The sequence below is a fragment of the Phragmites australis genome, chromosome 19 (assembly GCF_958298935.1).
Source record: "Phragmites australis chromosome 19, lpPhrAust1.1, whole genome shotgun sequence".
Lineage (NCBI taxonomy): Eukaryota > Viridiplantae > Streptophyta > Magnoliopsida > Poales > Poaceae > Phragmites > Phragmites australis.
In genome coordinates this window covers 4,299,105-4,401,332 of record NC_084939.1, presented here as the reverse complement: position 1 = coordinate 4,401,332, position 102,228 = coordinate 4,299,105, and the positions used below count along the sequence as shown (strand labels likewise).

Here is a 102,228-nt window from a genome sequence, read left to right as displayed (position 1 = left end):
ATATCCCTCTATCTCTCCCGCGATGAGGACTGCGTCTCTGCACGAATGGTTGATGGCGTGTGTACGTCCAGGACGCCGGTGGGGTGGGGGCGATAGTGGTGGAGCGAATGATTCGATCATGTCTGATCGACTGCAACATCGTCTATGCTTTATGCTCGTCGGCGTGTCAAAGACATCAAAGTCGGACGCATGAACGCCACTATGGTTTAAGTCTTCGGCCTCCTCTACAGCGCACTGACGGGCCACCCTCTTGTGCTCATCCACAACACACTGACGGGTTAGCCTCTCATCCTCCTCCTCCTAGGCACGCTTATGAGACGCTGCTTCTTGCTCCTCCGCAGTGCACAGCTGACACGCCAGCCTCTCATCCTCCTCCTCTTGGGCACGCTTACGGGGCGCTGCTTCTTGCTCCTCCTTCGCATCATCATTGGAAGGTCGTTTTATCGAAGAGTCATATGACGGTACCAACTCCGAAAGTTGATTGAAGGCCACAACAGGATCCTCCGAACCAGGTGCGTTGACTACGGGTGCACTTGTACCACAGCTTCTTCGAGACGATGGTTGGGGAGGTGGACTACTTCTAGGAGATGGCTGAGGAGAGGGAGATCTTCGAGGCAACGGTGGCCCAGGGTGTCATGGAGAGTAAAGGTTCTCGGTATCTGTCACTGGTAAAAATACTATGTAGGCCTTTTTCCACACGATGAATGTGTGCTCGTTCTCTCCTATAGTGTTCTCCCCCTGCTCTATAGGGTAGTCTACCTCAACATGACGGTACTGGTCAACTCCCTCATCTACTTCGACCACAGCGTAGCCCTCCGGTATCAGACGTCCATGAAAATATTCATGAGAGCAACGGGGATAAGCCACGCCGGAAGCCAGCTTGATAGTAATGTTTGTAGCACCAATGTGTAGTTCACACGGTGTCCGTGCTGTGATGAGGTCCCGAAACTCTCATGGACGCATAGCTACTCTATTGGTTGTTCCTGTTCGCTCACAATGGTGCCCTGTTGACACATGAGGGTTATTGCACTACTTGTGCTATCTTTTCCTCTATATGTTCTCTCTCTTTTTATAGCGTTTATTCAAGCATTTTCATCATCCTAGCTTGTTGTGCCTCTTGTTCTGCATCTCGCTCTGCTTGGGATCTCTTTTGACTCTTTTAACTGTCGACGTTGCCTGGAAATCCATATTTCCAACCCATCACTCCAACGCCTCATTTGCAACCACTGTGCTCCTTGTTTCCCAGTGCCAAGGTGAGCTCGTCCCTATCCCTATCTGGCTTGAAAGAGCCTTGTGCATACTGCTCATGGGCTTTCACAAGCTTTTTTGTGAGAGTTTACGTCACTTCCTGATCTTTGGAGGTCGTAAAGCATAAGCTTTCATCAGACGAGTAAAAAGCACCCCTCCCAAGAAGGAAGCGTGTCGATCGTTCGCTCCAGCCCTCCATCTCAGGCGTGACACCTCTCTCTCACGGCTCATCTAGCTGTTGTTGCCACTGTTGTTCTTTCCTCACGTACTCACAACTGCTGATTTTGTGGGGGTAGAGGTTCTTCTTCGAGTTTGCTTTGTTCACCTCACTCAACCCCTGTGCTTCTTCCGACAGCTTGTACTCCGTAAAGGCTTGCTAGTAATCTTTCAGTTGCGACCATTTGCTAAAATCTAGTGTTGTATCTTTCTGCATATAGGTTATGTTCAGTATGCCCTTCTAATTCTTAAATGATAGGCCCATAATCATTAGCGTCTTACGTTTAACTACGTCCATATCTGTCTTTGTAGGGAACTCGAACATCTCTAATATCTTAGGCCATATAATGTCGTTATTGATTGAATCAGGAACTACATGCGGATCACCTCGTTCGCCGGTCCACAATTTGTAGCTGATGAGCACGTAATCCTTAATAGCTATCCTACAAAATGATTTATATGGCCTCAGAACTCTCTCTGGTGCAGTTGGCTCCCCTGTTGGTGAGACCTTCGTGATCACAAATTGTCCTGTAGGTATTTTCGAAGGACCTCGGGCACGATGCTGCTCCTAAGATTGCTCATTGTCGTGACCCTCAGGAGCATCAGGCATCTGTGCATAAGCGGAAAAAATATTAAGAACCTATACGATAATATGTCGAATAGATTTATTCTTCTACTTATGAATTACCTTATCGCCTCCACATGCATCTGTTTGGTCCAGATTGAGGTAGTGGCTTGGGGTACCTTTTTCAATGTTTGACGGTGGCACTACAACTCCTTCTGGCACCTGGGCCGGATCGGTGGTTGGTGGTGCCATCCATTTCTGGAAGTTCTGCATACGATGACAGATAAACGGTTGAGTATTCTACATATAGAGAGCTGAGAAAGAAGGGAGATAGAGATAAAGCCGATGAGGGAGGAAGAGAGGATGTCGAAAGAGAGATAACCATGAAGAAGTTGATAGATAGAATGCATACACATACAATATTGTAATTGAGTGCATTATAACCATATTTAACAAAAAAAAAATCACATCTTACGTAGCAAAATAGGCACAAATATGCACAAAGGTATTAGCAAGTGACACATTTATCTTACAAGTCATATCATCTTACATAGCAAAATAATGATTACAACAAGAATTAAGATTATGACATCTTTACATGTGAAATTAAATTTCTCCTTATTTTCAAATATAGCGAATTTTAGCTCGGCCTGGATGTCTTGACTGTTGTATGCCACAACAGCTTCCTATTTGGACTTGTGTAATAACCATCCCAGTTGAACTTTGCATTCATATGTATGGTCTCCAATTTCATCATTTACGAAAAGAAAAAAAAGTATAAAAATAGTGTAATTTTTAATACAACACATAACATGAGTAAAAAAGAAATATGACCTCAGTGTACAACAAGAATTGAATAATAGATGTATAAAAGTGCTCTCAGAAAATGAATAACAATTTGCCCAGGACAATTAAGGTTCTGCCCCTAATTGTTCTATTGAGTACATAAACGACTGCATAATTTACTAAGTTCTCATCTAGTTATTAAAACATGGTCAGAATTCTCAAAAATCACACAATATCATCATAGACAGTGTTCCTATACCAAATCAGAGAGCATAGATTCTGAAAAGAACAAGCAATTTCTTGTCGAGACAAAAATAGAGCCTGAACAACAGGATTCAAACAAGTAATGATAGAACAAAAAGGATGAATCAACTTCCTTATTTAGAATCTAATATGCTAATCAATCTCTGAACTTACAGCAGCATACCATCTAGGGATCAAATTATAATAGGTAGCCCACTGCAAAGATAACACAAGAAATATATCTCGATATACAAGTACAGACCAGCAAGAACCATCAACAAGTCTCACCAGGGGCTACAACAATCAGACAACTAGAGAATCACAGGTCTAAACTATTGTACTCAGTAAATTGCCCAGTCTCAGTGTATTAATTCATCATCGAGTAAAGGAAATATGTACCAGTATTGTTCAGAACAGAAGAGGGAAAATACTCACAAGCATCATTTGAACACACAAAAGGACCGAGGCAGACCGAGGCAGCATATATGTTCTTATCATTTGAACACACAAAAGGACAACAATCAACATCTGTTCTTATCATTTTAACACATACAAGGACCAGCACACAAGCATCTATTCTTATCATTTGAGCACATAAGCAGACGGCCATGAATCAGTACAAACTTGCGCTGAAACCCTAGGAATCGGAGGGGAGAAGGAGACGGAGGGGGAGCCGAGAGGCCTACCTCGACATTAGGGTGGCTGTCCATGGCGACGGCGATGGTGGACGAGGGCGCATGACATGGCAGCGCAGGCTCCTCGGGGTCGGGGTGCTCGTCGGGGTGGAGGCAACGGGCTCCTCCGTGTTGGGGTGGTGGTCCTCGATGACAACGATAGTGAACGAGGGCGCAGTGCACAACAGCACGGGCTCCTCGACGTGGGGGAGGAGGTTGCAAGCTCCTTGGCATTGGGGTGTTGGTCCTCGGCTACGGTAGTGGTGGACGATGGCGCAAGGCACGACTATGTGGGCTCCTCGGCATCAGGAGATGATTCGGCGGAGGGCACAGGCTAGGAAGGGGAAAAAATTTCTAAGTGTCAGAGGGCACATGCATCAAGCACTTCTATAGGGGAGGATTTTCACTGTCGGCTCAAGATGAAGACCGGCAGTGAAAAATGATCTTCACTGCCAGCTCAATAGGATAACCATCAGTAAAACATATTTCATTGTCGGCCCAAAAAATCCACCGATAGTGAAACAACTTTCAAAGCTGGTCGAATATGTTCAACGACAGTGCAACCCCTTTCACTGTAGGTTCGAGGTGCTAAAAATTTATTTTATCTGTGCGTGCGCGCCCGCTGAGACTCAAAACCCACGACCTGCCCTAAGTAAGACTTAACAATTAAATCGATGTGCTACTCAAGTGTTTTCGAATTAGTTTGAACTATCTATGTTTATTAACATTCCATTTACCTAAAATCTTGATGCAAAAAATTTATTCAATTTTCTAATTCAATAAAAAAATTAAAATAAATATGTTAATACCTAAGTTTCTATATTGGAGCTTACTATATATCTTAATTTCATCAATAAATATTTTAAATCATTAAGAACTGAAAATAAATACGCTCATAACTATAGCTTGTGTAAATCATGTAATAGAAATAATGCTTGTGCTATTGCTAATTCATTAAAAATAAAAAATCAATATGCTCAATAATAAAGACATCTTCCACCATAAACTACAAATTAAAGCTTCCATAATATAAGTGAGGTATAATTGCATCTAAAATAAATTCATACATAGTAATTAATATAATTTAGTTACTTTGTCTTAACAATTTGCCCTTCATTATGAACATGGCGTATATATGGAGGTTCGTCGGTGTCTTCCATAGGACCTAGGTCGATGTCCTATTTGAAAGGAGGTAGCGTGTTGAATTGATTGTAGTCTTTCTCGTCAACGATATTCTCCATCGCAATAATCATTCTTTTTCCTTAAAGAACCACATGGTGCTTCTACTTATTAGCCGGGTCCGATGGGTTTTTGTTGGTGTCATCTTTAAAAAATTTCTTTATTATTCAACCCTTACATGCATGATATACATATAGCGATAACTTATTAAAATTAAACAGCACATTCACCCTCGAGATCAACCTCATGACACTCCACGACGTCGTTCTCTAAAGAGCGATAAAGTGCATCGAAATGAGAATGAATGAAATATCATGAAATGTGATCCAAACAACATGAAATATGGTAGAGATGTAGTGTGTGGGGTTATGAATGCAGTAGAGGAAGAATCACATGAATTGAAGTTCATTTGCCCACTTAATTACCCAAATTACATGCTTGTTATTTTTAAATCCAAAATTATATGAGGTAGTTCAAACAAACTCACACGAAGGAAGTACTTAACATGGAAAAATGTATTTTTACCGTGTAAGGTATACATTGAGAAGACATACAAAATTAGTTTCACATTTTATGATTTTTATTAATTTATGTAGAAATTAATCAAGTTTAAAAGGCTTAATCAAGATTGACAAAGAATTAGTGCTAAATAATCATTTCATGCTTGAAATATATTTTTGTTTACAGAGCATGACAAAACAAGGTTAACAAAGTTGGATTGACCATGTTTTGATATTTCAAGATTTAATTATGGATTAACAAGTTACAACATATTTAATGAAATAATTGTATTTCAGTGGACATTTCATGTATGCATGTATTTTTATCATGTAGATCATGACAAAACAAAACTAAAAAACTTGGTTTCATATTTTTCTAAGGTATAGATGTTTTTCTACAAATTATAGATTATTTCAGCCGATTTATCAATACAACTAATATTCCTTTCAGCATTTTCTGGATTTTCTGATTTTGACTAGTTGCCGGCGGCGAACAGCGGCAGAGCTTGGCTAGGGAGGGGTACCAAAATGCTCAACGCACTGTGGTGAACTCGCTTGAGAGGTCGACGGCGGCATGTACGTCAACAAAGCACAGCTGACAGTGACCATGGTGGGTAGCTGTCACGTCCCGAAATCCATAATTGTGTGTTTTAATCCTAAAACATGCAATTTCAGCTTCATGTTCCAGTTTGGGTCACTGGAGCACTTCACTTTGAGTCAATGAGGTGGGAGAAGGAAAAACTAAGAGAAATAAAGGAGCTGGAAGCAAGTCTGGACTTTCCTCTAGGTAAATGGGGCCCACTTGGGTGGAAAATATCTCTCTATAAGTGGGCAACAGCTCTCTCTCCCCCTCAAACTTGCCCATACGTACTCCTCACCCACTCCACCATATAAGGCTTTTTGAGGAAGCAAGTTGGAGTTGGCTGTCTCTCTCACTCTCTCTCTTAGGCTCCCTTTTTCCCCTTTGGATCCCTACCTCTGGGAGCAAGATCAAGGTACGTATGTGGTACTCACGTGACCACCAGCTCAAGGGCTACTCGTCCATCCAATTCATTTTCAGTTTCCCCGAAGGAATTCGAGCTGGTTCTGAACTTGTTTGGTGTTCTTTGGGAGAAGTAAGGAAGCAGCAGTCTTTCCTCTCTTCTCCAAGCCATTTTCCGTCGTTTCCTCCTTCAACTGGCGGTCACCAACCTCAGCAAAGGACCTTAGGTGAGTCTGCTAGGCTCCCATGGCAAGTATGCTCATTTTTGGTTGGATAGATCTTGGATCTGGAACTAGGGTTGCAAAGTTCTTAAAGTTCTACAGTCTGGGAACAAATGAGGATTTATGTGGATTTGAGTTAGGAATCATGTTGCTAGGCGGTTGAACAAAGTCTAGACCCTGTACACCCTTCTAGGCATTTTTACTTTTGATTTAGAGAGACTCCCAGGTTAGTTTAGCTCAGTTTTTCCCTTCGTAATGGCTGCTGTTCTGGAGCTGCGCGAGGCTGATTTTACTGTAGCGCCGAGTACTGTTCACCCGAGCACCCCGGGTACTGTTCACCGAGCACCCCCTGATACTGTTCACCGACGACCCCCGGGTACTGTTCACCCGAGCACGGGCGCAGTCACCGCGAGCACTCCCGAGCACCCCGGGTACTGTTCACCCGAGCACGGGCGCAGTCACCGCGAGCACTCCCGAGCACCCCGGGTACTGTTCACCCGACGACCCCGGGTACTGTTCACCCGAGCACGAGCTCAGTCACCGCGAGCACTCCCGAGCACCCCGGGTACTGTTCACCCGACGACCCCCCGGGTACTGTTCACCCGAGCACGAGATCAGTCACCCCGAGCACTCCCGACGACCCCCGGGTACTATTCACCCGACGACCCCTGGTACTGTTCACCCGAGCACCCCGAGCACCCCCTGTACTGTTCACCCCGAGCACCCGAGCACGGTCGATCCCGAGGACCCCCGGGTACTGTTCACCCGAGCACCCCCGGTACTGTTCACCCCGGGTACCCGTGAGTACTGTTCATCCCGGGCACCCCGAGCACGGTTTATCAGGCTTTCCTGATAGCTGATAGCTTGTAAAATTCGTAGTTAATTCGTAGGAACTCCAAACTTTTTGAGACCACTTGGAAAATTCTGGTTTGGTCAGTACGATCTTGGAATAATATTGTCATGTATTGTGGAGCATATTTTTCTTACGTGATCGCATTTCATACATGCTCATTACATTGCACGCGTTGCTCTCTGTAGTGAACGCCGATCCGTCGATCCCGGAGGCCGTGGGCGATCGTGAGGCGTCCCACCTTTCAGGGCAGCAAGGCAAGCATCGTTCATATTGCACCGTGTCTACTTGAAAATTTAATATGTTATCTACGCTTATGTATACATTGCATGTGTCGGGTACTGAGTTGGGTAGAACCTATGCCGATGCATTATCCCATTTCGGTCACATGTCATGTGTTGTTCCTAGGAGCCTAGTGGTGTCATCGAGGTCTAATTTTAGTTCGCTATGCTTAGTGGTACTTAAGCTTTCCGGTAGAAGTCGACGACGGCGTCCACCGTTGTCGCGAGCCTAGGACTTATTACTTGTTCGCACTTATGGTTGTGTTGATGATGAGTCGGTTCGGTGAGTGGTGAGTTGAGACGAGGTGTGGGCGGTGTTAGGGGTGTCATCTGCTCACGAGGAGTCCTCAGGCAGTTCGGGGAGGGAACCCGGACACCGTAGACCGCTTGCACCGGTTAAGCACCGATCATCGGTGTAGTCGGCTTTAGCACATACCTTACTCACCACATGCTGATATAATGGTAGGCGAGCCGATTACCTTCGCAGACGTGGTCATGTGGGCCTCGTCATAGACGGTGTGAGTCCGGTTTGAGTCCGGGCTTTTAGCGGTATTAGTTTGCTCGGGGAGTAGTTCTAATACCGCCTCGCCGAGCTATGGTTGATCCACATGGTTGGGCCTGGTTGGGAAAGGTTGTCACGGGTACCCCCTTGTGCGCATCTTAGCGGGTGGCACAAGCCGTATGGTCCCTGTGTCGTGTGGGTCCAGGAGTATCCCCCTGCAGGGTGTATAATCAGTTCGAGCTGCCGCGCTCTCGGTCATGAGCATCGCTATCGCTTATCTCCACCGAGCGACCATATTTTGGTCGTAGAGTTTCGATGTGGGTTGTGGCATGGTTGGATTGGGGTGGTTTGGTCGGTATGTGGTTGGTGGTTTGGTGGGAATGGTTTGTTTATATACACTTGCTGTTATATATCTGTTTTGATCAGTTGGTTGGCAGGGTTTGGGTCGGTGGTTGGTTAAGTCAGTTGCTTACACCTAGAGTCTAGGTTGCTTACCGCTTAATGAACTTGAACATGTCTTAATCCTTGCTACAGCTTTAAATGCATGATCCTTGGAGTCGAGAATATATATACTCATACTGTGTAAGACTTGCTAGTACCTTCGTACTAAGGGTGCTGCCCTTAAGTTGCTTCCAGGTTCGCAGGTCGGCGAAGAAGAGGCAGTGTTCGGCTACTTTGTGCCTGCCGATCAGGGTGGCGGGCAGGAGTAGCACCTTCTACTCCGAACTCCGGCGCTTTTGGTATGGAGCCTAAGGGCATACGGCTCCATACTCTTTTGTTGTATAGGTTTTTCTTCCGCTGCGTAGTAGTTGTTGTTGTTCCTATTTTGTTGTAAATTGTGGAAGCAGTTGCTTGTTTAACAATGGTAATCCAGTTTAATTATTTGCTCTCTATTAAACTGTGTTGTGATATCTGAGTTGGAAGGCATGTGTTCCGATCCTGGGCACAAAACACGTGCCGGGACTACCGGAATGGTATTCTGGTTAATCGTCGAGGTTGTGATTATGAATAATGATCCTCCTGATGATTAAGTAGAATACTATTTGGACGGTTCCTCACAGCTTGGTATCAGAGCCTGGTTTAATTTAGTAGCCTAAACATAATTAGTGCGTTGTTTAGTAAGTCGACAACTTCACCTAAACAACCCATAATTTATGTTTATGCCTCTTCGTGTCTAATATGTATTAAACTGCTATCGTTTATGCCCCTAAGTTAAAATGCGTATTATGAGTGACGTTTATATGTCTTATACACATTGTTTTGCTTTCGACCCTGCATTGATTCATGTTGAGCATTGCATCTTCGGCTTTGCATCGTCGGAAGGTAAGGTACGACGCTCGGTGGCGGTTAATCACCGAGGGCTCAGCCGGATGCGAGGCAGGGGCCCGGCATGTTCCGTACGGTGATCCGTACGGGAAGTGAATACGCTAGCAATAGCGTATGAACATCCACCATGCGATGGGAGACATGGTCGTCTACTCGTGTGGCGTTTACACGAGATGTCCCGTAGGGTCTACGGGAAGTGAATACGTCGTTGTCGACGTATGGATTGTCGCTTGTACGGCATGTGGTACAAGGGCCGTTCGCGCTCTTACTCTTTCTAGCGCGAAGGGTACGTTCTGGATGTTATAAACTGCCTGTGATTTTGATGCTTGCAGGTGCGGTTCTTATTTTGAGAAAGAAGCGGTAGCTAGGTTCGAGCATGCATCTTTTCATGGCATTCATGCATGCATTCATGTTTGTACATGTATTACGGGATTCTAACAATATATCCGGCGAATGCATTGTGCTGAGTCGGAATTTGACGTTTCCCCCTTTTATTTTACATTTCAAGAATGGTTGTCACTCGGCGTTGTGGAGAGGTTCCGGAGGGTTCCGGTCAGAACAACCCTCCTCCACCGCCGACCATGGCGGATGTGCTCATGCAAATCGAGCAGAACCGCCAAGCGAATCACGCTCTCCTCCAGACGAACCAAGCGCTCCTGGAGGCTCTCGTGCGCAACGCGGCTCCTCATGGAGGAGGTGGGGCCGTGCGCCGAGACGACTTCTCGGACTTTTTGCGGACTCAGCCGCCGGTCTTCTCGCGAGCTGAGGATCCTCTCGATGCTGATCATTGGCTCCGGACGATTGAGCAGAAGCTCGCCCTTCTTCGTTGTGAGGATCACGAGAAGGCGCTCTTCGCCGCCCATCAGCTTCAGGGCCCGGCGGGTGCGTGGTGGTCCGGCTTTCTGGCCATGCACCCCGCCGATCACCGCGTGTCATGGGCGGAGTTTCGCGAGGCCTTCCGCTCGTTTCACATACCGAGTGGCCTCATGGAGGCTAAGAGGCGAGAGTTTGAGGACCTCAAGCAAGGAGGTCGTGCGGTGATGGAGTACGTGCAGGTGTTCAACCACCTTGCACAGTATGCTACCGAGGAGGTCAGCACGGATGCGCGCAAGCAGCGCCGTTTTGTGAATGGCCTGAACTCAAAGATGTAGGACCGGTTGTCCGCGCATAAGTTCGCCGACTTCAACGAGTTGGTGAGCACGTCGATCACAGTGGAGCTCAAGTATAAGAGCCACCAAGAGGAGAAGAGGCGGAAGAGGGGTTCCTCGTCTTCTGTGGGTGGGAGCTCGCAGCGCACCCGCACTGAGAGTCAGCCTCCACAGTTTCAGGTGCCGTCGGCTGGCTACCCACGACCGATGTGGTTTGTACCACGTCCTGCGTTCTCCGCCCCACAAGGGCAGGCTGCACGACCCGCCGGCTCCCAAGTGAGCGTGACTGGTGGCTCAGGCGGTCCGTGCTTCAACTGCGGCCGCGTCGGCCATTTCTCGAGGGAGTGCCCGTATCCGAGGCCAGGAGCCGCGCTGAGTGCCCCGCGACCACCGCCGGCTCAGTCAGCACCACAGTCTTCGCAGGCGACTCACGTTCCCAAGCGTGGTCGAGCTCGCCACACTACCGCCGACGAGGTTCAGGAGGGTGACACCGTCCTAATGGGTACGTTGGATATGAGTTTCAACTCTGACATCTTTTCTGCAGTGGTTTTGTTTGATTCAGGAGCCTCTCACTCCTTTATATCTTCGGGTTATGTTTGGAAAAGTGGGTTGAGAGTCAGTGCTACCCACACACCGTACCTTATAGACGCCCCAGGGGCCAAAGTTTTAATCAACCAGTGTGTGAATAAAGCGGCGGTAATTGTCAACGGAGTTCCCTTCTTTGTCAATCTGTTAGTGATAAACTCGAAGGGAATTGATATTATTCTGGGGATGAATTGGCTCTCCAAGAACAAGGCTGTGTTGGACTGTGCTCGGCGGACCGTCACCCTCAATGGTCTGTCAGGTACTCGGGTCCAGTTAAAGCTAGAGGATGTCAAGTCCTGCCTGTTCGCCGTAAAGGCTGTCCCCACCAGGATTATGGAGACCATTCCTGTGGTGTGGGAATTTCCGGATGTCTTTCCGGATGAGTTGCCTGGAATGCCGCCTGGTAGGGCAGTGGAGTTCTCTATTGATCTCGTGCCCGGTGCGGCCCCGGTTTCGAAGAAGATGTATAAGATGTCGCCAGTTGAGCTAGTTGAGCTGAAGAAGCAGATCCAGGAGCTGCTGGCGAAGGGTTTCATTCGTCCTAGTTCCTCACCTTGGGGATGCTCGGCTCTATTCGTGAAGAAGAAGGACGACACTCTCCGGATGTGTGTTGATTACCGTCCGCTGAATGCAGTCACTGTGAAGAATGTGTATCCGCTTCCTAGGATTGACATCTTGTTTGATCAGTTGACTGGAGCCCGAGTCTTCTCAAAGATTGACTTGAGGCTGGGCTATCACCAGATCAAGGTCCGACCTGAGGATATTCCAAAGACAGCATTCTCTACTAGATACGGCTTGTATGAGTTCACCGTTATGTCGTTTGGCTTGACTAATGCGCCGGCTTTCTTTATGTACCTCATGAACTCGGTATTCATGGAGGAGTTGGACAAGTTTGTCATTGTTTTCATTGACGACATTCTGATATACTCCAAGACTGTACAAGAGCACATTGGGCACCTCCGTATTGTTCTGGGCAGGCTCCGAGAGCATCAGTTGTATGCCAAGTTCAGCAAGTGTGAGTTCTGGCTCAGGGAGGTGGCTTTTCTGGGACATGTTCTATCAGAGAACGGAGTGGCAGTTGACCCGAGCAAGGTGCAGGATGTGCTCGACTGGGTTCAGCCCCAGAATGTCAGTGAGATCCGGAGTTTTCTTGGACTCGCAGGCTATTACCGTCGTTTCATCGAGAACTTCTCCAAGGTTGCGAAGCCGATGACTCAGTTGTTGAAGCAAGGCAGCGGGTTTGAGTGGTCAGATGCCTGTGAGTCTGCCTTCCAGACATTGAAGAAGCTGCTCACGACCGCTCCAGTGCTTGCTCAACCTGATGTGACCAGAGGATTTGATGTGTATTGCGACGCGTCCGGCATCGGTCTCGGCTGTGTTTTGATGCAGGAGGACCGAGTCGTTGCATATGCATCCCGACAGCTGAAGCGTCACGAGGAGAACTATCCGACACATGATCTTGAACTTGCAGCTGTCGTGCACGCTCTGAAGATGTGGCGCCACTACTTGATGGGCAACTTGTGCCGTATCTACACGGATCACAAGAGCCTGAAGTACATCTTCACGCAGTCAGATTTGAACATGAGGCAGCGCAGGTGGCTTGAGTTGATCAAAGACTACGAACTGGAGGTTCACTACCATCCTGGCAAGGCGAATGTGGTCGCCGACGCTTTGAGTCGAAGGGCTCATTGTCACTGTCTTGTAGCCTCGCCGATGGATTCCACGTTATGCGACGATTTCCGGCGTCTTGGGCTTGATATGGTGCCGGACGGTTTTATTGCCAATCTCGAAATCAAGTCCACGCTCATTGATGAGATTAAGGCTGCACAGAGGGATGATAAGGGTATGGCCCGAATTCGAGAGAAGAGGAAGATCGGGCAGGCCTTGTGCTTTACTGAGGATGATCAAGGCGTTATCTGGTTTGGGGACCGTTTAGTGGTTCCGAGGGTCGAGGCGCTGAGGAAGAAGATCCTTGATGAGGCTCATGATTCGTTGCTATCCATTCACCCTGGCAGTACAAAGATGTATCAGGATTTGAAACCCCGTTTCTGGTGGACTCGCATGAAGCGGGAGATTGCTAGGTATGTGTCTGAGTGCGACGTCTGCCGAAGGGTGAAGGCTGAACACATCAAGCCTGCCGGCACACTCCAGCCTTTGCCCATTCCATCTTGGAAGTGGGAAGAAGTTGGGATGGATTTCATTACTGGCTTACCGAAGACTTCGAGTGGGTATGACTCTATTTGGGTCATCGTGGACCGGTTGACAAAATCCGCGCATTTCCTTCCTGTCAGGACCACTTTTTCTGCTAAGCAGTATGCGGAGTTGTACCTCACTAGAATTGTTTGTCTCCATGGAGTGCCGAAGAAGATCGTTTCTGATCGGGGTACACAGTTTACTTCTCATTTCTGGAGAAGTTTCCAGGAGGCTATGGAAACCGAATTGTTCCACAGCACGGCGTATCACCCGCAGACGGATGGTCAGACGGAGAGGGTAAATCAGATTCTCGAAGATATGCTCCGTGCTTGTGTGCTCACTTATGGGAAGAAGTGGGACATATGCCTGCCGTTCGCGGAATTTTCGTATAACAACAGTTTCCAGGCTAGTATTGGGATGGCGCCATTCGAGGCCCTTTATGGTCGGAGGTGCCGTACGCCGCTGAATTGGTCTGAATCAGGTGAGCGGGCTTTTCTGGGTCCGGATTTGGTCAAGGAGGCAGAAGACCATGTCCAGAATATCCGCAGGAATATTCTCACGGCCCAGTCTAGGCAGAAGAGCTATGCGGATCGACGTCGCCGAGAGCTCACCTTTGAGGTGGGGGATCACGTGTACCTGAAGGTTTCACCTCTCAAAGGCGTTCGTCGATTCCAAGTCCGAGGCAAATTGGCGCCTCGGTATGTTGGTCCATTTCAGATTCTTGCTCGGCGTGGAGAGGTCGCGTACCAGTTGGACTTGCCTCCATCTCTCTCCGCCGTACACAATGTGTTCCATGTGTCACAATTGAAGAAGTGTCTCCGAGTCCCGACGGAAGTCGTTGATATTGCACCCCAAGAGTTGCAACCGGATTTGACATATTGTGAGCGACCAATTTGTATCTTGGATGAAGCCGAGCGCAAGACACGACGCCACTCTACCAAATTCCTGAAAGTCCAATGGAGCCACCATACAGAAGCCGAAGCGACATGGGAGCGGGAAGATAAGCTCCGCTCCGAGTATCCTGAGTTCTTTGAGGACTTGTGAAAGATGTCGTAATATGGCATATTTGGAATCTCTCACATGAGTGTGCTCATCGTTCTCTCCACGACTCGTACTGAATCTCGGGACGAGATTCTTTTTAGGGGGGGAGGTTTGTCACGTCCCGAAATCCATAATTGTGTGTTTTAATCCTAAAACATGCAATTTCAGCTTCATGTTCCAGTTTGGGTCACTGGAGCACTTCACTTTGAGTCAATGAGGTGGGAGAAGGAAAAACTAAGAGAAATAAAGGAGCTGGAAGCAAGTCTGGACTTTCCTCTAGGTAAATGGGGCCCACTTGGGTGGAAAATATCTCTCTATAAGTGGGCAACAGCTCTCTCTCCCCCTCAAACTTGCCCATACGTACTCCTCACCCACTCCACCATATAAGGCTTTTTGAGGAAGCAAGTTGGAGTTGGCTGTCTCTCTCACTCTCTCTCTTAGGCTCCCTTTTTCCCCTTTGGATCCCTACCTCTGGGAGCAAGATCAAGGTACGTATGTGGTACTCACGTGACCACCAGCTCAAGGGCTACTCGTCCATCCAATTCATTTTCAGTTTCCCCGAAGGAATTCGAGCTGGTTCTGAACTTGTTTGGTGTTCTTTGGGAGAAGTAAGGAAGCAGCAGTCTTTCCTCTCTTCTCCAAGCCATTTTCCGTCGTTTCCTCCTTCAACTGGCGGTCACCAACCTCAGCAAAGGACCTTAGGTGAGTCTGCTAGGCTCCCATGGCAAGTATGCTCATTTTTGGTTGGATAGATCTTGGATCTGGAACTAGGGTTGCAAAGTTCTTAAAGTTCTACAGTCTGGGAACAAATGAGGATTTATGTGGATTTGAGTTAGGAATCATGTTGCTAGGCGGTTGAACAAAGTCTAGACCCTGTACACCCTTCTAGGCATTTTTACTTTTGATTTAGAGAGACTCCCAGGTTAGTTTAGCTCAGTTTTTCCCTTCGTAATGGCTGCTGTTCTGGAGCTGCGCGAGGCTGATTTTACTGTAGCGCCGAGTACTGTTCACCCGAGCACCCCGGGTACTGTTCACCGAGCACCCCCTGATACTGTTCACCGACGACCCCCGGGTACTGTTCACCCGAGCACGGGCGCAGTCACCGCGAGCACTCCCGAGCACCCCGGGTACTGTTCACCCGAGCACGGGCGCAGTCACCGCGAGCACTCCCGAGCACCCCGGGTACTGTTCACCCGACGACCCCGGGTACTGTTCACCCGAGCACGAGCTCAGTCACCGCGAGCACTCCCGAGCACCCCGGGTACTGTTCACCCGACGACCCCCGGGTACTGTTCACCCGAGCACGAGATCAGTCACCCCGAGCACTCCCGACGACCCCCGGGTACTATTCACCCGACGACCCCTGGTACTGTTCACCCGAGCACCCCGAGCACCCCCTGTACTGTTCACCCTGAGCACCCGAGCACGGTCGATCCCGAGGACCCCCGGGTACTGTTCACCCGAGCACCCCGGTACTGTTCACCCCGGGTACCCGTGAGTACTGTTCATCCCGGGCACCCCGAGCACGGTTTATCAGGCTTTCCTGATAGCTGATAGCTTGTAAAATTCGTAGTTAATTCGTAGGAACTCCAAACTTTTTGAGACCACTTGGAAAATTCTGGTTTGGTCAGTACGATCTTGGAATAATATTGTCATGTATTGTGGAGCATATTTTTCTTACGTGATCGCATTTCATACATGCTCATTACATTGCACGCGTTGCTCTCTGTAGTGAACGCCGATCCGTCGATCCCGGAGGCCGTGGGCGATCGTGAGGCGTCCCACCTTTCAGGGCAGCAAGGCAAGCATCGTTCATATTGCACCGTGTCTACTTGAAAATTTAATATGTTATCTACGCTTATGTATACATTGCATGTGTCGGGTACTGAGTTGGGTAGAACCTATGCCGATGCATTATCCCATTTCGGTCACATGTCATGTGTTGTTCCTAGGAGCCTAGTGGTGTCATCGAGGTCTAATTTTAGTTCGCTATGCTTAGTGGTACTTAAGCTTTCCGGTAGAAGTCGACGACGGCGTCCACCGTTGTCGCGAGCCTAGGACTTATTACTTGTTCGCACTTATGGTTGTGTTGATGATGAGTCGGTTCGGTGAGTGGTGAGTTGAGACGAGGTGTGGGCGGTGTTAGGGGTGTCATCTGCTCACGAGGAGTCCTCAGGCAGTTCGGGGAGGGAACCCGGACACCGTAGACCGCTTGCACCGGTTAAGCACCGATCATCGGTGTAGTCGGCTTTAGCACATACCTTACTCACCACATGCTGATATAATGGTAGGCGAGCCGATTACCTTCGCAGACGTGGTCATGTGGGCCTCGTCATAGACGGTGTGAGTCCGGTTTGAGTCCGGGCTTTTAGCGGTATTAGTTTGCTCGGGGAGTAGTTCTAATACCGCCTCGCCGAGCTATGGTTGATCCACATGGTTGGGCCTGGTTGGGAAAGGTTGTCACGGGTACCCCCTTGTGCGCATCTTAGCGGGTGGCACAAGCCGTATGGTCCCTGTGTCGTGTGGGTCCAGGAGTATCCCCCTGCAGGGTGTATAATCAGTTCGAGCTGCCGCGCTCTCGGTCATGAGCATCGCTATCGCTTATCTCCACCGAGCGACCATATTTTGGTCGTAGAGTTTCGATGTGGGTTGTGGCATGGTTGGATTGGGGTGGTTTGGTCGGTATGTGGTTGGTGGTTTGGTGGGAATGGTTTGTTTATATACACTTGCTGTTATATATCTGTTTTGATCAGTTGGTTGGCAGGGTTTGGGTCGGTGGTTGGTTAAGTCAGTTGCTTACACCTAGAGTCTAGGTTGCTTACCGCTTAATGAACTTGAACATGTCTTAATCCTTGCTACAGCTTTAAATGCATGATCCTTGAAGTCGAGAATATATATACTCATACTGTGTAAGACTTGCTAGTACCTTCGTACTAAGGGTGCTGCCCTTAAGTTGCTTCCAGGTTCGCAGGTCGGCGAAGAAGAGGCAGTGTTCGGCTACTTTGTGCCTGCCGATCAGGGTGGCGGGCAGGAGTAGCACCTTCTACTCCGAACTCCGGCGCTTTTGGTATGGAGCCTAAGGGCATACGGCTCCATACTCTTTTGTTGTATAGGTTTTTCTTCCGCTGCGTAGTAGTAGTTGTTGTTCCTATTTTGTTGTAAATTGTGGAAGCAGTTGCTTGTTTAACAATGGTAATCCAGTTTAATTATTTGCTCTCTATTAAACTGTGTTGTGATATCTGAGTTGGAAGGCATGTGTTCCGATCCTGGGCACAAAACACGTGCCGGGACTACCGGAATGGTATTCTGGTTAATCGTCGAGGTTGTGATTATGAATAATGATCCTCCTGATGATTAAGTAGAATACTATTTGGACGGTTCCTCACAGTAGCGGAACTAGGCGGACAGTGGTGGCGCACTGCAGAGAGAGAGAGAGTGGAAGGGATGGGAGCGGCGAGGTTCCCTGGACTGCAGTGGAGCTCACCGTGCGTTCGGCTCGGCCAGAGGCAGCTCACAGCCCGAATTTTGTCGGCAATGTGGGCGAGCTTGCGATGGGGGCCAGCGGAGCACTGGGACGACGACGGGCTACGATCGAACTAGCGCGAGCAAAAGATTGGGTATGGCACTGTGAAGCTCCCTGAGCAATGGAATTGGACGAAGAGGGCTCAGAAGTGGTGATGCATCTGTGAGGGCGATGAAGGTCACTGGGGATGATGTTATGCTCGGGCTTAGGGGAGGGCCACTGTTTTATACTATATCCATCACTACCGGCTTATCTCACCAGCTAGCAGTGATATCCAGTTATCACTGTCAGTCGGTGCCTTAGGCCGGCAGTGATGAGGCGGCTGGGCATCACTACCGGCTCAAACCATCGGCTGGAAGTGATTCCCCTTATCACTGCCGGTTTATAAGCCACGATAGCTGGTTCTTCTCGCGCGGCGTATGAACCAGCAGTGATACCCCATTACTGTCGGTCTGTAATGAATTGGCAATGATGTGTGTCGGTGTATTAAGTAAAGGGGTACCTTGGCAAACAGGCCCTACGAGAGATATAATGGCCAGAAGCGTATATTTCCTAAAAATGGTCAGTTGCACGACCAGGGTATGTTTCCTATGACCAGTACGAGGCATATGCAACTGATCTCCCTGCACCATCATATAAACTCGTGACCGGTCTCACTAGTCACATGGTCGAATCTGACACAACCTGTCCAATCATATTTATTGACATCCACTCAAGTGTTTTTCTTCCCCAGGCGCCACCTCCAGTGGACGAAGTTATGGACGGCGTAGAGGGGTCCTGTCCTTCTTGTAGCATTAAATGCCACGGAGTGGGACTTTTGCAGGTTGACGTAGCGCCGCAACACGGACGGGACGTTGTTAGCAGGCCAATCAAGCAAGTGGTCACGTACAATCCTCCGTAATAATGGCTTGGGTTAGATATTAGGATGAACAGGGTATTCTATTTAGACCCACACATAAGTTCTCCTCCTCCCTACTATATAAAGGGACGAGGACCCCGTTTGTAAAAAAAAAAGAAGGAAAGATCAAGTTTAGCAGCCATCTAGAATTACCTTTGTAACCAATTGAGATCCTACATAACACAATACACAAGACGTAGGGCTACTATTATCCGTTGAGACACCTGAACCTATATAACTCTCTATGTCCCTGAGTCCATTGTATGCGCACACATCGATTCTTAAAACGTCATTCACACACCCGGTGTCTAGCATACCCCGAAATCACTGTCAGGGACTAACCCTCGACAATGGACCAACCTATAAACCCGGTTCTGTAGCAGTGCAACAAACCCGATGAAAACATATCGATATAATATGCAAACAATGGTGAAGGACGTGATAACCAATGTAATCAGATCAGATATAGACGAACATTGTTCATTTTGTATCATATCTTTTTTTCTCGAAGTCGGATACAGATAGCGCCAAATAATTATTTGCATCATATATCTTATCTTATATTTTTTCAGAGTTAGAATTGGAGCACATAGTGCCACAAACTTTTAGTTAGTCGGATAGATAGAAAATTTACATTTCATTTACATCCACATACAATACATTATACATCCACATACAATACATTAAATAATATAGGGTGTAATCAAAGTGAGCATAGAAAGAGGATTCGCTAAGATGTAAAAACAAGAAGATTCAATATTATTTATTTACAGATATGTGACAATCTATCTATATACTATCAAGTATTTAAGTAAATTCGTAGTAAGTTTTCTCGATACTTACAAATACTAGTCATCATATATTTATTTTATTGTTTTCTCGTATCCGAAGTCGAACACAGAAAATATTAAATATTTATGGTTGTATCGGACAGACATAAAATATTGTCCCGTTTTCACCCTAATAACAATGATGGTGGAGACGGACACAAGTACGTGCACAACGAGCAACGGCTCCGGCTATGAACAGTGCTGACCAGGGAAGTGCGGTGAGATTGCGGCACGCTGTAGACATCATTGCGGTAGAAATCCAATGGATTGAATTGGGGTATTCGAAGATTTTGACACAAGTCTGAACCGTTGTCTGAATAAGAGATGAACCAGAAGGGATTTGCTGGTGTCATTACTTTTGGCGATTGAACAAAGGATGCAATGAAATATAGAATGTTTAACACGGTTATCAAAGGGGGCGGTGATCTCTTCCGGCGATATAGAATATTATACAGCTATAAAGTTTCGATTGTCTCGAACGATGTATTCATTTTCTATAACCAAACATAAAAATCAAAAATATATATCCTCAGAGTGTATTTCTCTACGTAATTTGGCATTTACTGCATGTAATTCTTAATTTTTACATCACCAACAAATCTTAGAGAGACTTGTGCTTGTGATCAAAAGATGAATGTATGAAAAATAGATCTAACAATCTAGCCGCGCAACTGGTACTCTGCTAACATTTTGTTCCCTTGTCCAGAACAGGGGTGTGCATTCTATTGCTTGCTTCCTCTTCACCCCTCCCCCAAAGCAGCTAGCCAGCCTGGTTTCCCAAACACCCATCAGTCATCACTTCCCCACCATGAATCTGATGCCCCAAGAAGCCATTGCTCTCAATCCCTCCTAACTGACCTGCACATCTCCACGAGCGATGGCAGGAGGCCGAGATGGGTTCTTGGGGGTGGCGAGGGCGTCGCCGCCGCCGCTTCCCTCATGCTCGTTTCTTGGATCCACCGCAAGCTCTGATGGGCCGCCGATGCTGAGCTTCTCCTCCAATGGCGCAGCAGGTGAGATGATGCAAAGAAAAGAGATTTGTTTGCTTCTTTTTTTCTTTTCTGGTGAAGCCACTGTTGAGCCACTGTTGCATCTGTGGGGCTGTGCTCTCTTTCAACCCAGAACCCAGCTGTGATTGATTGCTTGCTCATGGGTCATGGCCATGGCATCCTCCTGCAAAAGCCCCTGCGTTTGGGGTCTTGTCAAGAGTAAAAGGAGGGCATGTTTATTATTCCTCTCCCTTTTGCTTTCCCAACCCCAGGATGTGTGATGCGTCTTGTCCCCAAATATGCAATCTTTTTTTCCTCCTTGGACACACCTCACCCTCTTTTCCTCTTACTAAAGGCTAAAGGGGTCACTGATTGTTGCTGTTTCCTTAAATCTTGCATGTGTGAACACCAGGAAACCATAGGCCACGGGCACCATTTTCTCCAGTGACTCTCACTGTATTTGTTCTTCACTGATGCTATTCTTGTGATGAAGGGTTGGGTCTGAGCTCGGGAGCCAACAACATGCAGGGGGTTTTGGCGAGGGTGAGGGGGCCGTTCACTCCAACACAGTGGATGGAGCTGGAGCACCAGGCCCTGATCTACAAGCACTTTTCTGTGAACGCTCCTGTGCCGTCCAGCTTGCTCCTCCCCATCAGAAGAAGCCTCCATCCATGGAGTACCTTTGGCTCTAGCTCCTGTAAATAGTTATTTGCTCCCTCACCTCTGTTTTTGTCAATAGCTTAAGATAGGAACGGTGAAATGATCATTTAAAATACATAGAGGAAGCAAGTAAAATGGTCATCTGGTTGTAGTTTTCCTGTTAGTCCAGTGCTCTGTGTCGTTCCTGATATGAAAGATTGTCTTGCATTGGGATTCTGTTATGGTTTAGTTACAATATTTTTTTGTCTTTCTTGGGATAAGATGGTGTTGTCACCAGTTCTTCAAGCACAAAAAAATGTTGCAAATCTAGGTAATATAATTATCTCAATGCTTTTAGCAGTGTTAGAAAACATGTCGTTTCTGGGGTGTTTATCCGATGCTCATTTGGTAATATTTTCCTGGTACCATTGTGATGCTACATTTCAATATAAACCACTACTCTCATTGGGATTCCGTTATGTTTTAGTTGTGTCCTTGTTTTTCCATGAACAAGATGTGCAAATGTTGTCATTAGTTTGTTGTGATTTCCATTACTCAAGGCCCTTTCTTTTTCTTTCGTATGTATTAAGCGACTCCATATGCGAACCGGAGTACTTGGATGATCTGAAATTCTGAATATTTCTGAGTTAGTGTGAGAAACTTATCATTTTGGGGTGGTTTATGGCATTCTCAAATGTAATAAGGAGATGACTCTATTTTGCAGTAGGTTGGCCACCATTTCGTTCTGGCTGCACTGATGCAGAACCAGGAAGATGCCGTCGCACAGATGGCAAGAAGTGGCGGTGCTCAAGAAATGCTGTTGGGGACCAAAAGTACTGCGAGCGACACATAAAACGTGGTTGCCATCGTTCAAGAAAGCATGTGGAAGGCCGAAAGGCGACACCCATCATTGCAGAACCAGCCATTGCCGTTTCTGGTGGTTCATCATCGCACAGGCATGCTGTGGCCTGGCAGCAGCAGATGAAAAGCTCAGCTGCTAATGTGACTGGTTCTTTCTCAAGAGAGTCCAACAGGTGAGGTCACCTGATCCTACATTAGTAGACTCATTTCTGCCTCTTACAGGATTGTGAATAAGTGTTTGTGAAAATAAATGACATCTATGGTTGATACACGTGGCTATCTAGTGTTCAGGATTCAGGACATAGCAAAACATTCAAATGTTCGAATGATATTTGAATTACACAACCATTAATATTAGATCAGTTTATTGCACCACCAATTCTTCATTTAGTTATAAAGTTCATGCTGCCTTTGACGCATTCCCTTTTTTATTCCCCTGCTCACTCACGTGTATGGGCATTTTTATCTGTGTTGGTTAAAACAACTATGCTAAGCATATGCAAAGAAAAGCACTGGGAAGCACTATAAATTATTGGAGACACGTGATATTTAGGTCATAACATATTTTAGGGATAGCTAAATTGGATTATTTAGGATTACACTGCAACTTTAGATGAAATACTGCAGTCAATAGTAAAGAAATTTTGAACAATGTTTTCTTCCATGTACTGAAGATGTAGACTCTGCATCGCAGGAAGTTGCTGGACAAACAGAATATACATGACCAAATATCAGTATCCACTTCCATGGATTCCTTTGACTTCGTATCCTCACGTTCTTCCCCAAACCGTGACAAAGTAGCATTGTCACCAGTGGAGTTGCAGCATGATCATGATCTGGCATACATTGTGCATAGAGCAGGCAGTTCAGCAGAAAAAGGTAATGAGTCGCAGGAAAGTCGGTTACTAGTTTCTAGGGAAACAATTGACGATGGACCTCTAGGTGAGGTTTTCAAAAGCAAGAGATGCCAATCAGCATCTGCAGACATCTTAAATGACCAATGGACTGCAAGTTGCATTCTCCAACTGGAATCCTACAAATGACTAGTAAGTTCAGTTCAGCGTCCAGCAGCAACACAGTGCCAGTAGAGGATCACACAATGGCTATGTCACGGCGAGAATGGTGAATTCTCACACTGTCCAGGCTGGTGTTGTTGTAACCACAAATAACTGAATCTACGTTCATGGCACGAGTTTGCTCGTATAAGGTTTCACGTCGAAGTCTTGAAACTCTTGTTTTATTCATTGTTCAAGTTCTGAGGTTGGTGTACTATTTATTATTTGTTTCCTTCCGCCCTGTAAGGAATTTGAATTCCAATCTGAGATTGAGTATTTGCGTATGCCTAACATGGAGATATTATGCATATCAAGCAGTTCTGACTTCCATTGGAGCATGATTCCTATAGTTGTACTTGCACAAGAAATTTATTTTTATAAAATTGTCGAAGTGTCGAACAAAATTACAAACCCACTGAGACGGCTGTTCTCATAGAATCCCTTCTTTATTCAAGGAAAGTGTTCTACACTTCCGATCCCCTAAATTTGCATTGCATCTACGCACACTGGGCGTTACAACAAGAGTTGTAACAGCGTCGAATGATGACTAGACAATGAAGCAGAGCTCATTGCTTAGCAAGGACCTTATGCATCTAATATATCATCTCCGAGTGAAGATGATACCATTTATCATGGTAAGTTCAGAAATTTTTTGTATCCTTCAAGCAGTTCCTGCTGATTCTTCATGCTAAAGCAGTTGCCTCATGTTACAAGGAACTAGTGGCTTATCATATCACTTCTGCGACTTGCTGTGTCGCAAGCAGAAGGACTTGAGCCTGTCAAGGCCATCTTCGAGAGAAGATGGTCCAATCGCGAAGGTGATCCGGAGCCAATTCTTGTACCCCACAGCACATCCTGACAAATTATTTCCAACTTGTCACTTTTCGAATAAAAGGTGATCCCAATCATGGAAGAAAGAAAATATATTGTACTAATAGATGCAATGATCAATAGTTTAGAACTAAAGTTTCACATCATTCATGTGGGTGAACTGTACCTGGCAAAACAACCACCAATTCTTCCTTCGCCAGCCGGCAGCAGAAGTCCATATCATCTTTGATGTCTTGCAGGCAGGACAGATCCAGTTTTACCTGTAGCAAGCCAATGAAACTTCACACTCCCAAATGTCTTCACTTGCAACATGGAACAGCATATGTAGTTACTCACAGACCATTACAAACATGGAACCCTCAGGTTTGCTTGGGCAAGTGATGCAACTGATTCCCTTCAGCTTCTCCCAGCATATATCCACAGTTTCTCTTAGAATCTCGATGGTTTTGTCAAAGAATTCTTCCTTTGTGTTCTCAATGAGTTGTGGAATTGCTCCCTGAAAAACATAATTTGTTTCAGATTGGATGCAAACCATTGTATCTTTCTATGGTTATTTATGCATTATCTGAAAGAAAATAACATGGCAATTGTAGTCACCTGGACAAAAGTTGTAGGATCAGAGGAGATGTCAAGGTAACTCTTGATGCTGTCCACTACCTGAGGGGGGGGGGGGGGGTTGAATGAGTTTAAGCATTATTTGAGTTCAATTTCTATGGTTCAGGCTGCAAACAATTCCAATATCTGAAGCATGATTTTGTCATTTCATCAGACATGTCACATGTATGTACTCTCTGTTGTAAAATGAACAGCAAATCTATCTGAAGTTTCCCTACTGATTGTGGTACTATAGATATCGAACCATTAAATGTGAAGAAGTAAGAACCTTCATCCTCTGAAATACACCATTAGGATCGTTGGTTACTATCCAGCCAAGTCGCCATCCAGGCACCACCCATCTCTTTGATATGGATCCTAGAGTGAGCACCGGCACTACCGAGCCAAACACACCCATTGGCACAAATTTCTTCTCCCCAAATGTCAAGTGTGCATACACTTCATCCGCAATGACAAAGATGCCAAGCTTCCTCGTAGTCTCGGCAATCTAGAAAATCATCGACTCAAAAATGAAACATTAGGATATTTTTACAAAAAGTCTAGTCAGTTGAGGCATATCATGATTCATGATATGCAGCACTTGCCTTAGCCAAATGCTCATAGGTGTAGACATTGCCACAGGGATTCCCTGGGTTGACAATGACCATAGCAACTGTGTTCTTGTCAGCAAGAGCTTGCAAGTCATCAAGGTCAACCTCCCAACCTTTATCTGGTAGAAGATTGAAGTACCGGGCTTCCATGCCGTTGAAGACGGAACGTGCCTCATAAAACATGTAGCCTGGCCTCGGAAGCAGGATGTTGGCACCAGGGCGAGCTAGGACAGAGCAGATTATCTCAATCGCTTGAGTGCAGCCGCTTGTTAGGTAGACGTCGTTGGCTGACAGCTCGTATGGCAGGTCGCGTGATAAGTATTGCGCGATAGATCTGGAATTTAACTTGAATTCAATATTATTAGAGATCCATCTGAGAAAAGTAATGATAATTATGATGATAGGTGGCCATTTTTGTTTAATGCTATAATTGGAAGTCTAGATTTAAGAGAGCCAGAATTATCAGGGCGACAATACACTTGGGCCAATTCTTTGGAGGTTCCAACTTATGAGAAGCTTGATAGAATTTTAGTGAGCATGGAGTGGGAACAAAAATATCCTTTATGCACCGTTCATGCGCTTTCTAGGGATATTTCAAACCATACACCTTTGCTACTTGACTCAAAAGATTCTTCTCATCGCAGTAACATACAACTATTTAAGTCTGAGTTGTGTTGGTTTATGAAAGAAGTTTTTTTTTTTGATCGAGTACGAGAGGTGTGGGCCAAGGAGTATAAGGGGGCTAATGCAATTGAACGATGGCAGTATAAGATTCGAAGACTTAGACAATATCTGAGAGGGTGGACAAAGAACATGCGTGGTAGAGATAAAAGGCCGAAGGAAGAGCTCTCTAAAAAGATAGATGAATTAGATAGGAAGGCAGAAAACATTCTTTTATCTTCGGAAGAATCTGATTTGTTCCGATGTTTCAAAGCAACTTTAGCACAGCTACTGAGAGAAGAAGATATAGCATAGTTCCAACGCTCTAATACAGAGAAACTCTTTGATAGTGATAGAAACACAAGGTTTTTTTTTCAGTTGATTGCCAACAACAAACATCGTAAAACACGTATTTTACAAATAGAACATGATGGTCAAACGTTAACTAGGCAGGATGAAATTAAAGAACATATCACTACTTATTACAAAGACCTTTTTGGTTCACCTGTGAGTAATCAGCTTTCGATGCTTGAGACTCACAGAGAGGACATCCCTCAGGTCTCTGATATTGAGAATGATATGCTTGTAGAAGGTTTCTCCGAAAAAGAAGTCAAAGAGGTGATATTCCAAATGGAACACAACAAAGCACTAGGTCTAAATGGGTTCCCTACGGAATTCTATCAAGTTTCTAGGAAGTAATCAAGGCTGATTTGATGGCCTTATTTGATGATTTCCATAAGGGCGCTCTTACTCTTTTTAGACTTAATTCGGAATAATTACTTTACTCTAAAAAATTAAGGATGCGGCAAAAATTCAACAGTACAGACCAATTTGCCTTTTGAATGTTTCCTTCAAAATCTTCACTAAAGTTGCTACAAATATAATTGTTGGGGTATCACAGAAGATAGTTAGACCTTCTCAGACTGCGTTTATGTCAGGAAGGAACATTATGGAAGGGGTAGCTATACTTCACGAAATAATTCATGAGATGCATAGGAAGAAGCTTAATGGGGTGATTCTTAAACTAGATTTTGAGAAAGCATATGATAAAGTCAAATGGCCATTTCTGCAACAAACTCTACGAATGAAGGGTTTCTCTCCAGTTTGGTGTTCATGGATTAAACGGTTTGTAAGAGGGGGAGTGTTGCAGTCAAGGTCAATAATGATATAGGAAGATATTTTCAGACAAAGAAAGGTCTGAGGCAGGGTGACCCTCTATCACCTATTCATTTTAATATAGTAGTAGATATGTTGGCAGTTCTGATTGGCAGAGCCAGAGAGGTGGGTCAAATTCGAGGAGTAGTGCCTCACTTAATTGATGATGGACTATCTATACTACAATATGTAGATGTCACGATTCTTTTCATGGATCATGATATTGATCAAGTTATGAATATGAAGCTGCTGCTTTGTGCATTTGAGCAACTTTCTGGCTTGAAAATCAATTTCCATAAAAGCGAATTGTTTTGTTATAGGGAGGCTAAAGAGTTTGAGAAGCATTATTCGCAACTGTTCGGGTGTGAGATAGGGAGCTACCCCTTTAGATATCTTGGCATCGCTATGCATAATAGGAATATAAGCAATAAAGATTGGTGAATAACATAGGATAGATTCCAGAAGCAATTGAGTAGCTAGAAAGGTAAACTTTTGACTGTTGGGGGACACTTAGTTTTGATTAACTCAAATTTAAGTAGCATTGTGATGTACATGTTGTCCTTTTTTGAGATTCCTCGCGAAATTCTTAAGAAGTTGGATTATCATAGACCAAGATTCTTCTGGCAAAGCGATGAGCACAAGAAAAAATACTGCCTGGTGAAATGAGGAATCTTATGTAGACCTAAAGACTAGGGCGGCTTAGGCATAAAAAATCTTGATGTTCAGAATAAGTGTTTACTTAATAAATGGCTTTTCAAGCTTTTAAATGAAGATGAGACGTGGCAACAATTGTTGAGGAAAAAATATTTAAAGAATAAAACAGTAAGCGAGGTGAGATGGAAACCTGAGGATTCCCACTTTTGGTCGGGACTAATGAAGGTTAAAGATCATTTTTTAAGTTTGAGATATTTTCAACTTGATAACAGCACCCAAATTAGATTCTGAGAAGATATCTGGCTTGGAAGATTAACTTTTCGAGATCTTTACCTGCATCTATACAGGATAGTCAGAGAGAAAAATGTTACAGTTGCAAACGTGTTAAAGTCGGATCCCTTTAATATATCCTTCCGTAGGGCTCTAATAGGGCGTAATTTATATGACTAGAATGTTTTGGTGGCAAAGTTGGTTTTTTGTGCGACTTAATGACCATGTGGATGTGTTTAAATGGTCCTTGGAGGCTACTGGAACTTTTACGGTATAGTCTATGTATAACAATTTGATGAATCAGGGTTTCAATAGTGGTTACCGTTTTTTGTGGAAGTTAAAAATCCCATTAAAAATGAAGGTTTTCCTTTGGTATTTAATTAGAGAGGTCATTCTCACAAAAGATAATCTACTTAAGCCAAACTGGCATGGTAGTGTCCAATGTTGTTTTTTAATAACAAGGAGACTGTCCAACATTTGTTTTTTGATTGCCAGTTTGCAAAGTTCATTTGGAGAGCAGCGCAGATTGCTTTCAGTATTTTACCTCCAAAAAGTGTTTCGCATATTATTGGTGATTGGTTATGCAATATGGATCGAAAGTTGAAACCCCAGATTTTGGTTGGGGCAAGTGCTTTATGTTGGATCATTTGGCTAACTAGGAATAATATTGTTTTTGACAAATCAAAACCGAACACTTACATGCAGGTAACATTCAGGGGAACACATTGGATTCAACAGTGGTCCCAATTGCAAAAGGAGGAGGCAATACATCAAATGAAGTTGGCATGCCATATCCTGGAGACCACGATAATGGAGATTTTCGCCAAACATGAGTGTATGTCTACTAGGAGGCTCAGACCTTGAAGTTGTCTTTCCATCATATTTATATTTGGTTTAAACTTAGTTCTTGCCATTTGTTGGCACTTCATTTGCAGTCCACGGCTGGAACATTGTAATAATGGATGGTTGTGTGCATGCCTTATGCAAAGGCCCGAATAATAAAACATTCCCTTATCTAAAAAAAATAAGCTAAATGTAACATATGTTTGGAGCTTGTTAAGAACGGAAGTATAGAGTAAAAAAATTTAATTCATATTTGGAGGGACTAGGAAGTAAATTAAGCACGTTGTACTTCAAACATGATGGCCCTAAAATTTGTCAATGACCCTTTCACTGTCCAAACTGTGAATCACCATCAGGATTCAAAGCCACATGGTTGCATCGCTGAATTGAACAATCACAGTGAAGGTGCGGGCTTCAATTGTTCGTTTTAGACTGTGATCATCCCATGGAGTAATGGAATATCAGTTTTTTTATTAAAATATAAATGTTGCAACGAGACTACGGTCTAATATAATGAAATGGATCATCAAATTGGAAGATGAAACGTTGGCAAAAGGAAGATTTTCCCTTGTTTGGTTAGTGCTAGTGGGTAGTGTCTAGTACAGAAAATTGATAACTAAAGACAAGATTGGCAGATGACCTCTCAGGCTGTCAGCTACGAAGAAGCATAACCACTTAACCTGATGTCAAGCTCAGTGACTTCCAAAAGGAACATCAGGGGAGATAACAAGAAGGCCAACATATCAATACTACACTAATAAAAAGGTATTACCGCAGTTTGTGGTAACTAACACTAGCCATCAAAATCGCCTCTCTTCTTATTTCTCAGCATCATAAGTTAAAAGCACACTGGATTCAACCGCACCGAATGCAGGGTCTACCATTTTTTGAGAAAGGAAAATATAGACGAGAGCTCTGGTATTCACTGAAGAAGCGGATGGACACCCGAGCCGGTCAGGACTCAAATTTTGATGTGTAAGGAGGAGGTCAAACAGCCTCCGAGCTGTGATGTGTGGTTGAGCCACTGTTTACAAAATCATGAGCTCCAAAGTTTATCGCTTGTTTGTTTGTCTGTGTGCTATGATTCCTTCCACGTGATTGTCGATTGTCACACTCTGTGAGACCACTAACACTTTTTTCTCTGAAACACTGAGTCACTCCCCTGACAAATCTAGCAGTATCTTTGTTTAAAAAAAAATGAAAATTAAATCTAGCAGTATTACTGCGGCTGTCACTTCTCCTATATATGTCGATTCAAACACTCAAACATAGCATCTAATCTTTGTCAATTGAATAAACCATTTGCAACGAATGAAATAAAAAAAAAAGTTGATTTGTAACATGCCGTCCCGGTTTTGATTAGTTTAGCAATTAGCATCAAGCAGGATGGATTTGCATAGCTTGAGCAAGAAAGGAACGGAGGCAAGCCAAGAAGCCAAGAAGTTTTCGGTGTCACTGACCTCCGTGCCGGCTCGAGTCCGACGCAGGAGGCGTAGGAGTTGTGCTCCCCGGACCGGAGCACGCCGGCGACGGCGTCCACGGCCTCCGGCGCCGTCCTGAAGCACGGGAACGCCGACGGGTCGCCGTGCCCGAGAGGGACCACCCGCCGCGCGCCGGCGCCTTCGTCCTCCACAATCCCGGCCTTGACCATGCCCAGCACGCCGCGCACCGAGAGCGCCGTCAGGCCCAGGAGGGTGTCGTTCGGCACGAAGTTCCACGCCGCCGCCGGCCCCCCACTGCCTGCGCCGTTCTCCATCCGGGGAGCGACGACCTTGACGCCTTGTCTTTGCGGCGCGGGAGAGGAGAGCGAAGGAAGAGGTGATGCAGTGCAATTACATACTTATCTCTATCTATATAAGATACAAGATAGAGCATCTCTAAAAATCCTTCTATTCCATTTTTTATTCCCGCATCATCCATTTTTTTCAAAAAAGAGTCTTCAACAGATTCTCCGACACTCTATTTTGTTGGACACGCCATTCACATGGTCACACACGCCGGATATGGCGTGCGTCCCACCCCCTGCCATCCTCCTGTAGAGAGACAGAGAGAAGCAGATAGCTTTTGCTTCAAAACTTTATTTCTTCTCTTCTCTTTAAAAATTCAAAAAGCAACTTTATTGAGCTCCTAAAATCACACCATTTTTTTACTATTAAAATAAATAACAAAGAATCCATTTTAACTGGTTCCCACTAAAAATCTCTTACAAATTTTAAATAAAAATTCTCTAAATTTAAGTATTTTTTACTTTCCTTGAATTTTTAGGGCATAAATTTAATTCCCAAAAATCACAAAAAAATCATGAATATTCATATAAACTAATATACTAATTTCTAAAATTATTGCCATTATAGAATACTATTAAAAAATAGAAAAGAGAATATAGAAGATGAAATATGGATGTGCTGTTGGAGTGATGGAGTAATATGGAGGAGAAATCTTTATAGATGACAATCCATATAAGGATATGAATGATGTATTATAGATGATCTGTTGAAGTTGATCTTAGTTCTTATATTATCTTCTTCCAACCTACCACACTATCTAATAAAAAATTATAAAAAAACCAAGCCGAAAACAAATCAGAAAAACCAGACCCCTTTTACCGATGTTTTAAGGCTCCACTTATCGTCAATGTTTTTTAAAAGTGGTTTCTTACTATCAATTTCAGGGGTGTTTCTTACTATTAATCCTGGCTCCTCAGCCCGTATGATCATGTTGTTTCAGATAGCTTTCACTCGCTGGAATTATTCCTTTGTTGTTTTAGGAGATGGATCCAAATGAACGCGAAACACCAAGCAAGTGTTGGCTATTTGGGGTCCTCGCGGGGATAGGCAGTTGCACAGGAAATAAAACAATTACAATGGCAGTAGCACAGGAAATAAAACAATTACAGTGGCGACAAATGAGGCATGGCCGCCCGGCTTTGTGCTTGGGGACGACGCTGCCGCACTTGCTTATACCTCTCTCTGGAGTCCGGCTCCAGTGCAGGGCACCCTGCACCTATTCACCAGGTTCTGTTAATCTTTAGATCACAGAGTTCCATGCCTAGCCAACCATCAATATACTATCCTAGCATACAACAGGGACATAATTATGTCTTCTAATTGAGATGCCACTTATTTGTGTTATGTAGTAGATCGTGAGATGGAAACCATAAGGACTCAGCAAGCTCACATGATGATGACAGTAAGAAGATGGAGCCGGTGGTTGGCATGGAATTTGATAATGAAGATGTAGCATATGTGTCGGTGTATTTAGAACCAGGGGTCCCTAAGTCCCGAGGCCAGGCCGGCCATCCACCACATATCACCACCCTGCAAGGTAGGTAGAAGCTAAGTCCCGGGAGAAGGTGCTCGGGGCCGCCGCTTCTGGTTCCCGAGCACCCTAGTTCCCCGATGATCTGCAGAGCCCAAATACCAAGAAGGAAGTGCTCGGGAGAGAGTGCTCGGGGCTGCACGTGGCAGCTCCCGAAGACTCGGTGCCCCGAAGGTCCCATCAAAGTGCTCGGAAGAGAGTGCTCGGGGCTGCACGTGGCAGCCCCCGAGGACTCGGTGCCCCGAAGGTCCCATCAAAGTGCTCGAGAGAGAGTGCTCGGGGCTGCACGTGGCAGCCCCCGAGGACTCGGTGCCCCGAAGGTCCCACCGAAGTGCTCGGGAGAGAGTGCTCGGGGCTGCACGTGGCAGCCCCCGAGGACTCGGTGCCCCGAAGGTCCCACCGAAGTGCTCGGGAGAGAGTGCTCGGGGCTGCACGTGGCAGCCCCCGAGGACTCGGTGCCCCGAAGGTCCCACCGAAGTGCTCGGGAGAGAGTGCTCGGGGCTGCGCGTGGCAGCCCCCGAGGACTCGGTGCCCCGAAGGTCCCACCGAAGTGCTCGGGAGAGAGTGCTCGGGGCTGCACGTGGCAGCCCCCGAGGACTCGGTTCCCCGAAGGTTCGCGCAAGATCATTCAACGACCCGAAGGGTCCCGTCGTCAGGGTGTCATCCAGTCAAAGGCCCAATGCCGCATTTAATAGGCACGCGCGGTCTGACATCCTGACATCCTGATATTCTCAGCTGCCCACTCCCCAGTGTCAGACCCTGCCATGCACTGGCAGGGGGGCGTGGGTCCATTAAATGCACGGGTCCCGTCCCGTTTCATCCAGGTGCCTCGGGATAACGTTGCCAGAATCGAAGCGCTCGGCCTGCCACCCTGCCCTGGCAGAAGAACAAGACAGGGTGGGCGCACCGGGCACCTCTGAGGCTGCCCGGTGGGCCCCTTTCATGGCGCCCCGAGGCTCCCGCAGCGGCTGGTGGTCGAATGCGCGCCGCATTTCTCCACCGCCCCTGTCACTTCGCCAAGATGAAATGATTACGCCTTTCTCCGTGGCACCTTGGCATTCACGTCCCCTCTTTCCCATTCAGGATATGTTGAGGTCGGCGCGCCTATAAAAGGAAAGGATGGAGAACACTAAAGAAAGGAGGAGAGAGCAAGAGCCCCCGACCACAAGACGACCAAGAGACCAGACAACCAACAATCTCCGGCGAACCAGGCCAAAGATAGATCGACAGACACTCGAACCAGCTCAAGTTAAGCTAGAACAGAAGAGCCTCAAGCTCTTTGTAAACAGTTCTCCCCTTAGAACCAGATACCTCCTTGAAGAATCCCCTTCAAGGATAAATATAGCGCTCATACAGGAGTAGGGTGTTACGCCTCCGTGCGGCCCGAACCTGTCTAAAACCCGGCGTACCCACTTTTCCTTGCATTAGGGTGATCGTCTCCCACCAGCCATCGCATTTATTTCCGTTCCCGATTATTTCCCACACAAGCTTTTCCAGGATCATCCCCCCGGCCGAATCTCTAAAAAGGGGTCTCTCGGGATCCCTGCGACAGGAGTTCACTCTCCGACAGCTGGCGCGCCAGGTAGGGGGGAATATCCCTGGATTGTTTGTTTCACTTTTTTCTCCACAGGAAAAGATGGCCGGTGGGCACCGTCTCCAGCGTTCCGGCTCCACTTCCAGTAACGGAACGCTGCCCCACGAAGAAAGCCCCGTCGCTGCTGCGTGCCCGCGGCAGCTGCCATCCACGCGTGCGGTTTTTCCCGCCCAAGGGGATCAAGGCGCTGGGCCCATCAGCGCCGCCGCCACTGCCGACGTACTTTCCGACCCCCAGCAGGTGGTCGGGACCCCGGCCGCCAGGTCTGCCTCTGGACCACGTCGGGTGCCGCCTCGGCGCAGGCTCGCTTTCAGTGAGGCCAGCCCAGGGAGCGCGTTGCTTGCAGCACAAGCTCTCCTCAGACACCCGCCCATTCAGGCCACGCCAAACACTCCGGAAGGCCGGTGGATGCAAGATGTCGTCGCTTTGGTCGGCACTGCTCGTCGCCAGGTGCAGGCCGGGAGTCCTCGCGCCACTTCTCAGCACGGTGCCGCCAGAGACGGCTCCTCAGCGGGCAACACCCGCACGGGCCGAGGGGTCTCCAGGCGGAGTGCCGTCCCCCTGGCCATGTCCGGAGCCCGGGACCTTCGTTTGCACCTTGACGAGCGGAGGGGCCACGAAGATGCCCGAGTCACTCTCGAACGTCAGTGGGAGACCCGGCAGGGGGTTGGGGCAGAGGACCAGGCTTCCTCTCTCCCGGCCCACGACCACCGGGGATCCCCGGCTCGCCGCTTCTCGCCACCGAGAACCCCCGCTCGTGCTGCGGGGTACGGCACCGGTTGCCGTGCCTTCACCACCGAGCTCCGCCGGGTGAGGTGGCCTTTCAAGTTCCGCCCCGAGCTGCCGGAGAAGTACGACGGGTCCATCGACCCCGTCGAGTTCCTCCAGATCTACACGACGGCCGTCCAAGCGGCCGGAGGCAGCGAAAAGGTGATGGTAAACTATTTTCATGTTGCCTTGAGGGGTTCCGCCCGCTCTTGGCTTATGAACTTACCCCCAGGATCTATCAACTCCTGGGATGACCTGTGCCACCAATTCGTGGCCAACTTTCAGGGCACGTTCGCACGTCCCGGTTTGGAGTGCGACCTCCACGCCGTCCAACAGCAGGAAGGGGAGACGCTACGGCGATTTATACAGCGTTTCAGCCAGGTTCGCAACACTATTCCGCGAGTGGCCCCCCATGCTGTTATTGTTGCTTTCCGGCAGGGCGTCCGTGACGAGCGGATGCTCGAGAAGCTAGGTACGCACGAGATCGAGACCCCTGCGGAACTTTTCGCACTGGCCGATAAGTGCGCCAAGGCTGCGGAGGCCAGGGCGTGGCATGCTCCTCGCCCCGCTTCCGATCAGCCAAGTTCTTCCCGCTCTGATAAGCGGGAAAAGAAAAAGAGAAGGAAGCGCGAGGCAGCTCCCGTCGAGCTAGCCCAAGTCCCCGCTCACAGGGTACCGCAAGAGCCCCGGCCCCTGGCCGAGCTCCTATTCCAGCAAGGGCCCCCGCTCCCGCGGGGCCCGAGCCAGGTAAATGGTGTCCCATACACCTGACCAGATGGCACGACCTCACGGAGTGTCGTACGGTCAAAGGACTCGTGGAGCAGCGCCAGAGGGAGCGCGACGAGTCCCGCGGAGGAGGCGATACCGAGGTCGTCCCCAACAACGCCGAGCTCGGCTTCCAGGAGCCCGAGCATGCGGTCGCCTTCATCGACGGGGGCGCTTACACACCCTGCTCGCGCCGTGGCATCAAGGTCATGCGGCGCGAAGTGTGCTCGGCAACCCCGAGCGAGGAGGCCACAAGACCCCTGAGGTGGTCGGATGCTCCGATCACGTTCAGCATGGCTGATCACCCCGTCAGTACTGCAGCCGTGGGACGGCTACCTCTGGTAGTGTCTCCCACTATCTGCAATGTTAAGGTCGGCAGAGTGCTGATCGACGGTGGTGCCGGCCTCAACCTCCTTTCCAAAGAGGCTTTTGAGAAGCTGCAAGTATCTTCCCGACGCCTAAAGCCGTCCCTCCCCTTCTGTGGAGTAACTCCCGGACACTCCCTGCCCCTCGGGCAGCTTGAGTTGCCTGTCACATTCGGGAGCCGGGACAACTTCCGCACGGAGTGCGTCCTCTTCGATGTTGCGGAGCTCCCTCTCCCCTACAACGCCATCCTCGGGCGCCCGGCGCTCGCCAAGTTTATGATGGCCGTGCATTATGCATACCTTACGGTTAAGATGCCCGGCCCCGCAGGCTCTATCTCCGTGATCGCCGACTCCGGCGGCGCTGTCTCCTGCGCCGAACAATCATACATGGCTCTGGTCTCAGCGCAGGCCGAGGTTGATGGCTCTTCAGGGGGCCCGGGACCCTCTTCATCTAGACCCCGACTCGCCGCCGACACCTCTGTTCCAACGAAGGAGGTCGAGGTGGGCGAAGACGCTACCCAGGTTGTCCGTATCGGCAGCAACCTGGGCAGCAAATAGGAAAGCACGCTCGTCGCCTTCCTCCGGGCTAACGTGGACGTGTTTGCCTGGCAACCGTCCGACATGCCCGGGATCCCTAGGGAGGTGATCGAGCATCACTTGGCTGTGCGTCCGGACGCCCGCCCAGTGAAGCAGAAGGTCCGACGGCAGGCGCCAGAGCGCCAGGAGTTTATCCGCGAGCAGGTCCGCAAGCTCCTCGACGCCGGATTTATCCGAGAAGTCCTCCACCCCGACTGGCTAGCAAACCCAGTCATCGTCCCGAAGGCCAACGGCAAGCTTCGCATGTGCGTGGACTACACCGACCTTAACAAGGCTTGTCCTAAAGATCCCTTCCCCTTACCTCGCATTGATCAAATCGTAGATTCAACTGCGGGATGTGATCTTTTGTGCTTCCTAGATGTAAACTCTGGGTATCACCAGATTCGCATGGCCGTAGGGGACGAGGAAAAAACTGCTTTTACTACCCCGGTGGGGACTTATTGCTACATGTCAATGCCTTTCGGCCTGCGCAACGCTGGATCATCCTTCCAGCGCGCCATTCGTATCACTCTTAACTCGCAGGTTGGCCGCAACGTCGAGGCTTACATCGACGATCTCGTGGTCAAAACCCGAGGTCGCGCCACCCTGCTCGAGGACCTTGCCGAGACTTTCAATAGTCTCCGCTCTACCCGCCTCAAGCTCAACCCGGAGAAATGTGTCTTCGGGGTGCCGGTGGGCAAGCTCCTTGGTTTCTTGGTCTCTGGCCGAGGAATCGAGGTCAATCCAGAGAAGATCCGGGCCATCGAGCAGATGCGACCCCCGGTTCGACTCAAGGAGGTCCAGCGCCTCGCCGGCTGCATGGCCGCCCTCGGGCGCTTCATCTCCAAGCTCGGGGAGCAAGGGCTCCCCCTCTTCAAGCTTTTGAAGAAATCCGGTCGTTTTGACTGGACGTCGGAAGCCGAGCAGGCCTTCCGCGACTTAAAAAAGTACCTTACCTCGCCACCCGTTTTGGTGGCTCCCTCCCAAGGTGAGCCCCTACTACTTTATGTTTCGGCCACTCCACAGGTCGTGAGCATAGTGCTGGTGGTGGAGCGCGACGAATGTTCGGGGCCGGGTGCTGGGTCCCAGCTCCCAGAGGCCCCCGACCGTTCACTTATCCTCGCGGCTCCCCCTGGGCAAGGGGTCGAGCCCGAACACACTGCTCTTCCTAGCCAAGGAATCGAGCCCGAGTGCCCGGCTAGCCCCGACCATACCACCGACCTTGGGGGCTGTGGCAGCCCCCCGGGTGGGGCCACCATCCGGGCCCGCCGGGTACAGCGACCGGTGTACTTCGTCAGCGAGGTCCTCCGGGAGGCCAAGACAAGGTATCCCCAGGCGCAGAAGCTACTCTATGCCGTGCTCGTCGCCTCCAGGAAGCTGCGCCACTACTTCCAGGCGCACAAGATCTCGGTGGTTACCACTTATCCACTGGGACCCATTCTCCGGAACCGGGAGGGCACCGGGCGCGTTGTCAAATGGGCGGTTGAGTTGGCGGAGTTCGACCTACACTTCGTCTGTCGCCAGGCAATCAAAAGCCAGGCACTCTCCGACTTCTTGGCAGAATGGACGCCCGTCCCCTGCGTCATCCCAGAAGAGATCTCTGCCTATCCTGGGCACGACGCGCCCGGGTACTGGGTTATGCACTTCGATGGCTCCCTCTCGCTGAAAGGCGCAGGGGCCGGAGTGGTTCTCACCTCCCCAACAGGTGAAGAGCTCCGGTACGTCGTACAGTTGCAGTTCCGCGCATCCAACAACATGGCGGAGTATGAAGGTCTCATCGCCGGCCTCCGGGCTGCGGTGGGGCTCGGGATTCGTCGCCTCCTGGTCAAAGGGGACTCCCAGCTGGTCGTCAACCAGGTTTCCAAGGAGTACCAGTGCACGGATCCTCAAATGGCAGCGTACGTGGATGCAGTCAGAAAGCTCGAGAGACGCTTCGACGGCCTCGAATTACGGCATATCCCTCGCCGCAACAATGCTCCGGCCGACGAGCTCTCTCGCCTGGCCTCCTCACGTGCGCGCGCCCCTGCCGGAGTCTTTGAAGAAAGACTCGCACGGCCTTCCGTCCTGCCTGCCGAACAGGATGAAGGGGAAACCTCGAACTCAATTCAGGGGACCCCGGCGGTACCCTCAGTGGGAAGCCCCGTCAGGGCGCCGCCGTCCGGCGAGTGCGCTGTGCTCGCCGAATGTTCTCAAGATGCCTCGTGGATGTCTGACATCCGAGGGTACTTGAAAGAAAAGTTCCTACTTGGGGATGAGGCGTCTGCCGAAAGGGTTGCTCGGCAGTCCAAACGCTATGCCATAGTAGATGGGGATCTCTACCGACGTAGCGCAGGAGGTGTCCTCCTGAAATGCATCTCTCGGGCAGAAGGCGGCGATCTTCTCGCTGAGGTCCACGAGGGCGAGTGCGGTGGCCATTCATCGTTCCGCACGCTGGTCGGGAAAGCCTTCCGGCAAGGTTTCTACTGGCCTACAGCTCTCCAGGATGCTTCCGAGCTGGTTCGGCGCTGCAGGGCATGCCAGTTCCATGCAAAGCAGATTCACCAGCCAGCTCAGGCTCTCCATACCATTCCCCTGTCATGGCCTTTCGCGGTCTGGGGTTTGGACATTCTGGGTCCATTCCCCCGAGCAGTCGGGGGCTATGCATACCTATATGTCGCTATCGACAAATTCACTAAGTGGCCGGAGGTGGTCCCAGTCGTCAAGGTGACCAAAAACACGGCGCTCCAGTTTATCCGCGGCATCACCAGCCGCTTCGGTATCCCCAATCGAATCATCACCGACAACGGCACCCAGTTCACTAGTGCCTTGTTCGGGGACTATTGCGAAGATCTCGGCATCAAGCTTTGCTTCGCTTCCGTCGCTCATCCTCGGAGTAACAGGCAGGTCGAGCGCGCCAATGCGGAGATACTGAAGGGCCTCAAAACCCGGACCTATAACGTACTCGCTAAGCACGGAAAGGGATGGGTAGACGAGCTGCCAGCCGTGCTATGGGCCAATCGGACTACGCCAAGCCGCGCCACCAGGGAGACTCCGTTCTTCCTCGTCTACGGTGCCGAAGCAGTCCTCCCCTCCGAGCTCACTCTGGGCTCCCCTCGAGTGCATGCATACTCTGAGGGTGAGCAGGAGCATCAAAGGCGCGACGACGTGGACTACCTGGAAGAGCGCCGACGGCTTGCTGCTGTCCGAGCGGCTCGGTACCAGCAGAGTCTGCGGCGTTATCATCTGCGCCATGTCTGGGCCCGGTCTCTCGAGGTGGGGGACCTAGTTCTCCGACGCATCCAGTCGCGCGAAGGAATGAATAAGTTGTCCCCTGTGTGGGAAGGTCCCTTCACCGTGATCGCGGTCCCCCAGGCAGGTTCTTTCAGGTTGGCGACGGAGGAAGGACAGCCACTCCCGAATCCGTGGAACATCGAGCATCTTCGACGCTTCTACCCGTAGATTGTCGTGCTCGCGGTTCAGGTTAGCAAGGCCGGGGGCTTCTCCCTGCCCGAGCAGTATGAAGGCTTCGCCCCGTGGGGTAAGTCGTTGTCGCCCAACCTTGTAAATATTGCACATTAAGTTTTTCAATAAGCAATCGCTATGTCAAAATACTTTTTCTGGATTCCGTATGTTTAATCTGTCTGGTGAGGAGCTCGGTTGTGCGAGAAAAAGTTCGCTCTCTCTTTTTCCCCGCTGACAAAAGAATCCCGATCGGTATGCATGCGAGCAGTCGCCGCTGACTTACGTCCGCCATGGTAGGCTGTGGTGTTCGGTGTCGTGACAGGCTCCCGGGCACTACCGAGTTTCGGGGTGCTCCGGGTAATCCCATCGCTCGAGCTGCTCGAGTAGTCCGGAGCTCGGGCCCCCGGAGCGGGCTGTCGGTGCTCGGTCTGGTCTGTCATACCCGGGCGCCACCAAACCATAGGACCTCTGGGTTATGCCTCTGCCCGCTCTTGTCCGCCGGTTTGGGTGTTCGAGAGGTCTCGGGTCGAAAACGAGAGCAGTCTATAACAAGTACCGCACTGGCAGAGCGCACCAGACAAAGAAATCCTATTTTTTCTCTTAAGTCACAGGCGGGCGATCGCAAGCAGCTCGGCCGCGAGGGCTTTAATGCCCCGGCCTTTGGTCGGCCCCAAGGGTCCTCGGGTGGTCCTACCACTTAGGCTCGGGTGGTCGAGATCACCCGACCCTAGGAGCCTCGTATGCCTCTGGGCACTCGGGCACTCCGTTGAAAGAATCGAGTCCCCGGGCACCCGAGCTCGGAAGCACATCCCTCCTGGATCGATGAGCTGGAAGGCCGACAGCTGTCCGGTGAGTGGTTATATTCAGACAAGTCTGCTTTAAGTAAATTTATGTCCTCGAGTCACTCTCGGGGGCTCTCGCGGTTTAATCTGTTCGGCGAGGTGGCCTCCTCGCACGCAAAACCCTGCCGCGTGACTATTTTTTCCCAGAACGACAGAACGGTTTGCAGAAAAGAGTAGCGTGCTCGCGATAACGTCTGACCGAAGCCCTTCGTGGTGGTCGTGGTGTTCGGTCCGCTTTTAAGGACCCCGAGCACTACCGAGTCCTCGGGTGCCCTGGGTAATCCTATCGCTCGAGCTACTCGGGTAGTCCGGAGCTCAGGTCTCGGGGGCGGGCTGTCAGTGCTCGGCCTGGCCCGTTTAAAGCCCGGGCACCACCGGACCGCGAGGACTCTTGGTCACATTCTCGCCCGCACGCGTCTCCCTTCTACTAACTGAGTGGTCGCAAAGTGAAAAAGTGTTCATCAGGCACGGCGTGTTCCGCGCGGGATCAATCCATCTCCCGGACAAGGAAGTCTCTGTCTTTGTTCTTAACTTAGGCAATACGGATTCGTGAGAGCTTGAAGGCCGACTGTGCCAGTAACAGCGATCAAAGACAACTTCATCCTCGGGGACGGGAAGGTCGGGAACGGCCCGACTGAGTACTCCCCGGGACTTCGAAGTAAAACATCGGAAGAAGCATCGAACACACAGAGAAACTGGAGTTGCGAGCCCAGGGAAAAACAGCCATTTAATATTCACAGGATACTTCCAAGGCATTTTCTAAGGGTTCACTCCTACATCTACAAACAAAAGAAAAGAGGCTACAAAAGATCTAGTCGGCGGCAGAAGCGTCGGCTGAATCCTCTTCCCAGCGCTGGAGATCGGCGCGCGTCTTCTCGGCCGCACCCTCCCGGCGGGCCAGCTCGGCTTGCCGCTCCTCCGCGGCCTGCTCCCGGGCTGCGACAGCCACCTCCCTCTCCTGCGCCTGCCCCATCCTGGCAAGGGCCTCGGCAGCTTGCTGCCTCGACGCCTCGGCCAAGCAGGCGGCGTCTTCTCGTTCCCGCGCGGCCTCTGCCCGCGCGGTCTTCAGAGTTTCTCGTTCCCGCGCGGCTTCCGCGCGGATGTCTTCTAGGAGTTTCTGCTCCCGCGCGGCTGCCGCACGGGCCTCCTCCTGGGCGCCCGCCAGCTGCGCCTTCTCCAGTGCCAGGCGGGCGCACTCGGCTTCGAGCTCCCCCTCCTTGGCCCTCACCACTGCGCCCAGCTGCCCGACTGCTACTTGGACGCCTTTAATGGCGGCCAGGAAGGGATCGGCAGGCCGGCCGGGCACTGGGGGGGCCCAGGCTTCTCCGCAGGATGCCTCCAGGGGGGCCGAGCTCTCCGCCGGGCCTTGCGCCGCCATCCGCCCCGGGTTCTGCCTGACCGGGGTAGGCTCCGCCGGAGCCAAGGTTTCGGACAGCGGCCGCATTCCCGCATCGGCCGCCCTGTCCGCCGGCCCCGGCAGAACATCCACCTCCACCATTATCCGCCCCGGGCTCTCCGCGCCCGGGGTAGGTTCCGCTGGCGCCCTTCTCTCAGCCGCCGCCTCCGCCTCTCTCCCAGGGGCCGCCACGTCAATTGGCATCTCCGCCGTTCCTATGCCGGCCTCCGCTGTTGCAGCGGGCAGGCTCGGCTCTGGCCCCGGCGCCTGCTCTCTCTCCGTCACAGCAGCGCCTGCAGCCGGCCTACGGGAGACAAGTGAAAGTTGTCAAAACTCAGTTCGGGCCGGAAATGCCCATGGAAAAGCAAGCAAGAAGACTCACCGATACCGCCATTTGGTCGCTGGGAGCCTGATGTCCGGGTCCGGCGCTGTCGGTCCTGACTCCTCCCGCCGCCTCTTCCGTTGGGGGCTCGGCTGAGCCGCTGCGCGGGGTACGGGCGCCGTCGTGCGGGCCACGGGTGCCGCCGCACGGGTCTTGGTCTCCGCCGTGCGGGTCGCGGGTGCCGATGCAGGCCCCATCCGCACCAGGCGCAGCTCCAGCACCGAAAATGCCGCCGCTGCCGTCGGCGACGGCGGAGAATCCGGCACTAGGATCAAGGCCCGGGGACGCTTTCCCTGATCTCCCGGCGCCAACTCCTCAACAACTTCAGTGGCGCCCTCCTCTCTGGTACGGCGGCTGCCGCTTGCGGCGACCCCTTCACCAGCCTGCGCCGAGCTACCAGCGACCTCATCGCCAAGTAGTTCCTCCAGCCCGGGGAGTTCGGAGGCCTCAGGACTCCGGCTTCTTGGCCGGTCCACAGGCCCCTGGGCATCGAACTCCGGCAGCCCCGCCATAATGGCCACCCGGCTGGGGTTGGCACAGAGCGCCATCTCCAGCCACGGGAGTTCTGCCCGGCTCATATCCTCCGTTCCGGTGATCACCCTTATCATCCCCCGCAGTTCCGCCGCCCCCAGATCCCAGCTCGCGCCAATCTGGGTCCTGGTGATGTCCTCCGGCCCGGTGTAGAACCAGCTCGGCCGGGCCCGTTCTCGCAGAGGCGCCAACCGACGACGCAGAAAATCCGCCACCACCATGACTGAGGTCAGCCCGCCCTCGCGCAGTTCCAGAATGCGCTCCAGCACCGGCTTCAGTCTCGCATCTTCTGGTGGCGGCGCCTCCCACGTTGATCGCCGAGGTTCCGCCGCCTTCTCTGGCAATTCGAGGCGCTCGTGGGGGTCGATGTCGACGAAGAACCAGTCCCGTCGCCATTCCTCCCACTTGCTGCGCATCACCTGGGGAATGTAATGGTCCCCCAGGCCTTCCCGGAGCCGAAGGTTGCAGCACCCCGCGACGTCCGCCGTGGAGTGCCCCCTCTTCTTCCCCACCGGCCGAAGGACGAAGAAGTGGCGAAGCAGCGTCGCCGACGGCATCACCTCCATGAACATTTCGCAGAGATGCGCGAAGACCGCCAACGCCACGACGGAATTGGGGCTTAGATGCACCAGTTGAATGCCGTACGTCTCCAGCACTTGCAGAAAGAAGGCGGAGAACGGCGGCACTAGCCCCGCCGCCACGAAGGAGGTGAAGAGGACGGTCCGCCCAGGGACAGTCGTCGCCGGCGTCAGAGTCGCCGGCCTCACCGCCACAGCACCCTCCTGACCCTCCGGCACCAGCAGCTTCCTAATCTTATCCGCCGCCTCCTCGTTCCTCAGACGAGACTCCGGCAAGATGCTGTCCGAAGTTTTGTCCCGTCGTCCTCCTCCAACCCTCGTCATCTCGGCAAGATGGGGGATGTTTTTTGGTGGTGAAAAGAGAGAGAAGGGAGAATGCTCCGGTCGCCTGGGAGTTTCCTGAGGGCTTCGGAGCACGAAGAAGGCAAGTGCAAGAGAGCGTAAAAAGGGGAACGGACCGATCCGTTCCCCCTTTTATATCTCAAAATTCGAAAACTGCCGCCCGAACGGTTCGCTCGGCGAAGCGTCGCCTCGATCGGCGTAACTGTCAGGCGAATCTCCCGCCGATCGCGCGATGTCAGCGGTTGCCAGGCGTATTTTCCTCGATCTGCGCGGCAACCGCGCGTGCCGCCCGTATGGATATCATACCCTTCGGAAGTTGTGTGGACACGCGTCCACTCATTTTCCGGTTGGAACATACTTGAGGTCTAGGTCCGCAAGGGCCACCCCTCGAAAGCTTGCCACATGGCGTCCGCGCCAGCCTTGGCCTCGGTCACGACGAAGGGCCCATTCGCAGTCTCCGTCCCATCGGCTACCAACGGGCCCGGGGGCTACTGTCGGTGTATTTAGAACCAGGGGTCCCTAAGTCCCGAGGCCAGGCCGGCCATCCACCACATATCACCACCCTGCAAGGTAGGTAGAAGCTAAGTCCCGGGAGAAGGTGCTCGGGGCCGCCGCTTCTGGTTCCCGAGCACCCTAGTTCCCCGATGATCCGCAGAGCCCAAATACCAAGAAGGAAGTGCTCGGGAGAGAGTGCTCGGGGCTGCACGTGGCAGCTCCCGAAGACTCGGTGCCCCGAAGGTCCCATCAAAGTGCTCGGGAGAGAGTGCTCGGGGCTGCACGTGGCAGCCCCCGAGGACTCGGTGCCCCGAAGGTCCCATCAAAGTGCTCGGGAGAGAGTGCTCGGGGCTGCACGTGGCAGCCCCCGAGGACTCGGTGCCCCGAAGGTCCCACCGAAGTGCTCGGGAGAGAGTGCTCGGGGCTGCACGTGGCAGCCCCCGAGGACTCGGTGCCCCGAAGGTCCCACCGAAGTGCTCGGGAGAGAGTGCTCGGGGCTGCACGTGGCAGCCCCCGAGGACTCGGTGCCCCGAAGGTCCCACCGAAGTGCTCGGGAGAGAGTGCTCGGGGCTGCACGTGGCAGCCCCCGAGGACTCGGTGCCCCGAAGGTCCCACCGAAGTGCTCGGGAGAGAGTGCTCGGGGCTGCGAGTGGCAGCCCCCGAAGACTCGGTGCCCCGAAGGTCCCACCGAAGTGCTCGGGAGAGAGTGCTCGGGGCTGCACGTGGCAGCCCCCGAGGACTCGGTTCCCCGAAGGTTCGCGCAAGATCATTCAACGACCCGAAGGGTCCCGTCGTCAGGGTGTCATCCAGTCAAAGGCCCAATGCCGCATTTAATAGGCACGCGCGGTCTGACATCCTGACATCCTGATATTCTCAGCTGCCCACTCCCCAGTGTCAGACCCTGCCATGCACTGGCAGGGGGGCGTGGGTCCATTAAATGCACGGGTCCCGTCCCGTTTCATCCAGGTGCCTCGGGATAACGTTGCCAGAATCGAAGCGCTCGGCCTGCCACCCTGCCCTGGCAGAAGAACAAGACAGGGTGGGCGCACCGGGCACCTCTGAGGCTGCCCGGTGGGCCCCTTTCATGGCGCCCCGAGGCTCCCGCAGCGGCTGGTGGTCGAATGCGCGCCGCATTTCTCCACCGCCCCTGTCACTTCGCCAAGATGAAATGATTACGCCTTTCTCCGTGGCACCTTGGCATTCACGTCCCCTCTTTCCCATTCAGGATATGTTGAGGTCGGCGCGCCTATAAAAGGAAAGGATGGAGAACACTAAAGAAAGGAGGAGAGAGAGCAAGAGCCCCCGACCACAAGACGACCAAGAGACCAGACAACCAACAATCTCCGGTGAACCAGGCCAAAGATAGATCGACAGACACTCGAACCAGCTCAAGTTAAGCTAGAACAGAAGAGCCTCAAGCTCTTTGTAAACAGTTCTCCCCTTAGAACCAGATACCTCCTTCAAGAATCCCCTTCAAGGATAAATATAGCGCTCATACAGGAGTAGGGTGTTACGCCTCCGTGCGGCCCGAACCTGTCTAAAACCCGGCGTACCCACTTTTTCTTGCATTAGGGTGATCGTCTCCCACCAGCCATCGCATTTATTTCCGTTCCCGATTATTTCCCACACAAGCTTTTCCAGGATCATCCCCCCGGCCGAATCTCTAAAAAGGGGTCTCTCGGGATCCCTGCGACAGGAGTTCACTCTCCGACAATATGAATTCTATAATGCTTATGTAGGACAATGTGGCTTCAGTATAAGAAAGTGTTGGCATGATCGATCCAAATCAACAGAAGTGATTCAAACAAAGAGGTTTGTTTGCTCAAAGCAAGGATTCGGTAAGAAGAATCCATCAGAGGCAAAGAAGAGAAATCGATCAGATACAAGAGTTGGTTGTATGGCAGAGATGACTATTAAAATCAATTTGAATGGAAAATATCTTGTTAGCAGTTTTGAAGCATCACACAATCACGAACTTGTATCACCAAACAAGTCTAATTTGTTGCGTTCACAGAGAAGGATAACAGAGGCGCAAAAAGCTCAGATTGATATTAAATGATTCAGGTGTTAGACCCAAATTTGGACATGAGGTGATGAGTAGACAAGCAGGTGGCTGACAATGCCTTAACTTCACTCGAAAGGATTATCAAAATTATTTGTGCTCAAAGCGCATGTGATCAATCCAAGAAGGAGACACCGATGCTATTCTTCAATACTTGCAGGATAAGCAAATGGAGAATCCACCCTTCTTTTATGCAATTCAAGTCGATGAAGATGAGATGATGACTAATATATTTCGGCAGATGCAAGGTCAGTCTTGGACTATGATTATTTTGGAGATGTGATATGTTTTGACACAACATATAGAACAAACAGTTACAGAAGGCCATTTGCTCCTTTTGTTGGTGTCAATCATCACGAGCAAACAGTAATTTTTGGTGGTGCATTACTATATGATGAAATAACTGCTACATTTGAGTGGTTGTTTCAAACTTTTAAAAGAGTAATGTCTGGAAAGGAACCAAAGACAATACTAACTGACCAATGTGCTGCCATTATCAATGCAGTTGAGACGGTTTTCCCTGATTCAGCACATCACCTTTGTATATGACATATGTACCAAAATGCTGCTATACATTTGAGCCATATTTTTCAGGGTTCCAAGACATTTCAATTTTTTTTGGAAAGAGTGTTTTTTATTATGAGTATGAGGATGAATTCATTGTAGCTTGGAATGAGATGATAGAGAGGTACAACTTGAAATATAATGAGTGGCTTAGTAAATTGTTTCAGAACAAGGAAAAGTGGGCTTTGGTTTATGGTCAACAGACATTTTGTGCAGATATGAAATCCACACAAAGAAGCGAGAGCCTTAATGCATTACTAAAAAGATATTTGCACATTCGTCTTGATTTATTGGATTTCTTCAATCATTTTGAGAGAGCGGTGAATAGGTGGCCCAAACAGTCCAAAACCAGACAACTACTGGGAAGAGTGGCTGCCCAAGCATTTCTGGTTTGCAAAATTGGAAGGTGACTTCAATGCAAGCCAAACAGTTCCTAGGGTGCCATAGGTGTAGATATTAGTACAAGCTTCAAAAGCATATACACCTACGATGTTTGATATATTTCGAGGAGAATTTGACATGGTGATGCGATGTTGTGCATATAGTAATGGTCAGGGTGCCTCTAGTCGCCAATACAATGTTATTGATACTATTATACAAGGACAACATGCATTCTCGGTGGAATTTATTCCTAATGGAGCAAAAGTGTTATGTTCTTGCAAAAAGTTCGAGTTTGTCGAGGTTTTGTGTCGTCATGTTGTGTTGTACCTTAACAATGTTAAGGTGTTTCCTTCATAATATATTTTAAAAAGATGGATAAGACATGCTAAGATGGGCCCATCAAAGGCCAATCAAAAGTGTGCCATGGAAGAAGAAAAGAGAGTTGTGCTTGCTAGACGATATGGAACATTATGCCGCTCTTATAACAATATATTGAGAAAAGCTACAGAAAACCCCGAAGCATATGCGCTACTAGAAAGAACTTTGGTACAATTGATGAAACAAGTTGATCAAATCATGCAAAGAAGCCGTTCTGCAAGTATTTTGAGGAGTTGTCCACCAAAGGAGAAACGACCTGTTGAATGTAGTAGGGAAAATGTAGTACGTATATAAGGAATCAAAAGAAATGACCAAAAAGGATCCAATAACAAAAGGCAAAGAGGTGGACTTGAAATAAGCAAGACAAAAGGAGGAAAAGGAGGTATATACTCTCTACTTTTATAAGCTATGTAGTTGAACAATTTTATAATTGTTGTTGAACAGGTAAAGCTAAAGTGGACAAAAGTATCGGAATTGCTCCTGTATCATCTGAAGTTGTCCCTTGCTATGTGGGTTCAATCAATTTTAGTGCTCCCCAAGTATTTCGGCATAATATATACCCTCCACAACAGGTTAGTATTAAAACCTTATTTGAAATCATGCTTTTACTATTCACATCTTACATTTATCACCTTTCAGAATTTAGTTATCCTGCAGCTGCAATAGCCGTTCCTCTTTTATAATGGCACTCAAAATCAAGTGACATCTTTGCTACAATCGGCATGTGTACTATTGATACGCATCTATTTGTGATAATTGACCATGTCTACAGAGTTTTACACAATTACTAAACATAGGGCAATCGTCAAACCAGTATGACCAAATGCATATGACGATGATATCAGTCTACTGAAAATTTTGAATATTATCATGTCCAAGTTCTATATCCTGACGGTAATCTTGTATTTTATTTATTCTTGCAGGCCTCCGTTTTCCCAGAGAGTCATTTGCAAGATAGGAATGTATAGAGCATCATCCAAATTCTTCGTTTTTCTTGGATTCACATATATCATTCAGAAAAATTCTATGCTCTTGTTTTGGAATGGAGTTTGACATAGCGGTTTTCTATTAAAATAAGTCGAACTAAAATGTGATCAGTTTCGGCTCTATTATTCCAAGTTTTTGATTGAATATTCAATATGAAATCTAATGAGGACTTCACTATAGATTTCTTATCTTTTGAGGGAAGAAAACATAACATTACAAGTTTCAGAGTCTGAAATAGTTCAGGAAATGCTTTTGTACATGTACACACATAAGACAACTACATGTCCAAATAATCAAGCGCTTGCCATGTCCATTTTGTTTGATGCTAGTATGTTAGAGCTACAATGATCGAGCAATGTGCATTTAGAAACCATCTTCCTGTTCCCCACATCACCCTGCTTCAATGTATAAAACCACATGGTGCACAAAGATCAAGTTCAAATCTCTCCCAAGTTCTCTGCTAATCCAAGTACCATCGACGGAGCAGGTCATCAAGATCTCTCGACGGAGCATCATTCCTGCGGTGACATTTTCGTCGCTCTCATGCCGGCTGCAACGTCTGTCGGCTGCTCCGCCGACATCTCGTAGCGAGTACGAATCAGCAGGGGACGGGCGACGACGCTGAGTCAAAGAACGGATGATCCCGCGGCACGTGTGACAGTGCGGAGTCGATGAAGGTGCGAAGTATTTGGCGCCGTTGCATACTTCCCGTAGCAATCAGATTAGCTTCCAAAAGCAGTTAATTTTTGTTGGCAATAAGAACAGGTGTCGCTGATATATTGGCCCTGCAAATAATAGATGCAGGGCGCCCTGCACCAGAGCCGAACTCCCGCGAAGGTGCTCTTCCAGTTCCTTGATTAGTAAACTGCTTCTGATTTGCAACAATCCCAGTTCGTGCATGTCAAGTGTCGACCAATTGCTTAGGAGAAATTGATTACTGACTGGAGTTTCTGGTTTATGTGACTGAGCTTGCAAAATCAAGTAGTAGTTCTCCGTGGTAACACAATCTTCCTAAATTTAGTGTAAATTCAGAGGTTATCTACTCTTTGTTGCTTTTCTCACTGATGGATACAATCTACTTTTGGAGGTGTTAGTACATGAATGTAGTTTGTTTCTTTGGCGGTATACGAAAGCATTGTGTTTTCGCCGTGTTAAGTAAGCTAATGTAAAAAAAAATCAAGATGTGGATACAATGTCCAAAGTTTTTTACTAAATAAGTGACAATACACACGCCTTAAGCAGTACTACTTAAGTAGCACTAATTGAATATCCGTGCGTTGCGACGTATTTTAAAATAAACATCTCTACTTGATGCAATTAGTAGCGGTTTTAATAATTTAGCAGCAGACTTTGATCAAATTTAACTTATTTTTGGGTTGTGATTCATGCAGTTTTTTTTCCCTTTATTGAGTTTCGCTATGCCTTTCTTTTCTTACCCCATTGACAAGTGATCACAGACGAAGAGCAAAAGAGATGACAAGGTAAGGAACCAAACAACTTCTCCCTTCTTTTGCCTCTCCTTGCCTGGCAAGTCGAGCTGGGTGAGGCGAGCTGAGAATCCAAACATGCTCTTTGTCCATTTTTTCTATTATATATTGATCAAAGGTGTCTCATCATCCAGAATGAACAAGCATGTCCAATTCCAACAACACCCTACTTCCAATTTGGCCTACAAAATGTGCGACAATAGCTAATACTCATAACAGATTTCTCTGCCACTTCAACACAACAAGAAAACTGAATTTAGGAGAAGCTATTCTCCTAAATTTAGCATCCATAATCTGAAGATAAAGGGAAAAATTAGTAAGACCGTTCCGAATTATGAAGATTAAATAACTAATATTGTCCACATATATACATGAGCCACACATTCGGTTTTCAGCAAGTGCTTGCTCAGAGTACTTGAGGTCAACAACAACAGTATCAGAGGTGATGAATGTTTTGCCACGGATGCACCATGATCAAAGGAACACCTCCGAACCTGTTTTTGCACAAGCAAATTTTGTAGGCTAAAGTGGCCCAAGAAAAGGAGGCAATGAAATTTTCGGTTGCAATAAAGAAAGAGGAGGGCAAGCAAAACACAATGGACTCAAGGGTTTAAAATACTCTCCCTTAATTGAACAAATAATATTAAAAAATGTGCTCAGGTGAAAGGATAGTTTAATGGGATAAACAAGAGAGCATGGCTTCTCCAGAAACATAAGAGTACATCTGTAGGATCAATAATACAGCAGCAATCAAATCCTTGTATTTCCCTGTGCCTGCATTATAACCATACCTGACGTTTTCACTGGCAAGAACCTGAACATGGGTAAGTTTCAAATTTGTTACACACAAGCTGCAGAATTGCTAATAGATACATGCCAAACCACATGAGATCTTATAATTAGCACTAATTCCACTAGATACATAAAGCAAATGAAAGGGAGAAAATTAATTCTATTAATATTCAAATTGATCCATGATCTATGTATATGATTCTCGATGTTCTCTTCAATCGCAATTTCAAAAGTCAAATTTAGTACTGCCACCTAGTTAGTAATACTACTTGAGGTTTGTTACGGTGCTTGGGGGAACCTCAGGTTCCTTCCCCTCTAAAATATTTTTACGGTTGATCTATATAAGGGCACTTTAGGAACATCATTTGTTATAAAGAAGGACAGTTTAGTAATTAATCCTTTAGCTAATTAAGCTCTCCTAGCACCTCTGTCTCTCATCTACAGCCAGTCTTGCCCATCTCAGAACCGCTCTGCATCGAGGCCCTGGTCGAGTGCTCCGGCCGACGGTTCTCTCCTCCGCCGCCTCCCTTCCCCAGCCATCCTCCTCGTGAAGCCGACGTTGTGGAAGAGGAGCTTCCGCGCGGTGTCCTGGACGGGGCGGTCGGCGAACGCGGCGCTGGCAAGGAGCTCCCGCGCCGTGTCCGGCCGGCTGGCCACCACTCTACTGGACACGGGAGAAGAAGGCTGTGTGCTGAGGTCCATTGAACTTGAGCTTGGTCACTGTAACGGCACAGAAAACGTTCGATCAGGAGAGGAAACAACACACGATTAACAGGGTCTGTCTTGACTCAAGGCACTGTAATTAAATATCTAAACTATCTTCTTGATCAATAAATAAGTCAGTTTTGTAGTAGCATATTGCAAGCATGTAGTAGGTAGTCACTAACGCTGTTGCGTGCGCGCGCGCATCCGGAGCGTACCAGTACCACCAATTCATTGCTCTGAGTGAGCACTGTCCGCCGGTTCTTCCACACTAAGACTGGAGTACTATTACTGCTGTATGAAGGTCACTTGTAGCTAACGCCATGGCCATGGAAGTACACCTCACCTCTCGCATCAGTCCTAATGAAGAAAAGATCACCATGACACCATCCCCATCGCGAACGCTCCAAGTTTCTTGCGAAGAGTGTGATGCCTTGATTACGTACGTGGACACATGCTCAGAACGCGCACGCGGTTCGTTCGCGCTTGCTGCTGGGCTCGGCCCGGCGCCCGCGTCCTTCTCCGGCGGATGCGTCTCCACGGGTTCCTTCAACGCCTCCGCCTACTGCAACAAGATCATCGGCACCAAGTTCTTTTACAAGGGATACGAGACTGCTCTCGGCCACCCCATCGATGACACGAAGGAGTCCAAGTCGCCGTTAGACACTGAGGGCCACGGGACCCACACCGCCTCTACGGCGGCGGGGTCGCCGGTGACCGGAGCAGGATTCTTCGACTACGCGAATGGCCAGTCGGTGGGCATGGCTCCCAGCGCGCGCATCGCGGCATACAAGATCTGCTGGAAGTCCGGCTGCTACGACTCCGACATCCTCGCAGCCATGGACGAGGCCGTCGCCGACGGCGTAGACGTCATCTCCCTCTCCGTCGGCACCAACAGGTATGCCCCCAGCTTCTTCCGCGACTCTATTGCCATCGGCGCCTTCCACGCCGTGAGCAAGGGCATCGTCCTCTCCTGCTCCGCAGGCAACTCCGGGCCCGGCGAGTACACCGCCGTCAACATAGCGCCATGGATACTGACCGTCGGCGCATCTACCATCGACCGCGAGTTCCCCGCTGATGTGGTTCTAGGCGATGGCCGCGTCTTTGGCGGCGTGTCACTGTACGCCGGTGACCCCCTTGACTCAACACAGTTGCCGCTAGTGTTCGCCGGGGACTGTGGCTCCCGGCTTTGCATACAGGGCGACCTCGACTCGGAGAAGGTGGCCGGCAAGATCGTGGTATGTGATGTGCTGCTACTATTACTAAACTAACCCCCCGTCTAATTAGATCTTGTAACAAAATTACTAATATAACCTTGGAATTATTCCTCAAATCGGTACTGACCTATATTTTTTGGTACCGATCCACAACTTAAAGTACCTTTCAATAGGTACCTCCTCATTCTTAACCATTTGATTTATCCAAATGAATGGCTACCGTGACTTTCAAGCACCATAAAATCTCTCATACTACTTAAGTAGACTGCTTAAGGTGTACCTGCCAATGGACAGCCCCTTTTTTAAGGGCAATGGACAGTCTTTTGTTTAGAACTTGCGCTAGTCGTGGCCGCGTGATTAGAGAATCTCGCGATCATATGACGTGCGTCTCAATTAATTTCTGAGTGGTTGGTGATTGGCGCAGCATTTCTTTGCTTGGCAGCCAAGCGAACTGCGAGATTTGGCGCGAAACGTATCTTCTTGGCTGTTGTTAAGTTGCTGGCTGCATGCTGTTATGGGATCGTTCTCTGCTATTTTATTTCAATAAATCTAACAAGTCATTTTCACTCTGAACTCATAAGGCATCTTCAATCAATGGTAGGTCCTCACAGGTGAATATTTTTCCCATTTTATTACTATAGAAATAGTTATTAGTGTCCTAATGATGTTTTTAAACCGGCACTGATAATCATAGATTATCAGCGCTGATTAGATAATCTTAGATTATCAATGCTAGTTATATAATCAGCACAAATAATCAGTATTAGTACCGGTTCTCTGTTAGGAACCAGTACTGATACCGACACTATCAGTGTCGATTCTGAATACTAACCGGTACTAGTACATATTATAGTGCAAAAAAGCTCGTATTTTAGAAATAAAAATAATTTCAGCATGTAAGCAGCTTGCTCACAGTATTTACATTATTCGATACATGTATTTGCATAATATAATATTTTCTAAATGATTCAATAAAAGAAGATAGAATCTATGTCACTCGTCAACTTGAGACAGGCCTACATCATCAAGCTTCCGGTTCAAGGCGCTTCGAAACAAACTGAGGAGGTACTACACGACCAAAATTAAGAAGATTGACTGCTCCACATTCAACTAGTCGATCGACTCCTCCAACTCCAGTATCTTACAACAACTCAATCACACTCCAATCAGAAACAACAACAACAACCAGATACGAACCAATTGGAAACCCGCCGGTGACTACCCGCCTGCACGCACTTGGCCATGAGCTCTCACCGGTTGCCGGTGCCCGTGCGAACCTTCTGCTTGATCAGCGATGCGAGGCACTCGAGCACCTCCTCATACTCTGCTGACCCTGTCGCCACACTTGCACCGGCCCCGCACCATCGCATCACCAACAAAGAGCAACAAGGGCTTAACCAAACGGCTTCCGCTGGCTTACCTGCGTGCGTGGTGCCAGCCATTGCGCGGGGGAGGAGGAGGGAGGGGCTGAGGGGTGAGTGGAGGATGGGGAGAGGGTGGCTGGGGTGAGAGGTGAGGAGATAAGGCTGGGAGAAGAGGAGATCGAGGGTGGGTGAGAGGTGAGGCCGTGCGGCGATAAGGCTAAGCCGACATGGATGTTTATTCACTTTGTCTCTGAAAAATTTCAAGTCCTTTTGAATTATCAATGTTGGCCCGTAACATGAACCAGTGGTTCATGGTTACCAACCCGCTTCAACCCATCTCAATCATCGATCAAGCGCGAGATGTTACAAACCGGCACTGATACTTTATCAGTATCGGTTCTAGCCTAACCGACACTGATGACCTAACACGAATAATCAGTTCTGTTGTAGTGCTTCTCATAAACCTTTTTATAAGTTATCACACACTTTGTAACATTCAAATGTAGATTTTAACTTTGGAGAACGGAGTACTACGCGGACCATTCCTCCAATCTCTACTATATAAAATACGAGTTGGTTCTAAAGTGATTTGGACAACATTCACCGAGCTAAACTCAAAATAGCCTATGGATATGCCAAGGCTAGGGTTAAACTTGGGTCTAGATGGAATGAGGATCGATTAGAGCTCGGGAACAATAGGAAAATGGTAGGGGACGTCTCACCTTAGCGTAGGGAAGCCTTCTATTGGAGGAGATCGCTTTGGGGAAGCTCCGATTTGGAGATCGGGCTCCAGGGTTGTTTAGGACTTGAGGTGGATGAACTCGGGTGGAAACTTCACCGATGACGAGGGTGAAGGGGATGAGCTCGAGTATGCCTTTGGAGCGCTCGAGGAAGTTCCCTCCGTCGATCTCCGATCGTCGTGGACGTCGAGATGATCTCTCCCTCTCTCTTGGTGTGGGTGAGAGTGAGAGAGAGTTGACTGATTTCCTTAAGTGTAGCTTCTGCGCTATGACGGTTAGACCGTGGGATGGGTCGGTCAGACCGTGGGAAGCTCATGTGGCAAGCCTACGTGGCTGCCCCCTGGCGGTCAGACCGCGTGGAATCCCGGTCAGCCTGCGAGAGCGATCTTGTGCTGAAAACTTGATTCTATTTTCCTTTTCTATTCTTCTTCATCTCCAAGGCATTTAGGGTTTTCCTAAAGAGCTCTAAACTACCTCCAAGTACTTTTGAAACATTCTTAAACTCAAGTTATCAAACTAATACATATAAACATAATGTTATGATAATTATGAATGCTTAATCATGTTATTAGCGTTTTGGGACGTGACACATGTTACCTTATCCTTGTTGCTAAAGCATCACACGGTGTAGCAACATTTCCCCTTGTATTATGGATCTCTAAAACATGCCACGATCATCTTGTCTGTATAAGGGTAACACATACATGTTGCCCTTGTATCATTGATCATTAGTTGAGATTGTTCCTGCACGATGTAAAAGGAACCACTCCATATTGTTAGAGAAGATACTCGGGCGCGTGATGCATCACCTCCATAGCACTTGCAGCTACAGCCAACCTATAGCTTGGACACTCACCTATGACCTTATCCCTTCTTTTATAGTATCGCGCCTCTTTCTCTCTCTATCGGCAAACGCTTTCAACAGACGTGGGACAACATTCCCAAAGAGGCACTCTGACATCACAATAACTCTCCCTCCAAGACTGAATATTTTCTGGCAGTATTCCCCCTTGTGCATTTAAGGGTAACCCATCCATGGCTACTTCATCTCCAACATAGTCCAACATACTCTCTTCCATGGCTACCGGGTCCGGGTCCAACAAGGGTAAGGGCAAGATAGACCCTTACGAGCTATGATGTGATATCCTTGATATACTCAAGCGTGATGACAAAGTGCAAAAGATAAATGAATACCTAGAGCACAAGAAGAAGGAGATCAAGCTGCATATAGAAGCGCACGAGGCACGCATACCATGATGCTACTATAGTAAAATAGCACGCTAAAAACCATTCCCGCTTGCCACGGTTGCTTCGTAAATATGTGGGGTAAGTGTGCATGACACCCGGTTGTGCTATGAATTTAATCTAATTCACATGATTCCCTCCAACAGTACAACAAGCTTAGATGCAAATACGAATGGTACACAAACGAAGAAGAGTACACAAACATCAACTACGGTAACGATGAGGCTGAGACAATGCGATGCGCAGATGTTGAACGGCCGAAGATGAGGCTACAAGAGTTCAAAAAAGAGTGATGGGATAAGTACCTCACTACATATGGTAACATGCATGTTCCTCCACAATGCGTGTGCGACCTACTGTCTGTGCCGAGGCCTGTGGCACATGGACTGGCACAAGGGTACTTGTGCAATAAGACTATCCCCATGGATGCAACTTTCAAGAGATCCGTTGGGAATATTTGGATGAGAAACCTCCATCTTTTTCACCAATATTATCTTGCACCCGACAATCTATCTTTCTATAAGTCATGCTTCATTTAGCGATGGAGTACTATATGCCATTATAACTTGTCATGGATTTTGTAAGAATATTATACGAGTCGTTGCATATTGTATTATGTATTATAACTACAACTAGACAATGAATGCTTATTGTCACACCTGATTTTTTAAAAGATTAACCAGGAGCATTCCACATGTATGCCAGGATCAGTTTCATCAAACATACGGTGACATTATCACTGATATATAGTTCTATATCGAACAAAACAACTTTATTGAAATAAATACCAGAGTTTACAAGATAGCAGCAGAAGAACACAAGAGGACTAATATGGATCTTCTGGGCACACCACAGGCAATCGACTAGGGGTAACGTAACCTGGAACGCTCTATCTCAAATCAACGATCTTCAGCTTCCTTGATCTCTTTGTAGTCTTCTCCAACTGAGCAGCATTTATTGGAAAAAAAACAAGTGTGAGTACATATCGTACTCCGCAAGTGTTGAAAAGTATGGCATGGGACTTAAGTCAAGAAAAGGTTAGACACTAGTTTACTACAATAAGCAACCTTAACCTATAACAGCAAGAATCAGACATCCTATTTACTAAGTGTGAAGAGACAACTTAAACAAGAGGAACAGCTTATCGGATCCATCCGACTACCAAACTCACCAGATATTTCATATCCGGCCAACAACTCATCGGGTTACCACCACCCGACTACCAAAACCAACTATCTATGATTGCAACTAATCAAGAAGAAGTTCAAGATGCTCTTGACCTTGAGCATGGCTGATCGATCAGTTTTATACTCTATAGAGATTATCCATCTTTCCCCATGGGTCGTGATTTCATCACCCGCATTACTAGGTGACAATCTACATATTACAGTACTGATCAAGCACTTGCACACTTCCTATGGTATGTTGCTAGGAGATCACTACAAAGCCTTTACAAAGCTCTCATCGACCCGCAAGCACCCACTAAGGTTTCACCGCTAATAGTGATTCCATCACTGCAGAAGCCCCCTCTTATGAAACTCAATTGTCCAATTGTGCTCACAGAACCAGAGGGGTAGCTAATTAATTAGCCATACCATACCCATATAGGCCTCGTGGATGGTTGCGGTTTAGCTTGGTTATATGCTTCAAGAACTGGTCCTTAGGACCCTGCATAGAAATAGACACATTCTAACTGTGTAGCATAACACATGCACCTTCTTGCACTATCCTCAAACCAAGCATCCTGTTAGGATCCCTATACCATGTTGCTACAAAGATTATCATACCCAGTTCATGTTGCATAATCATTAGTCAAGTTTAACTCATAACCCAACCATAACAATGACTAGTGCATCTACCCATATCCAAAAGGACTCCATCAACGGCAACAAGGAAAATGAGACAATTGCTAGTAAACCCTAATCATGGGATTCCAATTTAGACAAGCATGCATGAAGGATAAAGAACTAACATAAGATCCTAAAATAGGTGCAAGATGTTCAAGGACACTTGTCTGATGACTGCTCAGTGATCTTCGTAAACTCAGTTCTGACATATCTCAAAACCTCAGCATTGTAGCTCATCGAATCTCGAACTGTTGCTCTTGGAGATCCTCGTATTGCTTCGGAACGTAATCATCTACTCGCAGAAATAACTGACAAAAGAGAAAACACAAACAACTAAGAACAGTACATCAAATAGAGGCATCACATCATAAAAACTTTATGGTTGGATAGGATACGATTTTAGAAAAAATTGGGCGCAATAACTGCTCAAATCAGAGTTCAGAAGGAGGATAACAGGCTTTCAGAAGATTAAATTAGGGTTAAAGGAAAAGGAGACAGAATATTCCCTAGGAATATCCTCGATGAATTTATGAATTATTTGCCAAAGGAAAACCCTAACTATGGCAATGGTGTGACATCGATAGGGAAAAGAATAAAGAATAGGGTGCATGCAACAATATGACGGTGGCTCAAGGAAATATGGAGTTTGCTGAAAAAGAGGTGTGAAAGGATGTCCGAGAATATTAACGTGAGATATCCAATATAATTCTAGAGTATTATTTTAACATCTCGAATCCATACAGTATGTGTAACAACATGTGGGCCCTACATGTCGAAGCATTCTACTATGGATTCCACTATTAAAACAATACTTAGAGATTATATAGTCTGACGTTACAAATTTTGATAGACTGACATGAACAAGTATGAATCATTGGAACTTGTTAAGCTGGATGATAGTATAAAGTGGTATTCGAATTTAGAAGAACCTCATTGAACAAGATTTTGAATAGATAACATGTATTTGAATTGAGATGACTAAAATAGAACTAACTATAGAGGATCATGCAAAAATCCTAAACAGGAATGTAAAGATAGAAAAATAAAGGATTTCTGGAGGGGTTATTTGGGATTCTCACCAAGAGAGATCAGGGAACAGAGCAGGAGAGCTCAGCGTGGAGGAGTCGGCCGACGGTGTGTTCTCGGCGTCGCCAGTGGGGAAAAGGCTCAGGGTTGACGGAGATGGTGCAGATAGGGTTGCTGCGCAGCCATGAACTCATGGCGGCCTCATCTTGACCCGGGGTACCAAAATGACGCGCACACCAGTGAGCTGAAGCCGGCGGGGTGCACGTTTTGATGGCGATAGCGGCTGCGATCATTGACGTCGACATTGGGCAATCATGACGTTTCAACAATCGAGGAGAGCATGGCGTAGAATGTGAGAAGGCAAGCATGTTTTTATGGTTGGTCTTGGCAGAGAAGTTCCGAGGTAGCAGCAAAACATCGGCGAACGCTCCTAGGTTCGGTGGTGGCCGCGCACAGACACAACGAAGAAGATGTGCACGTTCCTAGAGATTGACGGTGAAATTTAAGAAAATGCTTGAACATAAACATTCATATTTCCTAGGAACACAATTCTATAACTCGGGTTTGGGTAGATCATCCTCTGAGAGGAAAGTCAATCAGCGGAGATGAGATTGGTGACGACTACGGCATGCTATGGTTGGCAACAGTGTTTCTGTTGCGTCATTGTACAACTGGTTAAGGGATCCAAGGGTCACGTAGAAGACTCCAAGGCACACGCCGTGACATGGCTGGGCATCAATACAGCTTCTGGATTGACACGGAACATGAATGCAAACCCAGTGCGAGTGTAGAACATGACCAGTCACCGGACAACGGGCATTGCGATGTTAAGAATGGTGGCTTTGTTGCAGATTTGGACAACCTGATTTGGAAGGATGTATAGGACCATCAGCAGGCACGTCTCAGCCAAAGGACATGGTGATCCGACCCCTGGTAGGCTGGGGAACGTCGATGCCATCCGTGGTGACGCGACTGCAAATACATGGATGGTGGATCGATATGGTACACAAGGTTCTAAGTAGAGGGATTCATCTAGAGTTGTAGAACATGGTGAAGCACACACTATGGTGGTGGTCAGGGCCGCAAAAATTTACCATTGACGATAGGATCTAAGATCTAATTCGGCGGTGGTGCTGAAATATGGGCTTGCATTTCCATTGCACCGATGAAGATCTGGTCGATCCCTTCAGGGATCCTGAGGTTCCATCGATGTTCTACATGGTGACGTGGGTGGAGTGGTCAGATCTTCGCTGGATGATCGGGAACGCCGATGGATTCTTCAATTCACGCCCAGGGCACGGCCAGACGCAGAACAGCACGGACGGCTACATAGATCCCAATGGCTACGGTGCACCTTTGGCCGATCTGATTTGGGAATTAGTGGTGAATGACTAGGGGAACATCTTGGTGAAAGGTCATGGCATTTGGTGTGCTGGATCACCGGGAATAAGGTTGCAAATCGGGGACAATATGGCTGTCCGTGACGACGAACGGCGCCCAAGCAGGACAAGGGGCTGTGCAAGGCGTGCTGGTCCCTTTTATAGGGCTAGGGGCGGCTGGCCATGAAGTGGGGAGGGGAAAGGCCGGAGGTGGAAGACGAAATGGAAGGCTCCGGTTTGAGTGCGATATCTCCACTATTCGAACTCCAAATTGGACGTTTTTGGACTCTATCTTATAAAACTCAAGAAGTTTTACAACTTTGGTGTTCATTGGGACTTATGAAAACATCATCTTGATTTCCAAAAATGCGAAACAAGATAAACTATTTGAATTCAGCCTTATCTGCGCAGCATTGATCTCAGGGGTAATAACTCTTAGATTCATTATCCAAATGTGGACTTCCATAGGTTCAAATAAAAACTCCCGACGAGACCTACAACTTTGGTATTATCAAGATTTGTATTTGATGCCATCTTGAATATTGAAACTGCACGAGAAGATGAGGTTGGGCAATGAGGAGTAATTGACAGCCAGAGTAATGACCATTAGAGACAATTCAAGCGTCTCTTATGACCTTGAATTGAGAGAAATAAAGAGAGAATTGATGAGGGGATTTAATGAGGACAACAACATGCAATTAAACAACACAAGTTTACAATAAATTCATCAATTTTGGGAGCTCCAATGAGAAGTCATGGAGTCAAAAAGGTGAATGGCATTGTTCATGTCCTCCTATCGATCTGGAGATGGAAGAAGGGATATGACAGCTTGGATCATCTTTGGTATGCGAAGGAATTAAAAGAAATAAAGATAAAGAACTTCAGATAATGTGATGTACATTATTTTCATCAATGAAATGGTCGGGATTTATCATTGTAATAATACGTTTTCCATAAGCCCGATAATTTCATAAGATTCTCTGCCTTCCATGCAGAGCTAAGAATAACTACTTACTGAACTTTTGTATAATAAAATGACCACACTAAGCAATAACTTTCACAGAGAATCTCTGTTAAGCATCAATGCTACAACTTTTCTAGCTTTCATAGTGAATCTCATGTCATTTGTCCTTATACATAATACTTCCACGCTCTAACCCTTAGCCATACCCATGCACTCAGTCCATACATCAGCTCCCAGCCACCATAAATAACCCCATCCGCAAACAAGAATATATCATTTCTTCCTCGGCTCTCTCAATTACAATGTATTCTTTAGCTCCACCAAGGCCATCTAAGAAACATTAGGGGATTTTTCATCTCCTAGGAGGTCAAACTGCCAATGTACTTCTGTGGCGACCCTTGTAGGCTTCGCAAGTCCCGAGACATCTCCTACCCCTATGGCAGACGCTTCTTCATGTGTACCAACTACTAGTACGACTTGTTTCGACATGGACCGTATGAGTACGATATAGTGACATAGATCACTCTTGTTGCTCTTTTCATACGATTTTATGCACTGTATTACTAATCTCCCTTCTTGTTTAATTTCTCCAGTATCCTCCATCTATCTGTGACTTCATGAGATGAATAGACATGGAGCAAACTTAGGACCATAAGTGGTGGATCAATATGAGCCTGCGGTGGAGAAGGCAAGCTTACGAACGCTGAGAGTATGAGCAATAGCATAAGGAACTACGACTCAAGCGTTAGGAGGAGGAGCGCATGAGAAAGGAAGTGAAGGAGCGTGCCGCGACTGAAGCACGTGAAGTAGAGAGAGAAAGGAAGTGAGTGAGAGCCTCGATGCCCTGCAAAAGGGCAAATATCCTAGGTGCACGAGCCTGTTTGTTTGTTGCTTTTGCTTTTGACTTTTCTGAAAAGCTGCTTTTAAATTTTAGCTATTGACTTTTATAATAAATTTTTACTTCTTAATACATAACTTCTCAAAAAAATACTCTCAGCTAACTTCTCAGCTTCTACTTTATTTTTCCCAGAAGCACACTTCTGGCTTCTCCAAAAATCACTTTTTAGCAACCATATTTGTTTGGGCTTCTAGCTTCTGGCTTCTGGCACCAGAGAAGACAAAAGCAGCAAACAAATAGGGCCTTAGTAGAGAGTATCTATTGTTACCCGACCTATTTTTATTCTCTAAGATATGTTAGGTTTAGCAGCGACACGCTATTTGGTTAGTCTTCAGGCGTACCGTATATGGCAACGTTTGTTGTCGTCTCTCTTTATGGTTAGGGTCCATTTGCGCATACGATAAACCCTATGTCTCATGTAATATTTATCATCGTATGTAATCTCCATGCTGAGTTATATGATAATTGTGTTTCACAACTACTATTCTTCGACAAAATATATTTTGTATCTAGGCATGTTCATGGGCAACGCGGCTCGAGGAACTTGACCCAACTCGACTCAAAAAATCTCAACCCGACCAGTACATGAGCCGAGCTCAGGCTTCAAACCATAGGCCCGCAGTTCCAGCCGGGTCATACTCAGGCTTCAAAATAGGTCCGAAACCAAAAAAACCAAAAAAATATGAAAAATTCAAGCTTGACCCAAAAAATCCAATGTTGGTCCAGGCTTGGGCTTAGCAACACGGGCTGATGTCGGGCTCGGGCCTATAGGTTTTCTGTCGGGCTTTTCAAAGCTTGGCCTGAAACCCGATCCAGCCCGACGTTTAAACAGGCCTATTTGTATCCTCCCAACGTTACTTTACTAAAAAAAATAACTCACCCACTTTTACATAACTAAACAAAGAAATATCGATAAAATTACATCAAATCAAAATTAAGAATAAAATGAACCACTCTGTGAAGCCGTTTGGACAACTATTTACACAGCCAACATTTTCACCGAAATAATGTGCAATATTTTCAAATTACCGTATGCAAAAGTTATATTAGGAAAAAAAAATCTAGATATACCTATTCTGCCATAAATTAAATTAATTCAAATGGCGAGATAAAGTTCTCGCCCAGTAAACGGGCGAGACGTTGCTGTAATCGGTTATTTAATGTACTGACCGCTGGGGCCCACAAGATCTAGCTTATTCAACATGCGAGATCTTGCTCTCGCTCGATGCACGGGTGACGATAGCCTATACCTGTTATTTTTTGAAACGAACATGTATTTTGAAATTAAAGAAAAATATAAAAAAAAATTCCAGACATTGGCGCGGGGTGCTTTGGACAGGAGGCGTGGTCGGGAGGCCGGCCCAGCGCGTCAGGTGGGCTAGTGGCCCAAGGGAGCGAGGTGGTCGGTCCGCGGGTGGGCATCGCACGCGGGGACGCGAGCGGGCGGCGCAGGTGAGCGTGACCAGCCCACGCGCGCGCGGTGCTGGCAGGAAACCCAGGCTGCTTCAGTGGCAGGCCGAGGGTGGCCAGGCCGGACGAGCAGGTGGGCGCGCTGTAGCGCGTGGTGCTCAGGGCAGGCCGGTCCATGACCCAAGAGAAGCATGCACGTGCTGTGCTCTTGGTCTGAGATGGAGACGTGGCCCAGGCGGATGAAGGTGCTCGGCCGGCGGGCTGATTGTAAAAGGAAGGTGTTGGCCGCTACTGTTTCGTGTACGACAACAGGAACTGATGATGAACAGAACAAAAGTTTTTTTCTTTTTAGCGAAAAATAAAATAGATCTAGGGTTACGTTTCCTGTGAAACTATTTAGGGAGATGCATCTTGTGAACCATCCATGTCATGAAGATCAAACTTTGTAAGTTTTTCTTAGTGTTCTCCGTGTTCGTCGTTTCGTGTCGATTTTTGGTGGATCGTTTGGTCGTTGCAATTTGTGTTGGATTGATCCATCCAAAATCATATTAGATCATCAAGGTAATGTTTTGGAAAGTTTTATTTGTTGAATTTTCATAATTCTTGCATAATTGCGAATTTAGGGTTCAATCAATTTTCATCTCCATCTGTCATAGTCTACTTGCGAAATTCATAACTCTTGATCCAAAGATCGGATTGGCTTGATTTTTATAGGAATATTTTTGCATTGTTATCTAGTTTCTAAAGTAAAGGTTTGAGGAAAATCAGACGGTCGGAGCTTTCTATAAATCATTTTTAGTGACGTGATAGTAGTCTGTCCCGATCTGATTTCGAGATTAAATTGAATATTTGTTTAGAGTGAATTAAAATTTGAATTTAGATTCTACAATCATTCACACCTTTTGATTACATATTTTGTGCGTAATTGATCCTATAAGGAAGCATGGGAAACAATCAAAGACCTCATGCCTGACAAATCACTAGGGTCAGACGGTTTTATGGTGCATTTTTACAGGCCATGTTAGAATATTATTAAGGGTGTCTGATGATGGATTTTCGGACTTTACAACAGGGAGACATGCAGAAGCTCTCCCTTCTAAACTCCGCCTTTATCATGCTACTGCCCAGACCAATGGATGCTTTGTCTGTCAAAGATTATCGGCCAATTAGTTTGATTCAAAGATTTGCGAAGCTGGTGACAAAAATCATGGCCAATCGTCTCGCTCTTCAACCTCCCTCCTTATTATCTACTTGAGCATTTGTCAAGGGTTGTTGAATCCATGGTAACTTTGTTTTGGTTCAAAATACGGCAAAGCTTCTTCACTGTTAAAAGGAGTCAAGAGTTCTGCTCAAATTAGATATTTCTAAAGTTTTTGACTCCATGTCGTAGTCATTTCTTTTGGCGGTGTTAATTCATATAGGCTTTGGTACAACTTGGTGTGATCTTTCATGTAACTAGCTAAATACCCCACATATTTGTGCGGTCTAGACTTATTATAGTTATATCATAAAATTATACCTTCTATGATAAAACTGGATTACAATTACTATGAATTTTTATATATACAATAAAAGATAATGTTATACACTATGCAATTATATATAGCAGCCCTAATTAATATACACAATTACAATATATCCTACAAAAATAAGTAGAAGTTGTTCTTTTTTATAATTTAATTTATCTTTGATTTTTCTGATTGAAGGACCACGGAGGTCCATTCGTTTTAATCATTTTTATTTAAGGATTTTCTATGTGCCATCGCTATCTAAAATTTTTCTATGTTATTGCGAATGTCTTCTAATTGTTTTCCTTCTATGAATTGATCAGCCAATTTATCCCAAATCTTTCTAGGTGAAGACTCATCCATGATATGGTACATGATCAGATCGAAGAGACAAAATCTGATTGTTGCCGCCACTTGCACTTGCATCTCCTCCCACTTGTCATCATTTATCATGGTCAGATTTACTGTTCCAACATGTCCTTAACTCTCATCTGCCATAGCCCAAAATTACTAGTCCCATCAAACCTCATCACCTTGAATTTAGATGTCATCTGCCTGTTGCTACAGACCACCAAATCCCTTCGCTCACATGTACCGCCGCGCACACACTGGGCCATGCACACTCCAAGCTGCGCACACACTACCTATGCACAATCCACCACTCTCGAGCCCCGAATCCATTGATCGAGTCATGGATCATTGTCATGCTCGACCTGGCGCCATGTGCCTCCCCGAACCGTGCAAGCTTTATGCGGTGTGGAACATCTTCTCATGCCTTCACTTGATCTTTCTCCATGGATTTGGTACCACTTGTTAGAGTATGTAGAAGCATCACCAAGTCAAACAAGAGATTAACGACACCATGACACGATGTTTTTTGTTGTCCATCTGCCTAAATCCTCAGGGCATGACTACGGGCACTCCTCCCCATATTTATCTGTTTGTCGTACTTGCGATTACATGATGGTGCTCACTATTTATAGGCAAAGAAATACAAGTTCGACTATAACTCTATCCCCAACCATCTATTTTAAACTCAAGTATATATGTAACTAATTTTGTACACATATTTGACACATATCCCAACAAACTCACCTTAGGCAAATATGCACATAGACCTTGAAGCTGTCATGTGTGAACCTCTTGTACCCAAACTTGGGTCATCGATCTCCGCTGCTCACTTCGAATAGCCCGATGAGGATGCCTTGCCATCAGGATTAAATACCGCAAAGTTTGCAACTCCCTCCTCCATGACTCCACCCTTCAGTTTATATTGATGAGCTCCCGTCTTCTTGCTTATCATCACAGCCTTGCCATCATGCATCACATTCAAGATCTTCTTATCTGGCATCACCTAATACAGCAAACCTTCTTCAACTTGATATTGTCAACTCCTATAACACGGTACCCGTGTCATCTCTCAAGTGAGCAATACAAAGATCACACTCGATTTATGAAGAAAACCACTCCTTCTTAGATGTTGCATGATAGGATCATACAAAATCTAACAATCATGCTTCACCATAAGACTTTCCACTTGATAGTACGAGAATATGATCACTATCTCTCTCCGAGTCATCTTCATTGGAAACCACAACATTTGCCACACCCTTCTTCAATTCTGGACAATCTTTCTTCACACATCCCCAATCTTTGCACTTATAGCACTTTGGCTCCTTCGTTTTCTTGTCGATCTCCTTGCCTCAATCACCCCTGACCAGCAAAGCATTCCAGATGAACCCTCACTTGCATTATTCTTTCTCATTTGATCATGAGCAAACAATGCCGCACTTGCATTATTCTTTCTCCTTTGATCATGAGCAAACAATGCCGCACTTGCATTATTCTTTTTCCTTTGATCATGAGCAAACAATGCCGCAAGGATATCATTCACTGTAACTGTCTCTTTGGCATATGTCAATGCGGCGACTAAGTACTCATAAGACCTTGGCAAGGAACACAAAATAATAATTGCATCCTCTTCATCATGAATTGTCAACTTTACCTTCACAAGGACAACTACTACTTGATTGAAGATGTTTATGTGCTCAACAAGATCTGACACCTCTTTCATCTTCATTCCATACAATTTCTACTTCAAATACAACTTTTGGGTTAATGTTTTTGATATGAATTTATCCCAAATCTTCTTAGGTGAAGACTCATCCATGACATGGTACATGATCTGATTGGAGAGATATAACTTGATTATTATTGCTACTTGTGCTTGCATTTCCTCCCACTTGTCAGTATCTATCGTGGGCCGAATTTGACTCTTGCAGAGCCTTTAGGATATCCTTTTGTGCTAGCAGGTCCTTAACTCTCATCTGTGTGGGGGAACCATCCAAATAATATTCCTGTTAATCATCAAGTCGATCATCTACATAATCATGACTTCAACGATTAACTAGAATATCATTCTGGTAGTCCCAGCATGTGTTTTATGCCTAAGATCGGAACACATGCATTTCCAATATAAGCAATCACAACCAAGCTTAGTAAATGGCGAGTAATTAAATTATATTATAAGTTCTTAAGCAGTTTACAACAAAAGAAATCTAGGAGGATACTAAAACTGATCCACTCATAGCCAAAAGAAAAACTACGCAGCGGAAACAAAAGCTAAAGACAGTAAAAGATGGGGGAAGCCATTTGCCCTTAGGCTTCACCCCAAAAGCGTGACCTCTGAGTAGTTACCTACTCATTCCCACCGCTAGCATTGGCATGCGTGAAGTAGCCAAACACCGCCTCTTCCTCATATGCAAAACCTGTAAAGCAGCTGAGTACGAAGGTACTCGCAAGACTTAATCCATATAGGGTATATATAAATAATCCGACTTCAAGGATTATGCATTGAGCCATTAGCAAGAAAAAAAGCCATAAGGTTGATTAAAACATATGCACCCACAACCTAGACACATATGTGTGAGCATCTAAACATAACCAACATACTCTTTCAAACCTGTAACTACCTACCTACACATAAATGTAAAAGGAACCATAGTAATACATCAGTAGTCAGCCATCAACATTACTCAACATACCATCCATACCACCATCCCACATTCGTAACTCTATAACTGATGTAAATGGACAGAAGCATGGTTATAACCGAGAGCGCAACAATTCAAATTATTTTTACACCCTGCAAGGGGGTACTCCTTTACCTACATGACTCGAGGACCATACAATTCATGTGTCCACACAGGCCCACGCGAGGGGTTACTCGTGCCAACCTTTCCCAATAAACCCCAACTATTTGATCATACGCCGATAGGTACGAGGGTCATCCAGAATTACTCTCAGAGCAAACTAGATACCCCTACAAGCCCGCCTGCTCACACCATCGACTCGCACGCCAAAAATCCACAACTACAGAGGTATTCGGCTTATCATTCCCATATGTGACATGTAACAAGTACGAAAAGTACTAAAACCAACTGCACCGATGGATGGTGCTTAATTGATGCAAAGCGGTCTATGGTGCCTAGACTACTCTCTCGAACTACCCCGAGGAACTCCTCTGGGGTAGAAGACACCCTAACACCGCCCACATCTCATCTCATCCAACTATCGATATCATAATCAATATTTGTGAACAATATGTAAGCTCTAAGCTCGTGAATAATAGTTGCACTATCGCTCGACTTCTACCGATGATAACTTTCAAGTTAGACATCAATAATGTTATCAAGGCTACAAGGATATGAATTATCAAATAATCATGGTAGGACAATGCATCACATAGTTTCTACCCATATAAGCCCAACATTGACTTATTGAACATGCAAACTTACATAAAGCATATTTTATCAATTTTAGACTTCACAATTCAAATCAAAGGGTGCAATATGCTTAGATGCTTACCTTACTGCTCTGGAGTTTGCTTGATACTTCCTGCACAACACTCGCAAAACTCTGGGAGGTTGGCATTGCCTTCACTCGCTTGGACCGGTGGCGCAAAGCCCTCTAAACGAATCAAAATGCAATGCATAAACAAATAAACAATGGAAAAATGCGCAAATGATGCATGCTTGAAGTATAATAGAGCGTTGAGCTTCAAAAACATTTGCAAAAAATTGCTAAGTGATTATGGTTTCGAAGTTTGAAACCCCAGACAATGTAACCTAAGTATACCTAGCTCTAATAGGCTGGCAGTCAAACCAACGTAGAGGTTGCGGTCTGACCGGCGGCCAGCAAAGAGTTTTGGCATCTGATGGTGTGACCGTAGGCATGGTGGCGATCAAACTCATGTATAAGTTTTCAACTCGGATTCTTCAGTCCCAACTGGCGATCAGACCGGCCCTAGCGGCGGTTAGACCGCCAAACCTTGTCGGCAGCACCTTTGCGGGGTCTTCGGCGAGGATTCCAACAAAACCTTGGACAAAGAAGGATACCAAAATGCTCTATAGGACTAGTGAAGTGTTTCTAAAGTGATTTGGACATCATTCACTGAGCTAAACTCAAAATACCCCATGGATTAGATCTAGGCTAGGTTGAACTTGGGCTTAGATGACACAAGGGTCGAATCGAGCTTGAAAACAATGGGAAAATAGTAGGGGGTAGCTCACCTAAGCTTATAGAAGCTTTCTATTTGATTGAAATGCTTTGGGGAGGCTCCGATTCGCAGATCAACTCCTGGAGTGGTGGTGAAGCTTGCGGTTGATGAACGGGTCTCCAGCGAGGGAGAAGAGGGGGAAAACTTGGGGAAGTCCTCCGGGAAGCTCGTGGAAGTTCCCACCTCCTATCTCTAGCCTTCGAACGCGATGAGCAGATCTCTCTTTCTCTCTCTAGGGTTGGGTGGAGAGAGAGAGAAAGTGAGAGGGAGAGAGAGCAAAAGAAAGCGATTGATCCGCTTAACCCGAGCCTATGTGTGCTGGCGGTCAGACCGCGAGCTCGGGCAGTCAAACAACAGGAAATCCACGTGGCAGCCCACGTGGCAGCGTACCTGACAGTCAGACCACGGGTGACACCGGTCAGACCACTAAGGGGTTCTTTTGTTGAAATTTTTCTAAGTCTCTCATCATCATCATCCTTCTATTCTTTTCCTTTTCTAAGGTATGCATGGATTCTTCAAAGTGCTCTAAACCATCTCTAAGGTGTTTGACACATGTTTAACTGGTTTTTGATAGACAAACACATGCAAGCACATACGATGATGATTATGCATGCCTAATTACATAATTAGCATTTTGGGACATGACAATGTGTCATAGCCTGAAATTGTCAGCCCCATCAAACCTCGTCGCCTCGAATTTGGGCACCATTGACGTCATCTGCCTATTGTCATAGAATGTTAAATCCCTTTGCTTACGTGTACCTCACGTGTGCTAAGCGTGCCACCGCACGCTCATCCTATTCCCCAGCCTCGACACTTTGCTGAGCACACGCTAAACCACACACAAGCCACCTCATGCACTACCTATGCACAATTTATCACTCTTGACCCCGTCAACAATCACACCACATGCAGACGATGAAGTCGACCCACTTGAGTGCTATCCACCATTCGTAGTCAACTGTTCCAAGCATCAATTCGTGAACAACCAATTGTAATTGTGCAATCTAGTGGACTCTCCTTTGCCTTGATTGTCGCGCTACTGTGTTGTTCCTCGGTGTGCACTGCCTGTGCCTCGATTTGTTTCCCCTATTTGGCTTTGCAAAAACAAAACTAAAAAACCTCTATTTTGTTGCTCGGTGCATGAAATAGCAAATCAATTCTTCTATTTATACTCAGCCAACCGATCGAGTCCAACTCGACCACACCACATCACACTGACACCTGAGCCACAACCAAACACTGCTGGACAGGCTCTTGTTGAACAACCCGAGCCGTGTACGCCTTTGATGGTGCGTCAAAAAGAAAAAGGAAGTAAAAAACAACCACGCGTTGTCCGGCTGGAGTCCATCTCGAATTCCAAAAGCTTCATGCATCCTCCCAGTTTTTCTGTTTTCTTTCCTTTTGACCACTAGCATTCAATGACTCCACCTGGCACACCGGTCTATGCTCTCCTTAGGCTGACCTGGCCTCCACAATCCCATCACGCGTGAGTGCTCTCACCTATAGCGCATTGCACCATGCTGCAAGCAGCATGTAGCCAGCCATTAATGCATCCTACCATGTAGCCAACCTTGCATGCATGTGAGTCCAAAAAACCTCTACCTCTATGCCCGCCATGCACCCAACTCCACCGCGTGACTCGTCCTGCACATGATCCAGTTGGACTTCACATTCAAGTTCTCAGCCAAAAAATCATGCCTTTGTGCAGTCATCCAACGACAGTCAGATGTGTCGCTCACTACCAGCGAGTCAGCGACACCTACACATCGCCCTCAACAATGCCATCTCGATGTCGCCTTTCATATGCACGCCATCCGCATGCTTGCATTGACCCCTAAGTCCACCATGGCCTTTTCCATCGCCGTTAGTGCTCCACCTTGAGCAAGAATAGCCGTTCCGATTTGAATTGATCGCATGTCAATCAAATCGCAAATTGAAGCCACTGCACTCATCCGCGATGTCTTCTAGCTGCACCGTCTAAACAAGTCGTCACGTATGACCGACCCCTATCGAACAACAGTCTCTATCCACCACCATCAACCTGATCTCCACATCTAGATGAATCCCCGTTGATACAGCTCATCGGATGGTTTGAGCTACCATGCTCGAAGTGTTTGAATCCATCGATCGTCGTCGATCACTGTCATGCTCCACCTTGCACCATGTCCCTCCCTGGGCCATGCAAGCTTTGCACGGTGTGGAACATCTCCACGTGCCATTCACTTGATCTTTCTCCATGGCTCTAATATTACTTGTTAGAGTACATGAAAGCATCACCAAGATCGCTAAGTCAAACGTAAGATCAATGACTCAAAGAAACGATGCTTCTTTAACGAAGTTTGACTATCTACCTACATACTAGGGGCATGACTACGAACGTCTCTCCCCATATTTATCTGTTTGTCGTACTTACGGTTACACTATGGTTCCCAATATTATAGGCCCAGTAATATAAGTTTGACTACAACTCTATCCCTAACCACATATTTTAAACTCAATTCTATTCGTAACCAACTTTATACATATATTCGACATATATTCCAACACAGAGAGAAAACATTTTTAGAATGATCAAACCAAAGTTCTTGAAGCGTAGAACTAAGTAAAGAGTACCATGCATGTGGAGCTTGCTTCAAACCATATAGAGACTTATCAAGCCAACATACATAATTTGGATGTTGGTGATCTTTACTACTTGGAGGTTGTTTCATGTCAACTTCCTCTTCAAAATAGCAATGGAGGAAAACATCATATATATCAAATTGCCTCATGGCCAACTTGCGAGAAAACAACAATGGATAGTACGAGCCAAATGGTTGCATGTTTAACAACTTGATTGAAAGTTTCTTCATAATCAAGACCATAATACTGTTGTGTCGACTGAAAGTTTCTTCATAATCAAGACCATAATACCGTTGTGTCAAACCTTTGTTACCGGTCGTACTCTATACTGATCCACTATTCCATTGGCTTTTTATTTCATTGAAGATCCACTTACAATCAATTAGATTTGCTTCGCTCCTGAGTGGAACCATCCTCCATGTCTTGCTTCATTTCATTGAAGACCCACTCACAATAAATTAGATTTTGATGATGGGTAGTATAAAGCTATCATATTTGGATACCCTAAGGTTTCTATATTCTTGGGGTATATCTTTATCCCTGGGAAAGAAATTTCTAGACGTATAGAAATCGTCTGCAGATACCTAAGATATCTCATAAATAAGAAAGTTTATCTTTAAGAATAAAAAATAAGAACTCCAGAGGCCATACGACCCCTGTTTATATGGAGCTAGGGACCCTGCGAAAGACAAGTTAACATAAGCCCATGGAAGCTATTCAAATTTGCAGGAGCTCTGAACCCTTCAACCTTCTATTTTCTTGTATTAGCAACTCTCTCAGACTACACACAACTACTTAGTTTTAGATCCTTCTAGGCTAGGCAAGAACCTCTTTTGTAAATAGTCGTAGAGATCAATACAATACCAATATGACGTATGACTATTATCCTAAATAAAGCTTGAAACTGTATAAAACTTTATGTGTGTTGTGCAATTTGTCCGATGAAAGTATCCCCTACTCTTTCTATAAGTTGGTAAGATCGATGGTTCATCGACCGTCGACGGATTTGCTCCAATCCAGGATTGCGGGAATATTGGACTAGACCGAAATAATAGGTAGGCTTTTGCAACAAAACCGGTCGAGGCAGGGTTTTTTTTAATCGGTATATCAAATTTATCGGAGGTCATCGGTAAATACGATGTATCGGATATATCGAACAAAAATAAAACGAATATAAACAAAAATCAAATAAAATTCTAACAAACATAGTAAATTTTATCTACCGGATCCAGATATACCAGGCCAATTTTTTTTCCCGGAAATCAAACTCATAGTGACTTTAGTTTTTTTTAAATTTTTGGCTTAGCTTAGTAATCCTTAGTCGTAAGTCTTTAAAAATCGTCTTCATCGTCGTCGTCTTCGAGGCAACCCCGCTATAAAATTGATGAGGCCTAAGGCCGCAGCTTTCTCACTCCCACACTCGCTCTCCGTCGCATTCAAAATCGTCGCCCCCCAAAACCTCAATCCACCATGCCCGCCGGCCGCTCGCCGGCGCTCATCGGCCGGCCCCGTAGCGGCGGGCGTAGCTGGAGCAGGACTCCGAGGAAACCCCCGGCGCCGCCGCCCACCCGGGAGCAGAACCCCCTGCCCGCCGGCGCCGAGGTCGAGGTCCGCGTCGACCACGACGGCTTCCACGGCTCCTGGTTCGAGGCCACCGTCGTGGACTTTGCCCCCGCCCGCGGCCGCCGCTCCCGGGCCAGCTACAAGGTCGCCTATTCCCACCTCCTGGCGGAAGATGACGACACCCTCGTCGAGCCCTTCGCCCCCTCCCACATCCGCCCGCGGCCTCCTCCTCCTCCCGGTCCGGGATCGTCCCCGCGCCGCTTCCTCCTACACGACATCGTCGAGGTCTTCGACCGCGGCGGCTGGTGGTCCGGCATCGTCGTGGAGGCCGCGGACCCCGCCGCCTCCGTCAGCGTCGCGTTCCCCATCACCCGCGAGGTCATCGCATTCGCCCCACACCTCGTCCGCCCCCGCCGCGACTACGTCGACGGCAAGTGGCTCCCCTCGCGGGTAGTGATCGGCGTCCAGCCCAAGCGCGCGGTCAGAGTTTACGAGGTCGGAGACAACGTCGATGTGGTGAAGAAACGGAAGGTGTACGGTTACTCCTGGTTCTCGGCGACGGTGGTGAAGGTGGTCGATCCTCTAAGCTACATTTTGGAGTACTCTGATCACGATGAGGGGGCAAGAGGGGCGGAGAAGTTGACGGAGTACCTGGATTGGCAGTTCATCAGGCCGGCAGTGGAGCATTCTCCGGCGGAGAGCGAGTACCAGCTCGGGCCTGGCGCTGCCGTGGAGGCCTACTGCGACGGGGCATGGTCGCCGGGAGTGGTGCGCAGGGTTGTCGGGGAGGGTGAGTACGAGGTCAGTGTCGGCGAGAAGACGAAACTGCTGGTGACCAAGGTGGTGGAGCTGCTCAAGCCACAGTACAAGTGGGATGGCAATCGTTGGAGCATTGTGAAACCTAAGGTAATTCAACAATTCCACTTCATAGCAGTGCTTGCTAGCTTTGCATTCACATTGTTTGCTGCCGTGGTCTTCTCTTGTGGTCGATGTAGATTGGGGTGAATTTGATAGAAGGCGAGGACAATAGTCTCTCAAAACTAAATTTCCCTCCTCTATCCAGTTTAGTAATTTGAAATCAATAAGTTTTTATTCTTTCCTCTGGTTCACTAGACCTTCAGCAAGGTATGGTTGAAATTTGCATGAAAACTCTGAGGAAATGTGTTTTTTGTACTTAACTACTTACTAGTTACTATATTGTTGAATGACTATCAACTATTTTTTGAGGGTTTGCTAAAATAATCAATCTATAATTTTATTTTAGTTACAATTGGTTTTCTGATTTTTTATCTTTTTGGCTTGCTCAGTGTTGAATTGTTAAAGTACAGCTAAGGGTGGTTGGATGATAAGATTACATTAACTATCGGGAAGTTGCCCCTACAATTGTGCGGCTAGATTTGTTTTTTCCCGCTTTTAGCAACGTTCCTGGAGTTCCTAGCTTTCAAAATAATGAAGTTATGTATCTGATCTTGAGTAAATAAGCGCCGCTTATATTTTTTAGAGGAAAAGAATTACCACCATGTGCTACTCCTGATGATCTGTATAGTAAAACGTAAGATCGTTGGAGCTAGCTGGCTAGCAGTAAACTCAAGGTAGTAGATTAGATGCTTGTACATATACCTGTAGGTTCCTAAGAGTAAGCAATCTGTGCATAATTGATGAATGTTTTCATATTGGCCAGTTATAAATTTGAACTTCATAAACATGGTCAGTTATTTGTCCTATGGTTAGCTAGCTAGTTATGTTAGTTTCCTCCTATATAATTAATCCATTTATCTTGCTGTGGTGTTCTTTTTCAAGGAGTACTAGCTGTTGTTTTGGAGTCTAGCTAATTTATTCATGCAACTGGCTGCGGTGTAATTCCTTAAGGAGTACTCATAATTGTTTTGGAGTATCTCTTTTACGTTACGTATATTTCGTAGGTGTAAACATGCCCTATTTTGTTAAGGTATTCTCCATAGGTGTAAACACACCTCGTAAAGTTGTACTCACTTGGTTCTTGAAAGAGTTGTACTTGTCTTAGGTTGTAATGTATAACTGATTGGTCGACACTGTTATGATCTGCTCCCACCAAAATAAGTGGTGCAGATCTCTCTCTCTTTTTCTGAATTAACGAGAGAGTTTCGATGATATTTTTTCTTATTTCTCAAAAAAAAATTATATTAGGATTATCTTGGTGCCTTGAATCCTGCCTATTTTTTTACATATGTAGATTACTCTCCCAAAATACATTCCATGAAAATCAGCGGGAAGAGCTGTTTCTGCTGTTTATCATCCTTTTCTTGGACATCGGCAAAAATCTTATATTCCCTTTATTCTTGTTGAGTTGTCATTCTTCTCGTGCCAACTGTGCTTTGACTTTATTATTGCAATGTATCCTATGAGATTTGCCCTTATTCCTTCACTGTCTCATTGTAATTGGGATTGTCATAACTTATTTTTAGGAAATGCTCATAACTATTTTTGAAAGAAAAAACTGTCTATGTATCACATAAAGATCTTTTCTTTAGTACCAAAAGAGTTTGGTTCCCGATACAGTAACCCCAAAAGATTGCTCCCTTCGGAATTTTACCGCTCCATTTGATTTATCTATTTACTGAGCTCCAAATAACCAGAAACAAAGGACTAGGTGAGTCCTGCCATTGCTATCACAACCAAGAATTCCTTTGATACTAGTCTTGTTCCAGAGTCTGAGAACTGAGTGATAGCTCGGTTGATAGAGCCTCCAGTTGAGAAGGCTGCCCACCCAAATTCGTACCCGGTGCTTGTAAAAAGTAGGTACATCCCTGAGAACCGGCCAGCTAAAAATTCGTACTCCTGTTCTTTAAGATGAAGCTAGGGGATGTCGTCTCCCCATGGTCAAGTTTTTCAATTTTTTTTGTTCCAGAGTCTAGACATGGAAGGAAGGAAGAGCTCACTACCCAAGAACGAGCACAATGTCTAACTTGCTCGTGCCTTCTCTTCGCTCGGCTGTGCTGCCGATGCCTGAACATGCCTTTGTTTGTCTGCTCTCCCACTTGGGAGCAGCTCTTGGAACACAGTGTTTGGCAAAATTGAGTGGATTTGACAAAATTTTCACCTTTGACTCCTACCGTGGGTGGCGTCCATGAGTGACTAGAGACTAGAATTGATGACATTGTGTATCCTGTTGTTGGCTTGTTGGGATGCGTATTTCCTGGTAACTTTTATCTTCGTTGTTTTCCTATGCTGGAGTGCTTCATTGGTTCAAATAGATCTGCAAGCATTTAGACTGATTCTTGTTTGTGTTCTGCATGCCACCCCTTCATTGGCACTCCGGTTTAGATTGGCAGTGGCAGTGTTGCTAAAAAGTTTTAAGTTAGGTCCTAATAATTTCTGTAAAGTAAGGTCTTTCTCATGCATTGTAAAATGATTTAGTTGATCTTTGTTATGTGGTAGCAATCTTTCTCCATCAGACAATACAGCAGATTTTGGTGCTATCTGTTTTAAGTAGGTACAATTGTTGAGGTGTTCATGCTCTTAGATGGTACTGTTACGTTCCTTTATAGTTTATACTGACTATTCAAATTGTAAATATTCTACAAGTTTTCAGCATTCCATCATATTCTACAGCTTGTGCGATCCATTCTGATATTTCGTAACTTGTATAGAGACAGGCTAACTTGAGGCAGCAATCTGCATCTGGAAAACGTCCAAGCTCACCTGTTGAGGTGGCATTCGGTGATGATGGACATAGTCATGATCCTGAATATTCTGGCACCAAAAAGTCAAGGAAAGAACTGCTTCAGCAAGAGATCGTATCAGCTGAAGGTTCTGAACATGCTTCAGTCACTGAGATGGACATTCCATTATCTGCATTGTGCAATTCATCAGCAATCAATCATTCTCCAAACTGTTGTTCTCCGCTATCTGGTATGAATGGTCTCACGTGCTTTCACAGGATAGGGAGTACTTTTCAGTGCCAATGAACATGCTTCTTTGTGCAATTGTGCTTCCCCAGGGCATTCAACACTTCCAATCGAACCAATACCAAATGTTGGCGAAACAGTCATTAATCAACAAATCCAATCTGTCATGGTGCCTCCCGAGAACAATGAGGGGAAATCACACCTTATAGAAACACTTCAGGGAGGAAATGATGCCTCTGATAATGTGAGTCCCCTTCATTATGTTTTGTAGTTTAAGTAACATTGCATATGCTAGATGTATATATAGCCTTTGCGTAATATCCCCGTGTTATAACGGGTTTTTGCATGTTGCCACCTGTACATGTATATATACTGACCCATGGCCTCCAGAGAATACAAGTTGCTATTCTTAACATGGTATTAGAGCTAGGATTTTTAGAGACGCAATAACTCGTCCCGATCTAGATCTATTCCACTTCTTCCCATCAGATTTCCTCCGACTGCTCCACCTCATGCCGCAGCTTCTTCTGTCCGGCGTGCCTCCCTCCACAGCATTGGATGTTCCCTGTGTCGGCTCGCCTCCTCCTACACCACCGCCTCTGCTCCACGCCCCGCGTTGGTCTGCCCCAGGCCGCTCCGCCCACACGCTGGTCTGTTCGGCCCCGGCTTGGCCCCGCCCCATGCAGGTCCGTCCGGCCCTAGCTCTGCCCCGCCCTGCGTCGGTGCACCACGTGTCGCTCCGGGCTGCTCCTCCCCTGCGCCAGTTTGTTCAGCCCCGGCTTTGCCCTGCCCCGCGCTGATCCGGACGTGCGCGCCTCTGCTCGGCACCACCGGCCGCCTCCTCCTCTGTCGCCCGATCCGGACGCACGCATAGTACCTGCTGCCTCTGCTCTGCTCTGTAACAGAGCCACCGCAAATTTTTTTTGTTGTAGCTATCACTTTTTCTTTGCGCTCGCTGTTGCTTGCCGCTTCTTTTGTGCTCTCGCTGTCGCCTGTCGTTTCTCCTTTGTGCTCTCGTCGTCGCTTGTCACTTCTTCATGATGTCGTCAAGCACCGTTTCCGTTCCTCGATGCTTGGTGGTCTTTGATGGTGTCCATTACTGGGATTTCGCACAACATATGCGTATTCACATGTGTGAGCTTCATCTTTGGGGTGTTCTCTCTAGCAACATTCCTTGTCCACCTTCCCCTGTCTTTTCGACGGAGCCTGTGAAGCCATCTGTTGATAAAGGAGACAAAGCAGCTACTAATGCTGCCACCGCTGTTTATGATAGGGCTGTCTCCACCTACCAGGATGCATTGGAGCTGTACTGTGATCGGTTGTCTAACTGTGCTCAGTGGATGGATGATGATGCTCGTGTAGTGTCCATTCTGATTGCTAGTGTGGAGCTCAAGTTTTCTTTTGAGATTGTTTGAGTTTTCTACTACCTTTCAGATGTGGACTCATCTTCAACAGAAATATGAGGATTCTGGGGATGCTCTCTATTTGTCTGTTGTTTGCTAGGATCGATCTCTTCAGCAGGGTGATGCCACTGTTGATGTGTTCTATGTTTGATGTCGGTTGTGTGGTGTTAGTTGGACTCTTTGTCTCGCTGGTTACCGCTCCTGTCAATGCTGCTTAGATCTGCGTGTTGAATGGGATTTTCGATGCCTCTACGAGTTCCTGACCCGCCTTCATCCCGAGTTTGAGCAGCGTCATGCTCAGCTTCTTGCATGTCATCCTCGTGTCACACTTGTGGAGGCCCTTACGGAGCTGTGCTCGGAGGAGTCTCGTCTGCGTGGTTCTGGATTGTTGCCACTTCCATCAGTGTTGGTTGTTCGTCCACTTGCACCTCCATCTTCGTCTACACCGCTATTGTTGTGCTCACTGCACCTACTGCAACAAGGAGGGCCATGTTGAGGCGAACTGCTATCGGAAGAAGAAGCATCCTCAACGTCCCTCTGATGCTTCTACTCTGACTACCTCTTTGACCAACACTCAGTAGGAGATTGTGAAGTTGCTTCACCACCTGGTTGCTACCTTAGCTTCTTCACTGACAGGTTCTACTGGTTCTGCTACTCCCTCTTCTAGCATTGAGAGGCCACATTCTACACAGTCAGGTACTTCGTCTTGGATTCTTGACTCGGGGGTATCTTTTGATGACTTCTGATTCTTCCAGTCTATCTTTGCTTCATCCTCTTATTCCCCTCTTCATGTCGTTACTGCTGATGGTACTTATCCTTTTGTTGCTGGTCGGGACATCCTTTGTACTTCTTCCTTTAGCGTTCCTTCTGTTGCTCATGATCTTCAACTCACCATGCAGTTAAGTCTGTTGGTCAACTTACTGATCATGGTTGTCGCGTTATTCTAGATTCTAACTCTTGTTGTGTTCAGGATCGTCGCATGGGTGCTCTGGTTGGTACTGGCCCCAGGCGCTCGGCGCCATGATTCCAGTGTCTATGGGAGCTTGATTGGCTGTCTTTCTTCTGCTGCCACCACCATCTTTTTGTTTTCTCGACTACTGGCTACTTCCATCTGTGGCATCATCGTCTTGGTCATATTTGTGGGTCGCGTTTATCTTCATTAGTTCATCGTGGTCTTCTAGGGTCTGTCTCAAGAGATGTCTTTAGATTGTAAGGGTTGTAAGCTTGGTAAACATATTTAGCTTCCTTATCCTTATAGTGAGTCTGTGTCTCAACGTCCTTTTGATATTGTTCACTCTGATGTTTGGGGTTAGATGATTTCTCTCGCCACAATATGATTCGCACTCAGTTTGACACTCTCATTCGTGTTTTTCGTGCTGATTCTACTGGCGGATTTCTTTCTGGGCACCTTCGTTCCTTTCTTGCTGAACAGGGTACGTTGTCTCCGTTCTCCTGTCCTGATGCCCATGCTCAGAATGGCGTTGCTGAGCGCAAGCATCATCATCTCCTTGAGACGGCTCGCGTGCTTATGATTAGCTCTTCTGTCCCATCTAATCTTTGGGCAGAGGCGGTCTCCACTGTCACCTACTTGGTCAACATCCAACCCTCTTCTGCTTTCAATGGTGGGATTCGTTTTGAGCGTCTATGTGGACACCTTCCTGACTACTCTTGCTTTTGTCTTTTTGGTTGTATTTGTTACGTTCTTCTCGTCCTTGGGGAATGTACTAAATTGACTGCTCAATCTATTGAGTGTGTCTTTCTTGACTATAGTGCTGAGTATAAGGGTTATCGGTGTTAGGACTCTGTTGCTTGCCGGATGTATATTTCTCAGGATGTTACTTTTGATGAGTCTCATCCCTTTTATCCTCGTACCTCTCTTTCCATTTTTTCAGCTTCCTTGGTCGAGCCATTGCCTTTTCTCACCTTTCTTGCTACACCCATCATTGTTTCTTCTTCTCTTCCCTAGGCACCGTTGGCGTCCTTTCCTGTTGTGCCTTCTTTGGTGTCTTCCACGCTTTTGGCCCCCACCTCACAAGCTCCTCCTTCTGGCATTGTTAAACATTTTCCTTTCCACCACTCGTCATTCCCATGCTGCCTCACATCATGCTGCCCTACTTTCTGATGAGCCATCTCCTGTCGACGATTCATTTCCTCCATCTTCTCATCGCTATTCTCTCTGTGACCGCCATTCGATTCGACCTCTTGATCATTTTTGCTTTGCTGGTGCTATTCCTGTCGAGACGTCTTTTTATCATGATACTATTGTTCATCAGGAATGGCAGCATGCGATGGCAGAGGAGCTTGCTACTCTTGAGCGCACCAGCACGTGGGATCTCGTCTCTTCCCTCATGTGTTTGTTCATCACGTGCAAGTGGATCTATAAGGTTAAGACTCACTCTGATGGTTCTCTTGAGCGCTACAAGACTCATATTGCTGCCTGTGGTTTCCAGCAGGAGCATGGTCATGACTATGATGAGACATTTGCTCGGTGGCCCATATGATCACAGTACACACTCTTCTTGCTGTTGCCTCTGACTGTCAGTTTATTCTATTCCCGAGAGCATGGTTTGTTATCTCTGTTGTTCTTTATGACCTTAAGCAAGCCTCTCAAGCTTGGTTTGAGCGTTTTTTCTTTTGTGATTATTACCGCTGGTTTTCTACTAGTGCTCATGATCCTGTGCTCTTTGTTTATACTTCTTCTCGTGGCTGGACTCTTCTTCTCTTGTATGTTAATGACATGATCATTATTGGAGATGATTATGAGTATATTGCTTTTGTGAAGGCTTCTCTCAATGAGCAGTTTCTTATGTCTGATCTCAGTCCTCTTCGCTATTTTCTTGGGATTGGAATTTCTTCTACTTCTGATGGCTTCTTTTTGTCCCAAGAGAAATATATTCAAGATCTTCTTCATCGTGCTTCTCTCACTGATGAGTACGTTATTGAAACTCTTATTGAGCTTAACCTTTATCTTCGGTCCACTGATGGTGAGCCTCTTGCGGATCCCACCTACTACCGTCATCTAGTTGCGAGTCTTGTTTATCTTGGTGCCACTCGTCCTGATATTTCTCATGCAGTGTATATTCTTAGTCAGTTTGTTTCTACTCCTACTTAGCTCCATTATAATCATCTTCTGCGTGTTCTCCGCTATCTTCATGGGACTATCTCTCATCGTCTCTTATTTTCACGCTCCAGCTCTTTACAGCTTTGTGCTTATTCTGATGCTACTTGGGCTAGTGATCCTTCCGATCGCCAGTCTCTTTCTGTCTATTGTGTTTTCCTTGGAGGTTCTCTCATTGCTTGGAAGACTAAAAGATAGACTGTAGTTTTTCGTTCCAGTGATGAGGCCGAGTTGCGAGCCATGCCGTTGTTCACAACGGAGTCTAGTTGGTTACGGTGGTTACTTGAGGATTTTGGTGTTTTGTCTCATGCATCTACTCCTCTTTACTAAGATAGTACATGTGCTATTAGTATTGCTCGAGATCCCGTGAAGCATGAGCTAACCAAGCATATTGGTGTTGATGTCTTTTACACACGGACACATGTACAGGATGAGGTGATTGCTCTTTAGTACGTTCCTTCAGAGCTTCAGTTGGCTGATTTTTTCACGAAGGCACAGCACATGTACTATCTCTCCAAACTCTATGCGGTTGATCCCCTGAGTTTGAGAGGGGTGTTATATATATATATATAGCCTTTGTGTAATATCTCCATGTTATAAGAGTTCTTTGCATATTACCATCTGTACATGTATATATACTGGCTATGACCTCTTGGGAATATAAGTTGCTATTCCTAACAACATCGAGAGCATTCACATTTGCCTTCCATGTCATTATTTTTTCAGGTGCAAATTCTATTGAAGGAAAACAGCAATATGTCTAGTAAGACCATTAATTGTGCTTTGAGTGGCTCTTCAGAAAGCCAGACAACTTCAGCGTTGACTAGATGGGTAAAGGCTTCTGATGTGACAAGTTTTGTGACTGTTTTCTTTAAAATTTGTTCACTATACATTTATGTTCATGTGGATGTTCTGTTCTATTTGTCAATCTATGTGAAGGTGTCAACAGGGACTAATAGTGGTTCAAATATGAAGGTTTACATTAGAAAATGTAAGTAATTCGTCTAAATCTTATTCATCAATGAGATGGTTTATCAAAATTGAACGATTGCTTTACAATCTACAGCGGCTATAAAGAAAGGCTTTGAAGGACTACGTAGTCCACAGAGCTCATTGGATGCGACTAGTACTGTCCAGCAGAGAGGAAGAAAGAAAGCGGCAGGGCGAATGATACAACCTTCCTTAGTTGTAAGAACATTCTGCCTTGATGTTGTATTTACAGTAGTCATCAACTTCTCACCCTTGTAATTTGTTTTGCATACAGTTAGAGAATTCAAAATCTCAAACTCAGCAGCAGCTTGACAGAACTTTGGAGGATACACCGAACATAAATGAAGTAATAAATCAGGAACTGTTACCGACGGTACATAGGAGCTTTGAATCGATGTATGATGGAAAAGGTATGAACTGTGAAAACTTTGCCTGCAGTGAAAATGTGGTATGCTAAATAATTGAATGTGTACTTCAAAGTAGCAGTTTTTTATTTACCGGATTTCTGTGGGCAGGTATTGACATACATAGTAGTGTGTTGGACGAACAGCTGACTGCTATCAATAGCATCTGTCATGCGAACACAGGCATTGCTGCTACCCAAGTGGCTAAAAGCAACCGTCTTACGGAGACACCTACCCTATCTCTTGATCGTCTAGTTCAACAGGATGGGGGCAACGTGGATGAGAGTGCAATCCTACTGCGTTTACAGAATGCTGGGAGCTCACTTTGCATCACTGAGAACAATCTATTTAGGAGATGCTCGGTTGCTGGGAGCTCTATGCCTTCAGACTTTGCTTTCTCTCAAATATCTGGTCACCAGGTTCTGTTTGTCAAGAGCTCACCTGCATGGCCTTTAATTGAAGCAATGGACGTGTTTAAGGAGGCACCACAACAACCACATTTCCTTCCACTACGAGAATTTTTGCCAGATCTGCGTGAAGGAATGGCTATAGGTCTGATGGTGTCGTTTGCCAACGTAGTGAGAACTACAAGGGAATCAAGCATTGAAGACAGCGTGAAATCGTTTGAGGAAAAGATCGATACACTTTGCCATCTAGAGAAAAATGGATTCAATGTTCAATCTTTACAGCATTACCTGATTAAATTGTTCGAGATAAAATCTGGTAATACCAAGCATCTCAAAGAGAAAGACGACCTGAAAGCAAAGATGCTGGAGAAGACGACTTCCTTGTCCCAAATTGATTCGTTGCTTGATGAAATTGATAACATGATGAAAGCTGAAAGCACAGCTATAGCTGAGCATGAGAAGAAACTTGGGCAACTTCGCTTGAAGGCCCAGCAGATTGCAAAGAAGAAAGAACATGAAGATGCAGAACTCTCAAGATTGAAAGCTGCGGACAGCAGTGTTAAGGAAGCATGTGGTGATGACGAACGACAGTTTCGCAGCATCTTGGCTGAGCTGCAACGGAAGCATCTGACTTAATATGATCTTTGTCAAACGCTTCGATGTGTCTAGCTTGATCCTGTCGACTCATGCTCCAGGGCTGTAGGTCGTACTGTGTCATTGTGTTTTGGATGAACTTCCTAGGGTCGTTCACTAACTTTTGTCTATCTACAAGATGCTCATGATTATGCGTTTGAGACTTTTACTTTATTTACCTGGCCTGTCGGGTTTTGAAACATACTATGTAATAATGAACGGCTGCATACATCTCCAGATGGAGAGGTTGGGATAATATTTGTTCCTTATTCTATAAAAACAAGGTGCTCATGATGGTTGACTAGTGGTGCTTGATGCAATTTAGACTATATATATTGCTAGTTGGATCGTACTTAGTTTTATTGCTGTGCTGAATTTGCGTGCAACTTGTTTTCCATAATTTATTGTTTTTTCTTTCCTTTTTAAAGGTGACCATTGCAGTACGGCAGTGGATCTGGTTGCTAGTACCGATCAATCTTGACATTCTTGCAACTAGGGTGTTGCCTTATGTTATCTGAAGCCTTCTTGGAAGCTTAATATATATAATCAGGTTTTAAAAGATTCGACTACGCAAAATAGAAAGTCTTATGCCAACCTAAAGAATAAGGGGATTCGGGATTCTGAACCTAGAAATCCAAAATACTCCTTGCCTATGCAAATGGCCGTACAAACTACTGACCGAAGAGGGGGTGTGGCAAGATCTTCTTCGAAACAAATAGCTAGGATCAAAAATCACTTATACAAGTTGAGGGGGAACCATGTGATTCTTACTTTTGGTTTTGTTTAATGAAAGTAAAGCATACCATGTTCTGTTATGGCACTTTTAATATTAAAGATGGTTCCGAAATCAGATTTTGGGAAGACAGTTGGTTGGGCAATTTCTCGTTAAGAAACCAATATCTAGAGTTATATAACATAGTACGAAATAAATAAGACACGGTGGCTACTGTTTTAGAGGCATACCCGCTGAAAGTTTCCTTCAGACGAGACCTGATTGTCCCAAAATTAGTATAGTAGAATGATCTACTTTCATGTTTTACCAATATTAACTTGACTAATGAACAAAATGAGTTTTGATGGAACTTAAACCAATCAGAAAAGTTCTCTATCAACTCACTCTATAGAGCCCTCGTACATAGCCATCGGCCTATTCAATACAAACAAATATGTAAACTAAAACTACCATTAAAAATTAATATCTTCATTTGATATTTACGCAAAGGTGTACTACTAACAAAAGATAACCTAATTAAAAGACAATAGCAAGGTAATTAGAAGTGCTGCTTTTGTCATAAACCAAAGACGAGTTTCGCTCGTTCCGCATGGTTTATTGTTCAGGTGGCCTCAAATTTATACCAATCATGAAGTGCACCGAACATGTTTAGAAATTGGCTTTATGGTCTTAGTAAAAATTTAAAAGCTAATATATTGGTGGCGGCGGCTTCCTTTTGTTAGTCGCTATGGTTATGCAGGAATGACATTGTCTTTAACAAAAGAAAATATTATTCTGCTTTACAGGTTATTTTTACTTATACACATTGGCTCCGTATATGGTCGGTGCTACAACTACAGGAACATCGACAGTTGATTACTTCTGGATGTACACACTTGGAGCGAGTGGCCAGAGAGTTCTATACCCGGTTTGGATGGTAATCTAATCTTCGCGTTAAAGCTCTACCACTATAATTGACTTATTGAAGACATGTTTTCTTTTGATATAGTGTTGTCGCTCTTTACTTTGTTATTTTCATTTGGCTGTGTGCATTTATATGAAGAAGCTGAGGGGTGAACTCTTATGCGTTGTATCAGCTTGATATGACTATGAGAGTTAATAAAGCTTTTCTCTTAAAAAAATATCATCTCGGTGAGTTTGTGTTGATCATGTAATCTGGTTGTCAGCATTTTGCGTGTTGCGGAGAACAGTCATTATTGGGCATGTTGTAGATAACAGTCCTTTATCTCAGAGTAAAGTTCCTCCTTTATTCTGTGTGAATGCAGGATAACATCAGCGTTCGTTTACATGCAGAGAAACTTGACACTTTGTTCTCAATTTTTCTTTCATTTCTCTGCCTCTAGACACGCCAGCAGGCTGAGCTAATTAAGATTTCCATGAAAAATCACAGTGGGACAGCCATCCCACTAGAAGGGCACTCAGAGAAAAGATGTTGCAGGTTTTCCTTAGTCTGTAGCGTGCAGAGAACACATTTGTAGCCAGAATCCACATGGAAGTTATTAATGCTACTAAAATGTTGAGAAAAGGCCATGCAAAGACTTTCAGTTTGGGCATGCACTTGGTCTTGCTCTTGGCTCTTCCAAATCCACAAGAATGGAGCCTGTGGCTGGATGCTATTGAGCAGTTGTAGGCTTGCTGTGAAAGAAGCAGGTGGAAAAAGGATGACAAATCATCTAGCAAACGAGAACTGCCGCCGGTACTACAGATTATGGGGAACTTGAGAGGTGCAAAGTTTATCCTAAATCAACTCGACTCATGGCATGTTAAGAAACTAAGTTAAAATGTACCTTGTTTTATTTGTAACGAGTGATTGATATTGATATTTATTTAGCTTGGTGATCTTCGGTTTTGCATGAGTTTTGATATGATTTGAATTGATTTGTGATTTCATTTGAGCATATTGATTATAGACTAACTAGAATTAAAGTTAGAAATGTGTGTTTACTTGTCTCATAGTGTATAGGTGATAGATGTAACTTGGCGGTTGATGACAGAATGATTAGGGCCAAGCGGAGTGCTTGGTGCCGGATGATAAGGATGTCGAGTGGAGTCAAGAGTGATCTTAGTTGAACACGTGGAGGTCAAGCAAAGCATGGAAGATGGATGGAGACAACATGCTAACAAAGTCGAGCGAAGGGGATGTCGGTATAAGTGATCAAGGGTGTCCGGATTTGATTTTCGTTTTGGTTTTTAGACTGAAATTTTAGCATCTTGTGAGGTCATTCTTCTTGTTGCTAGGGGCATAAAATTTGCATACACATGCTTATGTGATGGGGTCTTGAATTCCCTTGCCTCTAGACAATCAACTTGGAGAGTTTTGTTGCTCGGTGTTCGTCTTTTCTTGTTTTTTGTAAGTTATGATCTTTCGAGTGATAAGGCACATGGATTGATTTTAAATGGAACCTATGGTTCATATACCTTCCGTGGAGTCATGTTTCCTCGACTTTCTCTTGGTAAAGCTTCTCTCTATTTTTGCTTCCGCTTGCGTTTTGATATGTGTTAGATGATCTAAATAGGAAAAATTTGTCAAGACGTCTATTCACTACCGTCTAGTCGCCGTTCTCGATCCTACGCACGTCCTTCTTACTGTAGAACTGTATAAATGTTTGTGCAACAGAGCATCGTTATGAAGATGTTCTACATATTAAGGGTTTTGAATATTAGTATATGTTTGAGTTTGTTCAAAATCAAATTTTGTATACATTTCGTATACCATACTCAACACAGAAGTTTGAATGTTACATTTCTTTTCAGAAAATGAACCATAGTATGTTAAAATGTTCAAAGAACCATAAAACAGTTTGAACTTTAAACTGTACAAAAACTTTTTGAATATCCATTTGAATCGATGAGATAGGAATCCATGAAAGGGAGGACATTTGAATTATGGGAACAAGGACGGCAAAATGATTTGCCGCTCACCAAATACATTTTTTTGCACCGTGTATGCACACTCTAGCGCTTGAATTCAGGACGTAAGGCAACCATTAAGAATCATATCGGTTTGAGCTTAGCAATATATAACGATGTTTGCTTCGCCGAACTAAGGATATAGAGTCGCTTGCAGGAAATTGCTGGAAAAACAGAATGTACACTAGCAATCATCAATATCCAAGCCCATGGATTCCTTGGACCTCTCACCCTCACATTCCTCCCTGAACTGCGACGAAGTAGCATTGTCACTAGTGGAGTTGCACCATGACATGATCAGATTTACATTGTGCATGGAGCAGTTATTTCATCAGAAAACAGTAATGTCACATGAGAAGTTGTTTACCAGCCAGTCTCAAGGGAAACATTTGACGACGGTGTAGAAGGAAAGTGATATGGTGTAATCACCTCACAGACAATTGGCCGGGATGCCATTTCATATATAGCCAGTCAAGGCCATGAATAAGGAAGGTTTACAGGACCTCAATAGAGGGCTAAACTAGGAAGGTACAAATATACATGGTAATACATTAAACTCTAATAATTACTATGCAATATTCTCTAATACCCGTCCGCAGTCGCAGCGGGAGGAGCCCGGACGCAAAGACTGGACGAAACTCATGAAACAGTTGAGTCGGTAGGCCTTTGGTCATAATGTCCGTGAACTGGTGAGAAGAGGGCACATGAAGCACTCGGACCTCTCCAAGAGACACCTTGTCACAGAAAAAATGGATGTCGATCTCAATGTGTTTTGTGCGTCGATGTTGAACTGGATTGGTCAACATGTCGGCAACGCTGACATTATCGCAGTAGACAACGGTCGTCGAAGGAACTAGAACATGAAGTTTCTACGGTGTGAGCAACAGCACGATACTCGGCCTATACCACTAATGATCCACTCATTAATGACGGATCGTCCTATAACAGTCATTAGTGACGGGTTAACTTATAATCCATCACTAATGACCAACTTCAGTCACTAATGACAGTATTCACAAATATTTTTATTTTTATTTTATTTTTCTCTTATTTTTTCTCACCTCAGCAGCACTAGAATAGGAACCATTGTACATTTCTACTCAAGTTTGATGTAAGGTGTGGCGGCTATGGATATAAACACGCGTTCCAAAAATGGTGCAGAAACTTATAGGGACAAGAACTCAATCTTTCAAGCCGTTTTTGTCCTTAAAAAATTTTCCAAACCCGACAAAGTCGGGGAGAAATGGATATAACTTTTTTTAGATGTTCGTAGAGTAAAAAATATATATCAAAATCAAAGTCCGTATCAAAAGTTATGCTCGTTTTACTGAATGCACTTCGTGTCACCTATCAAATTATAAGCTTCGATGAAATTTATCAAAATTAGTCATTAGTGACATGTCATGGTTATGACGTGTCACTAATTACCTTTGGCAAAGAAGGTTAAAAGGATAAAATATCCGGTTTCTGTCACAACTATGTGATAGCAGAGGTGGTAAGCTGGCTGGCTACACACGCGAGAAGGAGGTCGTCGGTTCGATTTTCATGGAACGTAAACTTGAAAACAATGCGAAAAAAGCATGGCTTGTGAGATATATGGGATGGACTTGCGTTGGGATGGCTCGGATGAAAGAATATATATATTTTTTACTTTTTTTGTGTCCAAAAAATATGAAAAATGTTCATCGGTCATCAGTGATGGGTCAAGAATATAACCTGTCATTTATGTTCAGTCAATAGTGACGGGTCACGGTTATGACCCGTCACTAATGATAGGTCATTAGTGACGCGATAAGAGTGACAGGTACGGGATCCGTCACTAATGACTTTTTTTGCATAGTGTTGATGGAGTCAACATGGAGTCAATGGCAAGAGGATCAAGACGAAGCAGGAGGCTTAGGGCTGGATGATCAGGGTTGCCGGGTGAAGTCATGTGTGATCCATATCGTACACATTGAAAGGTCAAGAAGCACAAGGTGTTGAGGAAAACTCCATGTTGACCAAGTCAAAGCGAGTGGGATATCAGTGAAAGTGACAAGGTAGGAGAGACTTACTGACTGTCAGAATCGTGGTATGAGGTGACATGTGTTAACATCGGAAGACTTTCTTAGGATGTAAGCAAGCGGCGATGACTCACGCCTTGAGAAGCGTACAAGATGGTTTCACGGTTTGACCTCAAAACCGTGGTGCACATGGAAGTGTATGTGGTATCATCATGAAGCTTGGTCGAGACGAAGCAAAGTGATGAAGACACCGGAAGCAATGGAGAAAAAGTTGGACAAAAATGCCCTTGGAGGATTTTCGATCAAGTGTAAGAGGAGGGATATTTTTGGGGAATGCCCCAAATGCCTATGTATATGGAGAGGGCTGGTTGCAAGCCTCTTTTGAGCCTTAGAGAGAGAAATTTCAGATTTGGGAAAGTGTTAGGGACAGGGTTTTTGAGAGAAGAGAGATGAGAGATGGGATTAGGCTAGGTTTAGCCGTCATTGAGGGTTCATGGTTAGTGTTCGAAAGAAATCTACATGTGTAATCATTCCTTTTGACTCCTATTGAAGCAATGGAAAAAAAATATTTGTGAAAGTGCTTGTCTCAATCGTTTGTGTCCCCTTTCTAGTTTCATCTTCTATTGCTCCCTTGCATGAGATGCAACAGTACTATAGAAATCGTTTCTCCAATCGGTTCATAACCATTTTCACAGACGGTTTTTGAACGGACTGTAAAAATCATCAACTATTAAAGTCTTCAGTTGAACAAACCATATGTAGTAACTGTTAGTACAGTAGGTTAGTACCTTAAACTGATTGTACTATACTTAGATTTGGAGTCGGTTTGAAACATCAAGTTTGGTCTTTTTGTGATTTTCTGAGATTTTCATGATCAAGCTTGTGCCTTTGTTGAGTCATGATGTGGTTGATGGTATGGCGATGATCTTGTTCTGAATCCACGAGCTCAAAGGTTTTTGATCAAGTTTTGCCCAGTTTTCCCGTTCTTGCCTCTTTTCTAGGTGATTTTCGTTTTTCCCTTGGGCTGCTATTTTGTATTGATTTTTTGTGAGTCTCCAAGGTGTGAGAATACATCTTGAATGATCTTGAATCAATCCCTCTCACGAGCACCATGAATTTGGAAATCTTGCACTTCTTCATCCCTCACCTTGGTTTCTTTGATATTCATGAAATTTGTAGTGAAGTTTTGATCTTTTTGGATGGATCTTTTTGGTGGTGATTCTCCATGTCTAGATGTACCTCTGGTTCAAATTACATTGAATTTAGAGATTGTTTGATTAGATTTCATCATTTGGGCATCGTTTTCCCCATTCCTACCTTTTTTTTGCAATCCTAGCGATCCAACCGCCAGGATTAGGAGTAGACCGACAAGAGACAATAAGTCCCAGTGGTCAAACCACCAAAACCACGACTAGACCGCCAAGAGATCAGTCCAAGAAGTTTATTTTTGTATCCTGTGCTCAGTTCTAGGAGTCCGACAGCCACATGTGTGGTCAGACCGCCAGTGGGAGAAGAGCTTCAATCCTCTTTGCTATACTTCACAGTCAGATCGCCAAGAATCTCGGTTAGACTGCTAGAACTGAGTTTTGTGTTTCGTTTCGGTTGCTTCTTTCAATTGTGTGCTTCTGCTTTGCACTGAAGCTTTCCTAGCATGGATCCTAGGGTCAGTAGTTCCTATATAACTATGTGATCTTGCCCAAAGTTAGAAGAGATGTACATTGGGTGAAAATTAAGAAAGGACATCCAAGAAATTGGTGAGGCTCCTATTCACCCCCTCTAGTCATCTTGTCAGTCCTTCACTTCTCTACTTTATTTCCATCATCTCATTTCTCCTAAACGTTCATGATGCAACTCTGTTCATATGTTTGATGTTTCTCCTACGCGTCATCATAAGTCATCACACTGCAATTCCCTCCTCTATTTCTTGCAATTTTTATGATTGTACCCTACTATATCAGGAAAGTCAGCCACCGAATGCAGACTAGTCGGGCATGCAACCAACAATCGCGAATCAATTTGACATGAAATTACCAATTGCATGGGACTTGGAATCGACCTAATCATTATAACTTTAGCCTAAAATATTATGTATCATCTAAAAATTTTATTGGATTCATGCTAACTTGGCACGTAACATATTCATATTCCCATGAGAAACACTACACCACAGCACCAAATCGGTGACTCCAAATCTGTCGCTAAAAGCCCCACCAGCAACTTAAGATTGGTCGATAAAAAGTATTGCCGACCGATATTTCCGTCGTTTAAAGCCCGGTCAGGAAAAGTATTGCCGACCAATAGTTTGATGGTGTTATGAAAGATACACCGACCGACGGATTTTTCCCGACCAACGGATCTTTCCCGACCGACACATGTTTACCGACTGATGGTTCGATGCACATTATTTTATTAGCGACGGACTGTCCAACGCCAAGAATTCAAACATTTGAAAAAAATCAAACCAATTGCAGACATCTTATCAGTCGGTAATTAGTACTATACATATACAATGATCAGAATAATGTGCAATTATAGGTCACCACAAGAATCTCACATACGTTTTCACCAAAACATCATGGTTCTAGTACAACATAGAACTAGAGAGTCCACAAGTCATGCATTCACTAATACAATGTATATACATCGATCACCTCGACACAATCACATATATTTTCAACCAAAAGCTCATATTACACAGTTAAGATTCAGCTAGAAATATACTAGAGTGATCCAACATATATACATACTTTCTCAAAAGACAAAATGAAACATTTTCAACCAAAAGCTCCCATTTTACATTGACACCTCACAGTCCAAAAGCCAAGAACCATGCATTCAGTAGTAGTTTGCCGTGTTGAGCTCAAAAGTGGTAGTTAGCACTGTCCAGCACTGCCTGAAAATGTACCATGGAATCAGTTGCACATTATTCTGACACCACCAGTTAAAGATAGAGAAAAGGGGCATTGATCAATTGTTCTATTGATGGTTAGAAAAACAAAGTTAAATTTAAGAGCCGCAAAAGATAAAATTGATGGAAACAGTAAGCAAACATTCCCCTCAAAAAACAGTAAGAAAACATACTTTGAAATATGCATACAAAATCAGAACTATACAAACATAACACAGTTTAAAAGAATTCATCAGTCTATTTGTCAGAAACAAATTTGGCAATTAAAGGCACCCATTCGGGCAAAAAAAAGAACTAAAAGGAATACGCATGTTTGGTTGCTATGTATCAGAAACAAAAATATTCCAATACAAAGACCATACTATATCATGGGAAACATACTTGAACCTAGCAGATAAAAGTTTCTTAAACTGCAAATAGATTCTGGAACAAATAGCATCAGAATGCATAGAAATAATAATTCTGGAGATAATTCAAAGGTACTGGGTATTTATGCTAATTTGCAAGTACAGTATATGCCATCCACAATTCTAGATTTTACGCTTACGCACCCAAGCCACATCAAACCAGTAAAAAGTTTTGCATGTGTAACATTCCTCCGACAAGCTAAATAGGATAGACATGTAAACCATATCAGACCTTCAAAGGCCCCCTAAATTTACCGAAAAGAGGACCATCTTATTATAAAAACTGCATTACAAAATGATTAAGCATCACATGAAAATACCAGAACCACAATAATGATATGATCAAGTTACAAAGGAACTTCCGCTATTAAATTTTAACTAGAAAGGAAGAAAAAATCAGCTATGGAAGGTAATAATCAAGAACAAGAAAAAAAATGAAGACACAACTCCGTTGGATATAGTTCTATGGATGCACCTAGTTTTAAATCAGAAAAAGAAATTACAAATTAATCCAGCTATGAAGCACTTGCTGAATTTATCACAAAGCTATGAACCTAGTTTTCACAATCTTGCAAGCAACATTTAGTCACCAACTACCCTTAAATTAGCAGCTGGAGATTGGGACCCCAGGTTGACAGCTATGATCAAACATAAAAGAAACATACAGGAGTAGTAGCAAAATAATGTTCAAGTGGACCCAATGGTGGTGAAGGACGAAACAGCAAAACATTCAAGCTATGATCACAGACCTACTTAAATCAAGGTCTCTTGTTTTTACAGCATGGCCAGGATATAGTTCAATGTGCAGCATGATGCTCTGGCTACTTGATGCATGCTGGGAAATCATGTGCTGGGGCAACCAAGATCATCTCGCTCCTTCTCAGATTATTGGATTAGTTTTGCTTTTGCATCATCTAGATTCTGAAGATACATACAAGTCTCTAGAGTCTGACTGAATATTGCAGCAACTAGTGGTATGCCATGAATATGTATGAAATTCACAGTTGAGAGTTATAAGCTGCAAACATTGTCCACTATGGCTATCTAGTAATGCAAGCACAGTTAAGAGTTACACTCATCCTTGATTCCAGGTCATGCATCATAAACCAATAAACAGATCAAAACAAGACAATTGGCAGCAAAACATAGCATTGAAATATCTGAAATTTTGATATGAACACGGATCATTAGGTGAAAAAAATTATCAAAAGGCACTCACCAGGTGTAATTATTTTTGCAGTACTGCGGCATGGATTTGATGCCTTCCTGGTCTTCATCTATCAAATTCTGTAGACGGTTTCAATAATCATGGTTACCAATTACAAATCAAAATAGAAATGAGGTAAATTGTAGTTTATTACTTTCTTGTATGGCCATGCAATCAACATCGATAGAGCATCAGCCATCATCTCCATATCAGCATATGGATGGGGCAGCATTGCATCCCTTTTCAGCACAACATTCGCAACTACTTCACAAAACTAGCGTCCAAGGGGCTGACCTCCCAAATAAGCTTTAACAAGTAGCTTTAACAACCAAATAAGCAAACATACTGTAAACATATATTGGTTCTGCAAATAATCATAGTCTATACTGCCAAGCAAAAAAATAAGAGTTCAAGATCACAAGTCAATTATCCCATTCTTAATTTGGATAAAATACAGATATTCACCGGCTCCAAATAATTAGTTTCAGAAATTACCTAATAAATCCGCCAGCCCTCGATCAGCACCAAGCCTTTAGTGAATCAGGCAATGCTAAGAACCATCTGCTTGAGGCTACCAAAGATTTCTCCAATCACACCGTTCTTGTTTAGGTAACAGTAGGTCCTAACAGTACAAACAACACATCATCTTAATATGAAAACAATAAGCATATGAGATTGATGGCAAAAAAATGAAAAATACTTGTTCCCTTACAAATTGCAAAGTTGTGATGGGCAGTTGAATCAAGTATCTCCTTTATAACTACAGATCACAGTACAATATCAAAGCTATAGATTGAACAGAAGCTCCCGCTTTGTATTATATAACAAAATTTATATGTCAAATGAAAGCATAACTGCAGTCCTACGTTCACCAATCATGTTAAATAAATGATATTTCTTTGATCACAGTGCCAAGTGAACATAACTTTCCAGCTCTACTCTACAGCCAATTCAGTACTGATTCTCTTCAAACAAAGTGGCAACTGATTCATACATTCACTCATAGTAAAAAAAACCTAGAGTAATTAAAACTATTATCTTCCATTTTGTTACTTCCTATTGGCACAGCTGAATATACCCGAGCCTAAACTATAATTAAACCCACTGAATATGCCCTTCTCTTTGAAGCTAGATGATGATTGTCTAAGCCGACTTATGCTACCACCAATTGCTCAAATGGTACTTCACATTTCTGCTAGATACTTATACAATCTCATTTTCTCGTCTAAGCAATAGTCAGAAAAGCTAAACCGGAACAGTAATTATAACAACTAAACTTCCACAAAACCAAATCCACCACTAATCAATCAGAGCTGCTCAAAGCTGCTCAAATCTGCTCAAATCGCACCAAGAAATGTTGGAAAAATAGCATCTTTATTAATCCACCGAACCAAATCCACCACTAATCAATCAGAGCACACACAGACCTAACCCTATCCGATTAAGGCCGGAAACAGGATCCAATCCTTCTGCTCGGCGCCGATGACGATTACCTTCTGTACCAAGAGTCGATGCAGTGTTCGTGGGTGTGCGATTCACGTGGAGGTGGCAGGGAGTGAAAGAGGGATGCGGCGTCGGCCCTGGCCAGGAAGCGAGGCGGCGGCAGGCTGCTGGTCACGCAGGGAGCGAGGGTTGATACGGCGTCAGCACCCTGGCCGGGAAGCAAGGCGGCGGCTGGTGGGGCATGCGGTGCCGGGCTGGTGAGGTGCGCAACGATGGAATTGTGGTCACAAGAGAGCTACAGTGCGATGCGCATGCACGGCGTCGGCGTCCTGGCCGGGGAGCGAGGCGGCGGCGAGCTGTTGGCTGGTGCGGTGGGAGGGCCGGAGGGATTGGGCGGGGAGCCGGCCGGGGAGGGGTTTTAGGAATGGGGAATTTTTTGGCGGCTGGCGCGAGTCTTCTGTTTCGGTGCGCGCCTAAAAATTTTGCCGCTCACGCGGATGGCTTAGATTTGGCGACTGACACCATTTTTTCCGACCAACGGAGCGTCGTACATCTAAGGAATGTCCGACTAATAGTTTGACGCTGAATGTCAGACAATTGCCGACCAATAGTTTGTTGATGAAAACATAATTGCCAACTGACACTTCGCTGATTTGTTTTCGCGACCAATAACTTATCGATGATCATCAAATTTTAGCGACTAATGTCTGACGTTAAAGCTCTACCGTGGTGTAGTGAAACACTCAAGAAATGACAAAAAAAAAAGGCGTCGTAGAATGACATGTGAGAGGTTATGGGCACCATATTTGGTCATGGGTGTCAATGAATAAAAAATAGCATTACTATTCTTCAGTCACCTGAAATCGGGCGTTGTTTCTGGCAATGTGCGTCAGTCGCAAGATCCCGATCAGACGGCCACAACATCGTCTTCAATGTCCCGGCTCCCTTCTTCAACATCGCCTCGCTCCCCTGCACCACCCGCCTCCAACACATCACTGAAATCCGCAGCCACCGCCCCCGCCACGCTAATCCGGCTCCGTCGGGCCATCTCCTCTTGCTGCCACCCCGGAACTGCCCATCCAACGCCCCTCCGTTGCCCGTCTCGCCCCCACGCCCGCCACCACCATCGGTCCGGTCCGCCTTGCCTCCTACTAAGCCAGCAGTGACAAAATTCCCCACAAGAACCGAACCACTGCCACTAATCCCGCCGGAAACGCCGTTGCCTGAACAAAAGCAAAAAAAAAGGCACATGTAGAGTAGGAAGCGTGGAATAAAAATGAGTTAAAAGGGAAAAGTAGAAGAGCACGTTAGGGTTTATGGTTTTCTCATGTCCTAAATTTGAGATACTAAGTTTAGCATTATACACTTTTCCAACAAGATGCACCCATACATGTGTAAAGGTGGTTAAGCATATTTCAACAACCATTTGTGGGTGGAGTAATACACGCACGATAATTTTGCCAATCAACCATGATGTCTCTATGTTGAATGAACTTTCAGATAACAGGAGCCATGATAATTATGGTTCAAAGCTGTGGACATGCTGATCAATTAGCAATTATCTGACCTACTAAAAATATTGAGGGCACACTGGCATATACAGCGACTTGCGTCAAGCGAGCAAAAGAGTCATCATCATATTGATTAGCTTGCCTGCTCACTGTAGATGAAGCGCAGTAATGGTCACCGTAGTTGCAGTCACAGCCTTTGTGTTCACCTGCTCGGCGCATCAGGCATTACAGATTTACAGTTCTGTTGCCTTTTGTTTTTTGGTTGAGGTGGGTGTGTGTGTTGTGAGATGGCTCTGTTATGTGTTGAAGCTAAGTGCTCTGCAAAGAATTTGTTTTCCAATCCGAGTTTGAGTATTTGTATGTGCCAAACATGGACATTTAATATATAGTGCAATTCTAAATATCTGTGAAGCATGATTCCTTTAATTGTACAAGAAATTTTATTTTTGTTTTATTAAATTTGTATCCAGCTTTTCAAGAGCTACTTCTAGTGGTGGAAACAAAGTTGGCTTGAGCTCACTGTTTTCCTGAGGGAATAATAAATACTTGCCAGCTGAAATCACACTACCATTGTGTACTTGGCAGTAACAAATATTCAAGTTGCACAGAATGAAAATCAAATCTAAATACTACTGCGATGGCTATTCTCATATAATCCCTTCTTTTCTACGCTTAGATTCCTTAGAATTTGCGTTGCTCCCATACATACTGTTCGTTACAACAAGAATTGTTGCAACAAGATATGATACAGACAAAGAAGCAAATAATTTCTTAGCAAAGGTATTATGCATCATTAGATCACCATCGAGTGAATATGATATAGAATAATGTATCATGAGAAATTGATAACATCTTTTTATCCTTCAAGCAGCTCCGTCTGAACTTTGAACGCATCTATTGATTCTTCAGGGAAAAGCAGGCACCTCATCTTGCGCTTGCTGTGCCGCAAGCAGAAAGATCTGAGCCTATCAAGGCCATCTTCAAGAGAAGACGGTTCAATTGCAAATCTGATCCGGAGCCAATTCTTGTATCTGACAGCACATCCTGGACAATTTATTCCTCGACTTCTTAGTTTCTGAATATAGGGAAATTCGATATTCGAAGAAGGAAAATATCTTGCACTAGATAGATGCAATGATCTACAGTTTACATGGGAAAACTGTACCTGGAAAAACAAGCACCAATTCTTCCTTTGCAAGCTGGCAGCAGAAGTCCGTATCATCTTTGATGTCATGCAGGCAAGACAGATCCAATTTCACATGTAGCAAGTCAATTAAACTTCACACCCCCCATTAGTAAATCTCATGGTATCTTGCAACTTGCAACAGCATTTGTAGTAACTGACAGACCATTACAAACATGGAACCCTCAGGTTTGCATGGACAAGTGATGCAACTGGTGCCCTTCAGCTTCTACCAGCATATATCTGTGGTTTGTCTTAGAATATCGATGGTTTTTTTAAGAACTCTTCCTTTGTGTTCTTTATGAGTTGTGGAATTGCTCCATGACAAACATAATTTGTGTCACATTGGATGTAAACTATTGTGTCTTTTCAATTCAAGGCACATGGTAGACCTGAGCAAATCTAGCCCAGCCTGGCCCAAGCCTGAAGCCCGGTTTGAGCCCTGCCTGGCTGGCCTGGGGACAGTTTTTAGGCCCAAAAAAATCATGATACTTGTCAGACCGGCTCACAAAATGCTTGAGTCAGTAACTTGTGGATATGTTCTCTTCGATTGATCAGGCCACTATGTTAGACATACTTATGCTTATGTTGTTGACTGTTTCGTTTCTTGTATAATAGCCCTACTTAGCTCTGGTTTTTAGAACCCGGTTTCGTGTGTGTGGTGTGTAAATCAATGTAAAAAGTCTTTTTTGTTCTATAAAATTGACGCACAAAGCTTTTGTGTGTTCACAAAATAAAATGTCTTGTTGGTTTTTCTGCTGACTGCAGTAATCTTTCTATGGTTATTCATGTAATTTCCCTGTCTGCTGGCATGGAACTTTTAGTCATCTGGACAAATGTTACAGGATCAGAGGAGACATCAAGGTAACTCTTGATGCTGTCCACTACCTGAAAAAAGAAAATCAAGTTTAAACAGTGTTGACTGTACCTTGCAAGGTTCAGGTTTCATACAGAAGCACAACAATTGCTATTTCATCAGACGACATGTTGTCAAATGAAATACAAGTCATTCTAAGTTTCTACTACTGATTATAACGTTATCTATATCGAAGCATTGGAAGCAAAAAAAACTTACTCCTCTGAAATACACCATTAGGATCAGTGGTCACAATCCAGCCATGCTGCCATCCAGGCACCACCCATCTCTTTATAAAGCAAATTCTATAGGATTATGTCTAGAAAGATTCTCGTGAGATCCAATAACTAGACTGAAGAGCAGAGAGAGAGGGAGTGGACACATGTCATCACAGGGGAGAGGGTCTTTTATAGGACCAGGTTCTATAGAATTTGTTTCCATCTCTTTGATATGGATCCCAACGTTAGCTCCGGAGCCACTGATCCAAACATGCCCATCGACACAAATATCTTACAGATCTAAATATAACCAACCACCTTATTGAAGTGGAGGGCTATTTCTGATTTTATAGACTGAATACATGGTCTGTATTTGATTTTCAGATGTGCGAAAGAAGAGTCTAAGGCAATGGCAATTGATAATGAATAATGGATAGGTACTATATCCGGATATCCTAAGGGTGTTCCGTAAATCTTAGAACATATCTTTATATCTAGGAACGTGATCCCTGGAAGAAAAGAAAATCACTCGTAGATACTCAAGGCGTTCTGTAACCAGAAAGATTTATCTTCAAGAATAGGAATGAGAAGTACAGAGGGTGTACGACACCACTATATATATACGGAGCTAAGGTGTCAGTGACATGGGAACCAGGGGTCCCTGAGTCCCGAGGACAGGACAGCAGAATGACACGTGGCGCCTTCCCTCGGGGACTATCTCCCCGAGGACCCAAGAAGTACAAGTTCCAGGAGAGGGCCATGAACAGTGGTCCCCGAGTACCCGAGTTCCCTGAGGACCCAAGAAGTACAAGTTCCGGGAGAGGGCGCTCGGGGCCATGAACAGTGATCCCCGAGTACCCGAGTTCCCTGAGGACCCAAGAAGTACAAGTTCCGGGAGAGAGCGCTCGGGACCATAAACAGTGGTCCCCGAGTCCCTGAGTTCCCCGAGGACCCAAAAAGTACAAGTTCCGGGAGAGGGCGCTCGGGGCCATGAACAGTGGTCCTCGAGTACCCGAGTTCCCCGAGGACCCAAGAAGTACAAGTTCCGGGAAAGGACGCTCGGGGCCATGAATAGTAGTCCCCGAGCACCCAGAGTTCCCCGAGGACCTGAGAAGCCCCTTGCCGATGGACCCCACAAGGGCTTAGCGATGAGGTGTCAATTGGTGAGAGGCCCGATGCTGCATTTAAGAGGGAGTGTGGCCTATCACTTCCAACCACTCCCCCCACGCCTGCTGTCAGTCCCTGCCACCGCCTGGCAGGGAGGTGTGGGGACATTTATTGCGATGGGTCCCATCGCGCGTCATCTGGCACAGCTTGGTGATATCGTCGCTGGGCTCGAGGTTTATCACCTGCCCCCCCCTCCCCGCTGTGTTAGGCCCGCTCTGATCGAGCAGGCATGCGGGGTGGTTCGGCAGCTGCCCAGTGGGCCCCCCTCCTGCAAACGGCTAAAGCCGTGCGTAATGGGCGACAAGACCGGCCGGGGACGCACTTTTCAACCCCCCGTAACATCAAGCTGCAGCCCATGATGATTGCTTTCCATTTATGGCTCATGGGGACTCGTGCCCTCCTTTCTGGGCACGCCAAGCCTCCCTGACGGTATATAAGGGGGTGCACCCCGACGACAAAGACAGGCTGAACAAGTCGACCAAGTCTTACGAGCTGGAGAAGACCGAGACAAGTTCAAGAAACTCAACAGACGCAGACAAGCTAACGAAGACAGGATACACGAAGCTCTAGATTTAGACAGAAATCCTTGTAACACAAGAGATCCTCAGAGAGGCATTCCCAGAGCATTTATAGCATACACACAGGAGTAGGGTATTACGCTCCGTGCGGCCCGAACCTGTCTAAAATCCCTCGAGCATTTACTTCACTAGCATCCGATCATCCGTCCCGCCTGCATCTCCCATATACTCTCATTTAATTCACGTACGAGGTAGATTCAGAATCATCCCCCCGGCCGA

General features: G+C 46.0%; 4 protein-coding genes across 4 annotated transcripts; 3 read left to right on the top strand and 1 right to left on the bottom strand.

Moving 5' to 3' along the window:
* Positions 1-20,468: 20,468 nt before the first annotated feature.
* Positions 20,469-23,617, top strand: LOC133900081 (growth-regulating factor 8-like). The gene is given in 6 exon segments (XM_062341187.1): positions 20,469-20,804; positions 21,274-21,477; positions 22,147-22,453; positions 22,975-23,285; positions 23,288-23,359; positions 23,362-23,617. Coding segments are annotated over 6 exon segments (1,122 nt in total). The 5' UTR covers positions 20,469-20,668; the 3' UTR covers positions 23,454-23,617.
* A 65-nt stretch (positions 23,618-23,682) lies between these two features.
* LOC133900080 (nicotianamine aminotransferase 1-like) lies at positions 23,683-30,793 on the bottom strand. Its single transcript, XM_062341186.1, has 7 exons — positions 30,414-30,793; positions 25,366-25,705; positions 25,050-25,268; positions 24,764-24,823; positions 24,507-24,662; positions 24,333-24,426; positions 23,683-24,190 (listed from the first exon to the last, which is right to left on the bottom strand). The coding sequence occupies exons 1-7, from the start codon at positions 30,707-30,709 to the stop codon at positions 24,069-24,071; spliced, it is 1,287 nt and encodes a 428-aa protein (XP_062197170.1). The 5' UTR covers positions 30,710-30,793; the 3' UTR covers positions 23,683-24,068.
* Positions 30,794-52,022: 21,229 nt separating this feature from the next.
* LOC133901084 (subtilisin-like protease SBT1.4) lies at positions 52,023-52,970 on the top strand. The gene has a single exon (XM_062342377.1). It carries the CDS (start codon positions 52,023-52,025, stop codon positions 52,968-52,970), a length of 948 nt encoding a protein of 315 aa, XP_062198361.1.
* Positions 52,971-73,915: 20,945 nt separating this feature from the next.
* On the top strand, positions 73,916-85,131 carry LOC133901083 (uncharacterized). Its single transcript, XM_062342376.1, has 8 exons — positions 73,916-75,015; positions 77,673-77,934; positions 78,023-78,174; positions 83,178-83,282; positions 83,391-83,442; positions 83,518-83,639; positions 83,716-83,851; positions 83,957-85,131. The coding sequence occupies exons 1-8, from the start codon at positions 73,951-73,953 to the stop codon at positions 84,886-84,888; spliced, it is 2,826 nt and encodes a 941-aa protein (XP_062198360.1). The 5' UTR covers positions 73,916-73,950; the 3' UTR covers positions 84,889-85,131.
* The last annotated feature ends 17,097 nt before the right edge of the window (positions 85,132-102,228 follow it).

Excerpts from the sequence above, each read along its gene's own strand:
- LOC133900080 (XM_062341186.1), bottom strand. The coding sequence starts at position 30,709 with ATGGAGAACGGCGCAGGCAGTGGGGGGCCGGCGGCGGCGTGGAACTTC. Across the intron at positions 25,706-30,413 it reads GGACTCGAGCCGGCACGGAG|ATCTATCGCGCAATACTTAT; the intron begins GTCAGTGACACC and ends GTTAAATTCCAG. Across the intron at positions 25,269-25,365 it reads CCTATGAGCATTTGGCTAAG|ATTGCCGAGACTACGAGGAA; the intron begins GCAAGTGCTGCA and ends ATGATTTTCTAG.
- LOC133901084 (XM_062342377.1), top strand. The coding sequence starts at position 52,023 with ATGGCCATGGAAGTACACCTCACCTCTCGCATCAGTCCTAATGAAGAA.
- LOC133901083 (XM_062342376.1), top strand. The coding sequence starts at position 73,951 with ATGCCCGCCGGCCGCTCGCCGGCGCTCATCGGCCGGCCCCGTAGCGGC. Across the intron at positions 77,935-78,022 it reads CTGTTGTTCTCCGCTATCTG|GGCATTCAACACTTCCAATC; the intron begins GTATGAATGGTC and ends GTGCTTCCCCAG. Across the intron at positions 83,283-83,390 it reads CTTCAGCGTTGACTAGATGG|GTGTCAACAGGGACTAATAG; the intron begins GTAAAGGCTTCT and ends ATCTATGTGAAG.